The sequence below is a fragment of the Ischnura elegans genome, chromosome 1 (genome assembly GCF_921293095.1).
Source record: "Ischnura elegans chromosome 1, ioIscEleg1.1, whole genome shotgun sequence".
Lineage (NCBI taxonomy): Eukaryota > Metazoa > Arthropoda > Insecta > Odonata > Coenagrionidae > Ischnura > Ischnura elegans.
In genome coordinates, this window is record NC_060246.1 from 87,791,765 (window position 1) to 87,909,485 (window position 117,721).

At 37.7% G+C, this 117,721-nt stretch overlaps 1 protein-coding gene across 1 annotated transcript; it reads left to right on the forward strand.

Annotated features, from left to right (window-relative positions):
• The first annotated feature begins 18,198 nt into the window (after positions 1–18,198).
• On the forward strand, positions 18,199–115,032 carry LOC124165424 (neuropeptide CCHamide-2). The gene is made up of 3 exons (XM_046542834.1): positions 18,199–18,769; positions 111,128–111,363; positions 113,188–115,032. Exons 1-3 carry the CDS (start codon positions 18,676–18,678, stop codon positions 113,230–113,232), a joined length of 375 nt encoding a protein of 124 aa, XP_046398790.1. The 5' UTR covers positions 18,199–18,675; the 3' UTR covers positions 113,233–115,032.
• The last annotated feature ends 2,689 nt before the right edge of the window (positions 115,033–117,721 follow it).

Genomic DNA, 117,721 nt, shown 5'->3' on the forward strand with positions numbered 1-117,721 from the left:
AGTACTCCCAGCAAAAATAACCTGGTAATACGTGGTCTCCCAGGGGGAGGAGCTGGTTCCCCGATGGTAAATGATAAAAATCCTGAAGTCCACGGCTTTGTTCTGGGGAGGCAAATCTACAGAAGTATTTTTACAAAGTAGGTATATCTCTTGGTAGAGTGATAAGAGTAGGGTTACAACGGTAACCGTAGCTCGAGTGGTCCTAACTCATTTTGAAAGTTTAGTGAGTGAATGATAGCTATTTTTACCCACCCTCATCCGAAAATCTCATCCTACGCTTTACAACTTTGCGAGTAAGGAATTTCCTCGAGATGTGCCACAGGTTTTTCACCCTATCTTGACTCCCATCCGCCTTCCTTTTAAGGTCAGCGACTTTTCCGCATTCGAAGAGTTGAAGTGCTGAGCATCCGTTCCCTACAAGGAATCTGTTTGTCTTCTCTCCCTGTCCTCTCTATCATTTCGGGGAAAAAGGCTCATTTACTAAATATTTTTTGGCAATATTAAGTTAGAAAAAATCCTATACTTTTCCCTGGTTAAGATAACGCATATTGCTTAACCTAATTTTCAAGATATTGAAGGAACTTCGAAGTTCTTTGCCGTTTCGCGGAAGAGGCCGTGGGACGTTGGTGGGCGGGACGGTGGGACGGGAAGGTGGTGACGACACTGGCTGATCCCGTGCAAAGACGAAGGTTGTGCGGATAATCGCCTTTTCCTCGCATCCCTGATGGCATCAAGGACTTCTCATGTGGGTAGCAACTTTTTCAGGTTATTTTCGAGCATCATTTACGAGTAAGTGGTTAAGTAATCTATATGCACATCTAAGCGTATGAAAGAGGATGTCTATTTGTCTGTCCGCTATGCGTTTCAACACGGCCGCTTGGATTGCGACCAAAGTTAGTAAAAAGGTGCATCTCATGCTCCCGTAACACATAAAGCTACTTTTGGTTGCGTCCGACGCGTTCTATCCTTCGTTTTCTCATTACCGAACCCTGCAAGTGCACTCGGCGCCACTTAGCACCCATTCTCACCCTCCTCTCTCTCCCACCCCTTCCGATAACATCCCAATACACTCTGCCATGCTTGTATACCTTTGTTCACGCTGTGTGCGAGGTGGAGGCCGATTTGGAGACTTCCAGTTCCAATTCTTCCTTTTCTCGCAACTGGCCGGTTTCACTGGTCTGGCCTGGTTCACCGGTAACTGGCCCACGAATTACCTTGCTGTCCTTTCAGCCATGCATTCCGACAGATCGTGTTTCCTCTTACTTTCTGTCATATATTCCCATTGAGACGCCAATATGACCATGAATTCCAAGTTCTAAGTTTTCCCTTATCTGGGTACCATCCTTCCCGAGCAACGCCGGTTGGCCGGCTAGTGAGGAATAAATTAACATCTTGAAATTTACCTGTATACCATTCCTTACTTCGATTTTTTTGATTTACTTCATATGAAAAGATTGAGTTAACGAATGCTTTTTATAAATTTTAGTACATTTGGAACCGCAATCTTTCTTGATAAACATTCTCGGAATACGAATTATTGCCACTTATTTTTCCGATCAAACCCTAATATTATTCATGAATTCTTTCTGCAATTTTATTTTCCCGAGTAATTTTTTTATATATCTGGGTCTTAAATACATCTATACTATCCATCCGTTTTCGGCTTTAATTCCTGAATCAAATGCGATCGATGCGATCATGCAGTGAATTTCTCTTTTCGGAAATTTTCTATTTAATTAATGAAGTCTGTGTTGGGGAAAATATATATTAGCTAAAAATGTCTCCATAATGTCTCTTCAGTCAATTACTCATAATTAAATAACAAAAAATAGGAGCTGATATCCCATGGAAAGGTTAGAGATATTATCAGAAATCCGGTGGTTTTGGGTCCGATACGTGATAACGAATTTCAAGCTCCATGGTTTTATAATTACATGGATGTGTTTAAATTAGGTATTATAGAGCCTAAAATCCTCATTATTTCCATATAATGACATTATTTCCTTGTTCGAGTCAATTAGACGCAATTGCATCACTCGGTGAGGGACTTTCGCTATATTCCGTCCTCTTGTGCAAATCTTTTTCTGTTGTTGCCTCAAATCAATAAATGTCCACCGTTAGCATCACGAGAGTTAGATGGAAAATATGATACTATATAATAAGTGTACTAGGAGAAAGTAAAAACGATAATTCTGAAGCTGAGGTACGAATAAAATCTGTGGACTAAAAACCTAGCATTTAAAAATTGTAATCAAACCGGTAAAAAAAATCAAAGGAAAAATAAGTGTTTTGATTCAATGCATTTTTTTCTGTGATATTACAATTCTACTTCCCAGCGGTCCTGAGTTAAAAATTCAGAATCATCTTTTTAATAGGTTTGCAATGTTTTCATCGAACAGATTATTAAAAATATAGGGAGAAAAATTCGAAAACCTTACTTTAAGATCAAGCACTCTGTAACTCCAAAAACATCAGCAATACAGTGAAACAATTATTTTAATTGTTCATGCTCGATTATAAGTTTAATAGAGGAAAATATTAAATTCCTAAGCTTTAATGAGCCTCTCATACATTATTTCATTGCAAAAAATATGAAAATGGATAACTACCCAGTTGATGTCGTATTTTCTCATTGTGCTCTCAAATCCGTGGACGTGCTTCGCCGGCTGGGCTGGTTGGCTTCGCCGAGGAACCCTCGCCGTCGTCACCCCGCGTGTGCCTTCGTCGTCATTTCATGAGGCGTGCTTGGCCTCCAGCAACGCCTGAAATCGAATTCGAGCTCCCATATCTGTGTTAGTACCCTCACTTTTCCTCATTTTTACCCGAGCAGTTTCTTCATTTTAGTTCCGGACAGCTGTCCGCTTCACCTAGATCACCCCCTAGATCACCTTGTTATGAAACATAACATTTATACCTCACTGGCTGCATTTTCTGTCTTTTTACCTCACCGTGTTCCTTGGGGTGTGAAGATTCCACATTATTTCGTCGCTTCTTCCATTTTTATTTTTTGATTTAGAAATAAATCAGTAACTTTTAGTGAGAAAGTAATACCTTAAATAGGCGGATTTAACACTCCTTGACTTCATCCTCCATGACTTAGCAAGGCTAATATTGTACAGAAGAACGTATTTATACAGTCACGGGAGTGTTAGTTAGCAAATATTTTTTCAAGCCTAGAATATTCTTTTGATTATGTATCCGTGAAAGATAAGAGTAGTTGGCCATGGCCATGTCTAATAATTATCTGAAGCGAAAAGAAGGTAGTTATTACTATCATAATTAGGATTCATTTTTAGTTTGCGTTTTAAACAAGACAAATACACAAATGGATACAACGTATTTATATTACAACGTACTTCATTATATTATTAAATCTCCCTATAGATAAATTTAATTTTATATCTATTAATTTCGCGATATATAGTTTGTCTTACCTAAATCAGCTGACCATTAAGGTATCCTCTCTCATCATTTGAATTTTAAGTCCCTTATTCGTCAAATGGGAGGTTACTCTATATCTCCATTTATATCAAATTTACTTGTATTTCACGAAGCAACGTCTCGTTTCACCTGCTAATTCATACGGTTGCGCTAACATGCTCTAGATTTACCCTAGTTCAAAGGCTGTCAGAGTAGTTAAAACGTATCAGGTGCGATTGATTAATATTAATGTGTCTGATGAACGGTTCTGCTAATGCAGTGTAAATTAACTTATTATTATATCTATGTGCACAAAATCATGCTTCCAGATGTAAATTATTGCATGTATTACTTATTTCCACAATGTAGTTACCTTTTGAGGACGTTGAAATGTAATCTCATGCTCTTAAGATTTTCCCTCAAATACTTATTTGGAATAGGATACCGAATGTTTCTTGCTAGTGAGCATTCTGCACTATAAATTAATCTGAAGTTGACTACACTCAAGCTCTTTCAAAGAACGTAATTTCTTCTTTTCCGACGATGTAAGTTCCCGACTTCTTGCTAATTCCTAGTCCACACACGGTTATCAGCTTGGATTCTTGTGTTAAGTTAGCTTTAGATTTAGTCAATAATCGTGTTTCACTTTTCTGGTACTGAAAAATTACGTAAAGGTTTGAATTGATTAAACGCCACACTCCTCCTTATTTCCTGGGAGTAAAAAAAAGAACTGCAATATGAAATTTTATTGAAATTGTCACGAATTCTGTCCGTTATTCTCGCCGAAATGTGAAGCTTCTAAATATAACGGCGATATGGAGGTGTCCTCTTCAAATCGTGGGGTGAGAACTATGCAATATTACCATTTATATGATATGTGCGTGTCGCGGCAATTCTCGAAAAAATAATTGCAAATGAATGGCGGTCGTTCGCTTGAGAACTTATTAAACTGCGCATGACATTCAACCGTCCGCGCCAACGGTGGACCGGAGACTGCGATGACATTTGCGGCAAGATGACCTAGAGGCCGCATCGTTTTTAGCGCAATACTCTTGACGTAGGTCTGATGAGGAAAAAATATAAGCCCACTTTATTTCAGAAATTTCCAAGCGATAAAACATTTCCTGTGGGTACAATACCGAATGGAACGGAATCACGAGTGATAAAAAAGGGAATTATAAATTAGTATCTTTTTGCACTGTGCCTGTGCATGCTTGCTCTAATATATTAAAAATATATTGGTAAATAAATTCAGTGTGATGACAAAGCCGTCCAGGAAATACCTTCTCCTTGCAGCTGAAAAATATTCGCGGAAATCCTGTCGACGCTTTCTGGGACTGGTTTGTCGATTGGTATTTCCCCTTTATTCTATTTCAAGTGATAAATAACTTGAAATTTATTAATGTAAGCTTCATTGAGCGATTGCTTTTGTAGGCTCTATACGAAAATAATTTTGGTAGGATCACAATTCTACTTCTTTTCCGGAAATGCCCTCCGTCAGTCTTAGTTTTACTGTTTTAATTCGAAAAGGTGTCTTGTTTCTCGAGCAGGGGTTATTGAATACCATGAAGTATTCATAATACCAATTCGTGGGAAAATTATGGGGTCTTTCCTAAAATTACTCTTCTATCTCGAGTCATTTTGAAATGAGAAGGAAACGCGCTGGGCAAGACTTGCCATATCCTTTCAAAATTTCACATTTCCGCTCCAAAAATGTATCCTATTTTTTGTATTTAGCTCTATTTTTATTCCTAAAATTAGTTTTATATCGGTCATGATTAATTAATTCGATTTGCTAATTATATTTTAAAAGGTCTAACATATAAAAATAAAAATATCTTTCGATCTTTTTTTTTTGACTCCTCGTCCTATTTTACCAATTCAATTTCCATAAGTATAAAATTTTTGAAAGAAAGTGAAGTGAATCATTTCGTAGAATTAGAGGCGTCAACCCCCCGAGTACCTAGTACTTCCTCATTATACAATTTCCTCTAATATGCGGTTCTCTGTTATCCTAGTTGTTTTATTTCACAGGACGCATCAATTCTGTTTGAACGGCCACTTTTAAAAACTAATTTCACGTTAAAAAGTATGATTGATGAAATATCTTCAATCCATTTCTGACTGTGTCGAAATTAAATGATTATTGGTAGCAATGGAAAACGAGCAAGATATTAGCTTGTACCAAGATCCAATGGCGGCCTGGCTGGAAAAGCAGTTATAAACGTTGCAGATACAGATAGTCGAAAGTTAACCCAGTATCTAAGAGTTAGAGGCCAATCAATGCGTGGAAATATATAGGTAATAGTTCCATGTGTGATTTAACAAGGAAATAGGGATAAATCCGTATAATTCACGAATTATTTATTCAATTGTTTTCCTCAGCCCCAAAATAGTATCCACTTTCGTCAATATCATGCACGGGTTTGCATTTGCATTGATGTTTTAAATAATGCCATGAAATTCTTTAACAAGCCTTATTCATAGTTTATACAAGCTCTAAATTATAGCTCAGCCGTAAAACGTAATTTAATAATTTTATCACCCTCTTAGCCAAATTCACTCTTCCCACTTTATGTAAAGAGTACATAGATAGGTCCCATTCTGGCTATTTTTTGATTCCAGGTCGTTGACTTTCAATCGACCTTTGATAAAAAAATAAGATCCTCATGTATGCCATGGCCAAATTTTCATACAATTTTTAAAATTATAAGCCCTTATTTGCCTTGCTACTCAAAATAGGATAAATGTAATCTTTTTAATTACCTCCTGAATTCAGGGTAATCTCCCCCGACCTTGTGTTTCTTCCGCGAGGGAATGCAATATTATTTCAAATTTACATTGCCAAGTGTCATGAAAGGATACTAATGCCGGCTCAGTATTAGCCTCTCTATCAGATTAGGTCAACCCGGTAATTCATCAAGGCACAGATGTCGCAATTAAACCTGCTGCTGAGAAGATGAATTGCATCTAATTGTCGAAAATTAGTCTCTTGGGGAAATTTTGAAAACTGATCAAATTACGATTTTTAGCGACTGACTTCAAAAGGTAGGGAAGTAGCAGCAGCTACGGTACATTTTTTTCTATCAAAGCTAGAAATTTTGTTTTCTTATCTTCATTACTGTTATCATTCTCGAGCCTTCGGAAAACAAAAATTCAACAGCTGATTCGCGAAATTCCGTTCGCAATGAGCGGCGTGGGCATGTATGCTTAGTACGTTATTTTTTTCTAATTCGACGGAAAATCCATCCAATAAGGTCGCATCATGTACTCACGCCAGAATACTTATGTTATTTCTTCCATCATTTTCTGCCCGTTTTCATTTTTTCCCCCCTCCGGTAGCTAATGAACAGAATGCACACGTCTGGCCTTCAAATTTTTTTTTCATTATTGCCTCCATTTCATTCTCATTCATCCCGCCGTCCCACGCGATCCTCTCCTCCTCGACGTTATCTGCTGCCATCTTCCACCCGTTGACGGGGTTACGAGTCCACGCGCCCGCTACCTGTCTGGCAGGCCGGCGAACACGCCACTCGGCCGTGCAAACATGTTGGGCGCCACCTGTGGTTGGTATGGGCAGAAAATGTCATGCACACGTGTAGGTAAGATGGCTGGTGATCGTGAGGCGGAGCATAATCTAAGAAGTATTCCCAATTTGTTAGTGAATTTTTTTTCGATAATCGAAAAAAAGTTTATTGTTGCAGAATAACACATTAAAAAGTGGATGTATAAACAACAATAATAATGTTAATGTCGGTGGTAGCTAATAATTAGTATTATTAATAATAGTAATTAATAATAATAGTAATGTAATTAATAGTAACAGTAATAATTAATCTCGGTGGTAGCGGGGTTAAGTCCTCGCCTGCCAAAAAAGAGGTCGCGGGTTCGAGTCCCGCCTGGGTAGGTTGCTCCTATCTAGAGCGTATTTGTTGGTACACTTGCAATTGTTAAATTTGTTGACCACCCCGATATCAAATGGCAAATGTGTGCTGTATTCGGTGGTTTGGGTATAAAATAAAAAATGACATTTATTGACACTTTAACATAAAAAATACATGATCTATGCAGTATAATTCGATCTATGCAATATATGCAGTCTATTAAAAAAGTAGTGCATGAACAAAAGAATTATTATATTCATTAATCTTTTATAAATAATCGTTATTAGTTTTGGTCTTGCTAAGTTCACTAGGACTTGACAGTGGGTGCCAGTTTTTACAAAGTTCCTCTGCTGTGTTAAATGATATTTTTCATTTCCTTAATCAAAAATAGGTGATAAGTCAATAAAACCAATTAAGCATTTTAATAAAATAGTTGCATTAAGGGGCGTGAGACCTGCTTCATGAGTATTATTTGGAATGGATAATAATAATGATGGCCATCATGTACCAGAATACTTAAGTTGCATACCTTCATGCAAATTTTATGTAGTACCTATTATCACGAGTTATCTTTCAATTTAATAATTTTAAATGGTCTTAACGTTAGAATTAAGATCTATCAATAAATTATTCAAATAATTCATCGGCTTATTTCAATGTTTAATTGATATTTCATGGGCATGAGTTGCAGTCACATAGGGTATTGCACAGTTTTATAGTTTGGCCAACCTAGGTTTCAGAGTTTATCTCCGACCGTTGAGGTAGTGATAATCGTGTAGTGTGTAATAACGTAAAGCTGTGAGTTCTAATGTCCTTTTCGTTGGGTGTATGGAATGAAATTATACCGTGGACCACCGGTTGCCTACTATGGGAGGGTTCGCTTGAATCTTTATAGATTTATATCGATACGTAACCAAGTACTTTCTCAAGAGTGAAGTAATGAGCGTTTTGGTCCTCATTATTGAGAAACACCTGAAATTTAAACACTCTTTTTACTATGAATAGATTTATCCTGAAAGCAGGGCCGGATTACCGTTACCAATTTTTGCAACTCTTGCTTCCGACGACACCGCTAATGTTCACTACTACATGTAAACCAAAGAAAACCCCAGCTTCACTTCGAATCCCCTCATACCTACTACCTCATAACCTACATGATGCTTATTTTCTATTTTTCCGACTTTGTGTGATATACCTCTATATATAGACAGAAGACTCATGCTTGGTCGGTGGCCCAGGGCGCGGGCCCTTCGGCCCCCTGATCCGGCCCTCTCCGAAAGCCTGTAGAGATCAAGTTTATAATCAATTTTCGGTTATCATCCGCTGATAATCGCGAAGAATCTACTAGCCCACTATATGTAAATGGATTTATGTTCTTTCCATACATTTTCAAGATTAGATATATGTGCTTCATGTTACCGCGGCATCTACTTGATTGCAATCCTGAAAGGACTGGATGGCACTACAGGATAACTATTCGTAGATATACAGCTCAGAGTCATTACTTCCCATCCATCTATTTATACGGCTCACGCACTAGGTTCAAGTTCTCTCTCTATCTCTCTAACCGGTGTGTGCTTCTGGATCGCAGTATCAATGGCAATCTCCTGGCAAAAAACGCCAGAAAATTTTTCTCCTCTCCACGTTGGCATGGCTAACACTATCTCGCCCGTCGCCAATAATGGTTATTCAGGAGGAGTACTTATGAGAGTTGATGGGGGTTATTTTCGTTAATCTATGGCGAGTTTAGGCCTCCGGTCAACTACCTTTACCTGATAAAACATTGACATATAAAACGCAAGCTCTAAGGAGAGATTATAGTCGAACGCAGTGTTCTCTTTTGCTTCTTCTTTCTATCGTCGATCTCCTATATGAAGAATCCATATCAATGACTTGCAATTATTTTTCTCAATAATGAGTTTTTTACATCCAAAAAATTGGAAAATCATAGCCTCACAGTAAATAATACTGCCGTAATAATTCTACTGGATAAAAGTTTAGTTAGAGATCATGAAAAATTGCTTAAACTATCCAGAAGAGAGGGAGGTTGTATGGAAATGAGCAGCACTTTTATTATTTACTCCTGCATTCCTGATATTACTTAATGCAGACATCAATTCAACTATCTCCTTCTCAGGGGCGCAGCTAGGGGGGAGGAGGGTTTGGTGAATAAAACCCCCCTCCCCCAGAGCTCAGGGAAATTTTTAAGTTCAATCCATTTTACTTAATTGGATTAATATTACTTACAGAATAATGGAAAGATTAATAAAATGCCCCTCCGAAAGCCGTAAAACTCACCATTTTGAACCATTTATCTTAAACATTTTCTGGGGTAGGGCCCCCGCACTGCCCGATTACCCTGGCGGTATTCCATACCCTCCAGACCTCCCATTATTATTTTCACTTAAAACCCTCCTAGTCTAAATTCCTAGTTGCGCCCCTGCTCCTGCTAAAAACTTAGTTTTTTTTCATTTTCGCTTATTTGTTTTACGCGTATTCTTCTGTGCTTATTCCTTTATTTCTTATATTCCTCTTGGTTTTACTTCAAAGTTATCTACGTACAATGATATTTACAAGTTATTATCTAAATAAAAAGTGAAACTGGACAAATGTTATTGATATCATATTGAGGCCATCTATTTATTTCCTTTCCTATGGTATCCTTAATTTTTTTGAAGTTATCAGTACAACTAGTCATTTACTCGTCATTTCGGCTCCACTGACCAGACCCCAGCTATTTCCTTCTGCATAAGGTCCTTAATGGTTGTCACCTTTCGCTAAAACTTTTGTAATGCACTAATTATCGGTCATCACTTCATATTTAATTTCTGATTTTGAACCAAACTTGAACTTTTGTGTGGTATAATTATTTGTTTTCTCTGCCTTACATTTTTTAAATCCAAATTTTGCCATTGGTTTACTAAATATTATACAGTAGCTGCTTTAAGATCGAATTTTTGAGTCTTATTTTCGAATATATAATTTATAAATATGTTTTTGATGCTCTTTGAATGATATCATTATTAGTCTACGTCACAGAGTGTATTGTTGACGAGCATCACTTTACCAACCCTCGTTGAGCATTACTCTGGTCATAAATTATGGCATAATACTCTTTAAATGAAGTTCTATAAATAAAATAGTTGTGTCTTGTAGCAATGACCACCTTTTTATAGGAAAAATAGTTTCCCCACTATGTAGGAGTAGAAATTATGTGAATATTTAGAAATTCCATTGAAGGAATGGAACAATGGTAATTCAACAATATTTTAGGTATGAGGAAAAGAAAAACACACCGTTTAGCTAATCATATGATTGTTTTTCTGACCGAAAAAGAACTCATAATATCTTATTGAAATTTTCAGAAGCCTAGGTCTAAATGCAATAGCAATAAGCAGCCAATGTTAGTAACTTTATTTTGGAATAGTTACGTTTTCTTCGTTGGAGCTTTTAGATTTCGTATAGTTATTTGTGTTCCCTGTCTTATATATTTTTTGCTGTCAAATATTACCATCGATTTCAATATAGCGTGTTAAAATTGCTTTTTTCATGGGCATTTTAAGATTTGTTTTTGAATCACCACGGCTTTTTCCAAAATAAGAGATAACAGCCGGTTTCTTATTAAGAAAATGAAAAATACGGTGAAAAATGGAGGTGAAATTTAAAAAAAGATTTACCCAAAAATGTGATGGTTATTAATAATTTTAGCATGAAATTTGAATGAAATGTTCCAAAAATATTTTACTTATTATTCCTTATTGCCCCAGTAAAAACCTGCTATGTAATGAAAACTTGAAATATCAGAACTACTATCAGAAATATTACTATCAGAAATATTACAATCAGAAATATGGGTATTAATTTTTCAGCGTCTTCTTCTGGTTTGGACGTTGCGTTTAAGGACGCAACGCTGGAACATTTATGGAATGCATGGCCACTCATATAGAATGAGTATTGCTGTGTAGCACAATTTCCTACTTTTTCTAACCAACTGAAGTCATAAACTCCATGGCAACCCTAAGTACGTATAAGATACCAATAAAAACTGTGGCCAGATTAGTGTCTTAGACTAAAGGTTGAACGCCGTGGGGAAATCAAAATTCCTACTGCAGCCAAGCTTTATCGAACGAATTTGATGTGGCCAGTGAGATTAAATTACCGACCCAGTGCTGTTCATTTTATGTTTATGACTCGTTTCGATGCTCTGGAAACAGTAGTATAGTTTGTGAGAGAAGAACCGTGAATATCTTTAAGTCATCTCTAACCTAAAGATTAACCCAGATTATCGTAAATGCTCAGCCCCTAGCGTTAGAAATACAGTTTCCTGTGAATATAAGATCATTGAATGCCAATAAAATAGTTCGATTTAATCAAGGGGAAAACAACTCCAGGAAAACATGATTTTAGTACTGCCTGCTACCAATGTATATAATTGAGCTTCTCCTCCATACTTATCGCTTGATTGGACCTGTTGAAAATGTACTTCATTATTTTGTTTAATAGCGTCCTAGCTATGATGAACGATTGGAGAGAAAATAATGAATTTCCCGTAGTAAATTCTGGATTGTGAGAGTTATAATTTATGTTTTTTTTACTTTTATTTGATTGTAATATTTATAATTTTTTTATTTGAAAACTTAATATATATCCGTATATTATCCGTAGCTCATTGTTCTTTTCGAATGTCTCATTCGAACTTGAATGAGAAAATGTTGAAAAACGTGGTTAAATTAGTTCCCATGTAACCTTGAAGCATATTCTGAATAATATCCAGTCATTCTGTCAAGGTCGCATCCATTTGATTAGCCTTAGTTCTCGATAGTTTCCCCACGTGAAACTCACTTCAATATTTGGTTTCTATTTCTGTCATTTCCACATATATTTTTTACTGCATGATATTGGCGCTCGCTGTACACATTTTAAAACATCACTTTAAAAATCTGTAGCTGAAAGATTCCGGATAAAATCTTTAACTTCGTGATATTAATAATTAATTTATTTAAAATTTCTAATTATAATGCAATAAATTTTATGAGGTGAGATTCTATATTTTTTCTCAATGTTGTGCTTAAAAAGATAAGTATTAAAAAGTATCTGTCTGCAGTAGTGGCAATCCAGATTAAAGACATTCGTTCTATAAAATTAAGTGTCTAATTATATTTTTTCTGATGGAAGGGCAAACCATTTCATGTATAATTTGGGTGCAAGTTCCTCTATATTTCAGTGAAAATGATTGACTTTTTCCCTCGTTGCAAGAGTGCAATACTTTTGCTCTTACCTTCTGTGTTGCAACTGGGGATTTCCACCGGAGGAAAATTTTGAAAGTCTCTCCAATCCTCTGAATAGGACTGCTGCAAATTCCATCGCTTTATTATTAATATCGGTATAGGTAGTAATAATGCATCAGCAAAGAATCGTTGAAGTGCTTTTATGAATTATTTTCTTCAACTGGCTTTGAGAATGATTTTTCAATTTCAAATAGCTTATCAATTATTGATTTCTGAATTATTTTACCATAGTGAAAAAATTGTGTCTGTTGCATTTTATGTGTGTGCTCTCAAAATATGTAGCCATTGTCAATACGTTAGAAGTACCATAAAGAATGACCTAGAAGTGCCTTATTAATATACATCACATGTGTTAGGAAGACTCACAACGGAAATGGCTCGAAAGATTTGACAAACGTAACGATATAATATTTATCCTGCAAATCAAATTGAATAAAAATTACTTTTTTGGCAAGATAATTTGCTAATCAAAAATAATAACGTAGCCGTGAGAATGGGTAGCGAGTCGTTACCTGAAACGTCGGCGCTCTCATATAATCTAACCCGCGCGGTATCCCGAGAAGACTTTTTACAAATAATAATGTAGTTGGTCACTTAAAATCAGCCCCTGTGTGATGGAGACCCTTCTTTGGTCCATGAACAAATTCAGGAAGAATTCGATCATATCAGCTCATTAAAGCTGAGAACTTGCAGCAGCATATAAAAATATTGTTGAGTTTAGATCTAAAAATAATATTTTTCTGTTACCATTAATTAATATTTGAGTCAAGAAAAACATAAGGAGCGATATAAGTGGGTATTTCTTATCCGTTCCTTAAGATCATTTTCAATGAGTAAAACAATGACAACTTGAGAAATTAACCATGATGAATAGCATCTCCATGACCTTCCTATGTAAACACCCTTTCAGCTCATTCAACGGTTTTCAATTAGCAATTTTGGTCCAGTCTACAACAAGCTGTTGTTCTCCACAATGAAATTGAAAGGTTACTAAGTAAGAAGATATATTCTCTTTCTAATTTTTCGTCTTAATCATAAATCCTCGTATCAATTTCTTGGCAATTTCCTTCTGCACCATTGTCAACTGTGGTCATCATTAGATATCAGATGTATGCTTTCAGAGTAACTTAGGTGTACTTATATTGAATAGTCAATATCCTTGTCCATTTACTCGACCGCAATTTCGTCTCACTTACTAGGATTCATCCCTGCCGTCCGTTCCCCTTGGTCTCTTCTCAGTTGTCTTCTAGTTGAGGAGGATCACTCCATGGATAGGAGGATTGGGTAGGATTTGATTGTAAATTTGCTGTGGAGTTCAAAGGTGGAAGGCACACTCGGAGCTGTATGCATACTTCGTTCTCGTTACAACCACTCACCAGGAAGACATTGTAGTGCATAATTGGATACTGCTACTTAAACTGCATAGAGAATGGGGTATGACGCGGAGGATATGCTTCGTTTGCAGTGATGACGCCACGCTGTCAAATTAGTCAAATTATTGAATTTAATCTTTTTGAGGAATCCCGTAAGAATTAGTTGTGCAAATATTATCTTTTGTAGACTAATCGGCTAATGTATGATTTTGCCATTTATCGGCCAATTACTGTTTTCCCTAAATAAGTCTCTGCTTAAAAATTCTCTATTATTATCATTGCTGTCCCGAGGACAGGAGAAAAAATTTCCGTGGAAACATTAGCGTCAATAATTCTTATTGAACCCGGAGAGAGAAATCTTAATCGGAGAGTTATAAATAAATATTTAGAATTAGTTTAGTTTACCAAAAATGTTTGTTTAATCCGACTGATAGAAGAAACTAAAAAGGGCCGTTTGCACCGGTCTCTTCTTAAGTCTCCTATTTTTCGAACAATCGTCGTTGAAGTATTAAAATTCCTAACTGTTTCAGCGTGAGGGGCAAGGAAAATTGTTGACGTCACTCGCTGCTTCCGTTTAATCTGCATGGATGTGATGCGGTTAGCCCATTTCCTCGCTTTCCTACAGATTTGGGATAACATCTCGTAATTAAGGATTCAGCATTAACTTTCACGATAGTTTTCAATAGTTGACGAGAAAATGACACAGAACTTAATTTTTCATGAAAAATGTCTTTTCAATTTATTAAACGGGTTCGTGAAATATACCTATACAGATATCCGCCAATTGGAAAGCACTTGATGCTATGTTCCTCTTGAATAAAAATATGATTTTTATCTGCGTATTATGCTCAAAAACTCTTCACAGGTTTTCCACACGGCGTTGTGGGACTTTCCTCGTGTCAGCCATTCCGACCAAAATGAGCTGTAGTGAATTTTTCATTGATTTCTAAAAACAGTAAAAATTACTCGATAGTCCACGGCTGATTGAAATCGTTTGCCGTAATTGTTTTAGTTAATGAGAAACAATTATAAAAATGTTGGTTCCTAAATGATACCATCATTTTCACTGTAGTGACATAATGTTTTATGGATTATCTTTATACATTACTGGATAAGATTACCTCTGTCCGTAGTAATAAGCCAGAGTTAACCGTTTTAAATAATACACGGTCGTTATCGTATGACTAATTTTTCACCAAGTTCTAATTAGGATAAATCTACCACATTCATAAGAGTGACCCCAAATCCTTGATTCAAAGAGAAGTTACTGCAGAACTTACGGTCTCCTCCAAGTTATTTTTAATTCAAGGATTTCTCACTTCTGAGGCTAGATCAGGAAAGGGCATCTTGGAAATTCCGCCTTTCATCCTGGCCATCACGAGTTTGGCATGTTTAACAACATAATGACTTAACCACTGTTTTCTAAATTTACTGAGATTTTTTTTCGCATAGTATTATCCAATCTAAAATGCCATGAAATATATTTGTTAGTAATTTGTGGTACCTACCGTTGATGTATTTGAATATACTTGCGACTGGGTGTAGTTATCGAATTATGTTTTACGCTGGAAATAATGCTTTCTCATATCCTATACTGTTCTTCAGCGCTAATTCAAGACGCCAACGTTCAACAAAAAGGAAAACTACATAGCTCACCGTTATTTTTAGCAGCTACTTCTTTCTTCGAAACATTATTTCTTTACTTTAATCATCTGACATATGAAATACTTTAAGACGCAATATTTAACTATGCATTGTAACCAGGAGGGACCAAAGTTGCAGCTATTTCCATTAAAAAGTTGATATACAGAAGTGGAATATGACAATTATTTAAGCTTAAAAGCTCACAACTCCAGTACATTTATAAACACGCCCTTGCTTCACCCTCCCTATCATGCAGGTTTAATGAACGGCCGCTATGTTGATGAATGGACATCGGAATGGATGAACGGTTGGCTCGTTGGCTTGCTCAGTTTTCGTCAAATATCAACTTATCCTGTTACGTTTCCGTTCGTATTGAAGGCTTGACGTGCAAGATTCCTCGTGAATATTTAATACATACATGAAAAACAATTGCTTCTCTACCGCTGCGCCCCAAGGCGTCTCTGTAACTAACCAACGATTTGAGTGCCGCGTTGGGCGCGGCGGAATTGAGATGTTATACAGTTTGCCTGAGTAGAACTTTCAGTTCACGCTCACGGCACATTGCTGGAAGGCGAAGGAGATATCACGTGATTTTTTTCAATAAGAAAAAGAGAATTCTCCAAATATAGAATGAAATTAGGGGGTTCCGAGTCGATGATACTCGTTGCTTATATTTTTTGTCTACACACGTAAAATTATGAAAAAGAAAACCACAGAAACCTGAATTTTCACTCCAACTATGAATTTGGCTTTTATTTACTTAATTTTATTTCATAATAACACGGAAATATACGCTCCGGTGCTAGATAAAGGATTTGAGCGTATTCATCTAGCGGGCCAAAATTGTTTTAATGTTATTGAATGAGGTTATCCGGGACTTTTGTCGCATTGTGTCTTATTCAAGTGCTCAGTTTTATCTTTTTCGTTCATGGTGCAGTGTGGCACGATCTTCATCCCTACCGGTGATAGTAAGAAATGGTAGATATGTATAAATATTATTGTTAATAAGATAATTATGGGTTTCGCGATTATAACTTTACGTCTCATTATGCGTAATTAGACTCTTTGTGTGGAAATATTACGTAACAGTATTGTTCGACTAAGTGTGGAAGAAAACACGGCAATGCCTGTCTGCGCGTTTAAGTATCGTTGTTCCAATTAGAATTTTAGTGTTGTTCTCTAAGAAAAATGATACAGCATCCCAATAGAATGAGTTGCGGAATGTATTGAATACAGCGATGTTTTTTTATGATTCACTTTAGTAATTAGATCGTTTTCGTCACAATTGCGTTATTAGAGGTAAAATTTATCATAGAATTAGATTAGATTAGAAGATTAAATCCAGACAGGTATGGATCAAACAGCAAGGGGAATTGATAATTCCATACCATAATTGAGTCATACGTATTTCATGTTCCTAATTTTGTTTTTTTTTGTAACTTCAAAGACGTCCCCGATGTAAGCAATTTGTTCAGCAATACGTGTAGCAATACTAAAAGTCAAAAAAATAAATCTGGCGAAAACTTTCTATGTCACCTCAATATTGTTGACACGTCAAAAGAATACGTTGAGAGAATTTTCCTGCTAGATTCCTATTGAGTGAGATTATAGATATTACATAAAATTTTACTTTTTTATAAATTAATTTTCATTGACTTATCAGGTACTTGCGATTACGGTAAAGTTTTGATGATATTTTTAAGAAATGAGAAAATTTATTTGTCATGAATGCCCTATTTGAACGAAATTAAATCATTCAATTTAATTCAGCACTCTTTCGGGTCAAGCAACAAGGGAAATCGAAAATTCAAAACAAACATTTGAGCTATACGTATTTTATGTTTTTCCTTTTGTTTTATTTTCAAAATCCAAGAATTTGCCAGACATGAGCAATAATTATTCATCAATGCATGTAGTGATGCTAAAGGTCAAACAAACATCCTGGTGAAATCTTTCTATATTGCGTCAATATTGTTTGTTTTAATTTAATATATTAGAATTTACCTGCTAGATACATGCTGAGTGAGATTATTGGATCATTTATTGCATTGGATATTTATTTCTTTGTTTTAAATATTGTATTGTTTTTTTTCATGCTCTTGGCGATCTGCACTGGTTGCATTTGTCTATAATTATATTTATTTACTTTTTTACTTCTATTTATCTACCAAATTGGAAATGTAGAAAGCTGTACTTTTATTTTCTCATGGGCCCCAGTACCTACGAAAACAAACGACATTATTATTATTATTTAAAATATTTTTTCGTTTTAATTCTGAATTCCTATTTTTATTGATTTTTTTAATTTTTTAATTTTTCAGATCCCGAAGAAGCAAGCCAAAAACCCCACCTGTAAATGTTCCATTGCAAAACATTTCGGACTCGCTCCGTCTGATTCCCCCCTCCCTCTTCTCACTCTTCTCTGCACATCCCTCTCTCGCGCACCCTCCCCACCAAATACCCATCCCCCCTTCCCTTCTTCCCTTCAACCCTACCCCCCTCCCACACACACCTTTCACCCCCCACCATTCTACTCCTCTGCCCCCTCTCTCTCCGGCCCTGCATCGGGCTTCCCCAACCATCCACTACACTACGCGCTCCCACCTTATAAAGGAGACACGGGGCGGAGTCGAGTCCAGAAGACAAGACAAAACAGCAGAGAGACCACCCATTCGACCCCAGCACACCCGGAGACCATCAACGTGGACGCGCCCCAAGGTGAATCACAGTCGGGGAGGAAGAAGATTTGACGAGGTCGGGAGAGAAGGAGGTGTTGAGCAGAAGAGGAAAGGGATTCGGCCAATTCAGAACGCCGGCTTTTGAAGCCGGGAAGTCAACTAGGGGCGGCTTCGAGGAGGCAAGAAGTTCTTTCCGCTCCGACAGTAATTCTTTCGGGGACTTCGAAGGTTCGAAGAAGGTCAAGAGGCCCACTCACTCGAGTTTTCCGCGTCAGACTCTGAGGACGTCTCTTGGGGAAGGGACAAGAGGAAGGAGAGAATTAGGCCCGTGGTCTGACGGAGAATCACCATCCTTTGGGTTGTCAACGGCGGAGATTCGGAGGTCGCAATGAGATCGAGGACCAGCTGTCCGTCGGTGGTGCTGACCATCGCTGTGTTGACGGTGTTCATCTTCGGCACGAGGCAAATTGTGGAAGCAAAGAGTGAGTCTATGCCCTTCTTTCTTTGAACTTAAGTCATATTACGTAGAACAGATTTAGTGCAAAGCGAGAATTTTAAAGAAGCCGCAGATACAATGCATCCTTTGCACAATCCGCCAAAAAATTGGACAGAGATAGTAGACTAGGGATCAGTGAGGCTTCCGGTGATTGCCAGAAGGCGTAACTTCGTCTCAAATATTCGAAATCCATTTCCACAACATGATATATATGGTGGCACTGCACAAGAGACATTTCTAGCCCTGACTACGTCTCCTGTAGAGGAGAATTATTGTTGTTAGTTCCTACGATTGATGCGGGGAAAACCAAAAATAATATTTTTTACATATACATACCACATTGACTCATTACATTTACATACCACCCGTATATGTTTCAATACTCTGAAAAACTCCTGTCATTTTCCGAAAGGGTATGTATTCTTGGTTGATAATACTGTGGAAACAGTTTCTTATGCTTTAATCTTGAGGCCTGACGTCAGGGCAGCTTATTTTGCTCTTCTCCTTATTCACCGTCGGCAGAAGTGTAAGCAGCCGAAACGTCTGGTAACATTCAACAGGACTGAATCTCATGAAACGTTTTTTCTTCAAGTTGATTGCCTATTCTCCTCCGTTAACGACATCACTGCATTGCTGGTTTAGTTTTCTCCAGTTCCTCTGAAAACTGGTGCGTTTCTAGCTTAATTCCTCCATTAGAGAGCTAGGACAGAAGTATAAGTTCAAATTGTTACATTCTCCTTCAAACAATTAAATTTTCGAGCAAACGATGTGGTAATTGCCCGCTGAAACGCTGGTACCTGAATTTATGGCGCAAATTAAAACCCGTACAGAATAATTTGCACAAGTGTTTAGTTTCAATGGGGATAGTAACGTGTTGTGGGCGATCAAAACTCTTTAGCGTAAGCCAAATGACCTGCGGGATAGTGAGAAAAAAACTTTTGTGTCTGTTTTTGAGTGTTATTAGGCTGATAATAATATCTCTCCTTAACAAATAAACTAGCGGGAAGAATGTCAAATCATAGCCTCGATTACTAAAAACTTATACAGTTGAAATATTGTTCATTTTCATGCGTTTTTTATTGAAATAGATTTTCAATGATTGGTTTCCGGTTCCGGAAAAAGTTCCTTTACTAAGTTATAATATGTGCTCAATATCACATTTATGTGCTTTCTCCTCCTTCAGTGAGCCTCATTAGATATTAAGGTACGATTTGATTATAAGTACCCGGCACGACATAATTACTCTTCACACTGTTTTTAAATGGCTTGAGATAGAGATGTGGTTAAATGAAATTTGCACGAGAGCTTACCGCTTTCATTTGAAAAATTATTCTTACGCTGCACAGACAAATGCATTGCTTTGTTTTGTGTTTTAATTGTAAATTATTGCTTTTCTTATAAAACTTTGAATACTGAAAGGTTTTTAGAGTTTCCGCGGTCGCAAGAAAACTTCATGGTGCTAAATATTTTCAAACTAGGCTTATTTATGATTTTAAATGCTTGCATCAGTTGGACACAGGTTTTGTTTTTCTTACTGTGTGATAGATATCGTCCAATTGCAATTGTATTTCTTTGATCTCTTGCCTTCATACATTGATTAATTTGAATGCGTTTTAGTAAAAAAATCATAACACTCAGTGTAATAGCATTTTTCTAGCTCCAAAATCAGAATATAACTTGGTCTGTGACGCATTAACGGTAATAGTTTTTTTTGCCTTTTTTCGTTTATTTTCGGATATTTATTTTAAATGGATGGTTTTAGAATTCATTTCATGTATTCCAAGCCATAAGTTCCAGTAGCATTCAGAGTATTATATGAATGTCACATCTTTTGGGCAAAATATTTTCACTTGGATTTTTTTCACCATAGCAACATGTCAATTAAAATTTCATATTCTATCATTTTGACCGAGTGTATTCTCTCACCGTGATTTTTTCATAGGTCTTGCTCTCATGCTTCAACTGCCTTCATGATGAGAAAATGATTAAAATCTTCCAATCAGTTTTTGGACTTTGTTCTCTTTTGACGAGTGGAAAAATAATCAGAATCGTACAAAAAGTTGGAGGTGAACCTTATATTTCACACTTCAATGTTCAATATAATGAAAATAGGTTATATTTTTTTCTGAGGATTTTAGAAATATAACTGCTAGGTTTCTTTGTTAACACTGCAGAGTCAGCAAAAAAATATTTTTTCATGTCCTTTTGATACCTCCTGTTAACTTAAAAATAAAGTCAGAAGTATCTACCATAATGATATAGAAGAAAAAGCCCGTCAAATTTCGCCTACAACCATATTATAATATTTCTCATGCAGGTATTCAAAAGTAATAATTATCTATACAAAAGACAAAGAAGAGAAGCTTTCATTTAATCTTTTAATCTAAAGTAGAAGTTAATTTATATTATTTTTTGTAAGTAAATTCGTATAAAATCGTATTTTTTTAGCCTCACCCTTGTTGTAATGATTTGTAAAGAACTTAAACGCATAGGCAGATAAATTAAACTAGGAGTATCGTCGGGAAGAAAAATAGATATAAACATTGCTTCCCGTAAATGTTTTTCTTTACACCATAAACTATATATCGCTGTGCATCTTGCAATGTGAACAAATTTCATTATAAACTACCATTAACCTTCTGTGGAAATAAATTTGATGGCCCTTGAGGTGGCTATATTAAACATCAAACTGTCCCAAAGTTGGAGGGTGAAGGTGGTGATTGAAAACATCACCATCAAAGTTCTGCTGGACGGGGGATATACGCATTACAGACTTACTTAGTGGGAGCTCCCTCCTGGAATGAGGTCGGGTTGGTGTGGTAGCTAATAGCTCTGACTTCCCTCTCAAGAGCCAAAGCATCGACTCTTGACAAAAGAAGGTAATGAAGACATGATAGGGATGCACGTAGCGAGGGAGTGTTCTATTAGGGACGAAACCACGTAGAAAAAATTTCAGGCATGCGACCGACTTAATACAATATGGATTATTTTTATATGTTGATTGTGTTTTATTATAAATGCGTATTTCTATAATTTTACCTTTAAATCTCAATGGTGGTCCACGTGCCTGTGAACGTAATTCACTTTTGGCGTTTAGCTAGAAAGGTGGACTCGGTGCGGCTTTGTCACCCTTAAAATAAATTTCTACCTTCATGCTGGCTTGCACGGATTTTATTTTGGTATGATAACGGTCAGTTAATTCATTCACAAGAAAAACCTTATCTCTTTTTACGTAATTCAATTTTTTTACTTGGTAGACACCATAGACCATGTCTATATATTTTGTTTAGCGCTCTAAGCCCATATGAAGGGGAATTAGCAGTAATTTATCCGGTAACGATATTGACTCCTCCGTCATAATTTTGTTAAAATGTTTACAGCAAGCTATATTCAAATTTTACTCAATGCAGTACAAAAGTCCCGTATCTAATAATGGGTGCCATGATTTTAGGAGATTTTCATTACTTTTAATATTTTTATGAACTGGGCTTCTGTTTGCGGGCTTACAGGACCCTTTCACCTGATTCAGAGTGAAAATATTCGTTTTGGACAGTATTACCTATTACAAATGCATCCTATGAAAACATATATTCATTCACCCTTGATCCTTCATATATGTAGTTTGAGGAATCACTCCACGCTTCGTTCAGCGAACTCTTTTAAAAATAATTCCCTCCGGGAAAAATCCCTCGAAGGAAGAAGAGCAGCGAGAGAAATTGCTTGTGGGATAGGCGAGAGACCATCATCTCAAATTCATAATACACGCCTCTTCCAGGATATAAAGGAAACAAAGTGCAAAGAAAAGGCCCAGGTATATTTTTATAGGTTTATTTTCACTACTCCTACAAAGGTTAGGTATATATTTGTATTTATCTCTCAGAATTAAAGCAAATATAGCTAAAGATAAAAGAATGCATATTAGCGATAAGCATAGCGAGTAAAATTTGTAAATTTAATCCGCAGAATTTGTTCCTAATATTCGTTTTTCGTTCATTATTTATTTTTTATTCATATTTTAATTATTATTTAGATATTATTTTATTTGTTCGATATTTGTTCATCGATGTAAAGGAATACATATTGTCTATACTTATTTTTTTATCCCATGCTATTTAATACCAGGAAATTGCGAGATCTCTTAAAAAGAGTTTAATACCAAATTATTATTGTGGGTCAAAGATGGAAGTTCAATGTGGGTGGCAGATAGGCCGAGGCGATATAGGAAAAATACTGCATGTAAAAGCTGCCGCTTCCTTAATCGGCAGAATATCCTTTAATAATTTCTCCCAGTTAATATGTACTACTCGTTTGATCTCAGTAGTGACACTACCGGCCAATGATAACTATTAACGTCATACGTCCCATGTGAAAGGTCCCCGTCTCTAACGCCGGTTGAATTGTAAAGGCACGCCCTGAATCATCAATAAAGGATCGCATGCGGTTGGCCTTTTTTTTTTAAATTTTGCGCAAGTCGAATGGTTCCAAAGCGGTGATTTCCAGGATCGGGTTGATGTGGTGGCTAGATTGTTGGATTTCCATCCCATGAGCTCGGGTTCAAATCCCGGCGGTGGCAGAGAATTTTCAGAGACTGTCCGATCCCTGTTCGAATGATGTGTGGAGCACATTTCAAGTGCAACACTCCGTCCGTCGGATGGGACGTTAACCCGTGGTCCCTTTGGCATCTTTCGTTAAGAGTAGACTAATGCCGGAATAGGGTTTCTCTCCGCTCTACCTTACCTCGCCTTCCCTCATGGCGCGAATGATTTTAGCTGCCCTCCAAATACGATACCATACCGGTGATCCTAAAACTTTAATGTGCGTCCATTTGTAAATGTTTACTTCTAATTAGTCAAGCATGAACTTTAAGCAGATTTTTTTCTACTACTCAAATGTGTATTTGAAGCGTTTTTCGAATGAATACTAAACATGCTTTTGCACCAATTTTTTGAAGAGCCGTCGATTTTTTTCAATTCATTGATATTTTGATCCAAATTTCATTTTTTATTGAAAAGTCTAGTTTTTAATATCAGTTAAAAGTCGATTTCGATTGAGTCTTTGCCTCATATAGCTAAGTCTTCTATTCACTCGCCTAATCGAGAACTTCCTCGCTATCCATCTCATACACTCCACTCTCCACCACGTCAACATCCCCATAGCTTCCAGAGTGCTCTTCTCAAGCTTCTTCTTTAACATCCGTAGTTCCTCCCCATATAGCTAACGCACCCTATCAGACTTTTCGCTGGCCTTCACTCTTTTATGTTTATCTTACCAAAGATATTCTCTTCCTTACATATCTTTACAGCTGCTACCGTTTTATCCAAGTATTCAAATTGTCGTATCAACGTAAGTTATTGTATTCATATCTTTATAGGGGGTTTTGAATGTTCTCATCCACAATGCCCTTGAAACTTACATGGATAATTAAATGGACAGAAATGAGGAATTTTCAGCTCAGCACTTTCAAATAAGAAGGTATAACGGTCTTTGGCTAGCCGAATATTTTTCGTTTTTCTCTAATAATATATTTTACAGCCCGAAGAACACTTGTTGCGATAAAAATTCATTTTATTAAAAAAAAAATAGTTTGTTGGATATCTAGGATCAGCCGTTCAGGTAAGGAACTAGGATGATATTTAACTACTTAAATTTTAGGATGAAGGAAGGAGTGTACATAAGTTGCAATGCCAATTATAATCAGTGTAAATGTCGTGCGCACGCGACATGAATTGACGGATCACTCCATGACGCTGCATACACATTTAAGGGATCTTGCCAGGTTGTCAGCTGACCAAAGATTAAGAGTATCTCAATCGAGTTTTAAAATAAGTTTTATTTCACAACGGCAGTTTGTACACCCCAGTAGTGAAATAAGGCGGGGAGTGCAAATCTTTTCGAAGCAGAGAGAGAATCGACTGTCTTAAAGTGGGGCTTCTTATTGGTTACGGCTTACCGTGGGTTTCTCTTCAGGATGGCGGAACTAACCCGCAATAACTAACACCGAACCTTGATGATGATGAACTCCCCCTGTCCTTCTGTGCACTTCCCTTTTATTCTACATCGGCCCAAGCTGGAAGGGGAGGGCCTCCGCTAGGCGTCCACACCTCCAAGATTAGAACCGAAAGTTGAACAAATATGAAAGGGCACATCATGACACAAGGCAACGGAATCCCACGGGACTGCGGGGAAAAGCAAAATAGAAATAGCTCCCGCTACAAATTGGGAAACGAGGTTAAGTTGTGAAAACAGGCAATGCTCTCTCTCTCTTCCTCCTTCCGGCAAACGGCACTCATACACACCGCACCTTGTGCTCACAACAATGCTCCCCGCCCTACCAAAATTGTACTGTCTCCCACGAGACGGTACACATTAAAAAAAAACAGAATACAAGAAACCAACCCCAATTAAATGAACCAACAAAAGAACATGATAAAAACTCTTGAACCGAATTACAAATCATCAACCAAGAATATTAAGTTTAGTTTGCATTACAATACATGAATTTTGATTTCCTCAGAAATAAATGAATTTAAATAATCAACAAATTTGAAAAAATAATCAGGCCAGAAATCGTATTTTTGACTCATTGAAGTCATTGCAAAGTTGAACACATAAATAAATCAGTTATTAGAAACATATGTTATTAACAAAAATTTTGCTACAATTGTCATGTCCAAATTGTTCATGTTCCCTCACTAAAAAGAACTAAATCAATCATAGATGCACCTAAGTCACTTAGTCATACTAGTCTTTCACCGGGGAACAGTAAGAATGGTGGTTAATTCGCTGGAGGTTCACAGCACTGACAAAATTGGGAACACTTCACTCTGATTGGGATAAGGGGAATTTTTTTCCACTTTTATGGCGTATGAAGAAAAAAAAGGGGGTGGTCACTGTAGCGGGCATGATGGGGTTGGGGGTATAAGTTACAGCTCCTCTTCTACCTGCGTCTCGATTTTCTTCATGCCGCCATCCTCAGCCTTGCTGGATTCTCGAATCGATGTTGGAGGCAAGATCGGCATGGGCATTAACGGCATGCGTTGAGTTGTCATGATGCGTCGCCGTTGGCACCTCTGGCGGCTTCGTTGTGCTCGTTTTCTCCTCCAAAAATGTATGATGGCTACTGCAAGTACTCCAACTGCGGACAAAGTCAGTCCTATCCAGAGGAAGTGGCTAGTTGTGGTCGGGAAGATAGGCAAAAAGGTTGATAGATTTACGGCTTCTCGCTGCATCTTGTGGATCTTTTCAGTGTGAATCCTTGTTCCGGCCCGGAATCTCGTTGCACCTTTTCTCAAGTTGTTCTAGTTTGAAGAGGTCGTCTGTCGTGGCAATCTGGAAATAACCAATCGCCTCACTACTCAACAAAACGTCAAAATGAAAAAGGATTAAGGGGGGAATAATAAGGAAAGATGGTGATGGGTAGTGTGTTCACCATGGTTGCGGAATTGAGCCGCGACTTCTTAATAAGTAACGGTGAGGGGAGGGCTTCAATGTGTTGTCTCGCTGCTCATGATGTGTCCTGCATGTCGAGGGAGGGGAGGAGGGCAACGGTGTTGGCGGCGGGGGAAGGGCTTCATCTTGTAAGGCAGAGAGGGGAAGGGGTCTCAAATTGTTGTTGCTAGATTTTGACACTTTCTTGTCCCGGGGCGAGGGAGGTGAAGGGCGGATTGGCCGAGATGCATTCTTCTTTTCTTGCGGGCTTGGGGATGGATTTGGGGCAACATTTGGGGAAGAAGTTTGGTCAGCTGCTAATTTTAACCTATTCACATGCACAAATAACTTTTTCTTTACATTATTCACATCTTGAATACACACATTAACGGGTCCTCGATACGCTAGCACTCGATATGGCCCTTGCCATGGTCGAATTAGTTTTTTGGTTCTACCCGTACCAACCACTGGCGTATGTAAATACACAAAATCACTTATTTTAAACATAGGTTCTCTCGACCGTTTATTATAATGTTTTACACTATTGTCTATAGATGTTCTTTGAAGTGGAGTAATCACCTCCTGAAATTTCTGAAGAGGCGCCTGAAAATTATTCTTAGGATTTTTCCTTTCCTGGCATGATTTACATTGTTTGCAATGATTTTTAATGTCTCTATTCATTCCAGGCCACCAAAACCTGCGCTTAATTGAAAGCAATGTCCCTCGAACGCCGAAATGTCCGGCCCACGGAGTAGAGTGAAATGCAGACATAATCCTAGCGCGCATCGCTTTGGGAGCTACGATTTGAGATTTTCCTTTGTACATAACTTTATCGACGTCCATCCACACGTCTTTATCGTCTTTAGCTCGCTGACAGTCGTCATCTACTGCCTGTTCCACTTTAATAAGTTCCCTATCCCATACAGGTTCATATGCATTGTTTACAATTGGAATAATGGCACGGGAAAGAGTATCTACATTTTGGTGATTTTTACCAGGTCTATGAATTATATCGAAGTCATAATCACTTAGCAATAATGACCAACGAGTTAAGCGGGAGGAAGGTTCCTTAATGGAAAACAGCCATTTAAGAGGTCGGTGGTCTGTGACAACGGTAAATTTTCTACCATATAGATAACATCTAAAGTATTTGACGGCCCACACGATACCCAAGCATTCTCTTTCGGTGGCACTGTAATTACTCTCGGCTTTATTTAGTTGCCGGCTGGCGTAAGCTACTACATACTCTCCATCGTCACCTTTTTGAGACAATATAGCGCCTAAACCTTCGCCTGAAGCGTCCGTGTACACGAGAAAAGTTTTATTGAAGTCAGGAAACCTAAGTACAGGATAATTACACAAAGCATTTTTTAATGTGGTAAATGATTCCTTCTGTTTCTCACCCCATGTGATAGCGGAATCTTTACGTGTCATCTCGGTCAACTGCTTAGCAATTTTAGAAAAGTTAGCAATGAATCGTCTGTAATATCCTACGAGACCCAAAAATCCTCGAAGAGTTTTTAGGCTATTAGGGAGGGGAAAATCTTGAATTGACTTTACTTTCTTTGGATCAGGTTTAATCCCATCGGCTGAAATAATGTGCCCTAAATACTCGATTTCGGTGCGAAAAAAATGGCATTTTCGAGGCTTTAATTTTAATCCGGCAATTTTCAATCTTTGAAAAACTTCTTCTAAATTCTGAATATGATCGTGCAAGTTGTGACCGAGAACACAGATATCATCTAGATACACTTGACACTTCGGACCTTTCAATCCCGAAAGTGTTGCATCCATAAGCCTTTGGAAGGTTGGAGGGCTATTAACTAAACCCATTGGGAGTCTCAAATACTCATAATGCCCATCGGGTGTCGAAAACCCAGTTAATTCTCTACTCTCGGGGTCCATTTCAATTTGCCAAAAACCTTGTGCCATATCTAAAGTTGAAAAGTACTTTGCACCACTCAATTCCTCTAACGTTTCTTGAATATTTGGGAGTGGGTAGTAATCTCTGACTGTTACTTTGTTCAAAGCCCGGAAATCCGTGCAGAACCGAAGTTTATTTTCTCCATCATTTCCCTTTTTAGCTACTAGTACGACCGGGGCTGACCACGGTGAAGTGGATTCTTTAATGATACCCTGATCAAGCATATCCTTAATATGTTCCTTGATAACTTGACGTTGTGATTGTGGAACACGATAAGGGGGCCTAGCAATGGGAGTGGAACAATGAGTCCGGATTTTATGAGTAACAAGGTCAGTTTGTCCTAGGGGTTCTCCCTCTTTATGAAAAATTTCCGCATACTTTATTAGCAATTCTTGGAGGGGAGCTTTAGCATCCTGGGGGACTTCTTTCAAAATTTCACTAATTTCCTCGTTAGTTACAACCACGTTGTCTACATGATCTGACTCAGAGTTACACGAAACTGAAAAATTCCTTGACAGAGTACCGACAACTGTTTTCGCGGGGAGGATTAATTCTTGTTCGGATAGATTGACGAGTTTCACGGGAACTATTCCATCTTTACTCCCTTTAATTAAACTACGTCCCGACATTACCCCATTAATAAGAATCTCGTTCGGCTCCATTACATAATCATTCACTGCTTTAACCCCTCAACGCCGTCATGCGTACCCAGTACGCGCCCTTTAAATTTCGTATGCCGCCGTCATGCGTACCCAGTACGCTTCCTGACCTACTGTTTATAATATTTTTTCTTCGCCCGATATTGTATGTTAAATTAAAACTAATTACTCTATCTTTTGAAGAAATGTTTTTCCTTTCCAATAAAATATTCATAGCGGTTTTATGCCTTCAAGATTAAAAAAAAAATGCTTCGATAAAATTCCGTTTTAAACCAGCGCCTTGACGACTTCGGTCCAAAAACTCAACGCCTTCTTTCAGCTGTTCTATCATGAAAACTTCCGCCTATTCTAATTGAGAGACGTCTAGAAGGGTCAGCTACTTTAGCTTGAGATACGGTATCTTCTAAGCTCAATGCCATCTCTCCGTCTTCTCCTCGTTTGTCGTCACCTCGAGCCCCAAGTGTGTTTGGTCCGCCTCGTTAGTCCTAAGCGTCCTAAGCGAAGGGGCCATGTGCTTCGCTCTGCATTTATTTTTTTTATTTTTTTTTCCTGGACAGTAAACAACGAAGATAAGATTCCATCTAAACAGTCAGCGTATACCAGGGCCCCTTCGAGATATTTTCTCGTCTCTTGAGGGAGCTTCTAAACCACGAGCTTCAGTCCACCCAGTCCACCAGAATCATTCATGCTGTGTGGTGTTCGTTCAGGCAGTGTGCTGAAATTATCATTGGGTGTACTTCCAGTGTGTGGTATTTTTTTATAATTGGGGATCCTACGAAATGGGAATAGAATTGAAAGGCAAAAAAGAGACTCGGAAGTCTGTTTGTGTGTTAGGCTATAGTGAAATCATTGGTGGGGTGAATTTCAAGAACCTGTTATTGCATTTGTACGTAATGGAAAGAAAACGCCATTACAAGTGATGTATGAAGTTATTTAGGAGACTATTGAATGAGGCAGTCCTAAATTCATATGATGTTCACAGGAAAAACACGTATAAAAATTTGACTTATCATTTCGCGTGCCATTGGGAGAAATAATATTTTTGAAATATCCAACGTCATGCGAACTGTTTGGACTTGGCCGTCACTCATTACACAATTTAGTACCAAGACTCACAAAAATTGATTTCCTAAAGACAATTCCTGCCGCTGGGAAGAAATCAAAGTCTCAAAGGAGGTGTGCAGTTTGTGCGTAACATGGGAAATGAAGAGTTTGCGTGTACTGTTGTGAAAAATGTGCAGTGGGATTATGTTTGGATTGCTTCAAATCATGTCAGAGCAGATTTTCTAAGGTAAATCATTTGAATATTTGCATATTGACGTTTGAAACATTAGCATGTGATTATCTATATGAAATGACACGGTAATATTGGAACAAAGTCAGAGAAGTGGGCGGAGTGGTAAATTTTCAAGTAGGCGAAACGGGTAATCCTATCGAAAGTATCCAATCTGTTATGAAATTTTCAACCCCAAATAACTAAATTACATCATGTAATTGTATTTTTTAAATGCATGGAATGTTATAGATCTCGTAGCTTCTTCGAAACCAAATAAAAATCTTTCAAAATTGAAATTTTATTCAATAGTTCATAAAAAGAGATACATAAAACAATAAATATTTTTTTCCAATCGCTAGAAAAATTATTATATTGTAGCGCATTATATTACGCAAGTTTACAAAAATTTTCAACGATACTGACCGTATATTATGAAAGATATAAATTATTGAATGATAGTATACCAAAAAGGCGAAGATTTTTAAATCTCATCCGGCCGCTGAGATGGGATTTAATTAAATGCCTGCCGCGCTTGAGGGGTTAATATTACTAATTCCTTGAGTAAAAATCTCCGTGCGTGGAGGCAATATGGTCTCACGTTTTAGACGTACTGCATGCGAATCTACCTTTTCAGTCTTGTGCTCAAAATTTCCTTTAAAAGTCTTACAAAATAGTAAAACAAAAGCTAACGAAAAACACAAAAAGTTTCGCACAGAATTCACACCATATACGAGGAAATAGGACACAAAGAAGAGGAATGGAAAAGACACATTTTTAATAGAATTGGTCAACCTGGAAAACATGCACAAGAAAAATCCATGCGACAACTCATAAAAGGGACCGGAAACCCTGGATTTATCATCAGGCGCTTTGATTGCTTTAGTTTCCTTAAAATTCTTACGAGTACTTTTTCCCTTCTTCCTATTCACCTTATTTACTGGAATAGGGCTAGTTTCAATCTCTCTGAGATAAATAACTTCGTCTTTCACCAGCATAACCCTTTTGCATAAATCTAGTCTACCTTTAATTTTTTCCATTAAATCAACACCTATTAATCCATCACACGATAGTTGCACATCATCATCCACAATATAAAACCTGTGTGAGTAATTAACACTTCCTATCTGAAATTCACATTCATGAGTGCCTAGGACCGAAATAGCGTGACCAGTGACTCCACATAACTTTGTCTGCGGGGGTTTAAGGGGGGGCAAAGGAGGGAGGGCTTTCTTCTTTATCATAGATACTGCCGCTCCAGTGTCAATGAGTAGAGAGAGTTCCCTCTCGGACATTATAGCTCTCACCCCGAATCCTCGGCTGCCTGGAGGGAGTGCAGTGGCGACCGCTTGGCTGGTGGGGTCCTTGGGTTCAGTGGTCCTCTTCTCTATCGCCTCCTTGGCGCCTCCTCCACCGGTCGAGGTCCCCCGGCGAGGGTAGGTCCGTTTGGGGCGCTCGTTCCTCTTGATCCTTGGCCTCCGGGCTGCATGCGTGGGTTGAAGCGGGATGGTGAAAGTTTCCGACGCTCTGGTGGTGATGGCCAAGCTGATAAGGGGGGCGGAGGTTTCGGAAAGGGAGGGTAGGTGTTTCGTCCATCCCAATTTGTGTTTGGGTGACCGTATTCGCGAAAGCGAGAAGGGGAAGGGTTGATTCTAGGAGGAAGATAGGGGGAGGATAGGTATGCCTGGCATTCTCGAGCAAGATGGCCGTCTTGCCCACATCGGAAGCATCCAGAAGAGGGAGGGGCGCGGCAGTCGCGCGCGAAGTGGCCTCTCTGCTGGCACCGGAAGCATTGCAGATCGTCCCGCGGCGTGGATGGGGAAGGGGGAATATTTGCACTGGGGCTAGAGGGATTGGCAACGTTCACTCTGTTACACGTCATAAATGACACTCTCCCTTCACTTTCTTCTTCGCGACACGCAATTGAAATCGCCTCATTTAAGGTCTTTGGGTCACGCACACGCACAAACCTGCGGATCCCAGGATTTAACCCATCAATGAACTGATTTAACACTAGAAGGACGGCAGGGGTCATTTGACCCATTTTCAGAATTCAAATTTATTTTTCTCTTATTAAAATATTTTTTTAAATTTTGAAACTTTTTGACTTTGTTCATTTTGGTCTATATTTTGATAAATTAGTGAAAATTCAACAATAATGTTTTGTTTTAAATTTTTATGACGTGTTATACCTAGAAGGACGGCTAGGGGTCATTTGACCCACAACTGGTTTTCGCGCTATTTTCATGCCCGATGGCACTTTAGTGCCATGTATATCACATTATCAGCAAGAGGCTAGTGTGGTAGATGATTTGCTTCATTTTGAATCTGGAAGTACCCGGTTCAATGCCAGTTTCGTCCCAAGGGCTCCTATCTGTATTCGAAAACCTAGGCATAGCGACTTGTTGTGCACAATCTTTCGATATTTTTTGGGCAGCAAAGGGAAATAAAACCTTTTCAATCCTTGATTTGCGTAAATTCATGTAATTATGATATTTTAATTTTGTTTTATTTATTGTTCAATGATTATTGTATTACCCACACCGGAAAATCGTCACGTATCCCAAGAATTGTTTTCCGTCGTCCAAGATTCAGAGCTCTTATAGACATTATTTTCAATATCGACTCATCAGGTTTATGAATAACTTACATTTTTCTGGCCTGACGACACTGTCACTTGACCTAGCCCCTTTGCCGTGCGTCCAGCATTAGTGCCGCCTGACCCCGTCGGGGTTTGGGGCGGGTTGACTGCACGCTGCGTCCTGGGGAAAAATCCCGTCTCTTTTTGAGAGAGCGGAAGAATTGGGTGGACTGTAAAATTCTACTGTAAATCCTACCCTTGGAATCCGAACGTAGATCGGAGAAGAAGCATTACTGCAAGTTCCTGGAAGATACGAATCAGGATACGGTTGGCGGTTGAGTCCCTGCCTTTCGAACGGCAATTAGCGTTACTTCTGAAAATTTTGTCCTTTTGTATGAATTGCTAATGCTCTCCAGCTCTCTATACCTCCAATGCAACTAGAGAAGATTCTACCATAATGCGCTTTCGCTTGTAGATTTTTTTGCATGCATATCAGTAGCGAGTTGAGGAAGAAAGTAAGAAGTCGAGAAATATATCAAGATAAGAGAATCGTCGCGATTCAAATAGCTGAAGGTAATATTGAAGATCAGTCTGGAAGTGAATCGTAAACATCAGTTCAAGGACATTCTGACCAATCCATCAACATCTGCATGTGATGGAAGAGACGAAGTCCAAGATAGTGAATCCGATGGCGACTTTGGCGTGATCGCAAATGCGCAGCTCTATCCAACAAAATGCAGCTGCCCTTTTATGAGGTAAATTCCAAATAAACCAGACAAATTGGAACCGAGTACTGGGTTTTGACAGATGTGAAATGAAAATACAGCCTAAATGAATTTCCATATTGTGGCAAAGATGATGATTTGCCATCAAATCAAGCGTTGGGGAAATAAATAGTTACTAAAGTGACCGTAACATACAAGAATTCACGAATAAATGTAACTTGTAACAATTATTTTCCATCCATCCAGCTGGCAGGAAGTCATAAAAAATGGAAAACTTCTCTTGCATGGACGATCTGAAAAAAACAGGCGTGACGCACAAATATCCATGACCCCTAAAATAGCCATGTAATCCATTCAACGCGAGTGTTAAAAATACCTTATGCCGTACTCTTACGCGTAGAATCAGGCAAACTAGAACAATAATGTACTTTCACTCAGCAGCATGATCTCAGACGACACTATTTCCGAAACTAATAAAAGAATCCCAGAGACTATCATTTCATAGTAAAAACAAAGCGGGAGTAGATATGATGGATACCATGTATCAATTTATTTACACGTCTCCAAATCCAACAGCCGTATCTCCACGGGCACAAAAAAGAAAAAGGTGCCAAATACCATCATATTGAATCATTGCACCAATTTCCTTTCCATTTTCCAAATTCCTTTTCAAATGTGTGAATGGCTGGTGTCTTAACACCCCCTGCCACACGCTTTTAAGCGGCTTGCGGGTGAGTGTGTAGATTTAGATGTAGATGAATAAATCGTCCAATGAACGCATTCAGCGCAAAAAAATATTTTGTGGAAACAGCGCTGAAATAATAGTCTGTCTGAGATTTACAACAAATAGTAATAAGTTTAAAAAATTTTAATGCAAATTTTATAAACCCAGTACCCCTATTGTTTAAACATGTAACACAACTTTTTTATTGACTGTATGTATTCTCATTATTTGAATTGCAATCGACTACTACATACGGTTTAATTCATGATTCTTTAAAATAATTGTTATTAAGTTTTGACGATGGAAATAATATTTAATAATGTTAAATAGTGTTTTTGATGAACTGATTCAACAATTAATACGATTACACTGAATATTGGTTGAAATTTAGGCGCTTTATTCCAAAATACATTTTAGGGGTCAAATGACCCCTAGCCGTCCTTCTAGGTAGCGCGAAACTCCCGTCCTCCTAGTGTTAATACTAAATCATCTAATGCTTTGTCTCTTCCAAGTCTTTCCCTTGGATCGACCCCTTCCACACGCGAACCGTCCCTCAGTTTAAGCAGACGATCAGAAAAATCGCGCACACTCTCCGTCCGTCTCTGGATACAATTTATTAGCCCTCTTAAACTATTGGCTGCCACTGGTCGGCAAGAAAACCTCTCGATTAACAATACTTTCAATTGTTCCCATGACGAATCTGCTGCACATGAATTTAAAAATTGGCTAGCACTGTTCACAGTCTTAAGTTTCAAAATAAGTAATTTAGTACGATCCGACCATCGCCCAAGTTCAGCAGTGGCTTCAAAAGAAGCGACAAAGTTCTCAACGGTAACGCCGTTCTCCCCTGAGAATTCCGGCACTAAATGCACTAATCCTGTTACACTTGGAGTGCTCGTTTGAATTACAGGCTCCGCCATTTCGATAAATATTTAGTGTCTGTTTCCTTTAAAAGAGATATGTCTTATCAATGGAACATTGACACCTGCGAAGAGCTTTTGAATTCTCCTGCAGTACCTTGGCACGAAATCCTATAGGATTCCTAAGTATCCCACCGGCTGCCACCAAATTGTCGTGCGCACGCGACATGAATTGACGGATCACTCCATGACGCTGCATACACATTTAAGGGATCTTGCCAGGTTGTCAGCTGACCAAAGATTAAGAGTATCTCAATCGAGTTTTAAAATAAGTTTTATTTCACAACGGCAGTTTGTACACCCCAGTAGTGAAATAAGGCGGGGAGTGCAAATCTTTTCGAAGCAGAGAGAGAATCGACTGTCTTAAAGTGGGGCTTCTTATTGGTTACGGCTTACCGTGGGTTTCTCTTCAGGATGGCGGAACTAACCCGCAATAACTAACACCGAACCTTGATGATGATGAACTCCCCCTGTCCTTCTGTGCACTTCCCTTTTATTCTACATCGGCCCAAGCTGGAAGGGGAGGGCCTCCGCTAGGCGTCCACACCTCCAAGATTAGAACCGAAAGTTGAACAAATATGAAAGGGCACATCATGACACAAGGCAACGGAATCCCACGGGACTGCGGGGAAAAGCAAAATAGAAATAGCTCCCGCTACAAATTGGGAAACGAGGTTAAGTTGTGAAAACAGGCAATGCTCTCTCTCTCTTCCTCCTTCCGGCAAACGGCACTCATACACACCGCACCTTGTGCTCACAACATAAACTTATTAGTATGCGGTTGCTTTGGTACAACGCCAGTACATCCAAGGTGGCTATAGCTATATTTGCGGCCGCAAGAAAATAATGCATTGCTTGTATTAAAAAACAGTATTGATGTGTTAGTGATTTTCTTCCTTCATATGTTTCTCTTAGTAGCTCTTTTAAAATACATTTACAGTACCGATAATCAAGAATGGCAGATTTAGCTGTATTTAAGTGTTTATATGAAAAACCACACCAACATTTCATCTATAAAATTGATGGATTAATAAAAAATGCGTAAAATCATACTATGCCTCACTTTAAACTTAGAGCCAGCGTTTGGAACTAATTGAACATTTAAGACGGTGCGCTGAAGCAATTAATTTTTTACTTCTAGAATCATGCGTAATACTCAATCAAGACAAAAGACCCTTCGGCAAATTCGTGGTGAAAATATGCTTCTTTATTGTACTTGAGCCACAAGCATTTCGATTCCTGTATGGAGAGTAAGGACCACATATTAAGCTTAGTAGGAAAGGAATGAAATTATTAACTGCAAACTTCATGGTTTGGAGTATTTTTGCAAACGAAAGGAGAGAACAACTTGAAAGAATATCGAAAGAAATTCAGCGGGTATCCAATTTACACCCTTAGCTTTTATTATATTCCTGGGCGAATTCGGCGATATTTTTTAAAAAATCCTCTTCCCTATTTTCTCAATGCCAATTTTCAGGGCGAGGGCTTTATTTATGCACCAGGATTTCAGAAATAGATACCTAAATAGAATCAGAGCTGGTTATTTTTTACTTTTCGTCACCCAGATAAATTATTGACGCATTTAATATTCCGTTTCACTTGATGGAATTTCCTTTATACCAGATATTACGTTAGGATTTGCACAGAGTGGCCTAAAAATTGGTAAATTTGGTTAAACATATTAGGATCATTGCAGCTGATGGCTATGCACATTTTTTCGACCAGCGTTCGAAGTATTTCCGACAAAAATAGATCAGTTATGACTTTCGGTAATATATCTATCGATGCGTCTCTTCAAAGGATTGGTTTGGTGCTATGGCTAACGTAGGTTTCCAAAACTAGAGCCTGGCTTAAATTCCTGTTAAAAGTGGATGTAGTCCTGGCGAAGTCCACTCCAAGCTAAGGCATTTTTAAGGGGCTCTCGTATTTTTATTTTCATTTTTAACCCCTTTGGTAATAAGGCTGAACCACCGCATTGTCGTCCCTATTGGAGGCTGAAGGTTTACAGTTAGTGTGAATGGAAAGATTAATTTCGATTCTATGGAGATTGAGAAATTTGGGCTGGCTTCCAGCAAAAATATTATGTTTCATGATAGCAATTGGAACTTATTTCTTTCAGATTATCAAGTTACCCCACTGATTTGTTTCGGGCTAACCTCTCCGATGCTTCCTTTCTGGCAGCCGGCTGTTAGATGACTCGCCTATGGGGCTCCAAGGTGGCAATAAATAAATTTTGACTATTGGTGTTTTACTTAACACTAGAATGCCGGGAGGGTGTCATTTTGACACCCATGTTCTTATAACCCTGTTATGTTGCAGATAATTTTTTTATTAGTCGCTAGTGTTAAAGCGTCATCTTCATTGTAATATTTGTTCTCGGTTCCTTAATATTTTCAAAAAAATAATGTTTTTTTCCACTGAAGTAAAAAAAATAGTATGCAAAAACTTCTGTTCTCGTGGACTGCGGCGTCTTTTATTTGCATCTGGTTTTCGGCATCGACTGTGGAAATTTGATTTAAAAGATGAGAATTTGAAAACAATAAAATCAATCACGACTATTTAACTACAAAATTGTATTAAAGAAAACACAAACACTTTGTAAAAAACAAAAAAAATCGGGAGGTTGATGATTATTATATTCCAATCAATTAAAAAAGAAGCATTGATTCCGAACACGACGTTTCACTGGCGTTATTTAAGTGTATTGACCAGGATAATAGTCGCTCTATAATAAGTTATGAAAGGAAGTGGACTGCCGATCGAGAAGGAAAAGATTACGGTCGAAAGTTAGAAGATCGAGCAATGTCGCGCAAAAGAGTATTAGAGGTTTCCTTAGACAAATATGACTTTTTATTCCTCGTCCCTTTCCTCGTATATATTGCGCTCTAGGGTGACAAACAATTGCCTTCTTCAAGTACATAACTCCGTCACTCCGGTGGAATATTCAGAAGAGGTGGTGTTTTTATTTCTTAATTTTCCTCCGCCTCCCCTCAGCGGCGAGCAATAATGGAATGGCGAACATGGGTACATTTGTCAATGACCTTCCGAATTTACCATCGGCCTTACCACGAACGTGTTTCGAATTGGCGTATACTTCGCTACTCAACATTCCTTTTCCGGCGCTACGAGCAGCATTGAAGCCTCTTCGCACGATCTGAGGCGACAGGCTTATCCAAGGAGAAGAACAAACCCCGACTCAACGCAAAGGGTTCTATCTCAGCACAGCGGCTCAAACCATAGGGGAGATAGGTATCCAGCAGCTTTTTGGTGACTCATTTGATTCTACATAGTATGCAAAGCTTATAAGGAAACTGATATCCTGTACTATTCAATTTATTGGAGTGATTATTTTGGAATAATATTATTTATACTCTACGTGAAGATATTTTTCTAGAAGCAAAAAGATAAGTTCGACATGAATTAATGAATATAAAATTTGAGTTGACTGGTTCCTAATCTTTTCTCTCCGAAGCAAATGGTCAGGTTTGCTGCCGGTAAGCCATTTCCTTCAACCTATGCATAGGACAGCCTACAATCTTATTTTTTCCCGCAATACCTTCTAATTCCTATCAATATTTGTAAGATTGGAAGGCTCGCTTGAAAGTAATTCCGTTTTCGTCAAGAAAAGAACACCATATTTAGAGCCCTTGACCTTAATGTGGTGTGGATGTGTCTTGAAATTTTATCGAGTCGAATTTATGTTCCGAAGAGGGATCGCGTTTTATTCTTATCCAACGAGGAGTACGATTATATCTGGAAAAAATTGGTATATAACAATAATCTATGTAGTTTTTTTGTTATTTCTGCGTTTCACTTAAATGTGCAGAGCATGAATAACCCTTTTTTGCTATTTTAGTACATTTTATATAGGAGTAATTCATTTGTACAAATTTTTGAAAAATACAAAATACTTATTACCATATTGAATGCTGCTGTTCTGTGAAGAGAGAAAAGGAATGAAGTATGGTACATTGTATCATTGGAACATCAAAGAGTTAGACCCTAAAGTAGTAAATGAAATTAGCCTCCACTACCACTACTAGGCAACTAGGTGTACCACCTCTAGGCAATAAAAGATCTTGCGTGTTCAGTTGACCCCGATACTGCATTTAAGCAAAATCATTTACACATGGAGTGGTTACCCATAAACAAGATGACACGGATGATATGGGTCGATGAGTTGAAAAAAAAATTGAAGGCACTCCACGATATGGTGTCTCCTTCTTAACACCTTGGCTAGGAAAAAGATACCATGCAAAAATCGACGACATCTTCACTGTCACAGCTGGAAACACATCCCTTTGGCATGTAGAGAAAAGATGAAAATGTATATCTGGTGATTGATTGACTTATGGCTCTTAGATTATGCAAAGGGACTATTTTTAGACTAAATAATATATCCATTCATCGAATACACGAAGTTGTAAATTTTCTTCTCTGGTACAAAATAAACATAATAAATTATTTGCAAGCTACGACCAACGATCAGTAACAAGCTTTGGTAGATCAACCACGAAATTATTGCTTCTAAAATATTGGTATACTCTAAAGTGCGAAAATTCTGCGGAATAATGATGATTTGTCTTGACCGGAATCCAAAAGCGGATCTCTTGAATTAGTTGAGGTCTTACATGAGGAATGATATGCGGTGGTAGTTCATGTGGTAGAACACGTGGAGAAAATTCAGGAGATACGGGCGTGAATCCCGGTTTAGGCAAATGATTTTTTTCTATTTAGAATTTTATCTTTTTACGTGCGATAGCGGTGACTCCGTAAAGGTACGCCAGGGCTAGTTCGTGGTTGACTCTTATGAATAATTGTTATACTACGTGCATGTTTACGCTATAATTTAGAGCGATTAAGCATGCGAATGAAAGCGGTCTTTTAATAATTACATTATTAATTAAGGCTGCGGTCAGCCACCCAGTGAATGTGTGGCATGCGACGGAGGCTGATTTGGGAATTTTTTGCGAAAAAACATCGTGGTTGAAAATTGAAATTGCTTTGAAAGAAGTCAACCGATGTATTTCTTGTTGTCTTTAAACCAGACGGACTGAGTACCTGACGTGACCCGTACTTACGTTCATATCTCCATGAAACGGATGGAGGTATTTGAATATAATTCATCTTTTCACCTAAAGCCAACCCCAGACCCTCTTCCTGGACAATTGAAATACCTTTTTGGCTTACCATCTTGATCTCCATCATCGAAACAAAAGAAGATTTGAGAATGCTACAAAATGTAATCGTAAAAATATGTTGATCGTCATTCAAGTTGACGATAGAGTTTAGAGACGATCGAGAGTGTTTGCTAAGTTAAAATTAATGCACTGCTGCGTTCGAGTAGTGGAGTAGGATAGTCCAGTGGGTAGTGCGCTTGGCTGCTGGCCGATGAATCCCGTGTTCGAACCCCGAGTGAATTCGGACAACCGCTCGGAGTGGCCCTGAAAAGAGAACTCGTCCCCGTACCCTAAAAGCGTTTATTTAACACTCCTACAGCTAAGTATGGGGTGGCTTCTAACCTCATTTATTCTAACGTGCCGAGCGGGTTAAAAAACTGTCATTATGATTTAGAAGTACATACCCATATTAGAAGCATTTCGAGATCGAAAATCAGGTTTTGAAAATATTGAAATTTTTATCCACGCAGGTGTTCAAAAGTTAAAAAAAAATATAAGATAGCTTGACAATTTACTTGAGTAATTCAATTTCATTTTGCGATTTAATTCGTTTCACAAATTAAATTTTAGATACTAAGAAAAAGTCATGTACTCCAAGTCTCATGAATATTTGCTTCCAACCGTTTCGGATGCTAAACTTAGTTGCATACAGTAAAAATATCTCTTTTTTCTGTAATGGACGAGTTTTTATTACCGTGCTCAAGTCAACTACGTTGGAAGCTGCAGAAGGTATGAACTTAATATTGCTTATTGATAAAATAGGGTTTTAGTATTAAAATCAATCAAGTATAATGACCGTTTCATAGCCAAATTTGAATATTATTTTGTGAGAAAAAGTGTGTCGGAAAAATGGGAAATCCCAAAGTTTGCAAACTTGAATGGTGTATCAAAACCATGCTTAATTTTCTGGTAAATGTCAAAAGGTCAATTCGAATTTATTAAATTTGCTGCTTGCATGCGAATTAAATTTGAAATTTTACGGCTGTAAATCATGACGCAATTTGGTTGCGGGATGTCTGTAAATGACAGTGCGTTTTAAACCATAACCCGGATAATTTAAATGCCATGCTTAAAATTTTAAATAACTCACCTTCGCACAAGCGACTTTATTTTGACCAATGGCTCGTTTAGCAGCAATCGTAATCGATGCGTGTAATTATTGACGCCCAGATAAATTCAATCACAATGTGTGATGCTGCAAATTCCAAGGAAGCCCATCCATTTACGGAGGTTGCATTTAGGCTTGGACATGCAATTAATTTTCACTATAAAATTTAGGTTATTTATTTCTTTTTTTAAAAGCACATATATTTAATGAATGACATACCTTACATGTAAAATGATTGCTTCAATATCGAAAACGTAAAGAATTTCCGACGGTGACACATTTAGGCGGATACATTTATTGCCACTTGCACCTTCCGCGTGGTCATTTCATCGTAATGACTTGCCTTGTTTCAGAGATTTATTTCCATTTAATAGTGCTTGCTGCTAAAATGTCACAAAATTTGATCGAAGTCTTATTCGATGGCTCTATATATATAAGGCTCAATGTAAACAAATTCTTATTTTTTCGTATTTGAACTGGAAGAGATCACAAGAACTATTTTGGTCACGGTTGAGGGAAGATTAGGATTATTATGAGGATAAAATTTTCTCTTCAATGTAATGCTGCTGTGATAGTGAGAAGTATTTAACGACTTCAGCCATAATTTTGTAAAGATATATATGTACATACCACTCCGCCGGTCGTCCCAATAGAGGGAGTTTACCCGTATTCATTCATTCTCGCTCTCCTCTAGCATGATGACTACACTGTGCCTAAAGTATGTAGTGACATGCAAATTATTCTGGTATGATTTCTCGAGCAATTAATACGGCCTGAGTTATGCATATATTTTGAATTTCACAGGGTACATACGTATGAGTTTCACTTATGGGTGTGATTCAATCATAGCCTTCATTTCAACATTAGAGAAGAATCATTTAGAAATATATATTTTCTTCTGTTTGTTCCCTAAAAAAACCAGATTTGCTCTTTCTTGCGAAGTCTCCTTTCACTTTTAGAAAAAGGGAATCGTACCCATTACATGAAACTAGTTTATTTTGTTTCAGAGTAAGATTAAAAAATATAAAATAGCCGAGATACTTTCATTTATTAAAAAAATATAACTTCATGAATAAAGCTAGTGAAAGGTCACAATAGAGTGGCTTAGAAGCCATCATTGTAGGCAGTAAAAATAATAAGGGAGAGGAGGGAGGACTATGTTGCAGAGGATTTTGCTTTTAGACAAATTGGACGCAAATATTCACATAGATAATTTTTACATGTTATTTACCTTGAATTTACTAAAATATCATTTTTTGGGATAAGGTGAGGGTAAATGGCGAATTATAATGGAAACTAACCGATTCTAACAACAGCTAAATAGGCCCAGTGCTAAAGTGATTGACCACTTAATTATGAGTATCTCATCTTTCTCAGCCAAAATGTATTAATATACCCAGCTATTATGTAGTTAATACTTTTCAAAAGTTGGGAAAGAATTTGAGTCGAGATTTTAATGGGTGGTCAACTCCCGTTGGGCATGTTCGGACACCGAAAGGAGGAAGTGGCTTAGTGCCAAAGGACATTCGCTCAGGCTCAGCTCGATGAATCTAATGAGATTTCGTGCTATCGAATGATCGGAAAATATCTTGCAGCTGGTAGACAAACTTTGCAGTGCCTGATTAGTATTCCCTTTCAGGCAAGGCTATCGCCAGGCCATCGATTATATTTTGCGATTGCGGTCCGGTAATAATTGCCAAAATCGATGCTAAGGATATGGCGTTAAGTATTTCTAAATACCATTAATAATTCCATAACACTTTTCCTTATTAACCGATGGAAGAAAATAGATTTATTTTATTTTTATCATTTATTTTATGTTTATCTCACCAAGAAATTTCAAGAATTTCTACCAGAGTGATATTAAGAACATTATCAAAGGGATTTGTATAGTACTTTTCAAATTTCGCTTACCAGTAACCCGAGTAATATATGTCTCAACACTTCTAATGCATCGGCAATGGTTTCATGAAAAAACATAAAACCAAAGAATTGCAAGGTAATAACTCTCGGAGAAAAATGTATGTATGGGTGCCTGGTGTAGGGCCCTTGAACGACCGGAAAATGTCTTGCAGCTGGTAGAAAAAAATTCGCAGTGCCTGCTAAGATTGATCAGAGCATCGATCATATATTCATTGAAAAGTAATTATGTTTCTGTTGAATATAAAAGCCAAAGAGAACCTAGAATTGTGTGAAATTATAGGTACTATCATTTCCAATAACATGTAGACACCCACTAGCTTAACTGATGTGGTCAGGCCGGTAAAAACTTGGAAGGTGGCACATGTGGTAACCTGCTTCCCTCACTCGTAAGCCACCAAAAGCCGACGTGGACGGATGCGGGGGTTACCGGGCTAGCGAGACGGGAGTCAAACTCCACGAGCAAAAGACCTAGGGAATCGAATGCACTTAGGATACTCACGTTCACGCATTGGTTGAGCCGTGGTAGTGTTTTCTTACATGGTATACAGATATGGCTCCGTAGCTCAGTAGCTTTGTTTCACGCGCATTTGTTGCGATAAAGTTTTGGTTGGGGTCGAATCCGAAGTAATTATAATTTTTTTTATTTTGCTAAAGAATCATCTTAACGTCTACATATTAAACTTAGTTGACTCATTAAATAATAAAGAGACTAAATTTATTAAAATAATGACTATCTACTCAAGATATTTATAATCGTAAGCCGATTCATTCACTGAGAGAAAATAAGCAGAAGAAGTTGTAGAGGTTGCATCTTCGTGACCTTTCGGCTAATTACTGCCCGATATCAGTTGAAAAAAAATCCTACTCATTTTAACTGCTATTCTCATTAAATAACCAGATACACTCAGAGTTAAAATCATTTTGATATCCCAGGAGTAAGAAAACAAATTGGAATTCGATAGACAATCATAGTTTTCAAATTTGTAGTATTTGATTACAGAAAAATGCCGGAAGTTACACGTATGAAAGCACAAAAGCTATCCCAACAGTGGGTATCCGAATCACAATTAGCTATAAGGACCAGGTGGCCATTCTGCCATTCTACCCCGAGGAAAATACATCATGGTAAAATCAAAGATTAGCCTGAATAAAAATTTTGAAGACATGAGTTACCATTATTTCGGTCATCAATCTATAATTATTAAAATTCATCGGATTAATAAGTGTTAAGAATTATTTACCAATATATTTTTGCACACAGTGAATAAATCTGTTCAGAAATGAATGTGTTAGCGTGGAGAGTAATAAAAATTCAATAATTACTTTTTCTTGAGTCATCTGCATAGCGTATGTTGATTTTAAGAATTGTTCTTTTAAACTGAAAAAAAAGATGATTCCGTCGGGCTCGAACCCTCCCAGAACTGCACCGCTTCTACCGCGCACAGAGTAGACGTTATCGGCTACGGAGCCTCGTATTAGTGAGACATATATGGTGAGTCTAACCATGAACCTAAAGAGAATAACAATCTCGCTACGGAGTCAGAAAGAAAACACTTCGAAGGGTTGTGGACGTGAGTTCCCTCAGTGCATTCCATCCACTACTCTGAAATTTGCTGGGCCTTTCACCCTGGAGTTGACTGCAGCTTCGGTAGATCAGTCGCGTCTGAGTCCATCCGCGTCGGCTCTTGAAGCCGTAAAGGCAAAGGATACAGGTTGCTTCATGTACCAACAAGTTTTCACCGACCCGGCATCATAAGTTAAGTGGGGCTCGTAGCTGTCTGCATATTGGTGAAGGTAGCGCGAGAAAAAACGAAAGGAATGGACATTTTAGGTCAAAAATGCCGCTTGGTACCTCACCGAGAATAGGGAAAAAAATTTTCCTCCGAATTTTTGCCAATATTTTCTTCCAGTGCTGTGTACGCCTCGTTGCTTCCTCTCGGTGCAGGTAAAACTAGGTGTCCTGTGCCCTACTGTATAGTCCTCCCTTTTCGAGCAAGATTTTGGCGCTCAACTGCTTTTGTCTCTGAGATTCACGTCACTACCTGCCCTTACTATCCCTTTTGAGTCCGCTAATCCCTCGCCGTCCGCCCCCGATCAAATCCGCCTTCCTCTTCCCGGATGCTTCGCCAACGAGCGAGCGGCCGCCCTCGGCAACGACTCGCGGGCATACGCTTCCTGAGCGGACCATAGCTACCCCTGCTCGCTGTTCCGCTTTGCGAGGCTTTTACTCCCCTGTTGGTCTCTACTTAATTTTCCAGGCTTCCGATCATGGCAGCGGTATTCTGTTTTAAAACTTTATCTTTGTCTTTGGGGTGAGCGAGTTGGATAGGATGCTTGGCTACTGTCTGGTGGGTTCCGTGTTCAATTCCAGGCGAAGCCGTTGGAAACGTGCCAAAATAAAATACTCTTGGTGCTTAGTGGTGCCCTGGTAATCAATAAACCATCAATCACTGTTCCATATACTTCCAGGAGTTGAGTCAGCAAATTTTTAATTGTGAAATTCATGATATTTTAAGCTATCTCATTGATTGATGAAATATTATATTTTGGGCTAATATATGGATTTTGTTATCAGCAGATCAAAGGTAATTGATTTTATCCGAATTTGTCAATTTACTCAGGTTATAAAATGGTACGGAATTAATCGTCCTCCGCTGCATATTTTGCGTTTAATGGAATTTATAAATTACTATGAAATCTAGCGTAATTACCAGCGCCTTTAGGTTGTCAACTGAAACATGAACTTTGCAAATTTCAACCTTTTAATTTTTCCTAAATCACTCAGGTCTCCTCCGTTTTGGTGGTTGAAATACCGTATAGTGACACGAACGCAGCCGAAATGCAATAAAATTTAATTTTCAGGTAATCAAGACCGATTGGAGGTCCTTAAAATAGCTACCGATACACAATATAATATAAACGTGCACCTTAAACATATCCAAAACGGGTTCCACATTCTTTCATTTAGAAGATTTACAATTTTTTTCAATAGGGGATGTTGTTTGCCCCAAGTGAATAGCATACTAGACTTGAAGTGTAAAAAAATGCCTATTTCAGGCGTAAGAAATGACTCGGTCTGTGCGCATCCAAAAGATGAAAGGGATGGATTTGGAAGATGAATTGGAAAATGTATGCATTTTCAAGGTAGTAGTTTTTCTTTTACTCGAGAAGAGAAGATATCTTTGGGATCAAAATATTTGACCTAGATGGTAAAATAAATGTAAGGATGGTTTATACAATTTTATTCCGGAAAATTAACAAATTGTATCTTATTATATTAGCATATATGTTATAAGAATGGCATAATTTCAAATCACCAAATAACAAAGTTATGTAATATTGATGACGCACTTTCAAGTTTGAATTCTCATTGCGTAGTTATCATCATGTTGATTGCTAATGGCGAAATACATTAAATCTGTTCAAATTTAATAGCCTTCAAATACCCTTTTCGTTCCTTTTAAAATCTAGAAGTTTTCTGCGATTGTTGAATACAAGTTTTATTTGTCTAAAATTACTGATAATTAATTGACATTGATTTGCAATTTTATTTAATCAATACCCAAAAACTTACTTATTTTTTATACTTCTACTTAATTATTCTTCTACGGTACTTATAAAAAAAAACTACTCAGCTGTCTAGGATTATAATTCCCCTAGCTATTAAGTCAACCCACAAGCGCATGGTAGCTTCTTTGCTCAAAAAGTTAGCGCCAAAAATGAGGTGAGTGAGAGCCTTTGGTGCTACAGAGCAGTTGGTGAGAGGATATCGAAGTCTTGAAACTACTCTTCGTGAAAGCGTTGTTGATATGATGAAGTTAAACCGGCGAGGACATTGTCATCACAAAAACAGGAGTCTCAGCGGCCACCTTTGCCTTCCTAATCCTTAATTCATCAGCCACATTGGAGACCGAGGAAGATGGCAGAACATTTTTAAAATACTTCTTCTGGACTCGTAAAAAATTGTTCAGCTCTCTAGGATTATACATCCTTAAGCTATTAACTTCTACCCCCTTATTTTTCTTTACAGGAAAATATGAAGACTTGGTTTTTGTTCACTCGATCAAATTCTGAACCGGAAATATATTTTGCTTTTGTTAAATTATTGATGCTAACTTCTTGAGCAAAGAAGGTATGCATGTTCTAGTGGGTTGCATTGATAGCTTGGGGAGGTATCATCTAAGAGAACTGAATATCTTTTTTATGAGTCCCGTAGAAGTTTACGAAAATGTTTTCCAACCATATTCTTCGGGCTCCACTGCGGCCGATGAATTTAGGATTAGGAAGGCAAAGGTGAGTGAGGAGAGTAGCCAGTTTTTGTTATGAAAAAGTCATCGCCGATAAACTTCACCTTACCAACAACGCATTCACGAAGTTAAATTTCAAAGTACCAATTCTAGTTTTGGTCTCCTCTCACCAGCCGCTCTTAGGCACCGTATCATCGCTCGATCATCACTCATTGGATATGAATTAATCAAAATTTCAAACAAGGCTCTCTTTCGTGGCAAGGATTTTGCTAGAATGAAGTTCGCTACGCATAGGAGCGAATGAGCTTTTCTTATGTGGCTGAAACTTTGAAAAGGGTGGTCACAGCAGCAGTCTAGTTGTGAGGGGTTTTTCATTACATCTACATAATACCCCGCAAGCCGTCTAAAAGGGGTGTGGCAGGGGGTGTTAGGACACCAGCCGTTTGCACATAAAACTGAAGTGCTCTAACGAAGTTGGGACTAGGGATTATTAAAGTCCTTTATGCTTCGGGGGAAAAACGAATTCCCATATCTATCCTTTTAGAAAAACATCTCTCTTAATTTGTCACTTCTATCGGACCTGGAAATATAGTGTTGCTCTAATATAATGTTCTCCGTATCGCTCTAAAAATATCCATTCTCAATTGTTCAAGCAATCTAAGCCTAGCGCGCAGCCTCCGAGTATCCAGCGGCTCCCTGCCTAATTCGCTTAACAGAATAAATGACACTAACAACATTAGATGAAGCTTATATCCTTTATTGATTAATTACTTTCGTACCAGATTTTTGATTGCTTTACATTCTACATCGATTACCGCGCACGCCAGAATTGTAAATAAATGAACATTTATGTTATTGGTTGTGGTACTTCCGTCTTCCTACCATGTATTATTCTACCGATATTAATTTTAACTTTGAATTGGTGATTAGAGGTTGAAAACAAATCAAAAGTATTAATTAACACTTGCCTTTTTATATTTTTGTATTTTGCTACGAAATTTAACGTTTTACAATCATCACAATTTGAATATACGACGAGAAAAAAAATAGCAATTGGCGTTCCTTTTGTGTTGCGATTATTTATCAGCAATCGTACATTTGCTTGGTAAGTCTGGAATGGGCTTTAGATTGGACCTTGTGGGACTCAGATTCTCCAACATTTGAGTTTTTACGCAAAATCTTTAGAAGATGGTTTTCGTAAAGTACTGCATGTTTTAAACTTTGTAGCACTATCTACTGTTCGTGGTGAGGTGAAGTGGACGGAGAAATAACGAAGTGCTGGACACGGTGGGTGAGGAGAGGCAGATTTGAGATACGGAGAAGAGAGAAAGTATGGAGGGAGGGAGTATTTAGCGGGGAACGGATGTTGAAAATTGGGTAAACGATGCAGAAGGAAGAGAATAGGATTTTTGGATAGATTGAAAGGAAGTAGGCCTTAATGTGAAGTGAAGAGGGAAGTACATGAAGGAAGGGGAGGCTGCCAGAATGCTTCTAAAATACTCCATGGAAACCTACCTTAATCGGTAGAATACTTTAATAATTATAATAATTATAGTAATAATAACAATAATAACATACTATATACAGGTTTTGGGGACGCGTGGATGAAAGAGTTAACGGTTGACCCAGTCAGATGGTCCAGGAAAGAGTATTGTCTAACCCCCGACCGCAAAACTCATTCGCTAGGCACTCAAAAAGGTCAAGGCAGTTACGCGACAACATCTCCCCAGCGGCCCAAGATTGACACCAGTCTCATGCGATGCGGGGCGCCAATTTTCAGTCTCGGCTGCGAAATGGTTCTCCGTCACCGAAAGTTCTCCCGCAGGACTGGCTGACGAAAACGGTCAACGATCGCCAACGCCAGCGATGGTCGGGCCTGAGGTTGGCGGTCCGAAGCGGGCGCCCGCCGAGGGTTCCTCGCCCTCCGAATTTCCTCGTGCTTTCTTTTGTTTTGTATTTTATCACTTTGTCGTCCCGCGGGAGCGTAAATGTCAGGCCGTCCCAGCGCGGTGTTTATTCAACGCAATAATCTCGTCGACCACGGATGAGATGAACTCTCTTCACTCACACCCTGTCTCAAGGAAGGGTCTGTCCCTCGTTTCGTCTGGTCCCACGCCTCCTTATCTTGCCCGAGGACCATCACGATATGTCTTCCGTCATCGAGATGGACTAACTATCCTCCAACCCACAAGGTCGTAAGCGTCTCCTCCAAATTCAGGAAGAATAAGGAAGCGTGAAGCGGTTATACCCTCATTTGTTTTTGCATCCAAGTACCGATTATTCAAATGTATCCAAGATTTTGTACGTTATCGATATCTGGTTGAGCTAGCCATGAAAATAGTTTGGTCTAAGACGTTGCCTCTAGACATTTTATCTAATTTTTATTAGCTCCATCTATTATTGCAGCTAAGTTCTGATATTTCAAATGTATTAAAGGTATTGCGCATTTTTATTCTGGTTGAGCTACCCATGAATATTAGTTTTATCCATTTATTTCAAGAATAGATGTGCATTTCCATAAGATCCATTTCAAATTAAATTGCTAGAAATGAGTAGGATGAATTCAGATCATTCGTAATACCCTCTCTGGTTATTGGAATGGAAATGGAAATTTTAATGGACATATTTTAGCATGCAGTGACGTTATACTAATCACGATTGTTAAACATTTCAAACGGGAGTTAAAAATTCTTAGTAGAAGTAATGGCACGGTATAGGGGCCCTTTAATGGAAGGGGAATCTACCAAACTTCATACTATTTATCAATGCAACCTCTTTTTTTCGGAGTAAGATTTTAGTTTTATGATGAGTACAAATTTTCACCTCAGTTGCATCGACGTATTTCTCCTTCCTTGCTTGCCCAATTGCGTTCATGAACCGCTACCCACCCTTGTCCTTCGGTATCCGTCGTATCAATACGCTTCCTCGGTTCCATGATTGTTTTACTAAATAGTCTGCTCTCCTAAATCAACATGCGAGTACTTCCTTGTCCATTGCCCTTTCTCCCACTCTTCATTGCCTTCCATGCTCTTATCTTTAACATTTTCCTCCCTTTATTATCTTCCTCCTCGTTGTATACAGCGAGTGGAAAACGGAGACATTTTTACATTAATAAAATACATACGCTGGAGTTATCATTTTTTTATTTTAAGTAACCGAATTTTTTCGCGCAATCAATTCTTCATCTAAAACCTCAACTTACAACATTCTATGAATTGCAGTAAATGTTGAAAACCATGGTAGCTATTTTAATGAGAAGTACTGGGTGAATACAGAAGAATAGAAATTGATTTTCAAAACTACGCAAAAGAACGTTAGTCGAAATGTTCCAAATTAATTGATGTGCGGCATTCAAAATGGGGACTATTTGCTTATACTTTGGGATTCAAAATTGGGAATATTTGCTTACACTCTGACAATAAAGCCTGTTTTAGGAAACACATTTTCGTAATTTTTTGTGTGCTGCGGCTTAATCATCAAGAGACTTCATGATTGATAAAGTGAGATATTTAAACTATGATGTAGTAGAAGTTGACTGTTTTCTCCTTGTTTTACTGTGTTTAAAATTGTTTCCGCCAATTTTTCATTTATTTAAGCACCCACTGAAGCGAACTGTATCACAATTATACGATATTTTTAGCATTTGTATGCTGGAGGTCAGTAAACAGTTTTTTAAATTGTATATATTTTCATCTAAAGCAATTAATTGGATCCTTGATTGGAATATGTTCCAAGTATATTCTATTTATGTTCACCAATTCCTAAGAAAGAGACTACATTAGCACCCTTTATGTATTATTGTCATCGTGAGCTGTGAACAGTTAGATATTGGCGTTAGATATCATGGTCAACTGTGCTGACGCGTCGTCATAGGTGCTGATGGTACAGCATTATCTGGCCACTGCTTTCAGGTTATGGGAAATGAACGGTCGGCAAATATTACCCCTGCATTTGGCGATAGCGCCTCTCCGTCGCAACGTGAGGAATTCAATTTCAGAATGCCCATTGCATGTTGTGTATACGGTGTGTACTCAAGGAATTCATCCTCACAATCGGGCATCTCACTGTGCGTAACATTTTGCGCACATATTAGTCAGTCCTTTTGGGCCGGTGGAATTGCTTGAAGTTGATGGAGGAAATTGGGATGGAAGCGCAAAGGAAATTTGTCCTTACGCGGAAATGCGTTTAAAGATTATTAAACAACGCCACGGAAGCATGGTTTCTTTTACGAAACTAATGTCGGGTAAAAAATATATTCATTAGAAGTTAATGCCTGAGATGGCCGCTTTCAGTTATAATCGGTACTACTTTTGATGTTGTGTATTGTCATAGAAAATAGAGATTTGATAACCAATATTATTCGCAGCGGACACCATGCGGTAAAAGAACACACACATTCATATTTGGGAAAATAAAAACAATTAAAGCTAAAAGAGAAAGTTAGGTTCTGACACCCCTTGCCACACTCCCTTAACGATGCTAGTTAAGAAAAATTTCCCTAAGAAATTAAGGCATGATGCTAATTGTTGAAAGTTATGCACGCTCATCATGAAATCAATGGAAGAGTAAACACATCTAATTTGATGTTTTTTCGCTGATTCATTTCTCCAGAAATTGACTCTCCTCTTTTGGAGAGAAAAAATGAAAATATACAAAGCTTCTTAAAGTTAATGTTTGAATTACAAAGTTATGAATATGTTCTGATCAGAGAAATGAAAAGTTTAAAATCAGGACGAGCCTGAAAAAAATTAGAACTGAATCAATCAGTGGGATAATAATAATAATAACCCAATGTAAGTGGTTGAGGCTTAAGTCAGCATAGAGGTAAGCGAAATAAATATGAATAGGGAATGGCATAGGTTGTTTCTCTAGGAGTAAAGAGGACTGGTTAGGCTGGATCACATGAAATGAATGAAAATTGATTGAATGGCCAAGCTGATGCCAAAAAGTGAAACAGGTGGAATTGGAGAAACAGGTAAACCACGAAGTATAAGATGAGGGGGAAGATTTGAACCCATTGAGATGTACTTAGAGGAAAGAAGTGAGGAGATCATAATGGTAGCATGCAATAGGAGAAGACAAAAACCACATTGGGCTTTTGACCCGTCGTCGATAATAATATTTAACGGAAGGCAGTGAATGATAGCGTCCAATATGGATGCCTTACGCAAGAACCTATGAACGTTATATTGAACTATCCAAAAGAGCCCAATCGTAGGGGTATGTCTTATAATTTAAGGAGTACTGTCCAGAACTTTTTCCTCGTTGGACGGTAATAGAGGCCGGCATGGCAATATAAATTCATTGTCATGAATAGGGTTAATTCAAGGTCTTCCCCAAGGTACCTATCCTTCGCCTCAACTCTAGGTACTTAGTCTCCTCCTGAATAGCTGCGATTTCATCATATCGTGGGCATCTTAGGCATGTGCTGAAAGTCGTAATATTTGAGACTTAAGTTAAGGCCTGCTATATAGTGGGAGAGAGCACCATTAATAACACATGATACGCATCAACATCAAACTGATTATATTTCTTTGTTGATTGCCGGACAGAATATACTCAATCATCACCGACCTCTCTCAACATTAATGACTAGATACCTAGAATGTACTGCGTTTTAGGATGGAGTTTAATACGGGATGGAGGTAGTAGTCGCAGTAATATGTGGCATTTAGATCAACAGGGCTGTGAAGATGGGGGTGTTTCGGGAACAGAGCGAATATGGGAGGGATTCAGTATTTCGATTAACCTCCAGTTATGAATTATGCTCTGCTTTCACGAAAAATATCTATAGGATATATAAAACTAATACACCGGTATCTGCCGGTTATGTTGTAAATAGTGACCACTGTAGAGCACATAGATACGTAATCGAGTATCTTTTCATTAAAAACTCTATTATACTACACTTTTATGCTAATATGATAGGAAAATATGGTAGAATGTACTTCAATTCAACCAAATAGTCTTAACCAGTAGATTTTTCACCATTCTATTTTTTCGACCATCTCAGGCGAGATTGTTAGAACATTGGGTACGCTTATTAATCAAACATTTTTTGGTTGTAGTGCTACTAATTTTTTTAAATAACACGAAGAAAATGTCTGTTTCAACGCTCAATGCGTAATTACCCTACCTTACGATGATGCGTTAAGCGTTGAAATTCGTATATCCGTTTTTAACGAAAGTGGAGATTAACCAAAATTAATAGTTTTAATATATAAGTCATACTGATTGTTTATTTATTTTTCAAAATTATGAAAGAGGGACCTAGGTTACTATATGGGATCCTTTCACTCCCGAATAAGATGGGTGAATAGTTCATCGAAACTTCAGAACACGGAAAGATCCGTGTCTAGTTTCGGAAAGAAACTATAGAAGAAGAGAGATATTTTGTCGAACGGTTAGGTAGAGGAGTTAGTTTGCCTTCTGAACAATGGAGTTCTTAAATAAATGTCAACTCAGTAGTCACATATCCCCAATTCATACCCTCTCCTCTGACCGTACTGGGGAGAATGAGGTGGGTGATCGTTGGGAAAGGATTTGGCACGTAGAACGGCACATGAGTGCATTCTGTAATCACCATTGAAATGCATCCATAGCTTGAGGGGATGTGGGTTCAAAGGGCATTGTAAACTAATTCCACGAGGCGTTGAAACTCTCGGAAACAGAGTCAATAAATTTTAATGGTGTTTCTTGAACTATACGGAGCTGCAATCCCACCCAAACACGAATGAGTGAAACTTTAATAGTATCTTGTGCTCACTCGTTCGAGTCATGTATGAACGAAGACGCAACTTTCAACATGAGTTCGGTGACTGAAAATCAATTACTTAAGTGATGTGTTCATTATTAAACAGCATTGTCAGTGATGCACCTAACTCCTCCCAAAAGTTGTTAATGCAAACTTATTCATCGTGCTGGTCTCTTTAGAGGCTAGCCATGCCTTCTTCTAATTTAAGTTTAGTCCTCTTGCCTTTATTGACGAACTTCCAGCGCTATCACTTGCCTCTGCGTTAGTATTTTGTTTTGTGTACTCATCAAGTGTTCACAAAGTGGTTTCATGATAATTAGCAGTTCTGCATCGAGTATAATTTTAGAGAAAACATCTGGTTTAACTTGATTTTGAACATTGTAGGAAAAAATTTGGCCATAGAAATGCTTTTCAAATTTAATAACTATATATATAAAGCCAAGGTAATGTATTCAATTTTTCATACAGCTATTTTTCAACAACTTTTCAAGGCTTAAAAAATGACGCATGTAACTTTTACCCAACACCTTCCATCTTCTTTCTAACTTAGTGACTTGCAATTTAATGTTTTCCCACGATTTTTTGGGTATAATTAAGTTCTATAAGTAGGTATGTGTGACTTACCGTTGAGGTGAATCTCAAGCTAGATGTTTGAATTTCATTGTTCATCCGTCAGTATTCTGTTAATATTCATTTTTATTTGACTAATTAACTACTAGAAAGGGGTACACTTGCAATAAGAAGACATAGATTCTTTTACTTCAGTTTTCAGTAATTTCTATGAATATATGCTGGATGTTATTAAACAATATGTATAAATTCTGAATGGAATGAATGATATTATTCTCTTAAAAATCTCACTTTCTCGGCAGAAAAATGCGTTCGAACCCTGTGGAATTTATGACTGAGAATTGTCGATAGTGAAAGTTTTTGAAGATGTGATGAATGTTCGGCGTAGCGTCAACAGCTAGAACTGTAGTCTTTCCATGATTATATGAAAAAATGTATCAATGAAGCTCAGCTCGAGTATTGTACCTAAGATAAATTAAGAGCGTCACATGTGGTGTAAAATTCGTGTTTTTCATCTCAATTTCCCCCGAGAATTTTCATCTTTTACTTTTAGCTTCCTGGCTTTACGAGGATATGCATTAGTAAAGGAAAGTGTTGCATGGAGCTGACATGAGTAACAAGTCTAGCGTATTTGCCGAAGAAATGTTGGCTGAGGCAGCGGTGGAGATGGGCATTGTGTTCATTCTTAGCGAAGGAAAACTTTTTCGTTGCATTGTCGGGTTCAGATGCCGCCGACGATTCTGGCGCGTTGAAATGGGAAAGTTTTGCTGTAAAATTTTATCCTCAGCTTATATACCTTGATACTGCTGCGAAAACGCTGAGTTTGTGGCAATATTAAAGTCCAGGGCTTGAGTTAGCTCGCCGTAACTTGAGGAAAGGCTGGAGAGAGTTATGTTAAAGTGAGTGGCATGAAAAATGTAGGAAAATGAGTGAAAAAGAATTAAATTAGAATTTGGGCATTTAGGATAAAGGTTAGTTTGTACATTGGAAGGAAATCATTATCCGTTTCCATGTCCTTATTACTTTATTATTATCCTTTTATTTCATCAACTGGAAATATCGTAGTTTGCTAATAGCATTTTTTTTAGAATTAATTTATCGAAGAAAAGAAAAGTCATGCTCAAAAATGCGAAAAAACTTCAAAGGATGTGCATGAATAACTTCGCTTGTTTATATCCACAGCTTCATTGCAAATTGTAAATTTTTCAATATTTTGTCCATGAAATAAAAGCCTCTCTGGTAATATTTCCACATTTTTCTTGGTAATCACAACACGTTTTAATGCTTTAATGTCATCATAGAGAGGAGAATGTATAACTGTGGAGAATTACTTCAGAGACTTGCAGTCAATTATTAAAATGGACTTCCATAAGTTGGATCACACCAGAAAATGGTATCATCGTTCATTACCAACCTCAAAAAAAACATAAAGTCTGGTACGTTTAATTCCCAAAGAGTCTTTCCCGTAACTAAGGATCTTTGGTAGTGTGGTGATATTATTGGAACATTATTTCTTCATTAAACTAATGGAATGAGATGGATTTCACCAAACAATTAGATGAGGATTTAATATAATTAGAGGAATATTACCAGGTGCACACACATGAGAATAATTAACTTGATATACTGTCCATTTCATGAAATAAACTTGTATATTTTCAAAAAGAAATGTTAAAAAACAGATATTATCACAAACTTTAATAAATTTTTTGGTACAGAATTCACTATCGTAAAATGCTCTCTGGATGGATTGAATTGTTTTGGTGTTTTGTAATGATATGAGTTCTCGAAATTTCTGAGGCTGGCGAGGAACCATTTTTTTTTTCATTTAAGCTCTATGGTGCGGGCATTAATAGTACCACAACCTTCATGACATGATTTCCGATGATTATAGGTTTTTCTTTGTGAGCTCATATGAAATTTATTCGCTATTCACGCGTCAGCTTCAAATTATGAATTTTCATGTTTGAACGTTTTGCGTCCAAAATCACAGTAAAGCAGTCCTATGCAATTCCAGATTGAGCGAGTTTGTTTGACAAAACGATGACTTCTGCGAAGTCTATTGAGAGAGAGGATGTGAGTGAGATGGCAAGGAAGTGGTAGAGATTGGCGGGAAACGAAGTCAGAGGGAGAGAACTGGTTAAAGTAGGTGGGAAGATCTCTTTGGCAGTAACGGATGTAATTTCCGTAATTAACTAATCATCCTGGAGAGAAAATAGACAAGACGCACGCCAAAGAATATTTAAAGTAAATTTGACTGTAGAAATTCAACAGTTGCAATTGCATAAGCCAATTAGAGGTCTTGATTACTCACCGAAATGGAACTGCCTTGAAAACATGAGCGAAATATGTGGCATGTTCACCTTAATAACGTATATGCAACTTAGTGGCCCCTTCCGTGCTTGAGCGTAGCAGCGGAAGAAGAGTCTGCGTAAAGGTGAAAGGGGAAATATTGCCACTACTCGTACCATATTGCGATATTCCGTTTTTGCGGGTTGTATAAATCAAGGATTTATACTAGTCCTTTCTATCTATAATGCCCTGAAAACTGAGGCCCATTGGCCACTTGAGCAACAAACCTAATTATGTTCCCACGTGCGGTGAGTCGTTATACATTTTATTCCAAAGATACGATTGCGAATTGGCATTTTGGCGAAGCCTGTCAAATATTATTGATCTAAGTTTTGATTCATACTCCTTGGTGCAATCCGCGTATATAAATTATTCTCACCACTTAAATTTAACTTAACAATTGAGAATCAAACATGCTGAAAGTTTGAGAAGAATTTTTCCACTTGCACTCCGGAAAAGCATGGAATTACATTTAAATATCGTCTACGTTAGAACTTGGGTCGCTAATTTTTAAAATATCCTGTAAAATCTCTCAAATATTCAATTGGGTATGAAGAGAGGGAAACTTATTTTAGGTAGGTACCACAGGTTTATAGACGCAATGAGGATAAATTGAAGGATTGAAATATTGGGGAGATGACTCAAAGATATGAAAGACTTTATATAGCGAGAGCGAGGAGAAAGGGCTGGCAGCGTGCAAGGACAGCGAGAGATACGAGGCTGTTTCGGAGACGGCGGTGAATTCGCGTGGGGTGGGCCTCGGGCGTCGTCGTTCTGGGTGCGGGGGTGTCACAAGGGGGGAGGAATCGCGCGGCCTTAGCGCTTCGCTGCCGAAAGGGGTGTATGCATAGGAGACGGAGAGATAGTGAAGGCTGGGGTTTTGAGTGAAGGAGTGGATAATATGACGAATGGTGCTCGAGGTGATGTGAGGGGAGATGAGTATCGAATGCGGCGTTAAACTCTTTGGCATTTTTTAGGGGGAGCCCACCCCCCTAAAAACGTGGAAAATAAAGAATAATAAAGTATGTTAGTCTGAGTTAGTTAAATTAACCATGGACGAGAGCATGGCCACAACATGCAGGGACCCTCCTTAATATATTTTACCATTATTAGTATATGTTTAGTTGTAAAATATCCGTATTGTAAAGTCAGCTTTATCCGGAGAGAGATCATGGAACAGCATATCTTCTATATATATAAAAGAAAGTCGAAAATCGTGTTAGTTAGAACACTTATAACTCGAGAACGGCTGCACCGATTTCAATGAGATTTGGTTCTTTGGAATCGTCTCAGGCGGGGTTAACATATAGACCATTAAAAAAGGATAATTTCACAAAAAAATTCATCTCTTTCCTATGGGCATGCTTTTAGGAGTTATAGTAACACAACAATTGATAAGTCGGTCAAAACTACAAATTAAATAATTTGTTTTGTTTTTACCACTGTAATAACTGAATTTAGTGACAATATAACATTTTAATTACTAAACATATTCAAAATATTAATTAAATTGAAATTACATTTAAAAAATTTAATTCAAGCTGATTGTAAGCCCAGCTGTGGCCCAGCTCGAGTTGACACTTCACTACCGTGTTTGTAAACAAATCTCCAAGCAATTGTTGACAAACGGTAGTGTCCGTGTTCCTGTCGAGGAATCGAGTAGTTTTAACTCATTTCGCAACGAGGTAAATTCAAATAGTTCGTACTCTGCATGGATTCGAATATTTTAAATGTGTAACAAACGAAGACGAAATCACCAACTATCTATCTGAATATTTTAAGTCCTTGGACGTACCTGGCTTACCAAGGCACGATTTACAGAAAAATGTAGTTTCTGTGCTCATGATCTTTCGAAGCCTAAACCAACCATAACTATCCAACGGAACGTGTTTGATCATTAAAAAAATTGGTGATGAATGTGATTCACGCAACTTTACTCAGAGGAAAATTCAAAGGTTATGAAGTCCTCATTCCGTAGATTCCATGATCTCAACTCATATGCCCTTTTGAGCTTAAACGTATTCAATTTACAGTTCGTGTTGCATTCGTGATAAGGATTAAAAAATCGCATGGTCATTCTTTCAGTTTTTGTGTTGTTTGTGCTCATGTGCTAATGAAAACCCAAGATTTTCTCATCGTCAATTTGGCGTGCTATGTTCACGAATCGATAAACCATCCTCTGTATTTCTTCCTTCGCTTCAAGTGCGTAGCTAGGATAGGGGGTTTTGGGCGCAGCTAATACAACGGGTCTGTAGGGTATAGAAAACTCGCTAAGGTAAGCGGGAAGTGTGGGGGCACTTCCCCCAGACATTTTTTAAGATAAATGGTTCAAAATAGTGGGTTTTGTGGCTGTGTGAATAGTTAAATATGTTTTGTTTGTTAGTCATCCGTCCCCCAAATATTAATAACAAAATCTTTCATAAAAAAATTCTCTTAGCTCTTGGGGGGGGGTTTATCCCCCAAAACCTCCCCTCGCTGCGTCACTGCTTTGCTTCGCTATATTTATTTAGCTTCATCCGCTTCATCTTGCGCCTGATAACAAAACAAAAACTGATGTTTCTCAGAAGGTGCTTGACGCAAGACATTAAACCCGAATGTGTAGGGCTCACCGTGGTGCGTTTACGCATGCAGTACGTTTACGCAGTGCATTTTTTCCAAACAGAGATACATAAACTGGCGCGCCTTGCCCAAAATGCCCAATGCCCAAAATTTCTTAAGCTAAAACGCAAGAAAATTTGTTGAAAAAAATCCGCGTAAACGTGCTCCGATTCACCCTATATAGATTCAATAAAGAAAATGTCTTTCTGACAAGCAATTTTGGTGCCCATTTACGTAGTTTTATTGAATTTGTATCCTTATTTTATTATAATAAATTAAACATGATTAAAAACGATACAGCCGCTCTTGATTTATAGATGGTGTAAGTAAACTGTAAGTTCATTGATTGTTAGGCGGTACGAAGTTCGCCGGGTCAGCTAGTTTATTTATAAACGAAGATATCGTACTCTCCACTAAATTTTATTTAACAGTTTGCAACGTACGTGTTTTGATTTCCTTGCAATCATCATCAGGTACTTCATAATGCTTGCAAGGTAATCGAATCACGTTGTATGAGCTGTCAAATAAAATTTAGTGGACAGTGCGATGTTTTTGTTAATCACCCGTATTGTAAATGATATAACGTAGTATTCAAATGATCCCATAGCTATTATCGGTCCGTCATCTTTGACAGTTATTGACAAGTATTTCTAGCCCTAGTACGCGCGAGAGAGAGAAGGGTTAACCCGAAGAGCTGACAATGCCTAAATGAATTTGACGTATATTCCTGCAGTGTCTTCACAGGCGCGGTAGTCACTTATCACCGAGGTTGAGCTCTGCAATGGGGCCAAACCAATATTTGCAGCGGCTAGTAGTAGTCTCCTCAGGGTTAAGCATACAGGAGGTGGGTGGACCGGCGAGCCTAGGCTCCCAGCGAAATTTGAATCTGCGTACGCTACTTAGTGATATATTCTTTCAAGCCAAACTTAATACAAAGTTCAACCCCAAAACATTGAATCGAGGTCGCATAATCGTGTTCAATTTTCATGATATTCCTACAGAATTGGTAGAGAATGCGGTATGATGGCTAAAGCTCAAGAATTCAAAACATCGAATCGATATTTTAATTGGTACGAATGAGAAACTAGGGTATTCTGGATATGTTATTGACAATTGGAATAGACATGTAAATGGACGGGCACCACGATATTTGGTGTATAGCTCAGTATTTGCATATTTTACTTCCATCTACAGAAGATATAAGGCATATTCGACGGAAATAGTATTGGAATTCGAGCAAGTTTAACTGCGAGTTATTCGCTCAGCTCTAAATTTCGAGAATAAGTATATTGACATGGGCATAGTTTACCACCTCGTTTCGCGGACAGAATGAAAAAAAGTACCTTTTTTATGAAAAGAGAGGTGCCGTACGACGTGTATTCCCTTTTATCGAATGAAAAAATAATAAATATGGTTGATTTATTTCCAATCCAAGGTTCCTTAAAGAAAATTTTCAAACATTCAGTTACCGCATATAAAAATCATGACGATAAACCTCGCACACATTAATTGGAAGGTTTCAACATAGTTAAAATGGAGAGGACAAATTTCGAATTCCCAGCTTAATAACCAGAATTGTCTTTTGCCAGTTTTAGTCAGAAGTGGTGTCTCCTTCATCATCTCCTGTTATATGGTATCGATTCGGAGGAATCGATTAATTGTGAATGTTTTTTTCTGTAGAGTCTTTGTGTATCGGTTACATGCTGGTATATAGTGTATTCCAGGTGCGTTTTTTAAGCAATTACAGTTTTGAAATATTAAAAAACACTATACTTTTTGTTTTTAATTTTTTACATAAAAGCCTACACTTGACACTTCCTACCTTTCCAAATAATTTTCGACAATATTAAGGCACTTATTGTTGCGAACAACAAGATTCTGTATACCGTGGTTATGGGATATTGCCGCCTGAGTTGACAGTCAATTGATTTGGATTGGCTGCATTACGATTCGTATTTTGGGAGAGGAAAGGGGCTGTGCTCGTCAATTTCTTGCTTCGTGGAGGCTCAGTAACTGCTGTGAGATATTGTGAGACCTTAAACAAATTGCGCCTTGCATTTGAGATTTTAAAAACTGGGAATGCTGAGTAAAGGGATTGTTTTGCTCCATGACTTAGCCTATCAAACTCAATAATCTCATGCTGCCGATCAAACTCAAGATCTCTTTGCATCATTTCATTGGGTACTATTTGATCATTCTCAATGGAGTCCAACCTAGCGCCAAGTAACTACAGCGCTTTTTTTCATCTGAAGAAACACTTAGTAAGTCAACGCCACGATTATGATAAAAGCATTAAAAAAACAGTTTTGTTGTGGCTGTTAACTCAGGCAGCTATTTTATATGACAACGGAGTACATAATCTTGCTTTTCGATGCAAAAAGGTGCCTTATTATTGACGAAAATTATGTGGAAATACATTCTAAAATGTGGGTTTTTATGTAAAAATAAAATTGTTCCAAAATGTTTACTGTTTCTTTTATTTTTCAAAACGCTACTTACTTATAAAACACGCCTAGTATTTCACGCCACTCCAGCCAGCCCATTTCCAAAATATTTCTTTTTGCTTTTCTTTAATTTCTTTCCTATCTATCTCCTTTTCTTTAACTGACTGTATGGTTTTCTCCTGTGCATTTATCGAAATAGGCATGGAAACTTATTAAATCTGAATTCAAGTATAGCCTGTGTTTCGTGAAACTGAGAAAAGTTTTGCGTGGTTTTAAATTTACTTATTGAAATAAGAGGTAGTTGCCCTTTCACACAGTTATTTAATGCGTTTTACGCGTTTCGGTTAAAACAGCCATCATCTGGAAAAAGACTTTACAGTAAATGACAACATCACATTTTTACAACCGTGAACTGTAATGCCTGTACTTTTTTATTCTAATTTCCTGTAATGTCTTGTATCAGATGATGGCTCTGTGAGCCGAAACGCGTCATATACATTAAATATCTGTGGAAAAGTGCGACTACCTCTTATTTCAATGCTGAACTTCCACTTAATCACGCCTGAGTCGGTTGAACTTAAATATTTAGGTGTTAAATTATATTTCCCTTGTACTTTTATTTTGTGTACATGGTTTGTGTGGAAAAAATAGATCTACGGGATTTTTAAGCGGAGGAGGAAGGGAAAAGGGTTGGCGATATTAGGAATGAGAATCAGGAACAGTGTCGCTCGCGTAATAAAATAAAAGAAAGGCGAAAAAAATATGAACTCGTCACCGTAGCTGGAGCATTGGACTGGGGGTGCGCTGCCAACCAGCCCAGTGTGCTTGGGGGCCAAGTTAGGGTTTATCATTGAATGATTGTGGGAAATTTCAACTACTTCTTATTTCAAAATGAGGAACTTCCAATATATCACACCTTAATATTTTGAACTTATTGGAATAACCCGTTAAATTATATTAACGCGTTAAGTTATATTTCGTGGAGGTGGTTAAAAAAGGAGTTATCGGGGTTTGAAGCAAAGAAGGAGAGAAGGGGCTTGGCGATTTTAGGAATGAGAATCAGGAACAGCGTCACTCGCGTCATAAAATAAAATGAAGACAAAAATAGAAAACAACGTCAGCGTAGCTGGATCGTTGGACTGGGGGTGCGCTGCCTACCAGCGCAGTGCTTGCTGGGGGTCGCATCAGGGTTTTGCGGACTGGAGCGAGAGCGGGCGAGGGCAGGGAAGTGGCAGAATTCGGACCTAATATTTTTCATCCGCCCCACCGGTGCGAGACAAAAATAAGGAAGTTGTGGTTTTCCCTCCTGCGAGACAGGGTGGCAGTGAAACGAGTCGCCTGTCCCCAATGTTTGTGGGCGGATAAAGCTAGTAGCCCAGGGGTCTATTGGAATTTCCCCGGGCAACGTTTGGGGAAAATATACGTGGAATATAAATGTACAAAGTGGCACAAAAATCTCAGCGTACACCCGTGTGTGGCGAGATAGGTGGAATATGAAACAGCTTCGTTATGTTGATAGTTCCGAGTGATACAACCTAATTTAGTTATATAAGCCTGGACATTTTACGTCATTTTGCTCCAGAACTTAACATGAATTTCTGAGACCTAAGTATTTGGTGTAACTTTTTAATATTTGGAGAAAAAAATTTAAAGAATCCTTCATTAATAGATTCATATACAGTATTGCTCTCTCAATACGAAATTTTATTTGCTACACAACGTTGCACGAGGTTTTTTACAGCACAAAACTTGGGTGTGGTTTAAAATCAAATAGAGTAGTTTATTAAAAGAATATAGCGCCTATTTTTTGCTTTTTATCCTTCCAAAAAAAATAAAAATTACGCATTTTTTTGTATATAAACCTGGTCGTGTAACAGACCTCCGGCGACCTCAGCGGGCCTCGTTCTACCTCCTCCATTATCATTCTGCGGAATAAGTATTTTAGCGTACACATTGTGCATGTATTTTTCTGTATATTGGCTAATTTTCTTTTCCTCCAAGTGCAAAGTGACGTTCGCTCTGCTAAAGCGACGAAAACGCCGCGACCTCTCCCTAGGCGTTGGTTTTGATTTCGCCTCGAAATTACGCGCAGCCGTGGTGTCAGTGTGGATTCGAAAAAATGAAAAGCATGCATGCGGGTGAATGTCTTGAACCCAAATGTGATCTTTGCAATGCAACTGGAATCCAAGAGGAAATTAAGCCAAAAATTACGAACGGTACGCGTCGATCTCGTGGCGTGTTTTATGCTCCATGAATTAGCCTCGGATTCAGAACGCGTTTACAATTACTTGAAGGATAAACCACAACTCCTTACCACGCGTATTCCTATTCATGCCCTTGAATGTAAGCGTATATTTTAGAGGTATCTAGTTTCGATGACAACAATTTATTCAGTCTCATTAGTATATAATGATTTTTTTTTAATATTCCCAAGGTACCTACTGATGAAAACCATTGACTCACAACTGTAATAAGTGACCAACTAGCATTGCAATGATAGAAATCCTCCAAGTCTCTCGCACATTACCTTCGTCTTCATCCATTCATGCACTACACTTCCAACTTTGATAGGCAAGAATGCACATTTCTTATGCTCGATTTAAATGCAGTGGAGAAGTGAAATGTTTTTTTAATCATAAAACTTTGAATCTTGTTGTCACCAGACGTCTACCTAGATTTCACATGGTTTCAACAATTTGATATCAAGAGAGGAGTCCGATTTGGATGAATTGATGGACGTTTTATTATTTATAGTTGGTAATTAGAGATTTTAAGTGAGTTATTACCATAATTCACTCAGAAACTCAACCAAAATAGGTTTTGATACGTATTGTTTCACTTCACTGTTTTTTTTAGTGATCAAATGGTATTGATTTGGGTTTAAGAGACGAACTTAAGATGTTTTGGTGAGCCGGGCCACGAATATTTAGAGAGTAATTTTACATGCTCGTGAGGCAGCTTTAATTGGCCCAGGGGGACTAAATCGCTCATCAAACCACTTACTCTGGTTATTAGCTCCTCGACGTGAGTTACCCTGCGGATATTCGGGAGGATTTCAAAAGTAAACTTTTACATTTGTATCAACTAGTTGGAGATGTTGGAATCCAAAATACTTAATTTATTCTAATAACATATTTATTTCTGTGAGCAAAGTCTTGGTTGGCTATGTCCCAGTTTCTCTGCGTGGCTACTCTAAAGTTACCCAACTGTTGGGGATAATAATTGTTGCAGCATGAGTTCTTTTTTTTAAGTAGACCAGGATAATCGTTCCTCGTGCATTTGAAAAATCATAATTTCCTTCAAAAAACAAAAGGAGATAATGATGGTAAATTTCATTGAGATATGTGAGCTCAGAGAACAAAGAAAAGTGTATTAAATACGTCACCAATAAATTCGTTGCCTAAGAAATTCTTCTGAACAAATTGAGGACAAAATAAAATAATACGAGGAAAAGGAAGAATCTGACATAATTTCGTCGTGAATTTTCTGTCGAAGTCTGACTTGCTAAATCATATTCTATCAAAGAGTAGCAAGAGATTTGTTTCCGACGTTTCCGTCATGGAAACAGAGAAGCAGAAGTTTTAGAGGCAAATAAGAGTTGCTAGTATTTTATCAGTGATAATCTTATGAACAAGAAAAGCTATAACTCTCTGTCATATTTTCAGCGCATACAACATGATAGAATAATTCATTGCCTCTATGAAATTTGCACAGTTGACTACCCGTATCGATCTAAATATTCCTCGCAACTTACTGTTCCTTTCATGTCTGCGAACTTTTTTATTAGGTTACATTTCAGCCGACTTTCCATCGTAGCGTTATGCATGCTCACTGTGCTCACAGTTATGTGTGTTATATTCTTAGCGCATTCCCCTGGAATGAATGAGATTTCCTTGAGATGAGTCTCTGGAAGTTATTGCCGCATTTATTTTCGGCGGGAACACTCGTAATCTTCTAGCGGTTGCAAAATATATCCGTGATAAAGTAGTGCTTAGTGAAATAGGGGCACGAGATCCGATTGCCTGGATTGCAATATTTTTCAGGTGTCACCCGCGTCTGCGTCCTCTGTCGTTCTTGACGAAAACTTCTAGAAATCCATCTCTTGAATGGGATCCTGATTTTCTTAACGTAGTTCACACGAATAGCCAAAGATTAATGTTATTGAATTGGTATTGCGTCGCAGTATTTATATTTAATATTGGTTATCTTGAGGGTAGATAGATTATATATATAATATATTTACCCTCATTTATTTTAATAGATTATAAACCGAAGTTAAGCTCTGTTTTTGGCTGATGTGTAGTTTTTGTGTTCATAAATTTGGTTTGCTGCGTTGGTTTGGCGCAAATAATTCTAATTTAAAGGACTTTATCATTCTCATACCACTTTTTATCTTTTAGTAAAAATGAAAGTTTTTAAGTGTATTGTACGCCGATATAATGAGTGTAGAAGGAAAATTAATAACGATAGTCTATTCGAAACAAGTATTATAGTTAATGTTAGCCTTTTTGGGACAGTGGAAGATTCAGACCATGTTGTCATTATCGAAAAGGTAAATTAAGTTGAGCGATTTTTGCCGGTGCTTCATATATTTCTGCTTAGAATTCGTGAGTTGAGATAATAGAGTAAGAAAATTGAACTAATATAACGGTGAAAACCTTTGAAGAATATTGGTGCACAAAATTACGGCGAAATTGTGGCGCAAAACGAACAGCGTGAAACTGCCTTCGGATCAAAGCTTGCAAAAATACATCTAACAGACTAGTGGATGCATGGTGAAACTTGCATGATGCGAAAAGGAAGATTTTATGCCCATTTACACTGGATATGACTTCCTTTTCGAGAGATAACCAAATGCCGCCGCTAGTCATGTCACCTGAGTCGAAATCTGTAGGGAATCCATCCGCATTCTCACATGTAAGACTGCGACATATATTTCTAGGTATTTACGAGTGCATTTGTCCCAGATTGCTCTACTCCAATATGTGGCATATATCGTAACATTGTTAATAATCCGGTTAAACTTCTGAAAGCGGACGGATAAGTGTGGAATTGGGAGGCAAAGTTCGTGTCGCCTCTTTTACATTAGACCTGAGGATTGTGAAATAGTTCTAAAAGAGGGAATGTTTTCATAATGTTGAAAAATAATGTTCAATTTATTTCGTGATAGGAAGGAAATGTTCAGGTTTAAATGAACCTGTGGATAATTGAAAGCTATGAATGCAGTATTCTCCGAGTTTAAGAGTGCAAATTTATTAGTGTTCGTGTTCTAATATTTAATCACGTGTTAAAATATTTTTTCCAGCAAAGGCTCTTTTCTTAATCAAATAATTTATTTTCTCTCGACTAAAATTTCAAATCAATTACATGTAGTGCTCTGTCCCATTTTTTTTTGGAGGATCAATTGATTGATTCAACTGTACAATCTACCGATGTAGATAGACTTTCAAAAATATGCACCATACGCTACATACTTCTATTTCTATTAAATATTATTGCTTCGTCGAAATTTCGTCCTTCAGATCCTCCTCAGTGCTGAAATAACCAAAGGAGAAACAAATTCGATTTGTTGGATGAGTTTTTGGAAGCAATTTAAAATCGCGCTGCTCACTAAAATATATAAAATCCAAGGCTTAGTAATCAACAAAATCGAATCAACTCGTTCAGTGCGGCTGAATAAATTGTTATAAAATTGAGTAAAATTTTTTTCTTCATTAAAACGGAAAATTTCATACTCGGAAGCCCGGAAGCTATAAATTTTCGCTGACCCTCTCCCTTACCCTACACAGGTGGATTGCGCTCAGGACGTGATGTACCGTTAGAGGGAATCATGACGAAGCCGTTACGTCCTCAGTCACTCGGTAGCGACTGTCATGACGTAGACGTTACGTCATGAGCACGCAACGTGAAACTATTTCTCTTACATATCAGTACCTGCTGTGTGTATTAATTACTGCCTTCATTACCAACCTATCTTGATAATGCGAGGCATTCGAATCTTTTAAAGGGTGAAAATCAGCTATAACTGAATATGCCAAAAGAAAACTCCTGAAAAAAGTAAGCTAAATAATTATGAGGGGTTTGCTAGTGGACCGTCAAATTCAGGGCAGATTGTATCTACCGTCGCACAGGCTCGTTTAGATTCCTATTAGAGTGTTTACATGAATGCATTTGCATTCGTCAGAATTGTACAATTGACTCCGTGACATTTTGATTTTGTTTCATCATTTTATCGTAGCCAAACTGAACTTTGATTTCATATATGCATGATTGGTAATAGGGCAAACTGTGAACCATTTATTAATTTTTTCAGTTCCAAGTGGCATGTCACTCAAGTAGTTGTCAATTGAATTGCTTTTAGCGAGGACTGTGACTCAAGACTGCTTATGAGTTTCTCCTCCATCGACGTTTAACATCCTACCGATTAACTTTTCACCAGCTCCTGATATTTTCCGCTCCAATAATGTGCTCTTTCACGTGATGGCGCTTGATTTTATTTTACACATTACCTCCGAACCAATATGTCAGGCAATCAACTCGTAGAAATATACTCAAGAGAAATCTGATATATCTTTTAAAGCAATATCTTTCTCTGTTTTCGACGTCAATTGATCTGTAAATTGGAGACTTCGTTAAGTCTGTTTCCGATTTTCTGGCAGTAATTCACTCATGTCTCAAAAGCTTTCACAAAAGCGAATTCGTGCTCATGACTACTATTTTGCTGATAAGGAATGAATGCATTATAAATACGATTTCCTGTAGCTATCATTTGGAATATTAGAAATGACTTGCGCAATACATAAAGCTAAGTTTACATTTACAAAAATTATATGCAATAGAGGTATGTGTCCCACCAAATCTCACCAAATAATATCTAAAATGTGAATTAAATTCAGCAAATGTTGCATGGAAGGTAAAATTAATGCACTGTTATCTTTTACATGGTATTTTTCGATGTTGTTCCGTAATATCAGTATTATTGTGAAGAAAAAAGTTATCACCTGCCCATGAATGATTTATTGCACGTTGCATTACATAAAAAGTTAAGTATCCCTTGCCAAGTCTTGTATTAAGTATCCGTAAGGGACTGATGACGCCTTTTTGTCTAAAGTAAACGCTTGTCATTAACTCTAGCATTAAATCTTAAATATTTTTTTTTAACCTGGTGAATAATTTGCAATTATAACCCGTGTATAAGCATAAGGCATGTGCTAAGCTTGTATTTTTAACCGGCGTGATTCCATCTATTAAAGTATCTCTAATATTTATAACAATGAGGTACATTAGAGGTATGCAAAATACATACATTTTTTAGCGGTGTTCGGTACCACTAGCTCTACATCTCCTCCACTTCTCTATGTCAGGATATTTTAAATTTTATCCATTTTCCCGTGAAGTTATCTGCTTTTAGACAAAAATTGTAAGATAAACGGGTGTAAAAAAATACAAATACGTAGCAGTAGCTTTCTCATGTAGTTTTCCTGGCATTAACATCGCAACCAGCCGATCAATTTAACCGCTTACGAAGTCTGATTCACACCATTCCTTGGACCGTCGACGTCATTTCCACGGCGGGAACAGGGAGCTGAAAGGCGCGTCAGGGAGCGGGAGACGATTTAGAGCGAGCGTTGATGGAGTGGTGGAGAGATGTATTCAGTTTTCCCTGATAAAAGTGGTAACTTGATTTGGGAAGTGGGGGAGAATTTGTTCGCCGCCGGGGATCGTTAAGGAGGCGCAGTGAGTTTCTTTCGGTGAGAGATAGTGTTAAGGGGACCGAGGAAGGGACTGTTGATTTTTATTCACTGAGTCTGGGATTCCAGGGATTGAGTAGCTGGTACTGGGTGGCCAATCAGTTCGGGAATGATAATCCCCGAGTTTTTCGTGGAGCTCTCGGGTACATTGACATTTTTTTCATGTAAATTCTCAATTGGTTATTATGCTTCGCCTTTTCTTCAGTGCGTGAAATTCCCGTAAAAACGCAGGAATTTTAGTTTGAACTTACGTTTATGCACCAATGTATTATTAAAATGTGTTTGGCTAGAGCATCTGTCTATAATTATTACAAAATTCATAAATGGGCCTAAGACACAACGCTAGTGAAACAACAGCACAGTGAAACAACATTAGAAAAAAAAACTAGTGTATGATTATAACAAAATTCATGTATAGGTTGTAGAATGTCAGGGTGTATAGTTTTTCAGATATATCAATGTACACGGCGAGCTGTATATTGTAGTGATAGCAGAAGTATTTACGGCAAACAGCAGAAAACCACTGCATACAGCTCACTGCAATTTTAGGGTGTCTGAACATTTCTTTGGATATCCTCACTTTACTCTTAATAAGTGGTACGTGGTTCTGATGAAATAGACAATGCCAGCATGATGCGTTTCATAGTCTTCCTTAATCTATGAATGTGGAATTAAATCGGATAAGTTCCTGGATGTTCCGCAGTTATTATCAATTGCCCGAGTGGGTGGCCGCATCGTCAGTTGCTCTACCAAGGAAGTGGCGTTTTTTAACTTAATTGTCCTTCGCTCGTCTCTTGAAGCCAATTACGCCTGAATGGGCGTGTAAGATGTTATTTTTAACCTTTAGATGATATCCTGGTATTCGGCCAATACAAGCATCTGTCCTTTTGACACATGAACTTTATTAAACGTTATGAGACTTCATTGGTAGGTACTCTACCACCGTGCTAGGTCGCTGACCAATACTTTTACTTGATACCCATGAATCTTATTGTGAACTAAAGAATATTTATTTAGGTGAATACAAGGAGGTATTTGAATAATATTTATCTTGAGGAAAAAATAATGGAAGTGTAGGAGAACTAGTGTGTGGGCTAAAATACTAGCTTCGTTTACAATGGAGCTTGGATTGCATCGATGGGGAAATATTTGCGTGGTCATGATGGTTCTGAATGCTGAGTACCTCAGCCATAGTGATAATTCGAATATAATGAGAAATCATGGTTTTGTTTTGAGCCATACAAAAAAGTAGGCTTTCAGACTTTCCGTTTCAATCCCTCAATTCCGTTTCAGCTTACCCTTCACGATAAGCAGCAAGTCTCGCATGTCTCAAGAGAAATAAATTTCCTCCAAATAAGGCAGTTACTCATAGTGACCTGAATGGAGAAATGGTGTGCAAAAATTGGTCGGATGAGAGTGAGGTGACTGTGGCATGGTTTTCAAGATCGACTGCGAATAAAAATACACAGCTCTTGGTGGAACTGCTGGGAGATAATAGATCTTCTTATGCCCCAAGTCAGAGTAGTGCAAGAGAACTTAGGAGAAGTACTATCCCCGGCCAATTGAGGCTACTTGATTGGCTTCAAGCTTAAATCCTGCGGCAAGTCTCTCGTACCCATACGCTTTGAAAGGCTACCATTTGAACTGCTTGGAGGTAATAGGTTTTCTTATGCCACAGCTCAGATTCAAGCAAGAGAACTTAGGAGAAGTATTGCCCGCTTCCCATCAAGGTTACTTGATCGGGTTCAAGCTGAAACCCTCCTGAGGGTCTTTCATACCCATGTGCCAAGACATTTGAAATGGACTATATAAGAGTAGTGTTTATTTGGCCTTGTCCCTCACGCGTTATCATTGGAAAGGACGCGTACTCCGAGAGGAAACGACGGAAGATATCGCACTTCCATTTTAGATCTCCTCTCTCTCTCTCGCATCCAATCCGTCCTGCTCACCCGCACTCTGATTAACGCCCTCTTGCGAAGAGGAGGTGAATTTTGAGGTGAAGTGTCTTTAACGGGGAGGATACCCGCCTCACCTCCTTCAGCGAGAGCGGAATTCGGTGGAAGGCGGGAGAAACGAACGTCTTATTTCGGAAGGGGACTTCGTGGATTTAGGAGGATGAGATTTTTTAGTAACTTCGTTTCACTAGAAAAGATAAGCGTGGGAACGACCCCGTTGGGTTTTAATCCCATCAAATCCCACCCTTTTTGTCCCCACACACCAACGTAGTGTCTCACGAAGCTCCTCGTTGACGACGGCTAATCGTTAAAAACTTGTCTTTTTCATAGTTTGACATCAGCCCTGTCACGAGGAATCATATCAACTGATGTAAACTGGTGTACACTGTACAGCCTGCGCAGTGCGGCGTACTTAGGGTGACTGGATTTTGAATGCCTTTTTTGCGCTGCAAATATACATACATCTGTTGTGCCTTTTCAAGGATACTGGTGGATCATATATGAATCACACAAAACTTCACCATGCTTCAATTTGGCCAATGTCATATCTGGTGGGACAAACCTGGATGCAATCACATTGAGAGCATCAATGACGACCTCCAGTTTTTTTCATTTTCTGTGATTGCATCCTCTTTGTTTAGTTACCATAACTATTCTGTTACCACGATCTTTTGCACTAATTTGTGCAAGTAACAAAATTTTTTAAATTAAATCTTTCGATCACTAACTGCTAACATATATTTTTGATTACTTTGATTATTTTTGATTTACTGATTGAGCACTTGATTATAGTTTACAGATTACCTTCGAACGAATATGTCAGGCAATCAACTCGTAGAAATATACTCAACAGAAATGATGTATCTTTCATAGCATTACCTTTCTCGGTTATGAATGGCGGTTGTATTGCTTCATGAAAATATCCAGGACATTACCGTGGTGTAAATTAAATTTTTGCTTTCAGGATAAAATGAATCTGATGCATGAAAACAGTTTGTCAATTCCAAATAGAAAACTTAACAGGGGTACGTATTGACTTCACATGTGAACGATATCAAAAGAAACTACTAAAATTAGAGACGAGAATTATGGCATAAACAAGGTCATAGTAGGTAGCGATTCTTCCGGGTTTCCTTCCGCGTTTATCCATTTTACTGATCGAAAAAGTAAATTTAAAAAATTGCGTTACTTGCACTAATTATTGCACAAGATAGTGACTAAGTGCACAAGCTAGTAACTAACAGTATAGCTATAGTAACTGAACGAAGATAATGCAAACACAGAAAGTGAAAAAAATTGGAAGTCGTCAGTAATGTGATTACCTCCAGGTTTCTCCCACCAGACAAGATATTGGACAGATTGAAGCAAGTTGAAGTATTGTGTGCCCAGTAAAATGGATAAAAGCGGAATGAAACCGGGGATAATCGCTGCTTACCGTCATAATCTTCGCGGAAGCCTACTTGGGAAACAAGGTCATAATTGCCAAACCTATTATATATACATTGTATGTATACGCTTTCCATGTTCGGGGATAATTTCCGAGAATTTATGATTGCAAAGCATCTTTCCGAGTGAGGTGACGGGGTGTCGGACATTCCCCTTTCTTATCACGACTGATTTGCCCCGGTCCCACAGGAAGCCGACCCCTAACCATCTTGTCCCTCCTTTTGCCTATTTTGTCAACCGCATCTCCTCCATTGGTCCGCCCACGCGCTACTGGCGACAATCCCAGGGCGTCATCCGCGCCTTAATCCCTTAGTCCCCTATAACTCCGTCATTCGCTCCCTTACATTCCCTTCCTTTCAAGGCGGAGACACCCTTCCTCGGTTTCCTTTAAACCGAATTACCATATATTACCCGTTTCGAGCCCTTTCTTTTGGACTGCTATACAATTTCGCACGAACCGAGATTACGAGTTTTAATATCGCCGAGGAACTTCTAACACAGCGTGTCAAAACAGCAATGATAGCAGGGATTCAATCGTGAAATAATCCAAGAACTGAGAAATCGTAATCTGTATCGCTCTCTATGATAAGTAGAGGGTGCTGAAATCGGGAGGTTGCGTAGGAAAGACATTTTAGGCCGCATTTATTACGTGAAAACAATAGAGCACGCTCTCGTTATTTCCAGCTGAAAACTCGGGTCAGTTCAGCATTTAATCGTCAATGTTGACATGGTGTTATACATTTCTTATCCAGGAGAAAAGGTGGGTAATGAAATTAAAATACCACATATTATAAATCCTTATTTGTAAGATAGTAATGTAAAGAATGCATTTTTCTCTGTTAGGATAATGATTACGTAAAATTTCTATCTATAAAATTTTCCTCGCTTACAATGTGGGTATGTGCATTATCTTTTTTGATATCTTCAAATATTTAGAATTATATATGGATATATAATAAAATTCACTATCATCAAAACATTCCGTTTGTAAACGAGAATGTCCCAAATCATTGAAAAGAGATAATGGTAGTTTCGTTGATACTCTCTTCTACTCCTATATGTATTTTGAGTTTTTGTGTATCTCTCTTGTGCGTTTTATGGAAACTGATTTCCATTCAAATTCCACCTAATATAGGTTCAAATTGCTGGTAAGTATTCGATGCGATTTTTATTCTGTTGTTTTTCCTTATCATCCACTTTTTATGCATAAACATTGTATTTAAATACCCAAAAATGGTGTTTCAGAATTAATATATGTCGTTCAAGATGAAAATCCTAATTGGACACACCCATGCAGAAAATTTTAGTTATCTGTAATGAATAGTCATTATTGAGTAAAACTGTCATATCCAGATAACGTTCACGCAAAATGACACAATAAGGAAAGAGTGGAAATTAAAATGAAATAATCTTATCCTCGAAATACTTTCGGACAAATAGCTTTCCATAATTTACTTTTCCATATTAACGTACATAAAAACGTTATGTCGGAGGGAATATGAAAGTGAAGTAAAATTAAACCCTGAAGTGAAAAATATGAAAAAGGTAGATAACTCACATCAGAAGTTATTTGGATTTATTCTTAATTACTTCCTGAAAAATAAACACTTTAAAATTTGAAGATCGATTTTCCGTATTTCAACATCACGATAGAAATTTTGAAACACCAAGCACTTATACGTTGAATGACATGCTCGTGGCTCGCAAATCACACAATTTTTGCAGCCCTTATAATGATTTGATTTGGACTTGCAAGGGCGGCACTCAGTTATTTTCCGTTTTGAATATACTTTATCGTGAAAACGTATAGTTCCATTAATGAGAAGAGAAAAAAATGCGGAAGCGATTTTTGGAATATGCTTATTTAATGAGAATGGTAACTAAGGGTTCCAATAATTTCATGGAGAAAACAGACTGCGGGATTAAAAAAAAATCATTAGGAACGGTATTAACCCCCCCTTTTTTTTAGAAATATTGGTATTTTTATCATCCGTTGATTTTTTTCATTAAATACCTCAAAAATTTAATTTTTTCTAGGGGTAGTTTTATAAAGTACCCATAGCTATGATCTAGAGGACATTTCAGTGCGTAGATAGTATTGTCCCTGATGTCTTTCTTAAGTGGAGATTTGTGTTGAATTTTTTGTATCCATTTATAAAACCTGAAGATAGATCTTACGTTATTCATTTGAAGTTATAATATAGCTATTTAAATACAGTAATGTGGAAAAATTTCATAAAGTAGTGATATAAAACCCCGTTAAAAGCAATTAAACGTCATAGGGTGCTTGGATATTATTTCGGTATTCATTCGCTGAGATACTCCATACGTAATGGTAGGGGAAATATATTCATGCTTGTCACCTTAGATCAAGACGAGATCATGTTTAGCCACCGGTGTGTGCTTTAGCTTTCATCTGTGTTCATCGGTGCGTGAAATTTTCGTGGTGAGGAGATATATGCGCTTTAACGCGTCGCGTCGCTCCCCTTCTGGAATTTCAAAGCGGAACATGAATCCTTGAAAATTACCCTGCTTGCGTTCCGCTGGTGGAATTCCAGCGGCAATGTCGACAGACCACGTCCTCCGTTCTTACCCTTGCTAAGTCTCCTATTTTTTAGTATTCATCGGCATCATTATCATGCCCATCAATATAGATACTGGCCAATTACTTCACCGGGAAAATCTGGATCTGAGTAACACCCGAGAGTAATTTACCAAGCGCTATCCCCTTAGAAGCCCGTGCTCGCCTAATGTGTACAGCATTTGACTGCTCTTTGATCGGTTCTGGATTAAGTCTATAGACACCTCCGAATAAAATCCGCAAGGAGGACCAAGGAAACAAACTGCCCCCACCCCCTACCATGAACGTGTGAATGTCCCACGCCCGTATCTCAGTCCGAGGTGAGATATAACCTAGTCTGTCAAAATAAGAAAACAGTAAGGAGTGCTGAGTAAACCGCCAAGAAATCCTGAAATCTATCTAAGCATGTAAAAGAGGATGTTGTATGTCTGTCCAATATGCGTTACCAATCGGCTGCACGGATTGGAACCAAAGTTTGTACATAAGTGCATCTTATGCTGCCAAACCCTGTGGTGCTACTTTGATGGCGTCATTTGAGTTTTTTTCTCATTACAGTTTTTTTTACGTCAAGTCATACAACTTATGCAGTTCGACATCCTACCGAGTAGGCACACCTCTTGACACGCTTTTAGAGAAAACAAAAAAATCCTGCTGCGTGACCATGAACTCGAAGTTTCAAGTTTCCCACTCATCTTGGTACTGTCGTTCTCGAGCAACGCCGGGTGGTCGGTTAGTCTTTAATAAATACTTAGTGGATCTATATCAGTAGAGGCGGCTTTATTTGAGCTTCTGATTAACCAATCTTCCACCTCTCGTAGATGTCTTCAATATCTTCCCGGTTGTTACCAGCCTTCGAGAAATTTGACAAGATTTATTAAAACAGCTTTAGTTAAAACGGCTTTAGTTAAAAGAACCCAAGATTGATGACTATAAATAACTTTGGTGGTATTAAACTTAAGCATCGCTCCACAATGTAATGTTTCGGACTTTGTGGATTCGGTAAAAAGGGATAGAAACTCCTACCTTTAATGCTTCCGATCACGATTCCCAACTGTCTCTATCACCACCAACGTACAAAATCGGTAATCTAATTTCGTAAATACTCCTACCCTATCTTAATGGGTGGAAAAAGGTATAGGGGATGAAATTGAGAGTACAGAAGGAGAGAAAAGAAGCGGCGAGGAGTCAATGAGAAAACGAAGTGGGGTGATCAACACTGCGTTCCGTGGGTTGTCGATAGTTGTTTTAGCTGGGTTTTAGATCAATATCTTAAAGAGGTTCGAAGAAATTATCGTGTTTTTTTAAACGTCTTATGAAAACTAATTTTATTTATTCATTAAGACATATGCAGCAATTTTCCCCCCGGAGTGCGTTGCAGTAGAAGAAAAACCCATTCAATTAACTTCCCCTCCCACAAAGCCCTTTTCTGGCTAGGTCACCGTCATAAAAATGACTTTAGATTCGTAATCAGCTCACCAAACTTTATTTAATGAAAGTAATTTATAAACTTTATCGACGTAGTGAAAATATTAAAACTATATATAACGTATCTAAATTACACAATGGCCTACTCGTCACCGCATCACTTTTACAAGTTCCAAATTTGAAAGAGTAATGGATAGATTAAAAGCTTAGTACAACGGATTCAGTCCGTCATTGGTTAGAGTTTTGGATTTTTTCATCTCTTGTTTTCGACACAAAGAGGAGCGAAGGAGCACTGACCACGCACTCAATTAAAACCTGAGTCTTACCCGGAGTAAAATTTTGCGTAATTATATTTCCCTATCGCAATTCTAAACACCAAGCCTCTTATCTCTAAAACCATGTAGGTTTATAAGCCTTACTTCAAGATCGATGCTTCATTGAGGATAAACAATTTGTCCGCCTGTCCATTATCCACTTTCCAAAATTCTCCGGTCTCCATCCATCCCTCATAGAGCAAATATTTGTTCACGCTCGATACCCTCCCTTAACTACTGTTTGTTTGCTCATTTATCGTGCAACCTTTAATACGGTCAGCGGGGAGTTCCAAGGTGTGAGTAGCTATAACTCGGTCCAAATAGGCAAAAACAACATTCCCTTCTATTTAGCTGAGCCATGAATCCAATTTCCGTTTTTGGGGACGTACAAGATTTATTGAATTAAAAAAGTTTAGGATGCACAGGAATATAGACAAATAGAATCGGGACGAATTTGCCTCTTAAATCGGCAAGCATTATTTCATCTTCAATGCCAATAAGAGTATATATTAAACTATGATTAACATTGCATATGAACAAGCCTAAGAACATTGTAATTCTTACAAATTATATGAATAAATTTTCAAAGGCAATCAATAAAATGTTTTGCAAAGAAGGCTTAAATGATGGGAATAATTTCCAAACTACTTTCTTTTCATGTTAGCGCGTCATTATTAAATGAACGCCTAAATTATTTAACATATGTTAAACCTAGCTCATTCATTTTTTACTCAATTTAAATTTCATAAAAGTCGCACGCTTAATTCAGGAATTTCATCCTCTCTTTATGCATGGTTCCCCATGTGTAAGTAGCAAGTTATTTATTTGTACCTAAAGAAGCTGTTGTATTAATTATTTTTCAATGTCAACAACTGGATACCATTCAAAATTCACTCAGAATTTTAACTTCGTAACCCAAACTAAAATCCGTGAAGTGATGCAAGTCCTATGAAACCGTTAACCTTATGAAAGTTGCAACCTGCTCATTGACCTTTTACCAGAAACACTTTGGCGTTATTCCTTTTGTCATTTCGTGTTGAATATCTGAAAGCGTGATCGTGAGGCTAACGGAAGCACGGAGAATAATGTAATCTTCATAAACTTCATCCCACTCTTGCGGGAAAGTAAGGTAAGTACAAGATGATTGGGCTGTCAGAAGAGAAAATATACTATGGCACCGATGAAGGTCTGGAAACACGATAGTACAAGATAATCATTCGATATTTACACAAAATTTAATGTCTCGATTGTTCACTATTTTCTTGTTGCAGTTTTACTTTCTTTCGTCAGTATTCACCACCAGACATACTAGCTTTGCATTGCTGTTCTGATGATTCTAGTAAATGCTGCCAGAATGCAATAATAATAAATTCTTTCTCCCTTTTTTTGCTCAAGTAATTCCCAGCCCATGTTCATTGTAATTCAACTGAACTCGAACGGATGATCCAATTGTAGAAGATAACTGCTGTGACTTTCAGAGACAAATGAAATTCATGCATAGTAAAAAGTAGTTTCTGCAAAGACGTCACCTCCATATCCCTGCCGAGGAAGTTGAGGTAAGGAATCAAGCAAAGGAGGGAATTGTGTAATTTACCCCAGGAGGTAATTTTCTGCTCCATTGCTGCTGAACTTCTACGCTCTGCAGCTATTACTAAACTCTGCCTTAGCGGCCAACTGCAGCAGCAGTACTGAATCTAGGGGACTCAAATGGACATGGTCTTAATGGAGTTAAAATGGTAGGAGGCCATGGAATATCACGCTAAACGAACACCGAGGAGAGTTCGCACTCGTTGAGGTAAAAAATTAATGTATGTATCAGTGAGCCAGAATGGTATACTTGCAATCTCAGCATTTGCTTGAACACGTCCAGCGATGATATTTAATCATTTTTCATTGGATAATAGCTTGTTTGGATATTTCCCTCAATTATTTCCAATTGGTGGATATCCCCACCTCTAATAAAGTGTATCAACTTGCTACCCTACGTGTAACGTGTCCGCATATTCTACCACTTGATTCGTTTTTTTTATGCAATTAATCGCTTCTGGGCTTGTTATTATCTCAAGCAAACGCTCGGGGTATCAGGGCGTTGCGAATAAAAATTCATGCCGTGATTTCTTTCCAAATTAAATTAAATAATACAATGTAAAACATAATATTCAGTACATAATCTTGAATTCATGATATGATTGATTTATTGAAGATGCTCTTGAAAAAAGAATCCTCAGGATTGGCTACGTGATGAGAAAAAGCTATAATAGGTGCCATAATATTGGTAACATACGTAACGAAGGGAAACATTGAATGAAATGCACCCCGGAGAAGCCCGAGAGATTTGTACCACTCGGGCAGGTCAAAAAGAATGCAAGGAAGAGTGACTGCAGTATATTAATGAAGTCATATGAGACGTGTAAAAATTATAATTGTTCTCTATCATTGCAAAATATTTCTTATAGAATTGAAATACTATTGCTGCAGAGCTGCTGTTGAAGGTTAGCTATGGATCAGATACTGATACCGACGAAGCATAAACCACAGTGTTACATCACGGTGTTGTTTTCTTAGTGTTAACCTCATTAAAATTAATTGACTTCGTTAAAATATTTTAAACAGATTTAATATTTATTCTGCATTCTACGGGTACCTATCTTAATATAATTTCTTTGCGGTCTCCTTACCTAACGTAGTGATACAGATTACGATGATGAAAGACGCCAGGCACTGTGCCATGAATTGGTCCTGATAGCTCACAATCGTATATGAAGACAACTTATGCTAAAAGACTCGTCCTTTTTATGAAATAGCTAAATTATTTTCCCAACTTCATTTAATTTCACGTGGTTTCTGATAACGAGTATTTGCGGTGTTTCTGTAATATACCACTTCTTGTGGACTGAACGAAGTATCACGTTATACCCGCGAGTTATTATCTACTCGAATTGTTTGGTCATTTACGGTTGTAATTCAGTGGATAAGTATTTTTGCCTAAGGCAACCCAGATAACGAAATAAAAAAGAAATTATTATATTCTGCTGATACTAATGAACGAATTGTGGATGGGGGGATCGGGTTAGTTTAGTGGTTGGAGTATTAGCTTCCCGCCCTGTGGATTCGGGTTCAATCCTGGCAGTGGCGGAGAATTTTTTAGAGATTGTCCGATCCCTGCTTGAATGTTGTACCCATGGGGACTGCGTAGGGGAGGCCCAATTCCATTCCATAAGAGGCTGATATCTATTGCCACTTCGGTCGCATTTTAATAGGTTTTCAAAAAATGTCCGCTTTGCGGTGAAGAGTCCATTGCGATCCATTTTTATCCAATATTTTGCATTATAATATTTTTCATTGTGAGGAATAGCATTGATAATTTATCAATTTGATAGATCACATCATATTCTACATAAATTTCTGCTAAAACCGCTAATTCTACCTATTTCCTCGTGCGGTTCAGATCAATTTGTCTGTTCCCAGTGGCGGCTTTTGTAAACCCATTTAAATGCGTAGTGGGTGACAACACATTTAAAGGCCCACTTGAGGTTCCTCTTTCGTAATATTCGTGGTTAAGTGGAGGTCATTTCAAGCGCAACACTCCGTCTGTCGAATGGGACATTAGCCGTGGTCCCGTTGGCGCCTTTCGTTAACAGCAGGTTTCTCTCCACTCTTCCTTCCATACCCTTCCCTCTTGGCGCAAATGACCTCAACTGTCGGTCGCCTCCTCAATACCATACCATGACCCTACCATACGAATTGTGGATGAATGCTTCGCGGGGTTCCCACTAGGTGAGCTATTCTAATAGAGCCCCGATGCTCAATGCCCTGAAGACAAAGACGGACGTTACCCATTGAAATGTCGACTCTATTAGAACAGCTCACCTGGTGAAAATCCCGGGAATCCACATCGTTCGCCAGGATAGCACCAAGTGTTATTATGAATGAATTGCTTAAAAACTAGAGGTGTAAGTGAAAGCAATGGAAATAGTACAGATCAGATTAAAAATTTTAGGGACTAAAATATGGACAGTTTATTAAAATAATATTTTTTAGAACGAGAAATAACAAATAGACAAAACTACGTACAAAAAAGTGTTCAAATAGCGATACGATTTTCTTTGAATGATGGTGGAGATGGTGATGATTGGATATTTGACGACAGAGAACTCCAAAATTTATGGCCGATGATTTGAAAGGAATTGAAATGAATGGCTATAATGCATTGAATCGTCCTTTGAAAACAATCAAAAAGTCATTGCACTAGCTCACCGATGTAGACTTATGGCGCAGCCTTCCATTTTGAGGCCCGCGTGTGTAGAAAATCAACTCCCGGGGACGACCCCTTTGCCGCCCACCCGATCAAATGAGCCCCGTAATAAGGGTCGATCGTGATCAGAGAGCTCCGTTGAGCGGCGCGGATTGGGAGGGGAGGAGGAAAAAGGGAAACAGATGTGGTCGGCGACGGAATGGGAAGGATGAGGGAAAGAGGGGGGCGGGGGGGAATGGAGTGCGGGTGTTGCTGCTCCGTGTTGAGTGGCGGGCGGTGGGAATTAAAGGCTCCCACCCATGCGATGTGGTGTGTTGGTGCTCCGCAGTCGATTGGCTGTGGTGTTGCGGGAAGAGAAAAGCACGTGAGGGGAAGAAAGATGGGAGTGAAGGCACTTCATCGAGCGTCTTCACTCGCGAGGAGCAGGCATAGTGATATTGGCCGGATGAATACCCAGAAGTAGAGTAATGCTTAGAATGCATCCATGGCCTGGGTGATGTACTTATAAACATAGATTATCATAATTGAGATATGAAGTGAAACACTTTGCACTTTCCACTTAAAAATTTATTAAACAACGGTCGAAATGTTTCGCTGCACTGCAGCATTATCAAGACTCTTGTCTTGCAGAAAGTCTTAATAATGCTGCAGTGCAGTAAAACATGTAGACTGTAGTTTAATACATTTTTACGTGGAAAGTGCAAAGTTTTTCACTTCATATCTCATTATGAATCTCGACAAAGTATCTGCCTCACCCATTCATTATCATAATTAATTAAGCTTTAGCCCCAAGAAATTGTTTTTTTTAGGTCTAGGTGATGAAATGATCACAAAAAGACGTTACATTTACATTACAATACCTTCGATAGGATTTTTCATAATTATATCAATATTTTTTACTATTCAGTATTAATTTTCATCAAAGAAAATGTCGATCATGGGTAACATTTACATTAATTTCATGTTCATAGGTTAGATTTTCAGAAGATTAGACATTACATCAGGGGATAGGTCCTTACAAGCTATCATGACGAGGGTCATAAATCCCTACTTTTATGGCTTTAGTGGAATTTCTCGGGTAAATAATTCCTGATAATAAACAGTAGGGTATTTATTTACAGTACAGTCAAGGCGATCAGCCACTCTTCATTCTTTCTCCTCTTCTCGAGAGATGGGGAAAAGTGAATGGGAGGCGTGTGTGCGAGTGGATGAGAAGGTAAACGCTCTCGAGGATAAGGGGAATTGGATGTCGGGCGCGAACTCGATCCATCTATATTTCAAGGCCGATATTTCGCTGTGGGAGAAATTCCTAATTGCTATTTCCTGGACACATTTGTTTTACTCGGATAACTTTTTTGGTTTCCGCCATAATGCCTGCATTCCCTCTCATTTCCCGTGTATATCAATTCTCAAGCAGAGAATTTTTGGCCGAATTGGCAATTAAGAGTAGCTTACATGGAGATGTCTGACGCATTTTAGTTCAGTTAATGAAATATTAAAAAAAATACTCAAACATTTACAGTGGTAACCGTATTTTAATAACTCTAAGAATATTTAGAAAAAATTAGTGAAAAATATTGTTTCCCCGGAAAGTAGAACTGACAAAAGTTGAAAGTACGAGGAGATTTATGGAGTTAGAGCATTTTATAACTCATGTCTGACACGAAGGCGTTAATTTATTTTTGATACTTCTATCTTTGTCTTTGATGAACCTCTTAAGCAGTTCATTATTTTAACATCTAAGGGTATGATATTTTAATGAACGGAACTAACGATTTGTGCATTTGAAGCAAAAAAGTATGTCGGATCTGGAACTCATCTTACTGACTTAAAGGTCAAAGCAGTGATTAACAGCTAAATATGTTCAACTATATAGTTTTGACCACTGAAATCGGCTATTTGACCAGTTTGTTTACCCATATGAAAAAGTCTTTCTTTAATGTTCTCCATTTAAGAATTTTCTAGAGAAATTCCCGACCATAGAATCTATTTGGTTTTGTTGGCAAAAACTGTTCCGCTAAGCCTCAGGGGATTTTTTTAACTAAAAATCAATGGTTGGCAAGGAAAATTTATTTCTTGCTAATAATTGATTATGTCTTGCTAATTGTTTAATATCTTTCTTATTTATTGATAACAATTGAATATCCACTAGCTCTTGAGAAAACCTGCTCTTTAACTTTCTTCTTTATGGGAAAGCCCATAAAGTCACTCTTCTATTGCATTAAAGGATAATCTTCCAATGAATTGCTCTGAAAATTACAATAATATGCGTTGAAGTCACTGATACTCCACTTCAGGAGAAAAAAAATTGTAGAAGTACTTATACCGTGGAGGAATGAAGGAGGCTAGCGAATGACCTTTATGGACATGAAGATCTATCGAGAAGAGTTAAGAAAGGGGTATTACATTGGAATGGCGTCTCTATCTCTTTTCCGAGAGAAAAGGGAAAATGGTATAAATAAAGGTTTCGGCAGAGGACATGGAAGACGGAGCTGGCAGAAGAGAGAAAATGTGAAAGGTGGACTAGGTTGAAAGAGATAGAGGAAATATACCGAAAGGGGTGACTGTAAAGAAAGGGTGGCCACGGAGAGGAAGGATTCTGATGTGGCCGTAGAGACGAAGATTTCGAACGAAAGGACTGGGCGGTGGTAAAGGGGATCTGCGATTACAGAGGGACATATGTCCCCACTCACACTTAAAGTAAAGCCGAGCAACCAGCCAGTCACCTCTCCGAATGCTAAAAAAATAATTCATTAAATTTTCATTGGGAGCGGAACACACGGTGCGTATTTTACAGAGGATTCTCGCTGGGGCAGAGACTTGCTTAAGCGGTATGCTTAAATTTTGAAAAACCTCACCTGCTACCCACCGAATAAGTTTCATTAAACATTAATAAACTTTTTAAGTGTTTCGATGAAGGGCTCAGTTAAGTTGGTTTGCAGTAACATGTTTAAAAGTCCTTAGCTTACGAGGCGTTGGGAAAATGAATTTATGAGGAATAAGTAACTAACCAGACGGTCTAAGTCTAGTACCTAGGTTGACCTATGACGTGGATTTAAGGAATAAATCATGTGTAGTAAGGATCATTTTGGGTTGATTTAAATTCAGATTTGGAGAAATTCAACCGTTACCTAACGTGTGAATGATTAAATATATATTTTTTGGAGATGTGGTGGAATGCCTCTCTTTTAAACTCTCAATTGGGAAAGAATGTGGCTTTTACTTTTTGCAGTTTTGGACCTGAATTATACTTCCTATTTGTGTATACCAGTTGGTCGAAAATGTTTAAAGCTATGTGACTGACAGAAAACTTTATCGTGGAGGAACGAGTAATTTTTTTTAATACGAATCTGAAGGAAACGAAATTGAGGTATGACCAATTAGTGTCTAAGAAATTATTTTTAGAAATATTCCTTTTAGATAGGCTTATGTATAATTTAAAATCGTAGATTTGATGATACGAGACAATAGGGTAGTTTCCTTCATCAAAGAAAACGAAAGGCATTGATTGCGATTCGTTACCCACCATTAGAGTATTCATAATACACAACTTATTTGGTTTTTGAAATACCGGTTTAGACGAATGGCAAGGGTCAAATTTTATCCTCATTTGAAAAAGGCCAGATTGGCGCCCATGCGATTCCACTCCACGTGACGTCACAGGGACCTAGTTTCTACACGAGAGGATAGGAGTTATACATCGTCTGAGGTTACCAATGCATGCATGAGGCACAGAGCTCAGGGAAACATGTCTTAATAATCACCTACTAAAACTGGCTAGGGTCGGAAAGTTTTCTTCGTTTGATAAGGTATTAATAAACCTTTTTTAAGCCAGGCGCTACCTTTCAGCAAGGTACTCGGCTACCCGCTGGCAGCCTGCGACGTATCAGCGCTAAGCCTCGCCTCAAGGTCACCTCACCGGGCGGGAGGGGGAACCAGAAATACGACGTACGGAGATATTTCCCGGCATTCATACTTGAGCGTCGCGTTTTCGCGCGCTTGAAAATTTTCACTTTTCATTTAATCGCGAAAAATAGATATTGTCATTTAAAAAATCTAAAAGCGTGAAATACGTACTCCAGGAGTAATAATCTTTCGATTAAGGCAATAAAAAAATAATAGGAAACCACCCTATTCCTCAACGATATAGCTTTTTCAACCTAACATTTTAACTATTTTAGGTGGTTTACAATGATCGCTTTTTTCACAGACTCTATATAATTCCAGGATCTAATGCATATCCGGATGAATTTTCTGCGGATATATTTTGAAATAATTTTTAAATCACTATGGTTAATTTCGGCATGAAAAATTTGGCACAAATATTCTAGAGAGAACATTGGACATTAAAAGTTCTCGTAATTTGATACCTGAAAGTAAAAAGCAATTTAATAATTGCTTATGTTAGAAAAAAATTGGTATGATATTATAGGTACTAATCAAATAAATAATTCAGATTTACGGTTGTATTCAGCAGTCATTGTTTTTAATCGCAAAAAAAATAAATAACATTACGATTTTGAATGCAGCTACGAGTAAACTGCAGTTTTAATTTCAATATTGTTAAAATAGAATAAAAAAGTTGTTTCAATTCTGTGTGGCAACGAAGTTTAAAGTCGACTTGTTAAAAAAGTATTTTTATCACATTTTAGCGAATAATAACTCGTTAGTTGCACGGTATTAAGCATTAATTGTAATATTGTAACCTTCATCAAGATGTAGTAATAATTCCTTAAAGGTTGCTCAATATTTTCTCTTTCATGCAACGAAGATGACTCGATGTTTTGTGTTGGGGCCTAAGAAATTCATTTCCAGTTACTTGGCAAAGTTAATCCATATCTGATCGTAAAATGTAGTTAAAACTTGTTTGACAATTACTATGCTGCTTTTTATTTTCTATGATGAGAATTATGTTTTCTCTTTTCCAAAAGCTATAAATGAGGGGTGTATTTGAAAGGAGTCACTTTTGGAGACGTAAAAAATGTTGACTAACGATAAATTCATTATCCTCACACAAGCACGCGAGAACAGTACAAAGGGTTCGTTCTCGTAGAAATTCTTTTGTTTTTCCCAGCTACATCATTCCCTAAAATCCAATCACTGTGACAAAGATTTTGATTATTGAAGCACCAACGAAATGAATAAAAATAAATAAAATTGCGATGCAAGTCAGTCAATAAAGTAATGATCAAATCGCTTTTATATAGATGTCGATTTTCAGTGTGTTCTGCAGGGATTTAAAAAAATGCATGTAGGCAGAAAATACTAGAGAAAATATCTATTTGAATGGAGAGGTGAAAGATACTTGAAAAATATGTTTGCTTATATGATGCTCATGCATATTTAACGCAATGTATATAGTCTTGGAATTATCGTCCTTTTTCAGCCATAGATATTTTATATATTAATTCATTTACAATAATGTGATTGTGTAGATATTAGTTTCACTTGTATTGGTTTGTTGCTTTTCTGGGAATATTGTCTGACATTGCAATCCCATTTATTCTTTATAATCAGCGTTTCTTTTATAATCAGTCAATGTTTGATTTATACGTTAAAGGTTACGTCAGCTATTTGGCAGATCTCCTACCAAGAGAATCGCAATAGGTATTTTTAAGTCCGTGTCATGAGTACTCTGAAATGAATAGCCAGGATAAATAACCTCATATATGCGTTAGGGGTAGCTTAGAACAGGCGAAGGTGGTTGCGTACCACATTCTCATTAGACGAAATATTTTCCATCATAAAGTGTGAAATCATAATTTTTTTAATTCTGAAAGAATCCAACAATTATTCTGGGAGATAAGACAAATAATCATTGCGCATTGATAAACAACAAAGAGAACTCCTCCAATTTCTAATTTGACCTGCATGAAGCTAAATTTACATGAAATGAGGTAGGTTATTGATGTATATTCAGAATTATGGAGTTTTTCAGTGTCAAGCCGTGGCAGTGAAGCAAATTCGCCGATTGAGGTTTTCGGAGGAAGTGGGATGTCTTTTAGGATTATAAGAAATACCTGGTTTATTTAGATAAATATTTCGAACCGATCTGGGAATAGTTGAATGTTATTAAAATATTCGAATACATTTAAACAACAAATCATGTCCTTTTTGGGAAGAGTGAATCAGAGGGAATTAGCGTGGAAAACTTTGATATTTGCCCAAAAAATGAGATAAATAACCTTTCTGCATAAAAACAGGAATTTTAGAAATTCCGTGGAATAAAACTTTTATGTATACATTTTTCAATTATTACTCATTTTTATGAAGTATTTTTGCGCAAAACACCTAAGTTATCAGTTAACCTGTAAAGGATGGATTTCTATTTAGAAATATTTCATTAGCAATTGTTATTATTCTTATTCGATCAACGCAACGTTGGAAATATCCCTTTTTGGTGTCTGAAAATAGGGTTCCTGGCACACTATAGAGGTCTGACATTAAGACTCCCTCTATGAAGAGTTACGTTGCTCTTAAAAAAATCAAAGCACAAATTTATTCTCCTGTTACCTTAGGATTCGAATATTGATTTCGAAAAAATCTTTTTATTTTAATGGACTTTGTAATCCTTCTAATTTTATCTTGTAGGTAATAGCTTTATTTTTTGGACCTTCTCTTACTTGTAAATGGTCCACAAAGATGCCTTAAGCTGTTTGATGATGTAAACCCAGTATTTGGCTGATCTCAAGTATTAGGTGAGCATCAAATATGCAATATTAGTCACGGATCGGGGGAAATTGAATTGAAATGAGAAAAATATTTAAGTTTTTCATAAAATTTTCATTTTGCCTTAAAAAAGAATAGGACTTGTAATTCTGCTGATGATTCAGTCTAATGCCATATTTATTCAAGTGGCCTGCGTCCTCACGTAAAATATTTTCATGAAAGAGAGCAATCTTAAAATGATCGGTTGATATCGGCAGCTCACGGCAAATGCCAGCTAAACGTAAATGCCACCGCCCAAACTCAATCCTCCCTGAAAATCCAATTTTCCCCATCCCTTTTCCCCCTTGAAGTATAATATCATGTTTGAATCCTGCTCCCCATAGCCTGAAAGGGCTGAGCGGAATAAATATACATTAATAAAATGAAAAGTAAATTCATCGTATGATTAATGCCATATAAATTTGCGTGAAAGTGAGATTTAGCAGTACTAGTTTTTGTAATGAGTAGTCAAATGAAGGAAAGGGTTTTTCGGTAGAAAGGTGGAATGGAGTCGGCGTGTTTAGGAGTTTTTCCCTTAATACCGTTAACTCCGAGAGAAAAAAACTTGCAGCATACACCCTTCACCATATGAACGAAATGAACTGATAGGAAAACTATGCAAACATTTTCCCATTAATGTTATCGCCGATAATTTAGAAATTAAGATTAGACTTCTTTGAGGGTTCAATCACTCACACTATTCCAGGTTCTCCTGGTTTTGTCTATCTTGAATTTATTATTTTTAATACTGTAACTTCTCCAGAGTGATCGGCCACCAAAAATTGCAAAAAATAAAGCTATAATATGGGCAAATAAAAAGAATAATATTTATAGATTTAGTAAATGGCAAGAATAAAATTTAGCAATCACAGCTTTCGCATAGTTCTTATCACGGGTTTGTGGGGTTGAAGTTTGCAGTTTATACTATATAGATTGCTTCGGTTTCCAAGGCTACTTCTGCGTCCCAGGAGGATTGCGCGTGTGCTCCACGGGAACCGCGGCAGGGGTGGGGTAAAGTAGGGGTAGTTGTGGAGTGCATGCTGCAGAGGGAAACAAAGATGACTGCGGAGAAAGAAGACACAAGTGATGCCGAGTGGTGGAGGGTAAGGATCGTGGCGAGAAAGGTCCATCGTGAATATATCCTCGCTCTGCTTTTCATGCCCATTCACCATTGCCTCTCGCAGTGTCTCCTTTCAAGGGTTCTCTCCCTTTTCGAGGCTCCAGCGTCCGAGTGGCGAGGTGGCCAGCTTCATCTCTCCTCTTGTAAAGCGTACAGTGAACGCGGGCACGGCGGACGTTGATGAGAGAGGGATAGAGTGCGGAGATGAAGAGCGGAGGATGACGAGGAAAAAGGGGAAGGGACTCGAAAACGTGTGCTCGTTGTTTACATATTTGGAGGGAACGCACGTCACGCATTCTTTGTTTAACCCGAGGGAGGACACGTCCTGACTGCTTGAATTAAAAGTATCATCAATTGAATTATATTTTTGTAAATAAATATTTCATTCAGAGATCATATCCCGCATTACGATGCAAAGCAAAGAATGCGTTGGACATAAACCAGACAAGAATTGTATTTCGTCTATAATGAAACATTTTTCCATCAGTATTACCAAAATTCGCATAATTTTAGTTAACATGTATTTTGTCTTATTATTAGATTCGAGCTTGTTTCCTCTTTGCTTTCCCTCCACTGTTATTAGTTAGCTGGAGAGCTAGCCTATGGTCTCACAGTCTCCATTTCTCCATTAGGATATGGTTACAAATCTCTTTTTTCCTCTTACTATTTTGGTTGAACATACAGTCTTATGTTCTGCAACGCTGAATGGGAAAATTGGTTAACCCTCTCTAGCTCTGCGTTATAATCCTACGTGTTTTACAATAGGAAATATTACATCTACGCCTTTTGTAAACTTTCTCTTCACGGAAATTTGTCTCTAGGAAAAATTAAAATTTTTGCTGGCTTGAAAACACATCATTTCTTACCTAAGACCCTGAACAATCTCTAATATTACAATTTTTTGTCGAGAAAACAGTGAAATTATTCAACATTTTGTGACGCTAAAATATTGTCGAGGAAATATATTGTTGAAAAAGTTTAACGTATTTTAAGTTAAATGTTTTTTATGTAAAAAATCTTTCATTCGTTTAAAAAAATCGTAAATTAAGAACAGCATTTTTTGTGAACGACAATTAAAAATACTCTCTCCTCTAACTAAAAAAATAGCTTAGATATATTTTATTAATTTGCTCTTTTATGGAAGAGAAGAGTAGAATTACTGTAAATAATTTCAATTTCACTATTTTTTTTGGGATTAAATTGCTTCTTGTACGCTTCTGTTAGTAGAGAGAAAAAATAATAAAAAGGAGAATGTCTAGCAAACCGCCAATCGGTGTGGGCGTCCTCTCTCCTTGCCCTCTTCTCTGATCCGTGGCCGCTGAAAAGAGCTCATCTTATGGTTATGACACCACTCACTTTCTCGCGAACAGTCACAGGAACTAGGAGGATTCTCCGTGTTTTTATTTCGGTCCAATTCAGAGGTCTTTCACTTGATCCTATTCGAGTGTACAGCAAGTAGGTACGTACAATCGTGGAGGGGGGCGCTTCGAAGGTAGAGAGGGAGGGAGACTTGTCGCGTCGTCGAAAAAAAAGTTGTCGTTGGTCGATATGTTGGCGCACGCCTCGAAATCAAATGAAATGCAAGAGGTGCTTTTGTCGACTGTATGGCCTCGTGTTAGTTATGAATGCAGAAAATACTGAGGATAATCAAACAGTAATCAGGGAATAGCTTATGGAGGTTTGACTTTATATCAGAAAGAATAAAATTCTGTCTACTTTACCAAAATTTATTTTCCATCCCGACCGGTTTCAAACGCAGAAATGAAGGAAAGTAAATCAAAATATGCAATCAGGAGTACAGAGCTAGATATAGGTAACAAAATAAATAGAAATTAATTAATTCAGTGTATTTCATCTACAGTAATTTAACTGGTAATCATGAGACCCATGCGCAATGAATAGGTCTAGTGGGTAGAGTACTTGGCTATTTATGTGTAGGTAGACCTAATCTTTCGGTAACCCTTACCCTAAATCTGCATGCCTATCGCTTATTGTGAGGTTAGCCCTTCAACCTTCACCTATCCTAACCAACTTTCTCTCAATTCGAATTTTCTCACATTCAGGGCGAGAAAACAAAAATTCTTGCAATATTACGTTTTTGTTGAAGGGGTCCAAAGCCCTTGATCAGAATTTGAACTCAGGGCCTTTAAATCAATTACCCAATATTCATCCCACTTTGCAACAATTTTCTCCTCTGCCATCCTAGATTAGTATGAAAACTCTCACGTGCCATTCTAAGGGGTTAGAAAAAGTTTCAATATCTTTAATTTGTCATGAACTCAAGGTTCCACAAGTAAGGTGGCAAACCATTGAGTATATAGCTGGTGAACTTCTCGTCCAGCAAATTATGTGTCGTTGACGGACGAGCAGTTAATCGAAGGCGGCTGTGGGATTACCCGCGGAGTAATCTTTTTATAAGATCAAAATGGGATGTGCTTAGAGAATTTTGCGATTACTTCTGCCATATTTAAATGGCAAATTCGGCAAGTGTCATAATTTTGAGGTCAACTGTAAACTTCTACCTGATTAGAAATGAGCGATTGGAACGGCGAGTGTCATAAGATTTTCCAGTTAGAAAACGGCTGAGCTGAAATTTGTATAAATCTGATTACATTACCGGATAGGGGGGGGGACTCTCGTTCTCTGAAATAGCGAACTGTGTGAGAATATTGCATTTAATGTCCAAACTTAGCTGCATGTGATTCGCTATAAGTCTGAAAAGATAAACTGGTCAAAGGCTTAACCCTTATTCTGTCTACAGAGGTATATGCGAAGAGTGCCCGAGGCCGAACTATCGGCCGGTTTTTCTTTTTAATTCGTGCCTTTCATTTTTTGTGCTTCGGGTAGCTTTTGTAATAATGTTTTTAATATCTGTAATGTTATATACTCGTAAGTATTATAAGCACATAAGAAATATTAGCTTCATGAAATGTATATGTATTAGACTCTATATAAATTTTCAAGTGAAAACCTACGAAGACGAATAAAAATCTCGGGGATTCTTAAGCATACGAGGCAAAATAAGCCGGAACTAATAAGTTTAAATTCTTTCTTACCTGTATTGACCCTAAAGACAGGGATAAAAACAATTGTATTAATTGCAATTCAATTCTTATGTTTTCAATAAAATACCTCGGCTCTTAAAAAGTAAACAAATCCTATATGGGTTGGCTGTCAGAGGGTTTTTAAATTCTTGTCAGCACGTGGGAAATGGATCAATACTCTCCTTCTGTAGTATCTTCAGTCCACCTTATATTGCTTGGGATCGATATCTAAAGTTTAACATTTCTCCTGTTTCGAAAAATTTCAATGGTAATCTGTCCCTGCTTGATTGTGCCTTCACTTTTCAAGCCTTTATCACGAGTCTACTGTAGTTTTCTCTTGTTTTTTTTAAGTGCAATAAATGCGGGTTTTTATTGTTAAATAAAAAAAATCGGAATATATAGTCACTGTATCTGAGGTATTTCCTTTTTAAATCTCTTAATCCCGAAATATTACTGTTGTGAGTATGGCTTGGTTTTAAAAACTCGGATTTCACTCAGACTTATGGTCTAAAGATTGTTGTCGTTTTGTTTCATTATTTTTTATCATCTGACGTGCGATTATTTCTGAAAATTATTCAAAACGACGGACACTTAGTAGTCATAAGCTAGATAGAAATCTCGGGAGAATAAGCCATATAAATTAAGTAGACTTTAGCAAACAAGTCAGTCCAAATCCATATGAATTTAATAAGCTGAAAGTGAATCTATAGCGGTGGAGTCACTGGATCTTTGATTTTTATTTGCAAACAAAGTCGTCAAACTTGGGTACAAAAATTATGAGTTAAACATTACACTATCTTAGAGTAACATCCAATTTCGTAGCAGTCAAATATTTGTATCTATGTAATAGCGAAAGCGTCAAAAAGAGGTACAGAAGTTCAAAATACAAACAGAATTTCAGTTATATAATAATGAAAATACCAGGTGGCGAAAAATTCTGGATTAGTTTTGAAATATTAAATTTAAATTTAAAAACCGGCTGGATCATTATTGAAGTACATAACCTTTGTTCAATACGTTTAACTCTTTTTATATCGAGTTGGTTATGTTATTGAAGGCTAATAATTTAAGTTCGCATTCATATCAATTAATTATTAATTTTAGAGGAGATATTTGATGAATGTATGGCTCTAAATTATCGATGGTGCATACAATCAATAATAATTTTCTAAAAATTTGTACAATTTCATGCTAAAATCTCAATTAATTGGGATTCATGTATCTGCGTTGCACTAATGTTGAAGATAACGAGATGAATTTTGTTTTTACGATGACGATGCTGTTATGCAAACCATTGTCAACTGGAGCAACCATTAATCGATCAATCAAAGTCGCTGTATATTAATAACCCCTTTCTCGTCATAAGAGTATTCTTTGGAAGCAAGAAGCTATCTCATTGTATAGCTATTATATACCTTAAGCTGGCATGAATGGATTCAATTAATTTAATAAAACTCATCGTTGTGGAAATTGATGAGTGAAATTAAGAATCTGAACAGACTATAAAATATCAAGAAGAGCTCAAGTAAAACGGAAAATTGAATTAAATTTCCCTCTTTCATTTGTTTTCAATTAACTATCCCAGAGGTTGTAGGTATTTCTTATAAGAGAAGTAGTCGTGAAAGGAATATTTTTTTAACTAAAAATCCTATCATGTCATCTATTTCCATTCTGAACAGACTAGAAAATATCAAGAAGAGCTCAAGTAAAACGGAAAATTGAATTAAATTTCCCTCTTTCATTTGTTTTCAATTAACTATCCCAGAGGTTGTAGGTATTTCTTATAAGAGAAGTAGTCGTGAAAGGAATATTTTTTTAACTAAAAATCCTATCATGTCATCTATTTCCATTCTGAACAGACTATAAAATATCAAGAAGAGCTCAAGTAAAACGGAAAATTGAATTAAATTTCCCTCTTTCATTTGTTTTCAATTAACTATCCCAGAGGTTGTAGGTATTTCTTATAAGAGAAGTAGTCGTGAAAGGAATATTTTTTTAACTAAAAATCCTATCATGTCATCATATATTTAATGGAAAATTAAATGCTTAGATAATTCATACACTTCACACTCTTGATATACGAGCAGAAGGGGAGAGAAATAACTTAAGTATGAATAAAAATATAATCAATGTAGAATAATGATCATCAAGTTTTTGAGATGGAGGATAACAAGAGTGTAGAAACCTGCCGCTAACAGGAGAGTAAATATCGATAATAATTCTTTGTGAGATCGTACACTTGCATTTCTGCACATGAGCATTTTTGGACACATTCTTTTCTCATACTAATAATTTATTGGGATCTACGCCCAAAAATATTATTATAAAACATATTATTGGCTGTAAATTATTTGTCTCTGCACGCCATAGTGCATCATCGCAAACTCTTTTTCATCTCATTTTAATTTAAAGAAGGTGATAAGACCACACCAAAATTTTCGTGATATCAGTGTATATCCAAGGAAACAAACTATTCGCCCATTATTTCAGATTTTTTTCCTAAGGAAAATTCACTTACTGCTTATTATAATAAGATATCATAATTATGGATCACTCTTTGCAATAGCTTCTGGAGAAACTTTTCTTTGGCCCTCAATGGTTTTATCGGCTTACTCCTTCGCAGAAAATCTTCCCTCGGGTGCCAACAATGCTGCCATGGTCTAAAAAAATAGGGACTTTTATCTACATTTGCTATCATGAAATCAAATGAACATGTCTGATAGAAAATTTATGAACACCATTTATCAGCATTATCAGATTATCATCAAATTTTACTTGAATTTGCCCTTATCCGATTGTCAGACTCGGAAAATGCGGTATCCTCCAAATTTCAAATCACTGCCAAAGATTTTTAGCGTCACGAAAGGCATAAATGTTTTAGAAGCATTAAAAATAACTATATGATGCTATTATGCAGTAATCAATATTAACCGGAGGGTTGAAATTCCATTAACCAGCCCAGCCCTCATTTACATTTTTTCACAACCATCTTAATCCGTTATAACCATTTTGAATATAAATGTCAAAAAATCAAAGTGCAGGAATAATAAAGCTTCTAATGAAATAATATCACGTTAATATTATTACATTACAAAGGCGAAAGGCGGAACTGCGATTAATACTATGCAATTCACAATTTGCATGTATTTTGTATCGTTAATGGAGGAGAAATTGTCATCATTTATTCGTTATGGCTTTTGATCAGTTTAATTAGTTCTGAACAAACGTTTTTGATCACATTACATTGGTTCATGTTTCTGAACTAGTATTCGGCTCAATTTTTGAGTCTTTTTTTTACTTAAAAGTCATACATAACGTGCTTGAAGCTGCGGCAATATTCCCCGAGAAGTATTTTATTAAATTAAATTTCATTTCTTGTTTAACATTTTTCTGTCCCAGTAATAGACTCCGAGTCCATATTTTTACTATTGCCTTTGCCTGGAAAAATTCACTACCGCTACAATATTGAAAATATAATTGAATATTGGCAGTGGCCGCCGTCTAAATGTCAGTTGAAATCAATTCATTCGCACTTTTAAAATTCCGAAATCTATCGGTAGACAGTACTTTTATCTAAAATTTTAAAACTAATTATATACGTAAATCACTAATTATAAAGTTGTAGGTATTTGATTTATGATTTATATAATTTTACTAGTTGCTCGTATTTAATTCGGGAAAATCCATCGTAGATATTGGATGAGTTAAAAAATTAATTAGGTTTCACATTTTGCTATAATAATACCCTACCAGGTGTCTACGCTTTATTTAAATGGGTATATCATAAATTACCCCTTGACTAAGGCGAAGTTTGTGGACGTCTCTTTCGATTTTTTTGTTCTTTGAATGTACATTCCAGAAAATTTTCCTTTTACTATTAACAAATGTTATTATTTGTTCGTTCTTTGACAATAAATTTTCCGAATTCGTGTTTTCTTTTCTTAACTTTATATTCTATACATAAATTTCACGGAATATTAGTAAAAATAGGGAACAGAAGAAGCATTGAGGATGAAAACAATGAAGCATCACAGAAGCTACTTTAATGTATCAAACGACTAAAACTCATTTTCATTAAAAAAAGAGATTTTTTATATATACGAGTCGGCCATATTAATGTTATCCACGAAAAAATAGGAATATGAATACAAATTTGAGTATATTTTTATTAATTACAGATTTAATGATAAGTTTCAGTCCGCACAATTCAGGTTGTCTATCATTTGGTCAACATTTTGGTACTTCTTCAAAATTTGAGACAACCCTCTTCCGAACTAAGTTGGAAGCTTAGTTGGTGAGCGATGCGTTACGAGAACATTTAGGTGTCGACGGGTGCTCACACCCCGAATACACACGTAGGTACCCATCTACCCGTTCTTCCGGCCAATAGCTGCTTCCCCTGGCTCTGCTAATCCTTTCCCCTTCGGACCACCCTCATCCGCACCAATCTCGCCGACCCTTCACAAGAAAACCAGAGAAGCCACTCTACCCACCGTCTCGAAGATCTTCCTTTTCCGGAATCTCTCTTCTCTTCACCACCACAGGACTCTTCCGTTTGCCCTTTCCCATCGCGCTCATCTTCATCTGACAAGTGCGCGTCAAGACGCAAGACGTCCAACTATTCGATAATCAATGGGACAGACTAGGCCTCAGCCAATTTTCCTCTTGACGAGCGCCCCTTGTCACCAAAAATGGCCGTCTACTATGGTATCGCTCCGCTCACCATGTCTGTAAACCTATGACATCCATGCGTGAAGGTTTACGGCAAGATTTTCCAAACGTACGGCAGGGTAAAGAGGAAGTATCGCACCCATTCGACCGATCTTATTTCGGTCACGTGTTACTTTTAAAAAAAACTTTTTCTATCGCTTTTAACACTCAGTGGACCTTTTTCTATAGTTCCTCGTATCTCAAAGTTGAAAATTTTATCTCTCTATTTTCTCATGTGTAAAATGATTCTATCTGTGATACAGTAAACTTTTGGAAAGTTTCCACTCTATACACCCTGAAAATTTCTTAATGATAACGTAGCTTTCAAGCAAATAATTCGCCACGAAAAAAGACAGAATACACCCGCTTAAATTTGTTAATGAGGAAAATACTACACCATCATCATTATTTACAGCCAGCAATCCGGGACACTCTCTACTAAAACCTCCTATCAGCTAGTTCTTTAACGGAATAATACTTTTTTCATATGATTCTTCAAAATTTTTTTTTATGTTATATATACTCACTTTATACCAGTCTATCCTTGAACTGAATAAAATCCAGTGGAATGCTGTACGATCCGTCAAAAACTGCTAAGGGCGTACAGACAGCGTTACCCAGATGTTAAGAAAATTAGGCTGGGAGCCACTAGAGACACGGAGGCTGCGCGCTAGGCTTAGATTACGTGAAAAATTGAGAATAGATATCTGTAAGAGAGACATGGATAATACCATCTTATAAGCCAACTATATTTCCATGTCCGACAGAAGCGATAAATTAAGAGAGATATTTTGCCGAACGGATGGATATGTGAATTCGTTTTTCCGCCTAATCATAATGCACTTTAATAAATGCAACTCGTAATATTGTTTGAGCATTTACTTTTTATAATTAAACGGGGGTTTCTAACACGCCTCACGCGGTTTTAGGCGGCTTGCAGAGTAGTATGTAGATTTATACGTCTCCAGGGATGCCGACTTACAAAAAATATTGGGGGGCCCAAACCGGGGATCTTGCAAGGGGAAATTTTATAAGTAGTGAGTTTTAAGTTTTTTAACCATTTTAGAAGAGTCGTACGATCAGCATTAGAACCCTGATAACTCAAATCTCTATATCTGGGCACTCCGGGAAAAATCGACAAGCCTGACACATTTTTTTCACGCACCCATAACGAATTTTTGAGGGGGCTCGGGCCCCCTCAGGCCCCATGGAGTCGGCACCACTGAACGTCTCTTTAAATAAAATTTGTAAGAACGTGCTGACGTCCAGGCTACTGCCAAGCGCCTCACGGAACAGAAGTGAGTAGTGGGCACAAAAATATTTCCCGTGCACCGCATATAGCATTGTATGATGGAAGCCCTACACACCCACGGGCTTTCCCGTTTGCCCTTTCTCGCCGCGCCATCTTCCCGCTCATCTGACAAGTGCAATCCTCAAGACGTCCGGTCTCCCTCATCCTCCGAAGACTCTCCCCGGCTCACGCATAGGGCAAGCGTCTGCACTTCACCCCGGTCCGGCGAAACCCTCGCCTCTTTCCCACAAAAATCCAAATCTCGTCCACTCTCCCACCCTGTCTTCCTTCCACGTCACTCGAAGGGTTTCCCCTCATCCTCTCGCTGAATCCGTCAGATGCCTTCATCAACATCGTCCCAACTTCCATCACAACACCTCCACCTGAAACAAACAATGCTTCTCTCCGATGGAGTGGGAGATTTTTATAAGGGCAACGATGACAGGGGTAATAGCAGTCGCGCCGGTTGCTTGAAAATGAGTTTTATTCAGGTCCATGTAAAAACAAGGGTTTCAAAGAAAAAAAATTGTGTGCGATCCTTATTCCATGCTTGAGGACGTCTTCTGTGCTCTCTCCCAGACAACTCAGATAAAACTTATTGTACCATAGTAATGATATCAACTCTTTAATTACTTTTGTGGATTTTCGTATACCACAAGAATCGCTTTATTGAATGTATTATGTATATCGTTCCGTCCGCAATTGGCCGGAATTTGAAAGAGCTACATATACGCTGGAAATTTCATAATTAATTAGTGGACTGTATTAAAGAAAAAAATTGGCCAAGAACACTGAGTTTGCACCACCTTCAGTATGCGTCAGGTGTCTTGAAGATAACGATGCTACCCGTTGCACGGTGTATCAGCGAGTGGGGCCGGGTTCATAACCTCATGAACCCAGGTAAACATTAGATAACCAAAACATTTTCCCACAGGTGTTGGGATAAGGAGCAAATCCCTCACTTCCTTCTTTTGGCCGTCAAAAGAAAATCCATTAAAGGCGCGAATGTCAAACGTGTACTTAAACCATTTACAGCGGGCTCCAGAAGCTTTTGCGTTTAAGTATCATCGTGGTGTTCCACAAAATATCGTCAAGTTCAGTTACCGCCATAATTTTTAGAGAATTTTGGTCTATTTTTATGGAGTAAAACAATACTTCCCAGTAATTCGCCAATCTGTGCTTTTATCTCATTGGTTAAAATAACAACAACTTTTACATAAATATAGGGTACTGAAATGCCTTTTAAAATACTTCTGCTAAGTTTTGACTAATAAGAACCAATTTAAGTTAACAGCGTTCGTCGGAAGTGCATCGAAAGTGATAGCTGAGACTTTTCATATTTGCATGTGGCTTTGATGTGAAGGCGATGTTTTGATTAAACTAATAACAAAACCTTCATTAATTAATGTAGACAGAAATTGTGATTTACCTGGTTAACGCAATCATAATTAGGCATGAAAATAATTTAGTGTTGTTACGATACTGGCAATGAGACAGGAAAGTACTTACTAGTAATATGAACAATCGTTTCATTACTGTTAGATAAGAAAAATTAACCGTTAATTGTAAAATTAATTATTGGAGTTTGTTAAGTGGTATTTACTATCTTTGTGATTATTAGTTTAATTTAAGCTTAAAATCACTTTAATTATTACTTTGACTAAAATTTATTATTTGGTTCCCCGGTTAATTAAACAAATAATGAACCTGGAATCGAATCCCAGACCATTTCTTTTCCGAGCGATGGCACAGGCTACTAGCGACCTCCTCACTTCTCACTATGAAGCTTCCTCTGACATGTAACACGCTACCTATATCGCTCCATCAAACTTAGTTCACATAACTTCTAAGGTCTCCACAATCTACACGGCTATTACTAATTTACGTATCGCATCCAACATATTCGTGCAGCTGAGGCGTTAACTTTTGTTGGTTTATGCCCCCAGAGTTCAAACGTCCTTCATCATTACTGCGGATGCATCATGGTGAGGCACAGTCTCTAATGCTGGGATAAATGTTTTTCCTTGGATTATTAGGTTGGTATAATCTCTCCAAGTGTTGCCAAGCATTACCATCGCAGGCTAATTATAATATATTTGATATGACTACGAAGTCGTAGACCTTTTTTCCCTTTCAAACCGTCTATTCTTATTTTCTCTGTGTCAATGATTATTTTTGCATCTGTTCTCCATAGTCGAAGAATTAATATACTAATGTGGCGAAATGAATTGTTGCTAAGTTAAGTCTCCGTTGCCTAAGTAAATTTTCGCATGGAGATATTATTGAAGTAAGAAGAATACCGAGGATCCTACTTAGTTTTTGTTAAAACTAATGAATTAATTATAACTAGACCATTCTAAAATATCTTGTATTTTCTCAAATTTTTAAGGTATTGTCTCCCATGGAAGGGTATTGGTAAATACTCTTACTATCCCACCTAAGGATTTGAGGCGGGGAATAATATCCAGGTTATAGAGAAAAAAGTTACATACGATTTCATGAGAATTAGTATTAATTATGACATTGCCTTACAATGATCGAAAAAAGGGCTTTTTTACGTTTTTTAAAGACGCCATTCATCCAAATCGTCCGCCACTCTGTAAAAATGTCCCAATTCATACTAATTGAATTTCAATTCCATTAATGATTAATGTTATAGTGGAGTTAATAAATACGTGGGTATTTTTGAATTCCACGTACTCTTTCTAAAAAATAATACTTAACGTTTTGACGAACTGGGTATTTAGCATCGCTACCACACCCTATGAGTCTTATTCTGGCTACGGCGGTGTACATAAGTGCATTTGTGTGTTACGAAGATCCCGCAGTGTGCCATTCTCAATGAAGTTCATTCTGACCTCCTTTAGACGGGCTTTTGCCTTGAACCGCTCTTTCTTTGCCTCTTGTTTTGCTCCCATGCCATGTATTTTGCACCTCCAAACTTTGCATGAGAAAACTTTTGGGGCGTCTGCTCAGCAGTCACAAATTTCCGCATCGTTCCAGGCTGATATTATTGTGGAGTTACGTTCATTTTTGACGACTCATGATTTGTTTAACAAGTCATTAATTGTCTATCACCATTCACTCTGACCATGATGTGGATTCTGATCTTTTGCCAACTTTCCTTTAGAGAAGGATATATTTGTCTGAGCCTCAATGCTCGCCTCTTGAGATGGTTATTCAAATTCACCTGAAATTTCAGCTATTTTGAAAACTTCCTTCTTGTCCATCTCCCATAGAAATGGCACTTTAACATCTATCTTATAAATGGAATTTAAAAATGAAAGTGCGGTCGCTTTTCATCTGTTCATATGTCTCTCGCCTAATTAACTTCAGCAAAAAAGCGAAAAATGAGTGGATCTACATCGTTATAGTGTTTATATATCTCTTGATGTGAAGGGATTCGGAGACTTTTCCGTCTCATTGGAGAGCTAATACTTAAAAGGTAGCTTATGTAGAGAATCAAGCAACTTTTCTGCTATTATAGATTTTATGCAGCATTCAATTTGATCAATTTAAGCGCGGTGAGTGTAAAAATTTTAAATTTGATGCTGACGATCTCGATATAACCCCATTTTTTTAAAAGCCCTTTGCCATGATAAAAGTTACTTTTTCAAGGTAATCTTGTGGCAGATCTATAAATCCCGAGCGAGGAAAACATCTCCACGTTCTCATAGACTATCAAACAGATATTGTGAACAGAAACTTAGATTCGGTTGGTGAGTGCTCCGTTTAATGTCTCGTCCGTCTTAGTGCTTAACACCAACATTCGATTGAGATAAAATAAAATCTAACTGAAGGCACAGCAACGGGAAAATGCGGAGAGATGAAAATAAAACAAAAATGAAAACGGAAAAACGAAGGGAGATTGAAGTAGAGTGAAATTTGGAAAATCCTTGCGGAAATAGCGAGATGGGGGCGTAATACATAGCCAAGTGGGTTGAGAGAAGGAAGAGAGATATTAGCAGTTGTGAAGAGGGACAAAAGAGCATGACAGCCTTCTCAATTTATTTTTTCTTCGAAGTAAATTCCGGTTGTTCCTCTACAGCGGGAAGAGGGCGAGACCGCGCATGCGTCTAGCACCTATTAAGAACGGAAATAATCGTAGCGAATGGCACTTCTTGGAATCGTTTGGTCAAGAAGGCGGCATTTTCCGGAGGCGGTGGAAAGTTCAATGGCCCAGAGATCGATGTGGCGGATATCATTATGCGTCCAAGAATTTCTAGATTTCTCTCTAAGAGGTAGAGTTTGAACACTTCTTTCTGAAAATGCCAAAAATCAGTCCATCCTCTATTAATCAAGCTATTACTTCAATAACATAGCACATACTTTTCTGCATTACATATTTGTACATGCCATGCATATGTTTTTTAGGACTTATAGCTATACGAAGAAATTGATAATAAATCACGGGACATGATAAACTAAAACATTTTCTTGAAAAATCTCGATGCAATTCAGATACGGTTACCATGTCACGATAATATGTACCCAGGAGCCCACCTGTGCCATTCTCGAATGTAATTCTTTTTTAATCCATCGGTGAATTGCTAGGTATATAATGACAACCCAAGACTATGCCATATTTTGACTGGAAAACCTTATCTTAGGAAAAAGTCTTACTCGTTTCCACTGCAAGGTCGGTTCATGCATTAATTTTTTTAGCATCAAGTATTGCATGACCTTCTTTCGATAGCCAAGTCCTATTTTCAATGGCAGAGTCATGAAATGGAAATAGCTAACCGAAACCTTTTCTAATAAGTGTCAAACGGCAACAGGTACAATTTCGGTATTTTCCTTATAGAAATTGAAACCCCATTCTTCCATCCTAAATCAACTTTTATCTAAGCTGTTGTAGGGTACACATAATAAATCTGCTTGCTATCAACGGGAAAAGATTTCCAGTAAAAGCTTTTGTAAGGAAAAGTTCTTGGATGACTTATAATCGATACGTTCGTATTTATGACTTGAAGAGGAAATATAAATTTGCAGTTTAAAAGAAAATTATTAGCCATAGAGTATTAGGATAATATAAAGTTGATGATTAACAGTGCTTACGGTAATGATATCTTAGCTCCAATTTAAATTGTGAAAAATCCTTCCCCTTCAACTATGCTCAGCCCCACCTCAGCGATCACCGAAGTCAGGGGGTCGATCCTAATGAAAAGGCGGGGTGAGATTAATTTAATGTTGTTAGATCGACGGAAAAAGATATACTATGGAGATTATCAGTTAATATTTTGGTGTTGGATAGGGGCATCATTACCATATACTGAGTTTAATTAGGCTAAGGAATGGGTTCGGGCTACGAGGTGGACTGAGTTCGTGTCACGCCTGTTGATACAGAGGTGGATTCAACATCAAACTTTTGACAGTCAAGAGAGGGGCGTTTTCTCGTGCAAAATTTTACGATACATGTAGCTATAATAAATATAACTCAAGCGTCTGTCACATTTAGGACTTGCTGCCATGTATTTGCATATGTACTTCATTTACTCCTTCACAAGGGTGAAAAAAGTATTAAACTAATTTTAAAAATTGATAAAATTTTGGGGGTTATGACTCATATGTCCACCTCATTAAATATGCCTCTGGATACCAAAGTAAGGCCTAACTTTGAAAGGAAAAAAGTAAGGTCTATCTTTAATACCATACGGGATGTGAGAAATTTATAATAGTTTCGAAGAAATCAGAATCTCTAATCTTTCCTTTTTAATTCACAACTTTCCATTTCAGTCATCTGCTCAAACCAGCACATTGAATTAGTCCTTAAGAGTTAACGTCACACAAAAGAGATACGAGTGCGTGGCTTAATTGAATGCGTTCTGCTCGTCCACACACTCTCGTGGAAGCGGTCGATGGGAGCGAGCAGGGATCATCCGTGGAAAACGCGCTCATTCAGAGCGAGAGAGCAAAGCTTCTGGGGGCACTCGAAATGTGACGAGCCATGGGATAGAATTCCCGGTGGACTTAAACAGAGGCCAAGCGCATTATTCGGACGCGTAATTTCTCCATTCGTCGGGTAAATGAGAGCTCGTGTCCTGCGCCGCTAGGTGGCGAAGGGGCAACTCTCTGATGATAGCAATAGCGGAAAAAAAATATATTCACCAATGGGATTCACTGAATGTTTGACATAAGGATACCATTTGAGAGGTTTTCACGCTATAACAGGCATCACAGTTAATGGATGTTTCTATTTAGAATTTATTTCCGTGTATGTAGGTCCCTTTGCATCACCGACCAAAAAAGTAATTAGGATAAGATGCAATTGACAATTTCGAACCCAAATAAGGCAGGAACTTAAATCATATGGATACACTAGGAAAAAATAAGGCATAACATGAACTGGGCTATAGAATTGGGCAGATAGATAATCTGAGGTAGTGTCACGCCTGGGGTTGAGAAAGAAAAAACTAAGGTGCAGCTTAAATGTTATATTAATAATGAGACTATGATGATAGTTGACTAGAAAAAAGAAGTTTTTGAAATTTTTCCAATCGGTAATGTTGGAAGAAGGTGTTCATTTTTTCTAAGTAATAATTATAATTTGAATGCACCTTATAGTGGTACATAAGCTAACAATAAATTTTATTGTTTTTGCTTCATCGAAATTTGTTTTAACTTGACTATTGATGGCGTCGGAGACCAAAGCATTGAAAAGAAATGGTCATAAAGGAATAACTGCCGAAATGGAGTGCAAATTTGGAATGCGGGGTCCAAATCAGCAAAATAAATACTACTGACACGAAACGAAGAGCAGACTGCAAGTACAGAGGAGTCCCTGTTACCCGAACTTATTGGTGGCGAACCCTGTTCGGATTAGCGGAAATAGATAGTAGTAAAAACACCGGTTAGAAACAGAAGATCGAGTCACAAGCGTGCGCAGTGCACATGACCGCGTAACTGGATAAGACTGTACTGCACCCGCCATACCCCTTTTCTTCAACGCACCACACAGCTGTCTCATAGACGCGCCTGCCACGTTCGGCAGCCGTCACTACTTAAATCCAATACTGTAATTTACATCAATTACAGCATGGAATATTGTACGTAGTTTTTAGTTTATATTGTGTACTATTATTTTAAAATTTGTACATAAAGGAATTTTTGCTCTTATAACGTTAAATGTTAAAGAAAAGGACTATACTGTGAATAATAAAAGTTTTTTTATTTTTTTTATTTCTTAGTGTGGGATTAGTGGGAGTCCACTGTAATACTTTCATTTTCAAAGTTTGTGATCACATGCCAAAGTATCGTGGTAGATAGTCCTTACCTGCGACTCAATTACTTCATCATCATCATCACTGGTCAAAAATCCTAGGATTGGTTTGACGCAGCTCTCCACTCAGTTCTCCTATCAGCTAATCTTTTCACTCCTACGTATTTCTTCTCTTTCACATCTCTCTTTACTTGTTCCATATATTTTGTTCGAGGTCTTCCTTTTCCATTCTTGCCTTCCACCTGTCCTTCGACGATTGTCTTCATCAGGCCATCATGTCTCAAGATGTGGCCTATAAGGTTGTTCCGTCTTCTTATTAAGGTTTTCATGAGGCTTCTCTTCTCTCCTACCCTTCTTAGGACTTCCTCGTTACTAACTCGGTCGATCCATTTGATTTTCATCATTCTTCCGTAGCACCACATTTCAAAGGCCTCTATCCTTGCTTTCTCCGCTGCGGTCATTGTCCATGCCTCACTTCCGTATAGGAGCATACTCCAGATGTAGGTTCTTATAAATTGTTTCTTTACATCCATATTTAAGTTTCCCGCTGTAAGCAGGTCTCTCTTTTGGTGGAATGCTCTCTTCGCCTGGGCTATTCTGCTGATAATTTCTTTCTTGCTTTACTTGTACTTACATATTGAGGTAGTGTCACGCCTGGGGTTGCGCAAGAAAATAACTTAGGTAAGGGTAAACGAAGCTGCCGGAAAGAAAAGGCAAAGTGTCAGCAAAATAAAAATTGTCATTTAATACTTGTTGTAATAACTCAAGGATCTGCTTTTCCATCGCATGGTTACTTGAAAAAAATTATGTTTATTCACTATTCAAGTTTCCAGTAGATTCTATATCAACTTTAATTGACTATATTCTTAATTTCTTAGAACAATTATATATGGAGAGTCAGTGTATTGCATCAATGTCAAAGGATTGCGGAGATATTTAAATAAGTTAGAGGTTCTTGTTCCATCAACATGTTTTCCTCTGCAGTGAGTAATTGTTTTACGAATTTTTAAAACGTTTCCGTAGTAAATTTTATGCAAAAATCGTTAATATTGTGCACTAATCTTTGATAGTGAGCAGAAAAATGTATTTGTGATACTTTATTGTGAATCTCTCTCATATAAGAGGGTTTCTCATATTTTTTGCAGTGAATGATACTTTATTTGTTTTGACACAGCTCAATTTGATTAAAAATATATTGCATCAAATAGAAATTGTAGAAGATTAAATGGGTGAGTGGGTTAGCTGTGCGTAGTAGGATGAAAAAATATTTGTATTTGCTATTACATTTTGTATAAAACATTTTCGCTATGTGAATAAATTGTAGCCTCTATGGTAAATACTTACGTATGCAATATGATGGTCCATGACTCAGACTGTCTTGTTAGTGATATAACTTTACAATTTCGGGTTTCCACTCGTAAAACTAGTATTCGTTAAAATTCTAGATTTTCGACTACTTCGCCATTAAGCGTATATTTTACCTTCGTCACCAGTTGTTATATAAGAAAAGCCAGTTTTTTTGACTCAAAAATATGCATTAAGATAACATAACGTGACAATATTTAAATGTAATTTGTTGGCTGAGTTAATAATAGCTCATGTTTTTCCTCAGTCCCCGAAAAGGAATTTAGTAAAATGTTCATCCGAAAACTTCGAAATCTCATTTTATAGTATCTATCTAGCATGTTGATTCAATTGGTTTATGTATACTTTGTATTATGTTGAATATATATTTTGTAGTCTTTTTTTCGACTCGTAATGGAGATGACCCAAGTCCATCGGAAACGGAGAAGGTTAAGACGTTCATACCTCAAACATAGAAGGACACGATGTCTCCTAAAATTTTGGAATGTTTACATCCCAATTAGGACAGAAAATGAGTTTTTACATTTCTTCGCAAAATAATCATCGTGCGGGAGCGCATTTGCAAAATAAGGGAAGGTTAATTAGCGTGATAAGAGGAGGATAATATTAATTAAAAGTTGAATGACTATTTCATAATTTTTTAATTAATCCAGATTCCTTGCTTCCTTATTCTTGCGCGTCTTCAATTAGAGGTTGCAGTGGCTGTATGTCGTAAGAAATGTCGCCATGGCATCCTCAAGAAAATCAATTCAAAATTTTGTTTTTTTATTCAAGTTTAAATCTTTTCTCTTGATTAGGGTTGCTCATCACAGCGAAAACTCGGCGTGAGCTGTTAATTGCAGTCTTGTTTCGCCTGAATCTCTTGAGTAAACAAGTAAATATTTCCTCTTGATGAAGAAAAGAAAACTTATATTTACGCCCACGTCATCGTTTCTTCCCGAACGAGGATGAAGGAAACGGAACACTTTCCCAAAAGTTTTCTTTTTTCGGGGTTGGCACAGTCAAAAGGGATTAATTCTCCTTAAGAGGCTCATCCTACTGCCTTTTTTGCCATGACTACACCAATGGAAATGTAATTTTCTTGTGTTCCCCGCATGAATACATCACTTCAACCACATACATTCATACTTGCTCTCATGGAGGACGGAAATATTTTGAGTGAATTATCTGACCTTCAAGGGTGACCGCCCTAGTACAGTTGTTACCTGTTGAGATTCTCAAGGGGGATCGGGTTGGTATGGTGGCTAGAGTGTTGGCTTCCCACCCCGTGGGCTCGGGTTCAAATCCCGGCGCGGCAGCGCCAGAGAATTTTCAGACTGCCCGATCCCTGCTTGAATGTTGTGTGAAGGATATTTCAAGTGCAACACCGTCCGAGTATAATGCCGACGCCGGGTTTCTCTCCGTGTTTCCTTCCATACACATCCCTCATGGCGTAAGTGACATCAATTGCCTCCTCCAAATAGCATACCATACCATACCTAGAATTCTCGATGCAAAGGCAATTGCGAGCTGTTTTCGGGGTATGTCTAAATGAATTATTTCCTGTTTTAGACGCTCTTTTATCTCATAAGCCCGTTTCGATCAACTCAGTAACTCATGTCGAAGTTTTCTATCCCTTGCCATTAATATATGTTAAGGCTCTCATATGATGCTGACTCAACTTCAAGATGCATGTAATGTCAACATTCAGGGGATAATAGTAACGTTGGTGAGTCGAGTGCTCGGCTTCTGACGCAGGAGTCTGAGATTCAAGTCCCAGATGAAGCCTTCGGTCATCCACGGATGAATTGGCTTAATATTTGGATAATAATTGGAATTCATACTTGAGTGAAATATCCCTAAGTGGGGACAAAGAAGTAGTACTATACACCAAGGGTGAACATCGCCATGGAAAAATCATTTGGCTAAAACGGGATTCGAACTCGGATCTCCCGATTGCCGTTCAGGCATGCTAATAGTTAAGCTACCAAGCAATCTTCTTTCTAGGCGTACCGACTGGGTTGTGAACTTCAGGTGTCAACACTTAACGTGGCCAAAGCCACCTTGAGATTCGTGTCGGAAGAAGATCGTTTGGAGGCGTAAATGTTAGCGTACCTGACTCGTAATCGGAAGATCCTGGTTCGAATTCCGGCCAAGCCAAATTATTTTTTCACTGCGGATTTTATCCTAGGTGTACATAACTTTGCATCTGTGCGCAGAACTGCGTAAAAATTGACTTTTTCAATGCAATAGTTTTGAAGTAATTCCTTGAAGAACCCCTTTAATTGGCTCTTTTACTCCTGCTACTTAATATTCCATTTTAAAAAGGTATTTTATCACTACTGTTTGTGCAATGTTTTGCCAAATTTTTGCAATCATCCAGTTTCAATCAAATAAAGTGATGGACATTAAAAGTCGACATACGGGCACGGTGGTGCAGCGGAGGGGGGGATAATCCCCACCCCCAAAACTCAGAGAAATTTTATAGTTTTATCCATTTTACGTAATTGGATTAGTATTGATAATATAATAGTGTAAGGATTCAAAAAACATCCCTTAGAAATCCATAAAACTCATGATATTGAACCATTTATCTTGAAAAATTTCTGGGGGAGGGGCCCCACATCTCCTGCTTACCCTGGTGGATGCCCCCTAACCCCCAGTAATAGTTGCGTCTAAAACGCCCCTAGCCTTAATTCCTAGCTCCGCCCCTGCACGGGCGTATGCTATATCGGATTTTTCCCCAACGTTTCGTGCTGGTTATTTCTTGAAGGAATGGTTTCGCCGTATGCAACTTTTCAATCATCATGAGACGTGAAAGCTTTAATCAAGAAACATTATCTACATCCACACAATACCCCGCAAGCCACCTAAAAGGCGTGTGGCAGGGGGTGTTAGGACACCAGCCGTTTACAGCTAAAAAAATGAAGTGCTCAAACGAAGTTGGGACTAGCGTTTATTAAAGTCCTTTATGGTTCGGGGAAAGACGAATTCCCATATCTATCCGTTCGGCAAAACATCTATCTTAATTTATCGCTTCTATCGGACCTGGAAATATAGTGTGGCTCCAATATTATGTTCTCTGTGCCGCTCTTAAAGACATCCATTCTGAATTATTCAAGCAATCTGAGCCTAGCGCGCAGCCTCCGAGTCGCCAGCGGCTCCCAGCCTAATTCGCTTAACATCTGGGTAACACTGTCTGTACGCCCGTAGCAGTTTTTGACGAAACGCGCAACCTTCCTTTGTATTTTATTCAGTTAGCGGATTAAGTATTTCTGCACCGGATCCCATACGCTCGCTTCGTACTCAAGATGCGGTCGGACGAGAGCGAAATAGCACCTTTCTTTTACTTTCTCATCCGAAAATCTTCCCACAATACGCTTGACGAATCCTAATTTCTTCTGGCCTATGCCGCAAATATTCTTTATATGTGTTCCCCACGTGAGGTTCGAGGTTATCGTAACTCCCAGGTACTTCACTTCGTCTGTTGCCTTTATGTTAACACCATCCATTGCATGAACATGGTTAGAGTTGGACGATTTCGGCAAGAAATGTACCGTCATGCATTTGCTCAGATTAAGTCCGAGTCCCCACTCTTGGCTCCACAAAGGAACGTTGTTTAAGTTCGATGATAGAATTACATAGTCAGAGTGATGACTAATTTCGCGATAGAAAATCGTGGATGGATCGTTCAATACTTCAAAGTTTCTCTTTATAGTTCCAAAGTGTGTTTCCCCAAATCTTTTTGACACGGCTGACTTTTTTTTCCAGGAGGATGTTCGGCGTTCGGTCACTCGTGTTTCGGGGGTCACGGGAAGAGGGCGGATGTGCCGAGCGACGTGGGCAGCAGCGACTTCCAGTCTATGCAGCAGCCATCTCAAGAGGTTTTCATATCCACCGCCGATGAAGCCAGCCCTCCATACCAGGATCCAGCTGGGCCGGCTTACGAATCATCTCCCCAACGCTTCCTCACATGGTCGAAAATGCAACCGTTTCTGAGGCAGTGGGTAAGGACTCCGAATATGATAAGCTGAGCTGCTAATTGGCGTAAGGGAAAATTGATTGTGCCAGAAAGTGGCGCAGCGAGGGGGGGTTTTGGGGGATAAACCCCCCCCAGAGCCCAACAAATTTTTTAAGTTTAATCCATTTACTTTATGGATTAGTATTAATTATAGAATAGTATTAGGATTAATCAAATACCTCTCATAAAGCGGTAAAACTAGTCATTTTGAACCATTAATCTTAAAATATTCTGGAGGGCCCCCACAACTCCTGCCTACCCTGGTGGGTATGCAATACCGCCGCACCCCAAAGTATTAGTTGCGCCTAAAACTCCCCCTAGCCTTTATTCTTGGCTACACCCCTGGTGCCAGACGGAAGTTTTTTGAATCTGCTTAACATTTGAAAATAAATGAAAGCGAATGCATACTTTGTTATTCATTGAAAATTTACATCTGATCGTTTTCAATTCTTTAGGTCATCCCCAGGCACAGCTCAAGAAAATTTACACCAAATATACATACAAAAAAAGAGGGATGGGTCAAAAAAGATCGAAAAAATAAAATTTAAGACATGTGGAATAACAAAGTTTTTGCCTTCAATTATTTAAAATGTACTTAATTGGAAAGTGTCCGAAAACAGGAAAATCCCAATGCCACTGGGCTGGTTCACCAATTTATTTTTATTCTCGGCTTTGACAGTCTTGAAATTAGAACAAACATGCATTTTCACTTTTTTCTCTCTGTCAGCTCCTCCTTGACCTATTCGCGGCGAAAAATAGAAGGCCTTGATGCTTCCGCAAATGAGGTTATGCAGTGCTTAATTTCTAAAATGTTAGGTACCTGAACGCATACCCCCACTTTTAATCCACACATGATTTTTTCCACAAATGTTAGCCCCTCCCCCCCAAAACTTCCAATTTTCTTAAAAATTGTAATAAAAGTTTCTATGAGGAATAATGTTTTATAAAATATCAAAAAACGATGAAATTTTTTCAACTACCGGCAAAGCACCAAATTATATACCAAAATTACCAGAACGTCGTTCCGGCCAGAATGAAGCCCTGAGTTAATGACCTCACGAGCTCATACCGTTCAGGTCACCAGGGTGCAGCTAGGAATTAAGGTTGGGGGGGGGGTTTAGGTGTAACTAATACCGGGATGTGTTGGGGTATGGTGTACCCACCAGGATAAGAGGTAGGTGCAAAATTAATAAATTGCAAAATTTTGAGATAAATGGTTGAAAATGGTGAGTTTTACGGCTTTCTGAAGGATATTTTATGTTAGAATCCTTACACTATTCTATTAGTTTTTAATCCTTACACTATCCCAGATGGCACTGTTGGCTTTCATTGGCCATGGAATGCCAATGAAAGCCCATAAGAGTCCCATATTGGCTGCCCCACGTAACCCCTTATTGACTACCCCACGAAACTCAATATGGCCAATCCCATCTGATTATGTACTTTGGTTACCCCATCAAATTCAATATTGACTATCCCATTACATTCGTAATGGTTAATCACAGAGTTCACTCATATTTTATGCCTCAGGGCACACGTTTTCTTGATATTTTTCCCATATTTATTTTCCCAGTATTAAAAATATTCTGCATTCGCTGGCATTACTCTACATGCATCTTCTTGGAAAAAAATGTCATTTGATACAATAAAGAGGCCAAGAAAAGCATCTACTTAATCAATCTACAAATTTTGCATTCATTTCTTTCATGTTTGATTGAAAATTCTTATTAATCATTTTTCAAGCTCTGGTGATTTTTATAACTACCTGACTATTTTTTATTACTAAAGTTTGCCTTATTATTTTTTTCAGCTTGAATCCTACAGAAGATCTACAGAAGGAACAGAAACGAATTAATGGAATGAAGAATATCTTGCTCATGTATGTTTTATCTCTGTAATGTTCAGTCGAAAGACAACAATCATCATTGAGTAACTGTAGATAATTGTCAAAACTAACCCTTTATGTTACAGCAAAGTATTTTTATAATTTCACCTCTTGTAATCTTGTAGTTAACACTTATCTAACGAGTCTACTATTTAGTTAGAATAATTATTGTCAGTAATTGATTGCTTTATAAAAATCTTAAGGAAATGCATGTTGAAAACTATTAGTTCTGGGTCATTCTCTTTCATTTTATGGTATGGATATGTTGTCCATTAGGTAGCAGAAACTGCTAAGAAGACATATCATTGATACACTAACCCTTGTATTATTTTACATGAGTGGTAACAAATTTGTGTATGTAATTATTTTAAAGGCTATGGTTTTCCTTGTATTTACATTGTCTCACACATTTGTAAAACTGAATTGAATGATTAGAATGAGTTTTATTGGGTACTGTATTTTTTTCTCCAATTCTGAGCGGTTTATATTGTGTAGACGAATGTTTCATAAAGCACATGTTTTGACTTTTGGTTCCTTAGAGAGGCAATCTATGCGTTTATATCATCAAATATGAAATGCAACAGTGTTTGATAGTGTTCATTAACAGGATATAATTTATAGATATGCAGAATGGAAAAATGGAACACTTCAATTTCAATCTTGTTGGCAATTTGAGTTCCAAGTAAAATATGATTCATGTAACCTTGCTCTGCAGCATTGATCCCCATGTGGTTTGCTGGTGGTAATAATGTATTGATGGATTTATGTCAGTTATATTAAAGCTACTATGAAATCCTTGTTCATAACATAGTATGTTTGTATTCAAATTTTATTCCTTATAAGTCACTAATTTTATGAAATAAAAGTAATTTCATATCAAATTAAATTAAAAAGAAAAAAATCTCTCATATGTGCAACAACTTACTTTTTGGTATCCGAGGTCTTTACATTCTGATATGCCTCTATTCATTTTTAAACATCTTCACTTATTAATTATAAAATCCACCAAAGAATTGTGTCAAATCAAAGATAAACTTAGCAATAAGTTAACTTGGACCGAGTATGGGATACTTTTTAGTTTAACCTTTATAATACAGAAATGAAAGGAAGCAAAAATATTTTCAGTGAACATCTTTGAAGTCACATTGACATCTTAAAGCTGTTTGAAAAAAATTCAATGGAATCAAACAACTGGCAGCAAACTATTGGATATTAGTTCTAAAGGTGAAACTTACTGAGAATTCTATGTTTTAAGCATGAGAGGTGTCTAAAACAGGTATTATTAGAAGTTATTGCTGTTTGTCTAAAGGGTTTATACAAAATCCTTTATTTATCATGAGCAAAGTATTAAGCCCTCAAATACCACTTGAGAGGTGGTATGTGTATTTGCCCTTATTCACATGCCAGAATGAATCAACGGAGGGAATTTCCTGTGCCAAAGTAAACATGAGTGCTTGTCTGAACAGGTTGGCTTATTAATATCAAGTCAAGTTAAAGTAAACTGGTAAAGTGTTAAGGATTGCTGTGTATGAGCATTTGTTTAATTGGAAAAGAGATAAATCTAAAAACTTAAAAAGTATCAAAAATGGTGGGTTAGAAATGGGTTTTAAAATTCCTCAGCCTTTATCTGTTTAAAGATTATTTATTACCTGTATAAAATATGCTAAATAAAAAAATTAATAAATGTAGCTGTTATGATGAAGTAATAACGTTTTTTGTAACCCATGTTCCTTCATAATTTTTCCTGAGAATAAATGACTGCACAGTGTTCGTGGATTTATGATTAATATAAATTCTTGTTTTTGAAGTCTATCACAGTCGAGAGTTTGATACTGTTTGCAGGTTGCATATTTTAAGGTTTTCGGATGAGTGCAGTGGGTGAAATCGTGGTTAACATGGTAATGGGTTCCGTGGTGTAGCCACGGAACCCATTACCATGAGTTTTCTGAGTTACGACCCCTCCCTCAATTGAGCCTTTAAATGAGGCGGGAAAAACAAGTAAGACGACCTAAATAATTAAAACTTGTACAAAATCAATGTTTTTGGGTCCTAAAAATTACGTTTTCAGCAGCAAAATCCTATATTTTCCTCAGACCCTACACTGCTGTGGGGTGTTATCCTTACACCCCAGAAGGGTCCCAAAATCTCCGTTAAACCCCCTCCTCATTTCAAAATACTAGCTAGGCTACTAAATGTGCTGTACAAGTTTGAATGTTAGCAAGGATAAAACAAAATGTATGAGCTGTCCAAAATATAAGCTTAAAGAGAAAAAGGCAGGGAAAGCTTAGTTAAATAAATCGAGATTGTTGGTTTTCGCAGCTGCATGCTCTAATTTCAGCCAACTCATGATCACTTTCTTCTATGCGTACTGACTTTTCTCTTTCCTCCCCATTCTTATGTATGCAGCCTATTTCTCTCGGGTTTTAGCATTCCTGTACTCTTCATTGCTTGATCGACATCTTTTGTCTCCTCTTTATCTCTTTTGCATTTCGTTCTTTGTCCTCATATGTTTTGCACTTCCTTGCACTTTTTCCTATTCTTCCATTGTTCCTTCACCATTCTACTACGTACCTACATTTTTAATTCTTCAAGAAACGTGGGAGGAGAGTAGTGAACCAGTGGGTAGAGTCTTGGGCTACTAATCAAAGAGTCATGCTGTGCAATCTCATGTGAAGCCTTCATACAAGAAGTGGGTGCTGAAAACAAGTCCACAACATGGTACAAACTCCAACTAAGATGAGAATATCTCTGTACTAGAATAAATACATATTATTTAATCAAAATTTTGCTCTTTTCAATCCTTGGAATTCAATTTTTAATCATTATAATCATTGTATACAATCTAATTTTGACATGGAGATCATCAGTATGGATACTTACACATGTGGCAGGCTTTAGAAATATGTCGCCGTACAATTTTTACTGTCAGTGCCCTTGTCTTCTTTGGATATGGCCAGATAAAATCCTCGAAGTGCAAGATGACTATGGGAAATAAACTGACCCCCTTACCATGAGGGTGTGAACTTCATGTGCTAGTGGCATAGTCGTAATAAGCTCAACCCACACTCATTCAAATCAATGTAAGAGTTGAATCACTGAGTGAGTGAAGGTTATTGCCATAAGCGTACCCAACGAGGGGCAGGAGGGGGCAGCTGCCACCCCTAGAAGCAAAAAAATCTGAAGTGTCTTTAAGGAAAACAATATTTTTTCAAGTAAATAACTTTAAAAACTAATAAAGAGCTGTTACAGTTTCCTTAAAATGTTGATTTCATTCACCTTTTACATTCTTAATTCTTACCTACAACTTGAACAACCATGGCCTGCCCCCCCTAGTTTTGATCCTGGGTATGCCCCTAGTTATCACCATCCTGCTTTCTCAATGCACACATGCCATTTCTATGCATCTGCTCTCCATATCAGAAAACTTCTCCAAATCATTCTCTAGTTCCTTATTTTAATAGATGATACATCCCTAAACATGCTGCAAAGATTTAGATGGATTTAAAATAGTATTTTAAGATATTATTGCACAGGGAATTAATGATGGAGTTGGCATGATTCTTGATGACTAATTCAAGGAGGTTGAGTCAAATGAAATTTTTACTATTTTATTAACATGAGGCTGGTACATGTTATAATTAATGAGCCTTTCAATCAAGCCAATGTTATCTATGATTTTTATTGTTTTCTCTTTCAATGTATTCTCCTTGAAGGGCAATAAAATACAACTATGCATATCAAAAAGGGGAGAATAGGCATTGGTATCTCTGGACTAGTAGCCTCCTCAGAGGGTGTATTGCAGGCAATCACTACAAAGAAAAAATTTCAAGGGGGGTTGAAGCCCCCAGGTTATGTATCTGGTCATGAATTCAGGGCTGACCCAAAGGGATTATGCTCTTAACTGCTTACCTTTCCATGAACCACATGAAGAGATGGAAAAATGGGTGAAAGTTTATGAAAGCTTTTAATTATTTTTGCAAAAATTGGCACCACGTCAATTGACGTGCTCTTTATTTCAATATTGCCAAGCTTAAAAAATGAATGTGTTGACTATATTTCAGGATAAGTACAAATTTTCACAAAGTGTGCAATAAAGCTATTTGTGTAAATTTGGTGCTGGGTTTTTCTCATAGTGTTGAGGATTATCGTAAGTAAAAGAAAAGACATTGACTATGCTATGGGGCCGCACTGCTCTGAGATATGAAATCAACATAGGTACTAAGTCGCATCCCGGATCAAATTCAATGAAGTTTTTTCTGCAAGGATAACTTATACTAGACAAACAATAAAATATGGTTCTGTTTTGAATGAGAATGAGTTGATTTCCACCGCTGTTACCTTGATTTACAAGTACTGAAAACTTTTTCACAAAATTTAATCATAAGATTCGGAATTATTCAAAGTAAACAAATGAAATACGAGCTTCAATTTATGTGCTGGCGGAACAAAAGCCTTCCTC

Bases quoted from the DNA above. Each gene is read 5' to 3' on its own strand.
- LOC124165424 (XM_046542834.1), top strand. From the start codon at position 18,676: ATGAGATCGAGGACCAGCTGTCCGTCGGTGGTGCTGACCATCGCTGTG. The intron at 18,770-111,127 runs GTGAGTCTATGC...TTTTTTTTCCAG, and splicing joins GCAAATTGTGGAAGCAAAGA to GAGGATGTTCGGCGTTCGGT. The intron at 111,364-113,187 runs GTAAGGACTCCG...TATTTTTTTCAG, and splicing joins AACCGTTTCTGAGGCAGTGG to CTTGAATCCTACAGAAGATC.